Source organism: Rana temporaria, chromosome 9, assembly GCF_905171775.1.
Source record: "Rana temporaria chromosome 9, aRanTem1.1, whole genome shotgun sequence".
In the NCBI taxonomy this organism is placed as follows: Eukaryota; Metazoa; Chordata; class Amphibia; order Anura; family Ranidae; genus Rana; species Rana temporaria.
In genome coordinates this window covers 10,850,150-10,965,886 of record NC_053497.1, presented here as the reverse complement: position 1 = coordinate 10,965,886, position 115,737 = coordinate 10,850,150, and the positions used below count along the sequence as shown (strand labels likewise).

Sequence of the window (115,737 nt, the reverse complement as noted above, 5' to 3'; positions counted from 1 at the left end):
TCAGAAACGTACGTGCGCCTGGCGGATTTTTTTACGTTGTTTATGTAAGGCTTTTTCCGGAGTAAAGTTTCCCCTGCTATATAAGGCGTATCCAATGTTAAGTATGGACGTCGGGACAGCGTAGAATTTTGCGTCGTTTACGTCATTTGCGTTCGCGAATAGGGCTTTGCGTAAATTACGTTCACGTCGAAAGCATTGACTATTTGCGACGTGATTAGGAGCATGCGCACTGGGATACGTTCACGGACGGCGCATGCGCCGTTCGTTAGAGACGTCATTTACGTGGGGTCATGTTTTATTTACATAAAACACGCCCACCTCTTCAAAATTTGAATTCGGCGCACTGACGCCGGCAGATTTACGCTACGCCGCCTTAACTTAGGGCGCAGGTTCTTTGTGAATCCAGCCCCTGCCTCACTAAGTTACGGCGGCTACGCCCGCACAAAGTTACGGCGGGCTATCTGAATCTAGCCCATAATGTTTTGGGGGTTCTAAGTAATTTTCTAGCAAAAAAATAAATAATGTTTTTAACTTGTAAACAACAAATCTCAGAAAGAGGCTTGGTCCTTAAGCGGTTAAAATCAGCGGTGTTCTGTCAGATTAGCAAACCTCTGAGATCATGAGACGTGCCGCTGCTTTTAAATTTCATCATAAAAACAATGTCAGGGAATTCCAAATCCTGTATGTCACGATATAAACTCAGATTTCTGGTAAAAATAAGTGTGAAATACAAGACTTGGGTGGGTGTAAAAAGATGTCCGCTGCCGCCTTCTGACTGACTGCGGACCAGTGTGGGGTGTAGCAAGATGGCCGTCGCTGTGTTGTGAGGGAACGTCACTTCTGTTACCTAAACAGATGTGCAGTAAGTATACTGGCTTCCCCCTGTTGTCTCTCAAGTCCACCCGGTCAAAACAATTGGTTGCTAGTATCCTAGCGACCAATAAAGTGCTTGGAGGACTCCATTTCTAGGGGAAAGATGTAACTTCCTCCTTCAGAGCTGCTCCCCCTCCCCCTCATGTGATGTACTTCCTGTCTTCTTTTTTTTTTTTTTACTGTAAACAAAGTTTTAATTTGCCACCAAAGTATTGCACTTACAGAATGGGTGTTAAAATGCGCGGTTAGTGATCATATGGGAGCACAGCGTCTCCTCACGGCGTCTCCTGTTATGCTCCGGTTTTCGTCACTTGCGGACGTTGTCTGGGATTGGCTGCTGTATTCGCGTCATCACGCATTCCCTTAATTCCGCGACTCCATCTTAACACAGTGGTGTACATTCAATAGTTGGAAGGGGTATCCGCACTGTAGGAGGTCAATGCACCAATCTCTTTGCAGGCTTCTCATCACTGACATGTGCTGGCGGCCATCTTGCTTCATGGGGTTCTTGTAACCTGCCTCACTTCCTGTCTTCTAACTGACTACGGAACTGACACTTGCTGTGTGGACTGGGACACTTCTGAGCTGACTGGCCGGGAGTATGAGGGGACCTGTGTGCTGTGTGGATCCGGACATTGCTGCTGATGTGAGTGAGGAGTCCGGGTCTGTCCTATACACAGAGGAGGGGGGCAGAGGAGTCCGGGTCTGTCCTGTACACAGAGGAGGGGGACGGGACAGAGGAGTCCGGGTCTGGCCTGTACACAGAGGAGGGGGACGGGACAGAGGAGTCCGGGTCTGGCCTGTACACAGAGGAGGGGGACGGGACAGAGGAGTCCGGGTCTGGCCTGTACACAGAGGAGGGGGACGGGACAGAGGAGTCCGGGTCTGGCCTGTACACAGAGGAGGGGGAGGGGACAGAGGAGTCCGGGTCTGGCCTGTACACAGAGGAGGGGGAGGGGACAGAGGAGTCCGGGTCTGGCCTGTACACAGAGGAGGGGGAGGGGACAGAGGAGTCCGGGTCTGGCCTGTACACAGGGGGGGGGACAGAGGAGTCCGGGTCTGGCCTGTACACAGAGGAGGGGGAGGGGACAGAGGAGTCCGGGTCTGGCCTGTACACAGAGAAGGGGGAAGGGACAGAGGAGTCCGGGTCTGTCCTGTACACAGAGGAGGGGAGGGGACAGAGGAGTCCGGGTCTGTCCTGTACACAGAGGAGGGGGAGGGGACAGAGGAGTCCGGGTCTGTCCTGTACACGGGGGAGGGGACAGAGGAGTCCGGGTCTGTCCTGTACACAGAGGAGGGGGAGGGGACAGAGGAGTCCGGGTCTGGCCTGTACACAGAGGAGGGGGAGGGACCAGAGAAGTCCAGGTCTGTCCTGTACACAGAGGAGGGGGAGGGGACAGAGGAGTCCGGGTCTGTCCTGTACACAGAGGAGGGGGAGGGAACAGAGGAGTCCGGGTCTGGCCTGTACACAGAGGAGGGGGAGGGGACAGAGGAGTCCAGGTCTGGCCTGTACACAGAGGAGGGGGAGGGGACAGAGGAGTCCGGGTCTGGCCTGTACACAGAGGAGGGGGACGGCACAGAGGAGTCCGGGTCTGGCCTGTACACAGAGGAGGGGAAGGGGACAGAGGAGTCCGGGTCTGGCCTGTACACAGGGGGGGGGGACAGAGGAGTCCGGGTCTGGCCTGTACACAGGGGGGGGGGACAGAGGAGTCCGGGTCTGGCCTGTACACAGAGGAGGGGGAGGGGACAGAGGAGTCCGGGTCTGGCCTGTACACAGAGGAGGGGGAGGGGACAGAGGAGTCCGGGTCTGTCCTGTACACAGAGGAGGGGAGGGGACAGAGGAGTCCGGGTCTGGCCTGTACACAGAGGAGGGGGAGGGGACAGAGGAGTCCGGGTCTGTCCTGTACACGGGGGAGGGGACAGAGGAGTCCGGGTCTGTCCTGTACACAGAGGAGGGGGAGGGGACAGAGGAGTCCGGGTCTGGCCTGTACACAGAGGAGGGGGAGGGACCAGAGAAGTCCAGGTCTGTCCTGTACACAGAGGAGGGGGAGGGGACAGAGGAGTCCGGGTCTGTCCTGTACACAGAGGAGGGGGAGGGAACAGAGGAGTCCGGGTCTGGCCTGTACACAGAGGAGGGGGAGGGGACAGAGGAGTCCAGGTCTGGCCTGTACACAGAGGAGGGGGAGGGGACAGAGGAGTCCGGGTCTGTCCTGTACACAGAGGAGGGAGAGGGGACAGAGGAGTCCAGGTCTGGCCTGTACACAGAGGAGGGGGAGGGAACAGAGAAGTCCGGGTCTGGCCTGTACACAGAGGAGGGGGGGCAGAGGAGTCCAGGTCTGTCCTATACACAGAGGAGGGGGAGGGGACAGAGGAGTCCGGGTCTGTCCTCTACACAGAGGAGGGGGGCAGAGGAGTCCAGGTCTGTCCTGTACACAGAGGAGGGGGAGGGGACAGAGGAGTCCAGGTCTGGCCTGTACACAGAGGAGGGGGAGGGGACAGAGGTCTGGCCGGGTCTGGCCTGTACAGTCTGGCAGTCTCTGACCATCTGTTGTATTATGTCTGCCATCTCTGACCATCTCCTGTATCATGTCTTCCATCTCTGACCATCTCTTGTATCATGTCTGCAGTCTCTGACCATCTCCTGTATCATGTCTGCAGTCTCTGACCATCTCCTGTATCATGTCTGCAGTCTCTGACCATCTCCTGTATCATGTCTGCAGTCTCTGACCATCTCCTGTATCATGTCTGCCGTCTCTGACCATCTCTTGTATCATGTCTGCCATCTCTGACCATCTCCTGTATCATGTCTGCAGTCTCTGACCATCTCCTGTATCATGTCTGCAGTCTCTGACCATCTCTTGTATCATGTCTGCAGTCTCTGACCACCTCCTGTACCATGTCTGCAGTCTCTGACCATCTCCTGTATCATGTCCTCAGTCTCTGACCATCACTTGTATCATGTCTGCAGTCTCTGACCATCTCCTGTATCATGTCTGCAGTCTCTGACCATCTCCTGTATCATGTCTCCAGTCTCTGGGAACCCTCCAGAAGGGTGAAGATCGGGAGCGCTGTCAGGACGGGTCCTGGGAGGAGTCAGAGGTGTGAGGACGGTGGAGAGGAGACCAGAGGATGAAGCCAAAACCACCAAACTGGAGCCCAGAGAGGAGCGTCCGGCTGAGCCCGGCACCTGAGAGGAGGTCAGTGACAGCGCTACAAGGCCAGTCTGAGGGGGAGGGGCACTGATGTAAGGGGGCAGGGGATACAGTAAGGTCCCCCCCTTACCATAGTGCATCCACTCTGTGGAAGGTGCTCTGTGGTCACCAGAGCCCCCCCCCCTTAACATCGGAGCCCCACCCCCGACATCAGAGTCCCCCCCACATTAGAGTTCCCATTTTAAATGTAAGTTGGTTCTCTGTGGAGGGGAAGTCAGTGGACTCTGATATAAGGTGATCTCTGGTCACCAGAGCCCCTCCCTTACATCAGAGCCCCACCCCCCCTTACATCAGAGCCCCACCCCTTACATCAGAGCCCCCCCTTACATCAGAGCCCCCCCTTACATCAGAGCCCCATCCCCTTACAACAGAGCCCCCCCCCTTACATCAGAGCCCCTTTTTACATCAGAGCCCCACCCCCTTACATTAGAGTTCCCCTAGCACTGAAAGGGGGAATTCTGTGCTGACCATGTAAATGGAGAAATTACACTGACACCAATGATGGGACACTATTCCTCCCACTGATACCAATTATGGGACACTATTCCTCCCACTGATACCAATGATGGGACACTATTCCTCCCACTGATACCAATGATGGGACACTATTCCTCCCACTGATACCAATGATGGGACACTATTCCCCCCACTGATACCAATGATGGGACACTATTCCTCCCACTGATACCAATGATGGGACACTATTCCTCCCACTGATACCAATGATGGGACACTATTCCTCCCTCTTGTATAAGAGAGGTATGGACTCCAGAGAGAGAGATATAGTTTTGCCCCTGTACAAATCATTAGTAAGACCTCATCTGGAATATGCAGTTCAGTTTTGGGCACCAGTTCTCAAAAAGGATATCGGAGAACTGGAGAAAGTGCAGAGAAGAGCAACCAAACTGATAAGAGGCATGGAGGAGCTCAGCTATGAGGAAAGATTAGAGGAACTGAATTTATTCACTCTTGAGAAGAGGAGAATAAGGGGGGATATGATCAACATGTACAAATATATAAGGGGTCCATACAGTGTACTTGGTGTTGAGTTATTCCCTTTACAGTCAACACTGAGGACAAGGGGGCTCTCTTTGGGCCGGATTCAGATACATCGGCGCATATTTCTGCCGGTGTAGCGCATCTCATATGGCAAGCACAGTATTCACACCGAGGCAAGCACAGTATTCACAAAGCACTTGCTCCCAACGTTGCACCGGCATAACGTAAAATCGTAGGCGTAAGCCGGCCTAATTCAAAGTAGGTGGAAGTGGGCGTGATCCATTTAAATGAAGTGTGACCCCATGCAAATGATGGGCCGAACGTACGGCGCATGCGCCGTCCCGTGGAAGTATCCCAGTGCGCATGCTCAGAATCACGTTGAATATACTCCTTAACCACTTAAGCCCCGGACCAATATGCAGCTTAATGCCCAGAGGTGTTTTTACAATTTGGCACTGCGCTGCTTTAACTGGTAATTGCGTGGTCATGCAATGTTGTACCGAAACGAAATTTGCGTCCTTTTCTTCCCACAAATAGAGCTTTCCTTTAAAGGTATTTGATTGCCTCTGCGATTTTTATTTTCTGCGATATAAACGGAAAAAGACCGTAAATTTTGAAAAAAATAGATTTTTCTTAAAACAAAAAGGAAAAAATATCGAATAAACTAAATTTTAGTCAAACATTTAGGCCAAAATGTATTCAGCCACATGTCTTTAGTAAAAAAAAATCGCAATAAGCGTATATTTATTGGTTTTCGCAAAAGTTTTAGCGTCTACAAACTAGGGTACATTTTCTGGAATTTACACAGCTTTTATTTTATGACTGCCTATCTAATTTCTTGAGGTGCTAAAATGGCAGGGCAGTACAAAACCCCCCCCAAATGACCCCGTTTTGGAAAGTAGACACCCCAAGGAAACTGCTGAGAGGCATGCTGAGTCCATTGAATATTTTTTTTTTTTGTCCCAAGTGATTGAATAATGACAAAAATATATATATATATATATATATTTTTACAAAAAGTTGTCACTAAATGATCTATTGCTCACACATGCCATGGTTATATGTGGAATTACACCCCAAAATACATTCTGCTGCTTCCCCTGAGTACGGGGATACCACATGTGTGGGACTTTTTGGGAGCCTAGCCGCGTATGGGGCCCCAAAAACCAATCACCGCCTTCAGCATTTCTAAGGGCACAAATTTTTGATTTCACTCCTCACTACCTATCAAGGTTTCGAAGGCCATAAAATGCCAAAATACACAACCCCCCCCCCTCCAAATGACCCCATTTTGGAAAGTAGACACCCCAAGCTATTTGCTGAGAGGCATGTCGAGTCCATGGAATATTTAATATTTTGACACAAGTTGCGGGAATATGACAAACTGATTTTTGCCATAGTTATATGTGGAATTGCACCCCAAAATACATTCTGCTGCTTCTCCTGAGTACGGGGATACCACATGTGTGGGACTTTTTGGGAGCCTAGCCGCGTACAGGGCCCCGAAAACAAAGCACCGCCTTCAGGATTTCTAAGGGCATACATTTTTGATTTTACTCCTCACTACCTATCACTACCTATCACAGTTTTGAAGGCCATAAAATGCCAAGATGGCACACAACCCCCCCCCCAAATGACCCGTTTTTGGAAAGAAGACACCCCAAAGTATTTGCTGAGAGGCATGTTGAGTCCATGGAATATTTAATTGTTTTGCCCCAAGTGATTGAATAATGACCAAAAAATTGTTTTACAAAACATTGTCACTAAATGATATATTGCTCACACATGCCATGGGCATATGTGGAATTACACCCAAAATACATTCTGCTGCTTCTCCTGAGTACGGGAATACCACATGTGTGAGACTTTTTGGGAGCCTAGCCGCATACGGGACCCCGAAAACCAATCACCGCCTTCAAGATTTGTGTGAGTGAAATCAAAGATTTATGTCCTTAGAAATCTTGAAGGTGGTGATTGGTTTTCGGGGTCCCGTACGCGGCTCCCAAAAAGTCCCACACATGTGGTATCCCCGTACTCAGGAGAAGCAGCATGATGTATTTTGGGGTGTAATTCCACATATGCCCATGGCATGTGTGAGAAATATATCATTTAGTGACAACGTTTTGTAAATTTTTCTTTTGGTCATTATTCAATCACTTGGGGCCAAAAAATGTAATATTCCATGGACTCAACATGCCTCTCAGCAAATAGCTTGGAGTGTCTTCTTTCCAAAATGGGGTCATTTGGGGGGTTTGGATGGTTCTTGTTGGACATGTATTGTAATCTTTTTTTTTTTCATGCAGCCTGTTGGCTGAACGAAAAAAAGATTGATCGATGGGTATGCCCACCATTAGAATGCCTCCCTTCATCCACCCACTTCTAATGATGGGCATACATGCACCATTTATATATGGCGAAGCATGGGGGCATCCTCCCGCAAAAAAGTTATGCCGCGTACACACGGTCGGACTTTTCTATGCCGCGTACACACGATCGGACTTTTCTATGCCGCGTACACATGGTTAGACTTTTCCACGGGAAAGCCTCCGTAGGAATGTCAACCGTATGTACGCGGCATTAGGACCAAAATCGCTCCTCCGCCCCTAATGCCCCCATGCTTCGGCATATATGCTCTTTTTTTAACTGTGGTGGTGAAATCACCTCCTACAGCGTTGGAGTCGCGGCTTTATATATCGTGGGAGCAAACGCTGTTGCTGTCACGCTAAATAAATCCACGCTGCAACTGAATGGCGTACCTGCTAAGCAAATGATGGTTAACATTAAAACAAAGTAACATTACAGTATAACAGTAAGATCATACCATACCTGCAAAGCAAATACCAAAAAAAAAACATAGTAAAAAATAAAACATTTTTTAACACAACCTGTGCCTAAAATATATATATACAGAAGCATGGGGGCATCCTCCCCCAAAAAAGTTATGCCGCGTACACACGGTCGGACTTTTCCACGGGCAAGCCTCTGTCGGAATTTCGACCGTATGTACGCGGCATAAAAAGTTATGCCACGTACACACGGTCAGACTTTTCCACGGGAAAGCCTCCGTAGGAATGTCGACCGTATATACGCGGCATTAGGAGCAAAATCGCTCCTCCGCCCCTAATGCCCCCATGCTTTGGCATATATGCTCTTTTTTTAACTGTGGTGGTGAAATCACCTCCTACAGCACTGGAGTCACGGCTTTATATATCGTGGGAGCAAACGCTGTTGCTGTCAAGATAAATAAGTCCGCGCAACAGCTGAATGGCGTACCTGAAAACAGTAAAGTAAATTACATACCTGAAAAGCAAGCATGAAAAAACATAACAATACAACTTTGCAGAATAGAATACAGTAAAAAATAGCAGAACAATAGAGAGAGAATAGAGAGGGAGGGAACAATAAAACGACAACTATTTTTTTTTTTATATTTTTTTTGTGTTTTTATTTTTTACTTTTTTTTTTTAACACTTTTTTTTGTAACTGTAACTGTTCAACTTTTTGGTTCCAGGTTTGGGTCTCTCAAAATGCGATGGCATCTTGGGAGACCCTGTGTAAGTGTGCCTAGCCTGTGAAATGTTTTACCCTACGCTAATACTTCACTCGTGTGTGGAAGCGTTCAAAACATTCACCAATACAAAGACCAGGATCGGCAGGACATTGGGGACAAAGATAACGGGTGTCACGCCTAAATCCGCGCTTGGTACAGACACGACATTTTCTTTGGGGGGCTCGTTGGGTAGGGGTACTCTCGAGGGCATAAGAAAAATGCCTCTCATGCAGTCGGCTTACTGCATTTGGTAGGGGATGGTGAGGTGTAGAACCGCCTGGATACAGGAGTTCTGTGATGATCTCCTCCTGGAAGTCAAGGAAGGATCCATTCCGTCCTGAAGCTTTGTATAAGACATAAGCATTCAGTAAAGTCAATTGGAAAAAATGTAGACACTTTTCTGTACCAGCGTCTCGCCTTACGGGCAATATGATACGGTGCCATCAACTGGTCGTTGAGGTCCACCCCTCCCATATTTTGGTTATATTCGTGGACACAGAGGGGTTTCTCCACAACACCAGTCGCCTTACGAATTTGTACTGTCGTGTCTGCATGAACGGTGGTAAGAACGAAAACATTCTTATTGTCCCGCCACTTCACAGCGAGCAAATTTTTACACCTGCAGCAGGCTCTCGCCCCCAGCCTAAGACGGGCATCTACAAGCCGCTGGGGAAAGCCCCGGCGATTAGGTCGCACGGTGCCACATGCTCCAATCTGACGATCAAACAAGTGACTAAAAAGTGGCACGCTGGTGTAATAATTGTCCACATACAAGTGGTACCCCTTTCCGAATAAGGGTGACACCAAGTCCCACACGATCTAGCCAGCGCTCCCCATGTATTCTGGGCATCCTTCCGGCTCTACCTCACTATCTTTGCCCTCATAAACACTAAAGCTCCATGTGTAGCCTGTTGCCCTGTCACAGAGCTTATAGAGCTTGACCCCGTATCTGGCACGCTTGCTGGGAAGGAACTGCTTAAAAGACAAGCGGACAGAAAATGTAATCAGGGACTCATCAACGCAGACAACTTGCTGGGGATTAACCACTTCCAAACCGCCATACGTCTTTATACGGCCTAACTTTAATGATTGATATCTCGGTAACGGCACAACCGAGGTATCCATCTTTAGTGTCAGCGGTTCTGTTAACGATAACGGCGGTCTCCGTTATCGGCGGCTGGAGAGGGCCCCCCCCCTCAGCCACTTACCAGAGCCGTCGGTAGCGGCGGAGGAGATCGGGAACGTTTGGCTGGTGACTGGGGATGAGACTGAAGGAAAAATCTCCTTCGCCCGTCCCCATAGCTCTGCTGGGCGGAAGTGACGTCAAAACGTCAGTCCCGCCCAGCCTCTTAGGCCGGGTACTCACGACCAAACATGTATGGTGAAAGCGGTCCGTCGGACCGTTTTCACCATACATGTCTGCCAGAGGGCTTCTGTACGATGGTTGTACACACCATCGTACAGAAGTCCGCGCGTAAACAATACGCGGGGCGTGTCCGCGGTGTCGCCGCGTCGATGACGCGGTGTCGCCGCGACAATGACGCAGCGACGTGGGCGGCCCGCCTTTAAAAAAGTCATTCGACGCATGCGAGGGACGGCGGGCGCCTGGACATGTACGGTAGGTCTGTACTGACGACCGTACATGTCCGAGCGGGCAGAATTCCAGCGGACTGTTTTAAAACAAGTCCAGGAATATTTGTCTGCTGGGAAAAGGCCCGGCGGGCAAATGTTTGCTGGAATTCGGCCCGCTCGCGCCCACACACGACCAAACATGTCTGCTGAAACTGGCCTGCGGACCAGTTTCAGCAGACATGTTTGGTCGTGAGTACGGGGCCTTAAAGAAACATTTTTTTTTTTGTCATTTGAAAAAATTACAGTTTCAAATATTTTTTTTTTTTTTTGCATTTTAGTCTAAATATGAGATGTGAGGTCTTTTTGACCCCAGATCTCATATTTAAGAGGACCTGTCATGCTTTTTTCTATTACAAGGGATGTTTACATTCCTTGTAATAGGAATAAAAGTGACCCATTTTTTTTTATTTTTTTTAATCCAGTGTAAAAAATAATAAAATAAATCAAAATAAATTAGAAAAAAAAAAAAAACATTTTAAAGCGGCCCGTCCCGACGAGCTCGTGCGCAGAAGCGAACGCATACGCGAGTAGCGCCCGCATATGAAAACGGTGTTCAAACGACACAAGTGAGGTATCGCCGCGATCGTTAGAGCGAGAGCAATAATTATAGCCCTAGACCTACTCTGTAATTCAAAAAATGCAACCTATAGAATTTTTTAAACGTCGCCTATCGAGATTTTTAAGGGTAAAAGTTTGACGCCATGCCACGAGCGGGCGCAGTTTGTAAGCGTGACATGTTGGGTACCATTTTACTCGGCGTAACATTATCTTTCACAATATATAAAAAAGCGCTTAGAAGGTGGGGCAACTATCTTACATTACAGCCAAAATACACCGGAGCTAGTATCTATATCAGTATCTATATATATCAGCACACCAGTCTGAGGGCTCATTCACATCAGAAGGTGCATCTGAGCGCATGAGATTTTTTGCGCATTCCCATCCCATTACAAATCCGCCCCCCGCTCCTAGCATAACCCTTCCAACCCCCCATCCAAATCCCCTTCCCGACACAAACCTATCGATTGGTGAAAGTGCCTCTAACCCTAACGCCGCGTACACACGATCGGTCAAACCGATGAGAACGGTCTAATGGACCGTTTTCATCGGACCAAACCGGTCGTGTGTGGGCCCCATCGGTTATTTATCCATAGGTTAAAAAAAAGCAATCTTGTTTTAAACTTAACCAATGGATACCTAACCGATAGAAAAAAAAAAAAACGATCGTTTGTAGGCACGTCCATCGGTTAAAAATCCACGCATGCTCAGAATCAAGTCGAAGCATGCTTGGAAGCACTGAACTTCGTTTTTTTCAGCACGTCGTTGTGTTTTACGTCACCACGTTCTGACGCGATCGTTTTTTTAACCGATGGTGTGTAGGCAGGACTGACCATCAGTCAGCTTCATAGGTTAACCGATGAAAACGGTCCATCAGACCGTTCTCATCGGATGGACCGATCGTGTGTACAGGGCTTAACTCTTAGACACCTTCGCAAAGTACATCAGTGGTGGTAAGAGTTCTCATTCCCCCCAAGCATAAAAAGCCTGGATTTCAAGCTATCATAAGCCTTGGGCCTCTATTCCCCCATCCCCCAACCCTGTAGACAGGTCCTACTGAACATCTTGAAGGGACGCTCCTACTTTCCAAACATCTGTTGGCCTTTGTGGACACCTGGTCAGCAAGCATCTCGGACACTGGGGTAAGAGATGTGGTGTCCAGGAAGGACAAGCTAGAGTTCTGCTCTGCAGAGGTGTCTGCAAAGGTCAACAGATGTCCCCTCATTTTGAAGAGTGGGGGGTCCCTGCAAGGTGTTCAATAGGACCTGTCTACAAGGTTGGGGCATTAGAAGCTCAAGGCTTGTGACAGCTTGAGGTCCAGGCTTTTCCTGCTGGGGAGGAATGAGAACTCTTACCACCACCGACGTGCTTTGTGAAGTTGTCTAAGGCCTTGTACACACGGTCGGACCAAACCGATGAGACTGGTCCGTCGGACCGCTTTCATCGGTTCACCTCTGAAGTGGCCGTACGGCCTGATATGCGTACACACCGTCAGTCCAAAATCCGATCGGGTCAGAATGCGGTGACGTCAAACACACGACGTGCTGAATGAAACGAAGTTCAGTGCTTCCAAGCATGCGTCGACTTGATTCTGAGCATGCGCGGGTTTTGAACTGATGCTTTTCTGTACTAACCATCGTTTTGGTCCAATCGGGCAGCGGTCCATCGGTTTGGTTTTGAAGCATGTTTTAAAATTTTGGACCGAAGGAAAACAGACCGATGGCCTATACACACGGTCGGTTTGGTCCGATGAAACTGAACTTCGGTTCATTCTCATCGGTTCGGTCCGACCGTGTGTACGGGGCCTAATGCCGCGTACAGACGGTCGTTTTTTGTGATGAAAAAAAACGACGTTTTAAATCATGAAATAAAACGACGTTTTTGAAACTTCATTTTCAAAAACGACGTTGCCTACACACCATCGTTTTTTCAAAATGCTCTAGCAAAGCGCGGTTACGTTCAGCACTCTTTTCCATTGAAACTAGCTTCATAACTTGCTTCTGAGCAGGCGCGGGTTTAAAAACGTTGTTTTAAACGTCGTTTTGCCCACACACTATCATTTTAATTGACACAAAAAACGACACCAAAAATTTGAGCATGTTCGAATTTTTTTTTTGTCGTTTTTCAGAAGACATAAAACTACGTTTTCCCCACACACGGTCATTTTAAATGACGTTTTCAAAAATGTTTTCATCACAAAAAACGACAGTCTGTACGCGGCATTAGGGTTTGGGTTCGAGGGGCCAAAGATAGACCATCAATACCATCAATAGACAGCACCATCAATAGACATGAGCAAAAACACGTGCGTTGCACTGCAGGCAATGCTGATGCACAGATCCCTGCTCGTTGCACTGTTCACTTTTTATTGAAATGTCACACAGCCATACTTTATGTCAGCGCACATTGCCCACGCAGTGACATTTCATAAAGTTTTATTGGCCGACATGAGGTTACTGTGCTGCACTGGAAAAAGAGCACGAACACCCTTACTTTTTCAGCGTGCACTGCCCGCACAGCAATGCAGGGATGTGATCCCCCCATACCAGAGACAAGACATTTGCCTTGCCTTGTGGTGGGGGTGTGGTGGGGGTGTGGTGGGACTGAGCTGGACCAGCCGCCCAATGCAGTCCCACTGCACCTGGCGTGAATGGACCCTAAAGCTGACCATAGATGGATTGAAATTTGACTGGTTTAGCAGGAACATCTACGGCCAATCCTGTTCGTGAGAAGCCCATCTTGAGTGCCATGCCCCATCATCAACGCCAAAAAAAATTGGGGAGCCTGTGCAAGTTGTTTCTTCTGAGTTGTTTCATCTAGGGTGAAGCACTTGATGGTGGAGTGATGTGATCACTCATTGATCGGGTGATGTGATCAATCATTGATGGGGTGATGTGATCACTCGTTGATGGGGTGATGTGATCACTCGATGATGGGGTGATGTGATCACTCGATGATGGGGTGATGTGATCACTCATTGATGGGGTGATGTGATCACTCGTTAATGGGGTGATGTGATCACTCGATGATGGGGTGATGTGATCACTCGTTGATGGGGTGATGTGATCACTCGTTGATGGGGTGATGTGATCAATCATTGATGGGGTGATGCGATCATTCGTTGATGGAGTGATGTGATCACTCGTTGATGGGGTGATGTGATCACTCGTTGATGGGGTGATGTGATCACTCGTTGATGGGATGATGTGATCACTCGTTGATGGGGTGATGTGATCACTCGTTGATGGGGTGATGTGATCACTCGTTGATGGGGTGATGTGATCACTCGTTGATGGGGTGATGTGATCACTCGTTGATGAGGTGATGTGATCACTCGTTGATGGGGTGATGTGATCACTCGTTGATGGGGTGATGTGATCACTCGTTGATGGAGTGATATTATCACTTGGAAACTGGCGGGCGACATGGCAGCGCCTTTTCAGGTTCTGTATGAAAGAATCAATGCCAACCCTAACACCTGATGGCAGGATCATGTCCTTACTCATTGGGCTGGGTGGCGTATCCTGTACGTTAACAGGTTTTGGACCCCTTGGAGGTCTAACGATGGGTCTAGGAAGGGTGATGTTATCACTCTGAGGGGTGATGTTATCACTCGGTGCGGTGATGTTACGAGTCTCTCGTGGTTTTAGAAGACTCCAAATTGAATCGAGACGCCTGAGTGTGCTGTTTTTCCTGCGGTTATTTGTCTGGGGTGAAGCACTTGATGAGGTGATGTGATCACTCATTGATGGGGTGATGTGATCACTCGTTGATGGGGTGATGTGATCCCTCGTTGATGGAGTGATATTATCACTTGGAAACTGGCGGGCGACATGGCAGCGCCTTTTCAGGTTCTGTATGAAAGAATCAATGCCAACCCTAACACCTGATGGCAGGATCATGTCCTTACTCATTGGGCTGGGTGGCGTATCCTGTACGTTAACAGGTTTTGGACCCCTTGGAGGTGTGACGATGGGTCTAGGAAGGGTGATGTTATCACTCGGTGCGGTGATGTCACGAGTCTTTCGTGGTTTTAGAAGACTCCAAACTGAATCGAGACGTCTGAGTGTGCTGTTTTTCCTGCGCGGATTTATCTGGGGTGAAGCACTTGATGATGAAATGATGTTACTCGTTGGTGGGGTGATATTATCACTTGGACACTGGCAGGTGACGTAGCTCTGCCTTTTGGGCTTGAGTGGTGGAGTCTCCGTGTAACCATCAATGCCACCCCTAGCACTTGATGGCAGGATTGTCGGCTTGAGTGGTGGAGTCTCTGTGTAACCATCAATGCCACCCCTAGCACTTGATGGCAGGATTGTCGGCTTGAGTGGCGGAGTCTCTGTGTAACCATCTATGCCACCCCTAGCACTTGATGGCAGGATTGTCGGCTTGAGTGGTGGAGTCTGTCTATGTCTTCTATGTCTTACTTCCTGTGAAATCAGAGGCTTGATAGGACCGACACTTGTGAGCCCTTGACGGACGCTGTTATTCATGAGTCCTTTACTGATTTCTGCCCTTTTGGGTGGGGTAAAGTAATCACTCGATGAAGTGCTATCGCCACTTGATGAAGTGCTATCACTACTTGTTGCTGGGCTGCGGTGACCACTCGTTGGTGGGGTCATGTTGTCATTTGATGGTGGGAAAAATTGGTCGAATGACTTGAATAATAATATGAACAGTGCTACAAGCAGCAGCAGCTGTATGAGCAGGATCAGCTTCATTACGAAAAATCCTTGAAAGAGTTCTGACCAAAAATTTTCTTCATCAGTGCTTGTATGCAGGGGCGGGCCTCCATTCTCTAAGGCCGCCCCCTCGCTGGACCAAAGAAAGTTGAAGCTGGCCAGCCCTTCATAAATGACTTCAATCAGATTTAGGAAAATCAAATATTGTCCTAATATCCTGGCCAGGTCATTTCTCCGCAGGATGTATTTCAGAATGATGATACTTATTAGGAGTGTTATCTTACACCAGTATGCACTGGTGGCCAGTAATGAAAACCAGCTGGAGGATTCTGGTGGGCCGTTAGCCGTTTCTTTTACCAAATAGTCCACTTTCTGCTCTGTTGATTTGATGAGTAACAGCTTCACCGACTTCTGGATCTCTGGGGGGTCATGTTCCCTTCCTCCTTCCAAGTCGTCCACTTGCTGCTTTGTGGACTTTATCTCAGACCCCTCAACCAGAATGTGGCTTTCTGAGGGGTGATTTTCCCTTCCTCTGTCCAAGTCTTCCACTTGCTGCTCTGTGGACTTTATCTCAGACCCCTCAACCAGAATGTGGCTTTCTGAGGGGTCATTTTCTGTTTCTCTGTCCAAGACGTCCACTTGCTGCCCTGTGGACTCGATCTTGTACTCCTCCACCGGAATGTGGGTATCTGGGGCTTCTTGGGAGACTTTTTTATTTCCTAACCATAGATATAATATTTTGAAAACCCATGGAATTTCCCCATGTGTCTCCGTTGTCTTCGCAGTCTCCTCTTCTATCACGTGGATCTCTGGAGGGTCATTTTCCCTTCCTCTGTCCAAGTCTTCCACTTGCTTCTCTGTGGACTTTATCTCAGACCCCTCAACCAGAATGTGGCTTTCTGAGGGGTCATTTTCTGTTTCTCTGTCCAAGTCGTCCACTTGCTGCTCTGTGGACTTTATCTCAGACCCCTCAACCAGAATGTGGCTTTCTGAGGGGTGATTTTCCCTTCCTCTGTCCAAGTCTTCCACTTGCTGCTCTGTGGACTTTATCTCAGACCCCTCAACCAGAATGTGGCTTTCTGAAGGGTCATTTTCTGTTTCTCTGTCCAAGACGTCCACTTGCTGCCCTGTGGACTCGATCTTGGACTCCTCCACTGGAATGTGGGTATCTGGGGCTTCTTGGGAGACTTTTTTCTTTCCTAACCATGGATATAATATTTTGAAAACCCATGGAATTTCCCCATGTGTCTCCGTTGTCTTCGCAGTCTCCTCTTCTATCACGTGGATCTCTGGAGGGTCATTTTCCCTTCCTCTGTCCAAGTCTTCCACTTGCTGCTCTGTGGACTTTATCTCAGACCCCTCAACCAGAATGTGGCTTTCTGAGGGGTGATTTTCCCTTCCTCTGTCCAAGTCTTCCACTTGCTGCTCTGTGGACTTTATCTCAGACCCCTCAACCAGAATGTGGCTTTCTGAGGGGTCATTTTCTGTTTCTCTGTCCAAGACGTCCACTTGCTGCCCTGTGGACTCGATCTTGGACTCCTCCACCAGAATGTGGGTATCTGGGGCTTCTTGGGAGACTTTTTTCTTTCCTAACCATGGATATAATATTTTGAAAACCCATGGAATTTCCCCATGTGTCTCCGTTGTCTTCGCAGTCTCCTCTTCTATCACGTGGATCTCTGGAGGGTCATTTTCCCTTCCTCTGTCCAAGTCGTCCACTTGCTGCTCTGTGGACTTTATCTCAGACCCCTCAACCAGAATGTGGCTTTCTGAAGGGTCATTTTCTGTTTCTCTGTCCAAGACGTCCACTTGCTGCCCTGTGGACTCGATCTTGGACTCCTCCACCGGAATGTGGGTATCTGGGGCTTCTTGGGAGACTTGTTTATTTCCTAACCATAGATATAATATTTTGAAAACCCATGGAATTTCCCCATGTGTCTCCGTTGTCTTCGCAGTCTCCTCTTCTATCACGTGGATCTCTGGAGGGTCATTTTCCCTTCCTCTGTCCAAGTCTTCCACTTGCTTCTCTGTGGACTTTATCTCAGACCCCTCAACCAGAATGTGGCTTTCTGAGGGGTGATTTTCCCTTCCTCTGCCCAAGTCTTCCACTTGCTGCTCTGTGGACTTTATCTCAGACCCCTCAACCAGAATGTGGCTTTCTGAGGGGTCATTTTCTGTTTCTCTGTCCAAGACGTCCACTTGCTGCCCTGTGGACTCGATCTTGGACTCCTCCACCGGAATGTGGGTATCTGGGGTTTCTTGGGAGACTTTTTTATTTCCTAACCATGGATATAATATTTTGAAAACCCATGGAATTTCCCCATGTGTCTCCGTTGTCTTCGCAGTCTCCTCTTCTATCACGTGGATCTCTGGAGGGTCATTTTCCCTTCCTCTGTCCAAGTCGTCCACTTGCTGCTCTGTGGACTTTATCTCAGACCCCTCAACCAGAATGTGGCTTTCTGAGGGGTCATTTTCTGTTTCTCTGTCCAAGTCGTCCACTTGCTGCTCTGTGGACTTTATCTCAGACCCCTCAACCAGAATGTGGCTTTCTGAGGGGTCATTTTCTGTTTCTCTGTCCAAGACGTCCACTTGCTGCCCTGTGGACTCGATCTTGGACTCCTCCACCGGAATGTGGGTATCTGGGGCTTCTTGGGAGACTTTTTTCTTTCCTAACCATGGATATAATATTTTGAAAACCCATGGAATTTCCCCATGTGTCTCCGTTGTCTTCGCAGTCTCCTCTTCTATCACGTGGATCTCTGGAGGGTCATTTTCCCTTCCTCTGTCCAAGTCGTCCACTTGCTGCTCTGTGGACTTTATCTCAGACCCCTCAACCAGAATGTGGCTTTCTGAAGGGTCATTTTCTGTTTCTCTGTCCAAGACGTCCACTTGCTGCCCTGTGGACTCGATCTTGGACTCCTCCACCGGAATGTGGGTATCTGGGGCTTCTTGGGAGACTTGTTTATTTCCTAACCATAGATATAATATTTTGAAAACCCATGGAATTTCCCCATGTGTCTCCGTTGTCTTCGCAGTCTCCTCTTCTATCACGTGGATCTCTGGAGGGTCATTTTCCCTTCCTCTGTCCAAGTCTTCCACTTGCTTCTCTGTGGACTTTATCTCAGACCCCTCAACCAGAATGTGGCTTTCTGAGGGGTCATTTTCTGTTTCTCTGTCCAAGTCGTCCACTTGCTGCTCTGTGGACTTTATCTCAGACCCCTCAACCAGAATGTGGCTTTCTGAGGGGTGATTTTCCCTTCCTCTGCCCAAGTCTTCCACTTGCTGCTCTGTGGACTTTATCTCAGACCCCTCAACCAGAATGTGGCTTTCTGAGGGGTCATTTTCTGTTTCTCTGTCCAAGACGTCCACTTGCTGCCCTGTGGACTCGATCTTGGACTCCTCCACCGGAATGTGGGTATCTGGGGTTTCTTGGGAGACTTTTTTATTTCCTAACCATGGATATAATATTTTGAAAACCCATGGAATTTCCCCATGTGTCTCCGTTGTCTTCGCAGTCTCCTCTTCTATCACGTGGATCTCTGGAGGGTCATTTTCCCTTCCTCTGTCCAAGTCGTCCACTTGCTGCTCTGTGGACTTTATTTCAGACCCCTCAACCAGAATGTGGCTTTCTGAGGGGTCATTTTCTGTTTCTCTGTCCAAGTCGTCCACTTGCTGCTCTGTGGACTTTATCTCAGACCCCTCAACCAGAATGTGGCTTTCTGAGGGGTCATTTTCTGTTTCTCTGTCCAAGTCGTCCACTTGCTGCCCTGTGGACTCGATCTTGGACTCCTCCACTGGAATGTGGATGTCTGGCCCCCCTATTGAGTTCACAGTCTCCTCCTCTAGCATGTGAATCTCTGGGGGGTCACGTTCAATATCTTTGCCTAATTCCTCCACTATCTGCACCGGTGTATTGACGTTCTCTTCCTTGAGGGGCATGGAGATCTCTGGAGAGCGTTCAGTGACCTCTCGTACTCCTGCCCATGTGCACAGTAGAGTAAAAATCATGGCGAGGATCTGATTCCTCATTTTTGTAAAGGTTAGTAACTGACAAGAAATGTTAATTACTACAACAAATAAACAGAAATCAGCGTTTGCTGATCGCTATCAATAGAAGGTTATCAATAAACACTCAATACCAATCTGGAAATTGAATGTCTTGGAATTCAGTGAGAAAATACCGGGAGCTCCTTTCAGAACCTCCTGTCTCTACTGAGAGCAAAAACCAACTGACACTCTCCGGCAGGAGTTCTATTTATTCTGCACTGCTGGTGTTCTGTTGCTATGACAACATGCTGTGACATCATCATGAGTGAGCTACAAGACAACAACAACTTCACTTTACAGCTGCTGCAAAATGTCTCATCTGGGCTCTGCCAGGCTCTGTGCACAGGATGGATCTGATTTAGGGGATACAGCAGAGCTGGAAATGATCCGATTTATTCCTGATAATGAAATCCTATGGACTGTAATTCAACATATTGATAAAACTGGAATGTTTCCTATTGGATGCAATAAATATTAGGAGAATCTTTTATACAGTGCGGAGTTCTTTATTTATCTATGTCCCCACACCCAGCATGTCCTCATAGACCTCTATGGAGGATTCTCTGTTTATGAACTACAAGTCCCAGCATGTCCTCATAGACCTCTATGGAGGATTCTCTGTGTATGAACTACAAGCCCCAGCATGTCCTCATAGACCTCTATGGAGGATTATCTGTGTATGAACTACAAGTCCCAGCATGTCCTCATAGACCTCTATGGAGGATTCTCTGTGTATGAACTACAAGTCCCAGCATGTCCTCATAGACCTCTATGGAGGATTCTCTGTGTGTGAACTACAAGTCCCAGCATGTCCTCATAGAGCTCTATGGAGGATTCTCTATGAACTACAAGTCCCAGCATGTCCCCATAGAGCTCTATGGAGGATTCTCTGTGTATGAACTACAAGTCCCAGCATGTCCTCATAGACCTCTATGGAAGATTCTCTGTATATGAACTACAAGTCCCAGCATGTCCCCATAGACCTCTATGGAGGATTCTGTGTGTGTGAACTACAAGTCCCAGCATGTCCTCATAGACCTCTATGGAGGATTCTCTGTGTGTGAACTACAAGCCCCAGCATGTCCTCATAGACCTCTATGGAGGATTCTGTGTATGAACTACAAGTCCCAGCATGTCCTCATAGACCTCTATGGAGGATTGTCTGTATATGAACTACAAGTCCCAGCATGTCCCTATACACCACTATGGAGGATTCTCTATGAACTACAAGTCCCAGCATGTCCTCATAGACCTCTATGGAGGATTCTCTGTGTATGAACTACAAGTCCCAGAATGTCCTCATAGACCTCTATGGAGGATTCTCTGTGTATGAACTACAAGTCTCAGCATGTCCCCATAGACCTCTATGGAGGATTCTCTGTGTGTGAACTACAAGTCCCAGCATGTCCTCATAGAGCTCTATGGAGGATTCTCTATGAACTACAAGTCCCAGCATGTCCCCATAGAGCTCTATGGAGGATTCTCTGTGTATGAACTACAAGTCCCAGCATGTCCTCATAGACCTCTATGGAAGATTCTCTGTATATGAACTACAAGTCCCAGCATGTCCCCATAGACCTCTATGGAGGATTCTGTGTGTGTGAACTATAAGTCCCAGCATGTCCTCATAGACCTCTATGGAGGGTTCTCTGTGTATGAACTACAAGCCCCAGCATGTCCTCATAGACCTCTATGGAGGATTCTCTGTGAATGAACTACAAGTCCCAGCATGTCCCCTAGGGTTGCCACCTGTACGGTTTTCCCCCGGACAGTACGGGTTTTGAAACATGTGTCCGGGTCTCTGCCTGCCTGAGACCCGGACACATTATTCAGACCCGCCAGTGGCTCCCTGTGCCTGAAGCTGCGCTGCCACGGCCCGTGTGAGGCCGCGTACACACGACCGAGGAACTCGACGTGCCAAACACATCGAGTTCCTCGGCGAGTTCAGCCCTGAAGCCGCCGAGGAGCTCGGCGGGCCGAGTTCTCCCATAGAACAACGAGAAAATAGAGAACATGTTCTCTATTTTCTCGACGGGTTCCTCGGCGGCTCCATCGGGCCGAAAGTGTACACACGACAGAGTTTCTCGGCAGAATCCGGCTCTGACCGAGTTTCTCGCTGAATTCTGCCGAGAAACTCTGTCGTGTGTACGGGGCCTCAGTCTCGAGTTCGGGGCTGCTTGACCTGCGAGCACCTCTCCATCTACCCCCGCACTGTTTTTTTTTCAAAATCTCCGTCTGCTCTGTGTGCTGCAGACGGAACACAGAGGCGGAGGCAGAATCTCCATGTTCCCGGGTACTCTCCTCTGGTTGGCTGCAGAAGGGACAAGGAGGTGGGGTTGAAGGCGGAGCCTCCCCATTCCCTGCTGCTCTGTAGGAAAGTGTGAAGAGATGGTGCTGAGACTGGAGCTCAGCTTGTAAATTCAGTTTTTTCCAAGTTAGTAAGCCAGTATGTCAGTACTCGGCAGTCTCACCACCCCCCCCCCCCCCCCCCATACACTGTACATACAGTCCTCACCACTTCCCCCCACCATACACTGTACATACAGTCCTCACCACTTCCCCCCACCATACACTGTACATACAGTCCTCACCACTTCCCCCCACCATACACTGTACATACAGTCCTCACCACTTCCCCCCACCATACACTGTACATACAGTCCTCACCACTTCCCCCCACCATACACTGTACATACAGTCCTCACCACTTCCCCCCACCATACACTGTACATACAGTCCTCACCACTTCCCCCCACCATACACTGTACATACAGTCCTCACCACTTCCCCCCACCATACACTGTACATACAGTCCTCACCACTTCCCCCCACCATACACTGTACATATAGTCCTCACCACTTCCCCCCCCCATACACTGTACATACAGTCCTCACCACTTCCCCCCACCATACACTGTACATACAGTCCTCACCACTTCCCCCCACCATACACTGTACATACAGTCCTCACCACTTCCCCCCACCATACACTGTACATATAGTCCTCACCACTTCCCCCCACCATACACTGTACATACAGTCCTCACCACTTCCCCCCCCCATACACTGTACATACAGTCCTCACCACTTCCCCCCACCATACACTGTACATACAGTCCTCACCACTTCCCCCCACCATACACTGTACATACAGTCCTCACCACTTCCCCCCACCATACACTGTACATACAGTCCTCACCACTTCCCCCCACCATACACTGTACATACAGTCCTCACCACTTCCCCCCACCATACACTGTACATATAGTCCTCACCACTTCCCCCCCCCATACACTGTACATACAGTCCTCACCACTTCCCCCCACCATACACTGTACATATAGTCCTCACCACTTCCCCCCACCATACACTGTACATACAGTCCTCACCACTTCCCCCCACCATACACTGTACATACAGTCCTCACCACTTCCCCCCACCATACACTGTACATACAGTCCTCACCACTTCCCCCCACCATACACTGTACATACAGTCCTCACCACTTCCCCCCACCATACACTGTACATACAGTCCTCACCACTTCCCCCCACCATACACCATATATACAGTCCTCACCACTTCCCCCCACCATACACTGTACATATAGTCCTCACCACCCCCCCCCCCATACACTGTACATACAGTCCTCACCACTTCCCCCCACCATACACTGTACATATAGTCCTCACCACTTCCCCCCACCATACACTGTACATACAGTCCTCACCACTTCCCCCCACCATACACTGTACATACAGTCCTCACCACTTCCCCCCACCATACACTGTACATACAGTCCTCACCACTTCCCCCCACCATACACTGTACATACAGTCCTCACCACTTCCCCCCACCATACACTGTACATACAGTCCTCACCACTTCCCCCCACCATACACTGTACATACAGTCCTCACCACTTCCCCCCACCATACACTGTACATACAGTCCTCACCACTTCCCCCCACCATACACTGTACATACAGTCCTCACCACTTCCCCCCCCCATACACTGTACATACAGTCCTCACCACTTCCCCCCACCATACACTGTACATACAGTCCTCACCACTTCCCCCCCCCCATACACTGTACATACAGTCCTCACCACTTCCCCCCCCCATACACTGTACATACAGTCCTCACCACTTCCCCCCACCATACACTGTACATACAGTCCTCACCACTTCCCCCCACCATACACTGTACATACAGTCCTCACCACTTCCCCCCCCCCATACACTGTACATACAGTCCTCACCACTTCCCCCCACCATACACTGTACATACAGTCCTCACCACTTCCCCCCACCATACACTGTACATACAGTCCTCACCACTTCCCCCCACCATACACTGTACATACAGTCCTCACCACTTCCCCCCCCCCATACACTGTACATACAGTCCTCACCACTTCCCCCCACCATACACTGTACATACAGTCCTCACCACTAACCCCCACCATACACTGTACATACAGTCCTCACCACTTCCCCCCACCATACACTGTACATACAGTCCTCACCACTTCCCCCCACCATACACCATATATACAGTCCTCACCACTTCCCCCCACCATACACTGTACATATAGTCCTCACCACTTCCCCCCACCATACACTGTACATATAGTCCTCACCACTTCCCCCCACCATACACTGTACATACAGTCCTCACCACTTCCCCCCACCATACACTGTACATACAGTCCTCACCACTTCCCCCCACCATACACTGTACATACAGTCCTCACCACTTCCCCCCACCATACACTGTACATACAGTCCTCACCACTTCCCCCCACCATACACTGTACATACAGTCCTCACCACTTCCCCCCACCATACACTGTACATATAGTCCTCACCACTTCCCCCCACCATACACTGTACATACAGTCCTCACCACTTCCCCCCCCCCATACACTGTACATACAGTCCTCACCACTTCCCCCCCCCCATACACTGTACATACAGTCCTCACCACTTCCCCCCCCCCCCCATACACTGTACATACAGTCCTCACCACTTCCCCCCCCCATACACTGTACATACAGTCCTCACCACTTCCCCCCCCCCCATACACTGTACATACAGTCCTCACCACTTCCCCCCACCATACACTGTACATACAGTCCTCACCACTTCCCCCCACCATACACTGTACATACAGTCCTCACCACTTCCCCCCACCATACACTGTACATATAGTCCTCACCACTTCCCCCCACCATACACTGTACATATAGTCCTCACCACTTCCCCCCACCATACACTGTACATACAGTCCTCACCACTTCCCCCCACCATACACTGTACATACAGTCCTCACCACTTCCCCCCACCATACACTGTACATACAGTCCTCACCACTTCCCCCCACCATACACTGTACATACAGTCCTCACCACTTCCCCCCACCATACACTGTACATACAGTCCTCACCACTTCCCCCCACCATACACTGTACATATAGTCCTCACCACTTCCCCCCACCATACACTGTACATATAGTCCTCACCACTTCCCCCCACCATACACTGTACATACAGTCCTCACCACTTCCCCCCACCATACACTGTACATATAGTCCTCACCACTTCCCCCCACCATACACTGTACATACAGTCCTCACCACTTCCCCCCCCCCATACACTGTACATACAGTCCTCACCACTTCCCCCCCCCATACACTGTACATACAGTCCTCACCACTTCCCCCCCCCATACACTGTACATACAGTCCTCACCACTTCCCCCCCCCATACACTGTACATACAGTCCTCACCACTTCCCCCCCCCCATACACTGTACATACAGTCCTCACCACTTCCCCCCACCATACACTGTACATACAGTCCTCACCACTTCCCCCCCCCCCATACACTGTACATACAGTCCTCACCACTTCCCCCCCCCCCATACACTGTACATACAGTCCTCACCACTTCCCCCCACCATACACTGTACATACAGTCCTCACCACTTCCCCCCACCATACACTGTACATATAGTCCTCACCACTTCCCCCCACCATACACTGTACATATAGTCCTCACCACTTCCCCCCACCATACACTGTACATACAGTCCTCACCACTTCCCCCCACCATACACTGTACATACAGTCCTCACCACTTCCCCCCACCATACACTGTACATACAGTCCTCACCACTTCCCCCCACCATACACTGTACATACAGTCCTCACCACTCCCCCCCACCATACACTGTACATACAGTCCTCACCACTTCCCCCCACCATACACTGTACATACAGTCCTCACCACTTCCCCCCACCATACACTGTACATATAGTCCTCACCACTTCCCCCCACCATACACTGTACATATAGTCCTCACCACTTCCCCCCACCATACACTGTACATATAGTCCTCACCACTTCCCCCCACCATACACTGTACATATAGTCCTCACCACTTCCCCCCACCATACACTGTACATATAGTCCTCACCACTTCCCCCCACCATACACTGTACATACAGTCCTCACCACTTCCCCCCACCATACACTGTACATATAGTCCTCACCACTTCCCCCCACCATACACTGTACATACAGTCCTCACCACTTCCCCCCACCATACACTGTACATACAGTCCTCACCACTTCCCCCCACCATACACTGTACATACAGTCCTCACCACTTCCCCCCACCATACACCATATATACAGTTCTCCCCTCATACACCATCCATATATACAGTTCTCCCCCCATATATACAGTTCCCTCCTCATACACCATCCATACATACAGTTCTCCCCCCATATATACAGTTCTCCCCTCATACACCATCCATATATACAGTCCCCCCCCATATATACAGTCCCCCCCATATATACAGTCCCCCCATATACACAGTTCTCCCCTCATACACCATCCATATATACAGTCCCCCCCCCCCAATATATACAGTTCTCCCCTCATACACCATCCATATATACAGCCCCCCCCATATATACAGTTCTCCCCTCATACACCATCCATATATACAGTCCCCCCCCCATATATACAGTCCCCCCCATATATACAGCCCCCCCCCCATATATACAGTCCCCCCCATATATACAGCGCCCCCCCATATATACAGTCCCCCCCCCATATATACAGTCCCCCCCATATATACAGCCCCCCCCCATATATACAGTTCTCCCCTCATACACCATCCATATATACAGTTCTCCCCATATACACAGTTACCCCCCCCCCCATATGTACAGTTTTCCCCCCATACACCATCCATATATACAGTCCCCCCCCCATATATACAGTCCCCCCCCCCCATATAAACAGTTCTCCCCTCATACACCATCCATATATACAGCCCCCCCCCATATATACAGTTCTCCCCTCATACACCATCCATATATACAGTTCTCCCCCCATATATACAGTTCTCTCCTCATACACCATCCATACATACAGTTCTCCCCCCATATATACAGTTCTCCCTATATACACAGTTACCCCCCCCCCCATATGTACAGTTTAACCCCCATACACCATCCATATATACAGTCCCCCCCCATATATACAGTCCCCCCATATATACAGTCCCCCCCATATACACAGTTCTCCCCTCATACACCATCCATATATACAGTCCCCCCCCCCCATATATACAGTTCTCCCCTCATACACCATCCATATATACAGCCCCCCCCCATATATACAGTCCCCCCCCATATATACAGTCCCCCCCATATATACAGTCCCCCCCCCATATACACAATTCTCCCCTCATACACCATCCATATATACAGCCCCCCATATATACAGTTCTCCCCTCATACACCATCCATATATACAGTTCTCCCCATATACACAGTTACCCCCCCCCCCCCATATGTACAGTTTTCCCCCCATACACCATCCATATATACAGTCCCCCCCATATATACAGCCCCCCCCCATATACACAGTTCTCCCCTCATACACCATCCATATATACAGTCCCCCCCCCATATATACAGTTCTCCCCTCATACACCATCCATATATACAGCCCCCCCCCCCCATATATACAGTTCTCCCCTCATACACCATCCATATATGCGCCCCCCCCCCCCATATACACAGGTCTCCCCTCATACACCATCCAGATATATAGTTCTCCCCCCATATACACAGTTCTCCCCTCATACACCATCCATATATACAGCCCCCCCCCCATATATACAGTTCTCCCCTAATACACCATCCATATATACAGTCCCCCCCCAAATAAACAGTTCTCCCCTCATACACCATCCATATATACAGCCCCCCCCCTCATATACACAGTTCTCCCCTCATACACCATCCATATATATACAGTCCCCCCCCCATATATACAGTTCTCCCCTAATACACCATCCATATATACAGTCCCCCCCCCCCCCCATATATACAGTTCTCCCCTCATACACCATCCAGATATATAGTTCTCCCCCCATATATACAGTTCTCCCCTCATACACCATCCATATATACAGTTCTCCCCATATACACAGTTACCCCCCCCCCCATATATACAGTTCTCCCCTTATACACCATCCATATATACAGTCCCCTCCCCCCATATATACAGTTCTCCCCTCATACACCATCCATATATACAATTCTCCCCCCATATATACAGTTCTCCCCTCATACACCATCCATATATACAGTCCCCCCCCCCCATATACACAGTTCTCCCCTCATACACCATCCATATATACAGCCCCCCCCCCCCATATATACAGTTCTCCACTTATACACCATCCATATATACAGCCCCCCCATATATACAGTTTTCCCTCATACACCATCCATATATACAGTCCCCCCCCCATATACACAGTTCTCCCCTCATACACCATCCATATATACAGCCCCCCCCCATATATACAGTTCTCCCCTCATACACCATCCATATATACAGTTCTCCCCATATACACAGTTACCCCCCCCCCATATGTACAGTTTTCCCCCATACACCATCCATATATACAGCCCCCCCATATATAGAGTTCCCCCCCATATACACAGTCCCCCCCCCATATACACAGTCCCCCCCATATACACAGTCCCCCCCATATATACAGTTCTCCCCTCATACACCATCCATATATACAGTTCTCCCCCCATATATACAGTTCTCCCCTCATACACCACCCATATATACAGTTCCCCCCCATATATACAGTTATCCCCCATATATACAGTCCCCCCCATTCACCATCCATATATACAGCCCCCCATATATACAGTTCTCCCCCATACACCATCCATATACAGTCCCCCCCATTCACCATCCATATATACAGCCTCCCATATGTACAGTCCCCCCCCCCCATACACCATCCATATATACAGTCCCCCCATATATACAGTTATCCCCCATATATACAATTCTCCCTCCCCCATATGGTTACATCCATATATACAGTTTTGGGGGGGGGGATTGGGGGGCACTGTCCTCTGCTCTACTGACGCCATCCACTGATCATCTGACACCGTCCACTGCTCTACTGACACCTGCCCTACTGACACCGTCCACTGCCCTACTGACACCGTCCACTGCTCTACTGACACCGTCCACTGATCTACTGACACCGTCCCCTGCCCTACTGACACCGTCCACTGATCTACTGACACCGTCCCCTGCTCTACTGACACCGTCCCCTGCCCTACTGACACCGTCCCCTGCCCTACTGACACCATCCACTGCCCTACTGACACCGTCCCCTGCCCTACTGACACCATCCACTGCCCTACTGACACCGTCCCCTGCCCTACTGACACCGTCCCCTGCCCTACTGACACCGTCCCCTGCCCTACTGACACCGTCCCCTGCTCTACTGACACCGTCCCCTGCTCTACTGACACCGTCCCCTGCCCTACTGACACCGTCCCCTGCCCTACTGACACAGTCCCCTGCCCTACTGATACCGTTCCCTGCTTTACTGACACCGTCCCTTGCCCTACTGATACCGTCCACATCTCTACTGACACCGTCCCCTGCCCTACTGGCTGACAGTGTCCACTTTTAAGCTATGCTATTTTCATATTTTTACTGACATTACTTTTATTAATCGAATCATATTTTATGGGTACACGAATGCTTTTGTTTTATTTAACCAAGCCCCTTTAAGTCCCCCCACCTGTTGCAATGCAATTTGGCCACAGCTACTGTTCACCGTAGCACACCTCATTATTACTCTCTTTGGGTAAACCAAAAGGTGTCCCAGGTATTTTACATTCCTATAGCGTGTACTACAAAAAAAATTGACGTGCACCGCAAAAGTGTTCCAGTTTGGCTTGACGAAAAGGTGGCAACCCTACGCGGTACAATGTCCCCTCTGATTCACAGCAGGGCTATGTGTATAGGAAGTCCACTGTAACAAAGCTCCACCTTCTCCTCGTCACGGACGGACGAGGAGGAGGCGGGAATGGCGCGGACTTCCTATACACACACAGCCCTGCTGTGAATCAGAGGGGACATTGTACCGCGTAATATGGTTTTCCTTCCCTCCTCAAGACTGACACGGCGGGAGAGGAAACCTGACTCGAGTTTAAGCCGAGGGGGTGCTTTTTCAGCACAAAAAAATGTGCTGAAAAACTCGGCTTATACTCGAGTATATACGGTAAATCGGTGATGGCGAACCTTGGCACCCCAGATGTTTTGGCACCACGTTTTCCATGATGCTCATGCACTTTGCAGTGTCGCTGAGCATGATGGGAAATGTAGTTCCAAAACATCTGGGGTGCCAAGGTTCGCCATCACTAAACTAAAGGCTCTTCTATAACAGTCTGAACAAGTACCAAGTTCAGTTACTAATGTGATGCGCCATCCCAGAAGAAAATTTCCTTTTACCCTCCCCTCGACTGAGCGAAATCCTCCATTTTGTATCTCACGCGCTCCTCCTCACAGTGGGAGGGATTCAGCAACAGAGTGTGTGCTGCCAATTCTGAAAAGCAGTGGGTGGGGACAGGGCCGCCATCAGGGGGGTACAGGCAGTACACCTGTAAGGGGCCCGGATGGCAACCCCCTTTTTTTTTTTTTTTAGGGGTCCGGAGGCCCCCAGGGCCCGGGATTGCAACCCCCCCCCCTTTTTTATTTATTTATTTATTACAAAAAAAATGTTTTATATATTTTTTTATTTATATATATATATATATATATATATATATATATAGTTTTTATTTTTTTTTATTTTTTTATTATTATTATTATTATTAAAAGCCCCAGAGGTCCCCAGGGCCCCCGGATGGCAACCCCCCCCCCCTTTTTATAAAAAAGAAATTACATAGATATTTATATATATATTCTTTTTTTAAATTAAAGGTCTCAGAGGTCTCTAGGGCCCCATGTGGCAACCCGCAACCCCCTCCTTCTCAATTTCAGGCGACAGCCCCCCCCCCCCCCGGTTCTCTGCTCCAGGGGGCCCATGCCTGAAGCTGTGTAAGGGGCCCCAAAATTCCTGATGGCGGCCCTGGGTGGGGACTAGGTGTGGGCAGGTGCTGATGTCCAAGCTATGGACTTGTGAACCGGCAGCGGCACAATGCTGTAATCTGATCACTTGGGGGGTGAGGAGACTAGGGAAATTCTTCCTCTTGCCTACAGAACACTGATGACATCATCTGAGCATATGCAAAGTCAGTGGACTGGATTTCAAGGCAGGATCTTTTTTTATAATAGTAAAAAAACAGTGAACCCAAACCCCCCCCCCCCCCGTGACTGTGACATTGCGGCGGACACTTTTGACACTATTTTGGGACCATTCACATTTTTACAGCGATCAGTGCTATAAAAATGCACTGATTACTGTATATATATATGTGATTGGCGGGGAAGGGGTTAACACTAGGGGGCGATCAAGGGGTTAATTGTGTGTCCTAGGGAGTGATTCTAACTGTAGGGGGAGGAGACTGATATACAAGGAACATACGATCAGTTCTCCTCTCCCCTGACAGGACGTGGATCTGTGTTCACGCGCTCGCCAGAATGACGGGAAAACAAAGACGTCATATGACGTCCACCCGGAGGGAGGAAGGGTGCCTGCTGCCGTCATTTTACTATACGGCGGTAGGCAAGTGGTTAAACAATTATCATAAACAAGTGAAACTAATCATAGAGCTTTGCAGACAATAGTACTGCTGAGCTAAATTCGAAAATTTGACTCAATTTAGCTGAGTTCTGTGTAACTTTAGCTAGGCCTAATGTAGCTCATTTAGGGGTCATTGGCCTTGTTCTTCATGGAGCGTGTGCTGTAACATCATCTCTTTCCTTTATCTCCAAATGCATTTAAACATTGATATTGGCTTGAAATTACCGTATTTATCGGCGTATACCGCGCACTTTTTTGCCCTGAAAATCAAAATTGTGGGTGCGCGGTATACGCCGATACCCGCTTTCCCGCGCCGAGTTTGAATACTGCGCCGACATATACCGAGCGCAGTACACTCGGGTATAGTCGGACAGTCTCGGCTCCTTCCGCGCTCACGTCCTGGACGTACAGGACGTCAGCGCGAGCGTTGCCGAGCCTGCCCGACAATACATATATATGTATATGTCGACGCAGTATTAAAACTCGGCGCGGGAAACGAGCGGGGAGGACGCCGCAGAAGGACGCCGGACCCGACGAAGAGGACACCCGAAGCCGCAGACGGACGCTGGACCCGACGAAGAGGACACCCGAAGCCGCAGAAGGACGCCGGACCTGACGAAGAGGACACCCGAAGCCGCAGAAGGACGCCGGACCTGACGAAGAGGACACCCGAAGCCGCAGACGGACGCTGGACCCGACGAGGCCGCCGCGCAAGACACCAAAACTGTAAGTACACCTTTTTTCCACAGGATTCGGGGCAACTTTAGGGGTGCGCGGTATACGCGGGAGCGCGTTATACCGCGATAAATACGGTAACTGGAAACTTACAGTTGTTGTGTTTGAAAATTCCACTCCTAGTGTGAAGGTACCTTTGTATGGCCACCTGACCTTCACACTTATTATGAGCTTGTTCGATATCCAATTCAAAAACCATGGGTTTCAATATGGAGTTGCCCCAATCACCCTCCATGCAGCTCTAACAGCCCCCACATTTATGGCAAAGCTTTCCACAAAGATTTTGGAGTGTCTGGGAATTTGTGAAGTCATCTAGTGATGTTGGATGAGAAGACATGACTTATGCTGGCTATACACTATACGAAAAACCTATTTTTAAAAAACAAACATTCGGCCGTGAGTGCAAACGATGGTGCCATCATGTAATGACCAATAAATCGTTCAATGGATATAAATTAAAGCTTTTTTTGTTTTGTTTTTACATATACCTAGTGCAGACAGTTTGGACGGGAAACCCATTAACCTTTCAATTTATCATTCGTTCGGCGGAAAATTTCCAAACTTGTCCTTTTTCAGCTCAAAAACGTCCCAACGATTACCATCTTTGTGCCCATTAACTGTCCGAAATAAAAAAAAGAACTGTCTAAATGACCAAATTTCGTCCGATTTTTCGTATAGTGTATGGCCAGCATTAATCTGTGTTTCAACATATCCCAAAGGTGTTCAGTAGGGTTGAGGTCAGGTACTGATTTTGGATGAGAAGACCTGATCCCAAAGGCGTTCAATAGGGTTAAGGTCAGGTCCTGGAATGGGATGAGAAGACCTTCTCACCAATGGGTTCAGTAGGGTTGAAGTCAGGTCCTGATGTATGAGAAGACCTGATCCCAAAGATGTTCAGTAGAGTTGAGGTCAGGTACTGGTGTTGGATGAGAATATCCGATCCCAAAGGCATTCAGTAGGGTTGAGGTCAGGTACTGATGTTAGATAAGAAGACCTGCTCCCAAAGGTGTTCTGTAGGGTTGAGGTCAGGTACTAAATTGGATGAGAAGACCTGATCCCCAAGGGGTTCAGTAGGGTTGAGGTCAGGTCCTAGCGTTGGATGCGAAGGCCTGATCCCAAAGGCGTTCAGTAGGGTTTAGGTCAGGTACTGACTGGGATTGGGTCTTCTCATTCACAGTCAGTACCTGACCTAAACCCTACTGAATGCCTTTGGGATCAGGTATTCTCATCCAACGCCAGGACCTGACTTGAACCCCTTGGGGATCAGGTCTTCTCATACAATGTCAGGACCTGACCTCAACCCTACCGGACATGTTTTGGGATCTGGTCTTCTCATTCACAAAAGCATTCAGCAGGGTTAAAGTAAGGCCCTTACTAACGTTGAATGGGAATGCCTGATCCCAATGATGTTCTGTAGGGTTGAGGTCAGTGCTCTGATATGGATGAACGTGATTGGCCTGTACAAGCTGGTCAACCATGCCTTCACCAAATTGTTACCACAAGGTTGTAAATTGTCTAGATGACTTTGTATGATTGTAGTATTAACAGCTCCAGTCACTGGAAATATCTAAATTTAGGCCTGGTTCACACCTATGCTCCTTCTTCCTTTTTTTTTTTTTTTGTGCGTTTTCAGTTTTGCAGAAACACACTACAGTCCATTTAACATTGTTTCCTATGGGTCATGTTTACTTGTGCATTTTACGAAATGGGCCAGGGACTTTTTCCTGGTTTTTGGTTCCCTAGACTTCAATGGATCAAAAACTTGTATTGGAAAAATGCAACCGCATAGGTGTGAATCAGGTGTTAATCCTTAGTCATATAGTAGGTGTGAAGATCCGGTGCGCATATAGGGCCAGATTCAGGTAGACTTACGACGGGCGTATCAGTAGATACGCCGTCGTAAGTCCGAATCCGCGCCGTCGCAACATTTAAGCGTATGCTCAAACTGAGATACTCTTAAATGTTGCTAAGATACGGCCGGCGTAAGTCTCCTACGCCGTCGTATCTTAACTGCATATTTACGCTGGCCGCTAGGGGCGTGTACGCTGATTTACGCCTAGAATATGTAAATCAATGTTTGAGAATACCATACTCGCCTCTGAAAGTTAAGGCCACGTAGCGTATAGGAGATACGCTACGCCCGCCTAAAGGTATGTGAATCTACCCCATAGTCTATAACAGGGATCCTCAAACTACGGCCCTCCAGCTGTTGTAGAACTACACATCCCATGAGGCATTGTAACATACTGACATTCACAGACATGACTAGGCATGATGGGAATTGTAGTTCCTGAACAACTGGAGGGCCGTAGTTTGAAGACCCATGGTCTATAAGGTTTGACAGTAATAGCTTTTCAGCCCACTCATTGGATGTTATGAATATGATTGTGCCCTATACTGTTACTTCTTTGAAAAAATAAACCAAAATATTACTTGGCCTTCTTAGTCAAGGACAGCTAGTTATGTTCTACCATGGCAACACAATTGGATTCATTAATTACATAGTTTAATAATAACATTTTTGTTATGGTTAAAGCCCTCTCTTGTTGTCTGTGTCCCGTTGGGCAATTGTTTCTTCACTTTCTGCCTCAATGCACAATTAGTAAGGCAAGAGAAATCCTCTTAGGCTGGCCATAGACAGTTCAAATTTTGGCCGGTTCAGCAGAAATTGGCCCAGATTCGAACCATGCATGAGAAGGCTGAATGTACCAAGTTAAACGACTGATCAACTTGGGTACAACCAGCCTGCTGGACTGTATTTGCAACTTATTGCTAGCGGCTGCTATATCCGATTGCAGTAATCACCAACTTCTACTGGAGGGGTGGCATGGGAAGCTGTCCCTAAAGGGAGAATAAAATGTCTCGGCAGTGGGAAATTACCATGGGCCTTTGGGATCAGGTCTTCTCGGCCAATAACAGGAACTGACCCCCAACCCTACTGAGGGCCTTTAGAACTGGGTCTTCTCTTCTAACATGATGATCTGACCTCAACCCTACTGAACACCTTTGGGAGTGAATCTTCTAATTCAATATCAATACAGGACCTCAACCCTACTGAACACCTTTGGGATCGGGTCTTCTCTTCCACCATCAGGATCTGGCCTCACCCCTACTGAACACCTTTGGGATCAGGTTTTCTCTTCCACCATCAGGATCTGGCCTCACTCCTACTGAACACCTTTGGGATCGGGTCTTCTCTTCCACCATCAGGATCTGGCCTCACTCCTACTGAACACCTTTGGGATCGGGTCTTCTCTTCCACCATCAGGATCTGGCCTCACCCCTACTGAACACCTTTGGGATCGGTCTTCTCTTCCACCATCAGGATCTGGCCTCACTCCTACTGAACACCTTTGGGATTGGGTCTTTTCATCCAATACCAGTACTGGACCTCGACCCTACTGAACAACCCGTGGTTACAGGAAAGAAAGTTGCATGATCTAAGGCCTGTCTTAGACAGTTGTCACAGAAACAAGTGTCCGGTTTAAAGGATTTCCTCTTAATTTCTGCTATTGATTTTCTGTCACAATAGTCACCAGGAAAACACAGTGAACGTCCCCTTGTTACTTTCTACAAAGTTACGATCTAAACTGAGAGGTGACTGAGGAAATGCTTCTTCCTGCCTGCAGTAGACTGATGTCACCATCTCAGTCTAAGCAATGTGTCTGGAATGGAACTCTAGGATTGCTCTTTACAGAGGCGTAGCTTGAAGCTTGTGGGCCCCCGATGCAAAAGTTGACCTGGCCCCTGGGCTGTTCTCATCCCGTGCGCCTCTCCATTCAGGAAATGGCTCACAGCTTGTCCCCAGCCAATGAGAATGAAGGGGGTGTGGACTGTGGAAGCCCAATACTGGAGCTTGGCTGTGGAGCCCTTGGGCAAATCTGAGCTGGACTTTGGGGAGGATATGATAATATGACGGGGAGGCTGCAGGCAGGGTGGGGTTGTGATTGTGACCCCTGCAACCCCTTATGCTACGCCCATGGCTATTTAATATTAAATAATAACAAAATTGCACATTTTTGGAAAAATTTGACTGCGACAAGGAATTTTATTTATGCAGCTTGTAATTTCCACATTATGTTTTAATATTCTACAATGAGCGCATTTCATTACACATATGGAGTTTAAAGATTGGGAATATGTGGAGCACAACAGCAGGTTAGTGTGAGCCCCTTAACATGAAGAGAACCTTAGCTTAGCATTTGTAGGCAGAACATATCTTGAGCAAGGAAGAAGAATCACAGAACTCCTGGTTATAATACAGTCCAAAGGAATTTTATTCAAAACACAAAATAAAAGAACATTTTAGATTGGCATGGAATGGACACATCAGACATAATGATGAAATGCGCCTGGGCTGATGACATAATTGACATTTGGTAAATTAGAAAAGCCACTTTGGCCAGGGTCATCAATGGTTTCAAACATTTATATTCAACTGTAAGAATGAAAAAGTCTTATTGGTGACTGCCGACCTTTGACCTATTACTACTAGGCTACAAAGTGGATCATCCATTTAACACCCAATGTGTATTACTACAAATTATTTCTAATTTTAGAGTTCTGGATGTGATCTATATTTAGCATTGATATACAAGGTGTAAATACCACTGCAAATTGTAGACTAGTCCTTCTGTGAAGCAATATAAAGGCAGGCCACACTCTACATTTGTTGGTGTTCAATTGTTCTAGCTGGTTCACACTCCCCACCAGACTCATCTCTGTTGTGTTTGACCCTAAAATAAGGCTTAAAGGGTATGTCCAGGCATTGCCTAAATTTACTCCAAATCTCTTGCTTTTTCTCTAGCATAGTCATTCTCAACCAGGGTTTAGTGGAACTGTAGGCTTCCTCCAGAGCTTGAGCTGTGGCTGACGAACCTCCTATTTGATTTGCTTGCATGATCCCAGGGCCAACACAACATAATCGAACCAGAAGCATGACACCAACGGTCTTCATAGCTGTCTGTAAGGTGACATTCTGACCACCAATGTATATAGAGCATTCATCCCACTAACCACCAATATAAGGGACGTGTTCTTACTGGCCACTAAGGTAAGGAGCATTCTTCCCACTGACCCATCAATGCAAGGAACATTTTTCTTTTGACCACAAGTGTAAGGGCATTCATCCCACTGACCACCAATATAAAGGACATTTTTCCCACTGACCACCAATGTAAGGAGCATTCTTCCCACTGACCACCAATATAAGGGACATTCTTCCCACTGACCACCAATGTAAGGAGCATTCTTCCCACTGACCACCAATGTAAGGGGCATTCTTCTCACTGATCACCAATGTAAGGGACATTCTTCCCACTGATCACCAATGTAAGGAGCATTCTTCCCACTGACCACCAATGTAAGGGGCATTCTTCCCACTGACCACCAATATAAGGGACATTCTTCCCACTGACCACCAATATAAGGGACATTCTTCCCACTGACCACCAATATAAGGGACATTCTTCCCACTGACCACCAATGTAAGGAGCATTCTTCCCACTGACCACCAATGTAAGGAGCATTTTTCCCACTGACCACCAATGTAAGGAACATTCTTCCCACTGACCACCAATATAAGGGACATTCTTCCCACTGACCACCAATATAAGGGACATTCTGACCACCAATATAAGGGACATTCCTCCCACTGACCACCAATATAAGGGACATTCTGACCACCAATATAAGGAACATTCCTCTCACTGACCACCAATATAAAGGGACATTCTTCCCACTGACCACCAATATAAGGGACATTCTGACCACCAATATAAGGTTCATTCTTCCCACTGACCAACAATGTAAGGAGCATTTTTCCCACTGACTACCATGTAAGGAACATTCTTCCCACTGACCAACAATGTAAGGAACATTCTTCCCAATGACCACCTATATAACATGCAGTTTTCCCACTGACCCCCAATTTAAAGGACATTCTCCCCACTGATCACCAATGAAAGGGACATTCTTCCCACTGATCACCAATGTAAGGGACATTCTTCTCACTGATCACCAATGTAAGGGACATTCTTCTCACTGATCACCAATGTAAGGAACATTCTTCCCACTGATCCCCCTGTCTATGGAGCATTTTTCTCACTGACCACCAATGTAAGGGGCATTTTTCCCCCCACACATCACCAAAATAAAGGGCATTTTCTTACTGAACCCCAGATAATTGGTTTAAGTCAGGGTTCCTCTGGAACCCAAAATTATTTTAATGGTTCCTCAACAGCAGGGATATGCAATTAGCGGACCTCCAGATGTTGCAAAACGACATGTCCCATCATGCCTCTGCCTCTGGGTGTCATGTTTGTGGCTGTCAGAGTCTTCATATGCCTCATGGGACTTGTAGTTCTGCAACAGCTGGAGGTCCGCTAATTGCATATCACTGCTCTACGGGAAAGTTTGAGAATGGCTACTATAATGTATTGTATGTCTCAGCATTCTTTGGCTTGCAAAGGTCTAGAAGGGGTAGTTCCTGGCCGTTCAGTTCCTATTGCACTAGAACTACATCTCCCAAGAACCTTTTCTCTACACATAGTATGTTGGCAGGTTCTTAGGAGTCAGGGTGTGTGAACTGCCTCGAACAATAAAGCTTTTTTTTTTTTCATTACCAACAGATGTGCAGTTTGGCTTGCCTTGGTATGGCATCCTGAGGTTTGGGCATTAGATGAAGCCCTAGAGAAGCCCTTGAACCCGAGGCTGGTTTGTGCAGCCGGGTGAGTGTGGAGTGGTGCGATTCCTTTTTTTGGTGTTTCTGTAAAAATAGAGAACCTGGTTTATGTTAAAACAAAATCATAAAAGTTTGAATTCCCATGTTGGTTTTCCATTGTACAATAAAAGAGCAATGGGTTGTGTAGAACAGTCGGTTTAGTATCAGATCATTCCATTTAAATGAATTTCCTTTGAATAGAGGGCCAACTGATGAAACCTTTTCCAGAAAAACAAAAACCAATCATCTTAAAAAAATAAAAAAAATAATAATAAATTAATAATAGAACTGACAACATCAAAACAACTGCCATGTGACAAATTAAATGTTCCTATTGAATACAGCCGACAATAAAATGCATGCTCCCAACCTGGGACACCCCAAACAAAGGCGTTTTTATACCAGGTTCTCTGCGCTTCGTTGAGGGAGCTCCGGATGAATCTCAGTAAGTTCTGAGCTCTCAGCCTGTGGAGCCTCCTGCCTTTTTCCAGCCTCTAGTGCTTGTTGATGATATACCCTGTTGGCCGACAGACACATGAGGGCGTTTATCTGAAAGAAAAGGGAGACCGGTGTCTGCCTTTGGGTTCAAAAATTCCTAACAAAAAAAAAAATCTTAATGGTTATTTTTATTGGTACCTAAACTAGAGGTCCAAGAAGAAGCACCCAAAGCCCAACTCCAAATATTAAAAAAGATAAATAAAAATTCTCCCCCTTTCTTTTTTTGTGGAAAATGTCCAAAGCAGTACTCACCATCCCCACGCTCCAGATCTGCACTCTTCATCCTCCTCCAAACCCGGCCATCTGTCCTCTTCCAGGTTGAATGACCCACCATCATTCAACCCAATTCCTGTAGACCAGGGCGTCAAGTACCCACCCACTGAGAGCGTGGCTTCAAGACTCCCAGGAGACCAATGTAAAGAATGGTGCCAACATCTTTACATGACAACATTCTCCACATCATTGAGGACTTGTCCATCACCACCGCAGGTAGAGGAGCAAGAACATCATTAAGATAGGACCTCAAATGGAGTCAGTCAACAGTGGATTTAAACATGCTTGGGACAAACAGACCTATACTCAGAAAAAAGGTAGAAAAAAAAAAAAACACAAAAAAAAAAGGGGGTGGGCTCAAAGGACCACTTGGTCTTCTTCTTCTGCCACCACTCTTCTATGTTTCTATATTTCACATGAATGGATCAAAGACAACCCAAAAACTGAATTTTAATACCTTTTTAATATTTTATTAGCTTTAATTGCTCCCTTAAAATCCAAACCATGAGCCTACCTGACACCCCCTCCATTCCTATTGGCCCATCACTGAGCTACCAGACAGGTGATTAGGAATGTGTGGTAGGCAGGAGGGTGTGAAGTGCTTTTCGGACCCGGGTTTGAGCATGCAGGGAGAAAATTAAAGATCCAAGTAGACCAATTCCTGTTAAGACTAGAATTATATTACAACTTAGGAAGCATTTCAAAGACTTGTCATATGCTTCATTCTCTTAAATCTTGATTTGGGGTGACCTTGGCTCTTTTTCCTCTTAAGAGACCACCAGAATTCAGCAAGGCTTCATTGGGTGACAAAAACTTGTAGTTCAAAGATTGTTTCTTTTTTTATTCTGTAGTTCTTGTTTTATGATACACTATATGGCTACAGTTTGTGGACACCTGACCACCATACATACACTATATGGCCAGAACTGTGGGGGCCTCCATTCAAATGAGTTTAGTTGTTTCCATTGGGGTACAGTCAAAGGTACTGTTTAAGCTACAGCATACAAAAAGCCTTTCTCAACCTTTTTAACATGGATGAACCCTTGAAATAACGTTCCAGTCTCAGGGAATCTTCCCATCACCAAAGTAAGAAGCATTTTTCCCACTGACCACCCAATGTAAGCGACATTTTGTTCCTTTTGACCATCACTGTAAGGGACATACATCCTACTGTCCAGTCCACCAATATCTCAGGGAATCCCTGATAATAAATACTATATCTACAGCTCATGGTACATTGGTGATGGCCAAATTTGGGGTCATTGGAATGAATCCCCCCCCCACTTTACAGATAGCTAAGGAGATCATTGTTGTCAGTGGGAACTTATCTGAGGGCTAGATATCCCTTATTGCTTAAGGAACCTCTAGAAACCATAGAAGTAACCCAAGGATTCAATTAAACACGAATTAGGAAAGGCCGTTTTAGAAAATTGTATGCTTACAACCTTGTGGTAATAGTTGGGGATGACCACTTTCTGCTCCAATAGGACTGTGCCCCTGTTTACAAAGACAGTGCCATGAAAACCATGATGTGCTTGGTGTGAAGAAACTCAAATGTCCTACACAGAGCCCTAACCGCAGCCCTACTGAAGCCCAACAGACTCACTTAGATACTTTACATTAAAGAATAGAGGTACACTAAAGTATCTAAGTGAGTCTGTTGGGCTTCAGTAGGGTTGAGGTCAGGGCTTTGTGTAGGCCAATAACTTCGAGGAGGAATATCATAGTTTTGACCGTATAGTGTACCTCTATTCTTTAATGTATACAGTCAAAACTATGAGATTCCCCCTCCAAGTCATTGGTCTACACAAAGCCCTGACCTCAACCCTACTGAACCCCACAGACTCACTTAGATACTTTACAGACTAAAGGGTTGTTTACCTCTCGGGTCGAACTTTGAAAATACTTCCTGGTCAAAAAACGTAGGTGGAATTGTTAGGGTACACACGATATGGCCAAAACTATGATGTCTCTGATCCAAGTCATTGGTCTACACAAAGCCCTGACCTCAAACCCTACTGAACCCCAACAGACTCACTTGGATACTTTACAGACTAAAGGGTTGGGTATCTCTTGGTTCGAACTTTGATTTTACATCCTGGTCCAAAAATGTAGGTGGAATTGTATGTAAATTATAAATTCTTACGTTTAAGAATAGAGATACACTATGGCCAAAACTATGAGGTCAAGCCTCCAAATTAGTGGTCTAAACAAACCCCTAACCTCAACCCTACTGAAGCCCAACAGACTCACTTAGATACTTTACATTAAGGATAGAGGTACACTATACGGTCAAAACTATGAGATTCCTCCTCCAAGTCATTGGTCTACACAAAGCCCTGACCTCAACCCTACTGAACCCCAACAGACTCACTTAGATACTTTACATTAAGGATAGAGGTACACTATACGGTCAAAACTATGAGATTCCTCCTCCAAGTCATTGGTCTACACAAAGCCCTGACCTCAAACCCTACTGAACCCCAACAGCCTCACTTTATAGATACTTTACAGACTAAAGGGTTGGGTACCTCTCAGGTCGAACTTTGAATATACTTCCTGGTCCAAAAACGTAGGTGGAATTGGTATGTAAATTATCAAATCCTTACGTTTAATAATAGAGATACACTATATGGCCAAAACTATGAGGTCCCTCCCCCAAGTCGTTAGTCTACAAAGCCCTGACCTCAACCCTACTGAACCCCTTTGAGATTAATTGGATGGCAAGCCAGGTCTTCTTCTCCAACATCAGTTCCTGGCCTCACAAATCGGCAAAAAATGTACACCCTCCAAAATCTTATAGAAAAGTCTTCCCAGAAGTTTTATGACCACAAAGAGGCCCCAACTCCGTACTAATGGCCATGGTTCATCTCCCTGCTCTCCCCCCCCCCCCCATTAGCATGTTCCTTGTGAGCACATGGGTATGCAGCACACTTGATTGGTTCCTAGTCCTGCCCCCACTCTCTCCCGGTCTGAGTACTGCTTTACAGGGATTGCAGCAGTCTATTACCGAGTCAAATTCAGGTATGTACACTAGTTACTTTTACAAGCCATGAAACAATCAATGTATACTAAAATACTACTATTTCTAAATCGACTAAAACCTGATTCAGTATTATCACACTAACAATCCCCGCACAGCAAAAATCAGAGTTGGAGATTACAGGAGAGGAGCAGAAGGAGGACTTCAGAAGTATGATTCTGTTCCTTCATAGTCCATTAAACACGCAGGTGATGGTAATGCAAGCTGGTAGGTGTGTGTGTAATTTACAAGACTGGCTACACAACTGTAAAATCAGCAAAGCACACACTCCTTGCTGATTGGACAGCTCTAGCTATGTCCCGTATGATGGATCTCTGCAGAGAGACCACTACTTCTGCACAGCGAGCAAGGGTCCTTCTCTATAGCATGTTGCCCAAATGTAGTGCCTATATCAGAGGTGAAAAAAAAAAAACAGCAACAAGATATGGTACATTTTCTTAAACCCTCTAATATAAAATATTATATATATATATATATATATATATATATATATATATATATATATATATATATATATATATACACACACACACACATATACGCAGTATTTCACAAAAGTAAGTACACCCCTCATATTTTTGTAAATATTTTATTCTTGAGAACACTGAAGAAATTACACTTTGCTACAATGTTTTGTAGTGAGTGTACAGCTTTTATAACAGTGTAAATTTGCTGTCCCCTCAAAATAACTCAACACACAGCCATTGATGTCTAAAACCGCTGGCAACAAAAGTGAGTACACCCCTAAATGAAACTGTTATACAAGCTGTACACTCACTACACAACATTGTAGCAAAGTGTCATTTCTTCAGTGTTGTCACATGAAAAGATACAAGAAAATATTTTCAAAAATGTGAGGGGTGTGCTTTTGGGAGATAATATATATATATATGGAATATGAAGTCAGACTTCAGTTGGGCTTGCATTCGTATTTCCCTGGTCTAACTCCCTTGTCCTACTAAGTGTAGTCCAGTGGTCACCTACTCCTGTTCTCAGGGCCCACTAACAGGCCAGGTTTGCAAGATAACTTAAAGCGGGGGTTCACCCTTAGAGGGCACTTTTTCCCCTTAGATTCCTGCTCGTTTTCTCTAGGGGAATCGGCTATTTGTTTTAAAATATGTGCAGTACTTACCCGTTTACGAGATGCATCCTCTCCGTCGCTTCCGGGTATGGGCTGCGGGAATGGGCGTTCCTTCTTGATTGACAGGCTTCCGAGAGGCTTCCGACGGTCGCATCCATCGCGTCACGATTTACGAAAGAAGCCGAACGTCGGTGCGCAGGCGCAGTATAGAGCCGCACCGACGTTCGGCTTCTTTCGGCTACGAGTGACGCGATGGATGCGACCGTCGGAAGCCTCTCGGAAGACTCTCAATCAAGAAGGAACGCCCGCTCCCGAAGACCCATACCCGGAAGCGACGGAAGAAGATGCAGCTCGAAAACGGTACTGCTCATATTTTAATACAAATAGCCGATTCCCCTAGACCGAACGAGCAGGAATCTAAGGGGAGAAAAAAAAAAATTTAATAAATGGGTGAACTCCCGCTTTAAATACATCACAGGTGATATCATTTGCTGCTCAGTGATTTCCGTATTCTAGTCCGCATCTCCCCAAGGTAATACATAATTGGGTAGATTCAGTAAGATCGCCGTAACTTTGCAGCGGCGTAGCTTAAGGAATTTAAGCTACGCCGCCGTAAGTTAGCGAGGCAAGTACATGACTCACAATGTACTTGCCTGCTAAGTTACGTCGGCGTAGCCTAAATCGGCGGGCGCCTAATTCAAATGTGTGTTAGGGGGGCGTGTTGTATGCCAATTGTGTTTGACCTTACGTTTTTGACGGGGTTTTTTTACTGCGCATGCGCCGGGCGACTACATTTCCCAGTGTGCATTGCGGCTAAGTACGCCGCACGGGCCTATTGATTTCGACGTGGGCGTAAACAACGTAAATCCCAATTCGCGGACGACTTACGCAAACAACGTAAAAAAATTGAATCTCGCGGCGGGAACGGCGGCCTTACTTTAACATTGTTATTCCACCTAATAGATGGAATAACTTTAGGCCTGTAATGCGTTACGGAAACGGTGTAAAACTACTCCGGCGGCCGGGCGTACGTTCGTGAATCGGCGTATCTCCTCATTTACATATTCTACGCCGACCGCAATGGAAGCGCCACCTAGCGGCCATCCGAAATATTGCAATCTAAGATAGGACGGCGCAAGCCGTCGTATCTTAGATATGTTTAAGCGTATCTCTGTTTGAGCATACGCTTAAACGTACGTCGGCGTAGATTCTGAGTTAGGTCGACTTATCTACTGATAAGTCGACCTAACTCTACCTGAATCTACCTAATAATCTGGCCTGTTAGTGGGCCCCCGAGGACAGGGTTGATGACCACTGGTGTAGTCCATACATTCTCTAACTGAATCTTCACATCATTTATTCATTTCAGCATTTTAATAAAAATTCACCCATAGAGACATGTCTAAAATAACCAAGTAAAAATTTAATATTGTTTTAAAATCTTTTACATTTCACAATTAGCGATTCACAGCAAGCAAATCCATAAACCAAATAATAAAATAGGAAAAAAAACAAACAAAAAATAAAATAAAAAAACGCTTAACACAAATTCCTGACGGACCAAGCTGGCCTTTGGATTTGTGTCGGGCCCTATGTGGATATGGATGTATGTATTATACTTACACATACAGATAAGCTCACATTGGGGTTCAGCACCATTTGGAAGCCCCTAGTAAGGACATTTAACTGTCGGATGTTATCAATGCATTTTATAAGACACATTAGATACCGCCAATCTATTGATTATAGAAGAAGACAGTTTGGGTTTTCCAATTAGTTGGCGCTGTTATGTGCTAGACTTGATAATGCTCATCACAGTTAATATACATTTTGAGGTCCTCTATGGGGGATACAGTGTTTGTGACAGTTTAAATGCCTTACCTAAATACAAGGATATAACAAGCTTATGTATTACAAGCTGGTTAGTGGAAGGGGAATAAATAAAGTAGGGCTCATCTCCGATATGGAGATTCCTAGTCCCAAGTTTATCCCCTGTTTTTCATGTCTAGACTATGCTAGGTGTACCTGTCTCTTGTGTCTGCCCAATGTGTCCGCTGTATTAGTCTACAGAATTAAGAAAAAAGGGGCATCTCTGGATGTAGTTAAAGCTGAACTCTTCTCCACAACCTTCCTAATTAAAATGCATTTACATGAACTGCCCATCTAAGTAATTGGGGATCCATGGGCCATTCATAGACTCGGGGATCCACCAACTCTAGTTAGCAATGCCTTCCGAAAACCACAAGGGGGGGGGGGGTGTTTCATGACCAGCAATGGTGGGCAATGGTGACTGGTCAACTGTACCCCCTCTCCAATAATAATAATAAATTAATTAATCTACAAACTAGGCAACACTGAGTAGACTAAAGAAGGGTTGAGGTCAACAAGGAGATGGCCACAGCTCTCCAATAGGAAATAAATGTTCAGCTTTAAATATGTTATACCAGATAATGGAGAGGACATGCTTACTTAAAAATAAAAAAGCATCCTAATTTTAATCTTAAAATATTAATTATAATTTGGACCAATTTCATCCATGCCTTCAAAAATGGACCATGGTGGTTTTAGTTTATGGTACTGTATATGCTACTTGTCTCTACTTTTTAAAACTGGAATTTACATTAAATAATTTTATATTGATTGTTCAGTCTAATTCAGACTAAAGATGTGCAAAGATTTTAAAATATATTTATAACATTTTAATAAATAGAATTATGCCATTTAGGCTATTTCAATGTATAGTCCCAATGTTGTCTTTTAGCTGCCGTCTATTAGTCCATAATGGGATAGGTTCCTTCTCGATCCTCAAGATCATCGTCTTTATCCTTTCTATCCATATTGGTAACAAAGTAAGCTTTCATTGGCCTACTCGAAATATTGGGGTACAAACTTTCGAAAACCCTTGTTTTCCTTCTTAAAAGCATGGTTTAATAAAAATTCAATTTGGCGCCTCCAATATATTCAGTTGGCCAAGAAAGGTATCCCTTAGTTCAAAAGGCAATCTTTTAGCTGTTATCTAATAGACCATAATGGATAGGTTCCTCTTAGGCTGTTTCAATGTAAAGTCCCAATGTTGTCTCTTAGATGTTATCTAATAGACGATATCAGATAGGTTCCTTCTCAATCCTTAAATTATATTATCATCATTATCTTTTCTATCCATATTGGTAACAAAGTAACCTTTCATTGGTCTACTCAAAATAATGGGGTACAAACTTTCGAAAACCCATTTTTTCCTTCTTCGAGCATGGTTAAATGAAAACTAAATTTGGCGCCTCCAATATATATTTAGTTGGCCAATGAAAGGTATCCCTTACTTCGAGCTCCCATCTTCCCCATCAGCACCCAACTTTTCCATCTTTCACCAGTGACTTTAGGCTGGGAAGTACTTTTTTCTTTAAATGTTTATTTTTCTTAGATTTTTTATTCTTTATCTTTTCTATCCATATTGGTAAGAAAGCAACCTTTTAGCTGTTATCTAATAGACCATAATGGACCATAATGGATAGGTTCCTCTTAGGCCGTTTCAATGTATAGTCCCAATGTTGTCTCTTAGATGTTATCTAATAGACAATAATGGATAGGTTTCTTCTCAATCCCTAAAATTATCATCATTATCTTTTCTATCCATATTGGTAACAAAGTAACCTTTCATTGGTCTACTCAAAATATTGGGGTACAAACTTTCGAAAACCCATGGTTTAATGAAAACAAAATTTGGCGCCTCCAATATATGTTTAGTTGGCCAATGAAAGGTATCCCTTACTTCGAGCTCCCATCTTTCCAATCAGCACCCAACTTTTCCAACTTTCACCAGTGCCTTTAGGCTGCAGCTGGGGTTTGGGAAGTACTTTTTTCTTTAAATGTTTATTTTTCCTAGATTTTTTTATAACATTTTCATGCTAGGTCTGCTATTGTGAGGACCTTGTAGGCCATCATTGCGGACTTCCTTCTGAAACTGCTTGTTGCCCGTATTTCTAAGTCAATGGCACCTGAAACAAGTAAGTGAATGTCATGATCTGCATACTAGATCCAGGTTAGTACCAATACGGAAGCCAACATAGTACTGTAGGACATTCAGGCAACAGGTCTGAACAAGAAAAAGGCCAGCAGAGAAAACCCAAAGATGTTCTCCAACCAGACATTCAGGCAACTAGAAATTTTAGAATGAGGTGAGCACTGAAAAAACAAAAAGGTTCTCCAAGCAGATGGTCCCTCTGAGACAAGTAGACCTGAGTATTTCCATTAGTTTAGCGCTTGGCATAGAAGATTCTTGCAGAATAAGAGGAGCTTGAGCATCAAGTGCAAAATATGCATAACTACTTATTTTTTTAAATGACCTGGGAAGAAAAAAAGCTCCTTTAGCCAGTGATAGAACTTCCTTCCCTATTGTAAGTACAAATAACTCAATCTTACTGTAAGACCTATCCAAGTCTCCACTAGTTGGATATGTTCACTGGTCCAGGCTTAGACTTTGGGGTCACCCATGCCCACAGTTTATACTGCTTCTTTTATCTGTTCTAATGAGTTGGATGAGGCACCCACAAAAAGTCCAGTAAGGCTTTACTACTGTAAGCTTGGATAGCTGCTTAGGCTAATGTGCAGATGTTAAATTTAAGCTTAACCCCTTGGCACCGACCGCCTCCCAGCCCTTTAAGAGTTCTAAAAGACAGGAGGTGGAGGCAGGCATTCAGATAATTTAACTGCTTTGATTGGCTGTCACAGAGCTCACATGATCGGAAAGCTCCCGATGCATACTTGCGATCTGCCGGCCACCACACTGGAAGTGGACACAGCCTGCTCTCCTCTATAGGCAGTCAAATATAAATGGACCAACTGTCCATTTACACCCAACTGCCATCTGATCGACCAGACGGGTGGGAAACGATGCCCACCCGTCAGTTTTTTGCAGAAAGGATCGGATCAGATGTTGGTGGGCGTCAATGGACACATGTCCGTTGACACCTGCTGCTCCATAGAGGAGACTGGTTCAATTGGGTCCTCCTGAAAAACTGACAGGCGGACCTGATCGGTCCACCAATGTGAAAGGGCCCTTACAGTTAATTTTCTTTTGTAGAGTTTGAGATCATGCTGGACTGACTCAGTCAGTTGTGGCTCAATGGCTGTGTGTTGTCGGGGGCAGATAGGAAGAGTTCTCTTCAAATGCTTTCTGCCCCACTGAACCAGACAAAGGTGTTTAGTCCTTTATTGTGGGCCTGGGCTGCCACCTTTAGGTACAGCCTTGCGGTCATTTCTAAACTTCCTAGTAGAGGTAGAAAAGTAAGGAGCGCCCAATCTCCAACGGAATGCAAGTCAAGAGGTCAATTTAAGACCGCTTATTAAAAGTAGCAACAAGTGGTTAAGCCCATACCTTTAGCCTTCCTGAAAACAGCCACAGCCTGAGTAAAAAAGTATGTCCTCTGCCAGCATACTCCAGAACAGGACCCTTTATCTAGAGCTCAAACACTCCACACACCCAAACACTATGTAGGCTTTATATAGAGCTCAAAACACTCCCCATGCTAAGTTAAAGCTAGAGCTCTCCAATCAGCTGGAAGCAAGAGCAGAGGGCATATGGGACCTCTGCAGAGAGACTACTGCTTTCTCAGAGAGAGCAAGGGTCCCACTCTGCAGCATGCTGGCAGGGCACAGCCATTTATACTCAAGCTGCAGCTACTTTCTTAAAAAAATAAAAATAAGACTTTGCACACCTGGAAGGCATTTAGTGGATTTAAACTGAACTTTCAATTGGCCTTTAAGCATAATACAAATAAGAGCTTTTTTTATTATGTTTTATTTGAAATCCATATTTTTTTCATTATGATATGGTCACAGGCGTGCGCACAGGGTGTGCCAGGTGTGCCCAGACACACCCTAATCACCCTGTGCATCATAGATTCTCCCTACTGCCCTAGCACCTCCCTCGCACCGCTTCCGGCTTCCCTCCTCTCCCAATGGTTGTTGCAGGGATGTTTTAGGATGAATAGGGGAAGGGGCCAGTAAATATGTTATTTATTGGCCCCTTCCCTTTCTGAATGAAGATAGTGAGTGATCCGTAGGTAGTGTTTGAGGTTTGGGGTGCACACCTTAATGCAATAGGCTGTGCACACCTATGGATATGGTAGAGAAATAAGCTAGCAGGAGGGTTAATAGTAAGCATTAAATGCAACAGTGGGTTTGAGCCATAGCAGTCCGCGATGTAGTCTAAGCCTAGAACAAGACTAGGGGGGCTTCAGCATTTCTCATAAATAATTTTTTGATTAAAAACGGTCAGTAAAACAAAGGCTAGGATAAAGGGTCGGTTGTCCAATATATTTTTGGGAAGTGGTCCTTAAAAATTTCTACATTTTGGCGTTGTTTTTGATATTGCCAAGTAAATTTACGATTTAGAAGTATTTTGCTTGGGTAACCAAACACTGGAATTGAGGGGCTTCTTAAAATTAAGGATTCTTGTAGACTATTGTAAGAAGTACGTGAACTAATAATGATTATTATGGAAGATTATTTAGCTTGATAGATGAACCAAAGTTGGAAGACCCATCCAAGTGTAGTATTATTGGTATCAGCTGATACGATACAATAAACATATATTGTTTGACAAGCTCGTATTAACACCTAATCCTGGAACAAGCAATACTTATGCCTCGTTTCCACTGAGCGGATCGGTACAGTACTCTTTTTTGGGTGTTCCCATTATGAAAGTGTGCCATAAAACCAAACCGTACCGGACCATTCTGGGTCCTGCTTCAGATGTGGGGGCCATAGAAAATGGAACGGTTCGGTTAGGGCGGACCTACAATACATTCCACTGATTGGTGGACACCCTAGGCATTTTTTTTCTAAATCCTGTATAGCCCCTGACGGTCCGACTTGCAGTGGAAACGCTCACCAGAATAGACCGGTCCATTCTAACCGTTCCAAATTTACTGACCCGAACCGGTCCGTTCAGTGGAAACGAGGCATTAGCTTTCTGTATATTGTAGACACATTTCTTAAATATACTTTGAAGTCAACTCTACCAAAGTTTTACCCATTATATCCTAATCTACGACAAATAAAATGATGTCCGTTGCTTCAGTGACATGAGCGGAAAACGTCAGTACTTTCTCTTTTGGTATACAGTGCTCCATTGTAGAGGTGGTATTTATCTATCATCGTTAGGACGTTGGCAGCTGGATACAAAGGGCAGACCAGCTATGGAAACCGCTATCCGTATTATTAGGAGTCCATTAAAATGACAGGAATTAAAAAAAGAAGATATTATGAACATAATATGAAGACAGTTTTTGTACTTTAGTCCCCAGCTCGGAAGTTTAAAACTTTGAACGGCCGGCCTGGCCAGTAACTCGAAGCACAGCATAGTTGAAAGCTGCCCCTATCATATAAGTGAGCTGCAAAGGAACATATAGAAGAGAGAATACACAATGTGTAAGCAGTGATTATTTTGTCTGTGACTTCACCATTAATATCAACAACACAACCATTGGTCCCTCCATACATGCCAGGGTGCCGGGTGTAATCCTTGACTCTGACCTCTCCTTCAGCCACCTGATTTGCTCTCCCTGCCGCCCCAAGGCCAGGTTCCGCAATGCACCCCCTCCCCGCCAACCAAACCCCCCCCCCAAATCAACGGAGAATGGGCGGCGCGGTTAGTTAAATTTTTTTATTTTTTTTTACTTTATCACATTTTTTTTGTAGCTTGTCGCTTACTTTTTTTAATTTTTGTATAATTTTCTTATTATTTTCCTTATTATTTTTCCTATTCTTTACATTTTTATTTTATTAATTTAATTATTATTTCTTATTATTTATTTATTTTTTATCAATTTTTTTTCACTTCTAGCATGCCATCCAGCATACTAGCACGAGCTACAGTATATGCCTTTATTATATTTTTTTGCGCCATACTCACAGTTTAATCCCGTAGTTAAGTTTCAGACTCCCCGCAAGGAGTAGGCGCGAGGGGAACATGATTGACGGCTGGCTATGGCGCGTCACGTTTCCCGAAAATAGCCGAAATAGGACTTGGCTCTTCACGGCGCCTGCGCAGTCAGCTCCTAGTCTGTGCGCAGGCGCCGTATAGTGCCGTGAAGAGCCGAGGCCTACTCCGGCTATTTTCGGGAAGCGTGACGCGCCATAGCCGGCCGTCAATCAATATCCCCTCTGCATAGGAACGCCCATTCCCCGCGGGGAGTCTGAAACGTAACTACGGGATTAAACTGTGAGTATGGCGCAAAAAAAATAAATAAAGGCATACTGTAGCTCGCGCTAGTATGCTGCATTTCATGGTAGAAACTTGTTTTTAAGGGTGAACCACCGCTTTAAGCTAGTGCATTGTTGGTTCACTTACCTTTTCCTTTGATTTCTCTTCTAAATGTTTTTTTTCTTGTCTGAATTTCTCACTTCCTGTTCCTCCTCAGTAAGCTGTTCTGGCTGACTAACCCCCATGGATGATGGGGGCAAGCTTACTGAGGAGGAACAGGAAGTGAGAAATTCAAACAAAGAAAAGAACATTTAGAAGGGAGATCAAAGGAAAAGGTAAGTGAACCAACAATGCACTAGCTAGCTTAAAGGAACCTATTTAGAAAATAAAAAAATTAACCTTTGCAACCCCTTTAATGCCAGGGGGCAGGACAGATCCCAGTCATGTGATCACTGTGATTGGTTGTTCCATTGGTCAATGTCTGGGAACACCAATCAAACAGAGACCAGGAGCCTTCAGCACAAAAACCTTGGCTACCATGGATGCATATCTATGGCACTCTCCTTTCTGCTTTGCATATGCGTTATGTGGCCAACAAGAGGTAGAACTGTGACCAGGTTATGGACTTTCAAATATTAAGATATTCATATTAAAGCAGAAACAAGCCCTCAATGACCTCTGTAGCTACATTCGAAAGATTTGGGGCACCGGATCCCTTAAAGCAGTAGGCGTTCTCAGTCAGGTCTTAAGCAATGTAGAGGAAATGGTTCTCCTTAGGCAGAGTGGTGGCCAGAGGTTGGTTCTTTCCTCGTGTCGAGACGTATGTCGAGACTGGATGTGCAAGGAAACGTTGTATAGAAAGAATAACAAAAAAGTTTAGGTTAAATTTTAGAGACTCTGGGCCATATTCTGAGAGAAGTTACGATGGAGTATCTCAGGAAACTCCATCGTATCTCTCTTTTTTGGCCCGTGTATCTATGCGACTGATTCTTAGAATCATTTTCGCATAGATACACTTAAGATCTGCCATGTGTAAGTCACTTACACTGTCGGATCTTAAATGTAATTACTCCGCCGGCCGCTAGATGGCATTTACGTGAAGGTCTCATTTGTTTATGCAAATGAGCCTGCTACGCCGATTCCCAAACGATTTCTCGTCGCGTACCCGTCGCTAACGTCGTTTGCGTAAGCGGAAACTTACTCCTGCTATATGAGGAGTACGTTTCCGCATGTCCCACGTAGGCCATGTTACGGATAGCGTCGGGTCCGCGTCGTGTTTTTCCGTCGGCTACGTCGTTTCCCTAAGTCGTTCTTGAATACGACTTTACGTCAATGGCGCACACGTCGGCGTCATTGACGTTTTCCCTTGAGAACTGGAGCATGCGCACTGGGCTTTTTTAAGCCCGGCGCATGCGCAGTTACTTAGAATCGGGGGCGCGCTTAATTTGAATAGAAGCCGCCCCCTTGAAGATACGCGTGGCTACGCCGGGCCATTTACACTCCACCGCCCCAAACTACGGAGCAAGTGTTTGGGGAATACAGCACTTGCTCCTGTAGTTTGGGGCGGCGGAGTGTAAATGCCTTACGCGCCGCCCGCGGACATTTAGAGAGAATATGGGCCTCTATCATAAAAAGCCAGCTCGTCTTGGGGGTTCAAAGGGTTCTCATTCATCAGGGCTTGGTACTGTTGAACAAGAATTGGAGGGATCCTGAAAGGGCGATTAGCCTAATGATCGTTCCAGATGCCGGTAAAGCAACCCCTCATAATCTCTGCAATTTGGTCAGTCCAGTGCACATGATGAAGGGCGACCCTCTGAACCTCCAAGATGAGGTGGCTTTTTATGATAGGAGTCTCATTTAAATTGAATCTTGACTGAAGACCACTCCAGATGGCAGTTAAGCAATAACAGGTGTACTGGATTGATTTGAGGGATCCTAAGGGGCGATTAGTCTGATTATAGCTCCAGACAGGGCTGTCTTAATGAGAGGGCACACCTGGGCACTGCCCAGGGGCCCCAGCTGCATGGGGTGCCCCTGCACATTCCCCAAAGCAGCTGGTAATTGAGCCCATGCTGCCCCGAAATTGGTGGGATCCATGATGGCAATGAGAGTGATGGATACACATGGGAGGCAGACTGGCAGTGGCACGCCGTGCTGTGCAGAATAATACCCATTATTTCACAGCCAGCAGGGAGGGGCAGGGCCAGAGTGCCAGTGATGCTCTGACCCCCGCCCCATGCCGCTTGAATGCTTGGGACTCAAAGGCTGCAGGGTAGGAGTTGAAGTGGGAGCTGCTGAGTTGGCAGCACTGAGAGCCCACCTGCGGAAGTAGCATTGTGGATGGTGTCATGGTGAGCTCAGCTGTCCAGCACTGTTTGCACCGAAAGGCTTGGAATGCCTGGAAAGATGCTCCCTCTTCAGCCCCTCCTTCTGCCTGCTTGATTGGTATAGGTGAGTGCAGTGCTGGAGGTGGGCACCGAGCCGAAAGTTTACATGCACTGCATCTCCACTGGAAAAGGGGGTGGATGGAATAATGGTGACGGGGGATATCAAGGGTGTATGGAAGGGAACAATGCTGAGGGGGGATCTGGGTTGATATAGTGCTAGAGGTATCAGGGATATAAAGAGGCCACAGTGTAGGGTGGTATCAGGGATGTAGTGGGGTCACAATACAAGGAGTATCTTATGGTTTATGGTTACAGTGCTGGGGAGGGGATATCTGGGGTGTAGAGGGGTCAGAGTGCTGGGGAAGGGTATCTGGGGTGTAGAGGGGTCAGAGTGCTGGGGGGATATCTGGGGTGTAAAGGGGTCAGAGTGCTGGGGGGATATCTGGGGTGTAGAGGGTCAGAGTGCTGGGGGGATATCTGGGGTCAGAGTGCTGGGGGAATATATGGGATGTAGAGGGGTCAGAGTGCTGGGAGGATATTTGAGGTGTAGAGGGGTCAGAGGGCTGGGAGGGATATCTGGTGTGTAGAGGGGTCAGAGTGCTGGGGGGATATCTGGGGTGTAGAGGGCTCAGAGTGCTGGGAGGATATCTGGTGTGTAGAGGGGTCAGAGTGCTGGGAGGATATCTGGTGTGTAGAGGGGTCAGAGTGCTGGGAGGGTATCTGGGGTGTAGAGGGGTCAGAGTGCTGGGGGGATATCTGGGATGTAGAGGGGTCAGAGTGCTGGGAGGATATCTGGGGTGTAGAGGGGTCAGAGTGCTGGGGGAATATATGGGATGTAGACGGTCAGAGTGCTGGGAGGATATCTGGGGTGTAGAGGGGTCAGAGTGCTGGGGGGATATCTGGGGTGTAGAGGGGTCAGAGTTCTGGGGGGATATCTGGGGTGTAGAGGGGTCAGAGTGCTGGGGGGATATCTGGGGTATAGAGAGGTCAGAGTGCTGGGGGGGATATCTGAGGTGTAGAGGAGTCAGAGTGCTGGGGGAATATATGGGATGTAGAGGGCTCAGAGTGCTGGGAGGATATCTGGGGTGTAGAGGGGTCAGAGTGCTGGGGGGGATACCTGGGGTGTAAAGGGGTCAGAGTGCTGGGGGGATACCTGGGGTGTAGAGGGGTCAGAGTGCTGGGGGGATATTTGGGGTGTAGAGGGGTCAGAGTGCTGGGGGGGGATATCTGGGGTGTAGAGTGGTCAGAGTGCTGGGGGGATATCTGGGGTGTAGAGGGCTCAGAGTGCTGGGAGGATATCTGGGGTATAGAGAGGTCAGAGTGCTGGGGGGGATATCTGAGGTGTAGAGGAGTCAGAGTGCTGGGGGAATATATGGGATGTAGAGGGCTCAGAGTGCTGGGAGGATATCTGGGGTGTAGAGGGGTCAGAGTGCTGGGGGGGATACCTGGGGTGTAAAGGGGTCAGAGTGCTGGGGGGATACCTGGGGTGTAGAGGGGTCAGAGTGCTGGGGGGATATTTGGGGTGTAGAGGGGTCAGAGTGCTGGGGGGGGATATCTGGGGTGTAGAGTGGTCAGAGTGCTGGGGGGATATCTGGGGTGTAGAGGGCTCAGAGTGCTGGGAGGATATCTGGGGTGTAGAGGGGTCAGAGTGCTGGGGGGATATCTGGGGTGTAGAGGGGTCAGAGTGCTGGGGGGGTATCTGGGGTGTAGAGGGGTCAGAGTGCTGGGAGGATATCTGGGGTGTAGAGGGCTCAGAGTGCTGGGAGGATATCTGGGGTGTAGAGGGGTCAGAGTGCTGGGGGGATATCTGGGGTGTAGAGGGGTCAGAGTGCTGGGGGGATATCTGGGGTGTAGAGGGGTCAGAGTGCTGGGGGGGATATCTGGGGTGTAGAGGGGTCAGAGTGCTGGGGGGGGGGGTATCTGGGGTGTAGAGGGGTTAGGGTTAAGCAACTCCCCAATTTTATCAGTCCAGTACTCACTTTGTTCAACATCATCAAGCCCTGATCAAAGTGGGCCCTTTGAAGCCCCAAGTAGAGGAGGAGTTGTTTTTTTACGATAGCAGAGTCTCAATAATATTGAATCTGGACTTTACACATTTCATGATCTGGGATCAGGCTCAGAGTCCAGTAGTTGAAACAGCAAACAAGTTTGAGATAATTAGCAGGCCAGGTTCAGTACAAATGTATAGTAAGCAGAAGCGTAGTCAGAGGTCAAACCACAATCAGTAGCCAAAGGTGTCAGATTTGGAATGGAGAGCAAATAGGAGTAGCCAGTGAATTGGCAGCCCAAGGTCGAAAAACAAGCAGAGGTAAATAAGAACACGGCTTAGCAGTGGCGTACTAAGTGGGGGGAATGGGGGGCGGGCCGCCCCGGGTGCCACACACTGAGGGGGGGGGGTGCGAGCCACACCCAAGTGACACCCATAGCAGTAGAAGCAAAGGGCAAGGTTCTGGCATAAACAAAATAATCTGCCTAACAGAAAGAGAGGAGTAAGGAGTCCAGAAAGAAACTTGATATCAATGAGGACTGACCAGGAGATCGGCAAAGGAGCTATCAGGTCTGCAGGTGGCCCAGTAATGATCGATCCCCTGACAGGCAGACCGGGAAGCAGAGCAGAGAGACTAAGCTGCTGTAAGAAATACTTGCACTATAGCGTGCTTCTGCTTTGAACTTGTAGGATGAATTGCTCTACAGTACATGAGGCTACAGAGGTCACTAAGGGCTTTTAAAGTTTATTAAATAGTAATGGCCCATAGCCTGGCCACAGATCCACTCTTATACTCTGATGTTAAAAAGACTTTCTTCTTCAGTATACATTTTAGGACTTTCCACATACCTACCTCTTTTATAAGTGATTTGTGCCCCTTACTCTCCTAGTAGAGATCTTTCCTTCCATACGTTCTGTCTTTTATCCTACTGCATAATACCCCTAATTACCGTCTCCCTCTTCTTCTCCTTATGCCATGTTCTTAGGCTTCATTTCCACTGGCGTCTTTACAGCCACTGTTGTTAGTCTTTTTTACAGCTTAAAAACGCCTGTCCATGTTTATTTTGTAAAAAGCTGCAGCTTTAAAAATGCGTTTTTGAGCGTTTTCGCGCGTTTTTGAGCGTTTTTTAACGTCTGGCGTTTTTACAGCTCTACTCTGGAGCTTCAGAACGCCCTGGTCCTGCGTTTTTTTTAAAGCTCAAAAACGCCTATGCCATTTGCAGCTCAAAAACGCCTATGTGGGCATGATGCCATAGAATAACATGGACAGGGGTTTTTAAGCTGTAAAAAACGCTCAGAAAAGTGGCTGTAAAAACGTCAGTGGAAATGAAGCCTTATAATTATACCTTAAAAAAAAGCTTATAGACCATCTACAGTGGGGAACCAAGACCCAAGCAATCAGTCTATGACAGGGGTCTCCAAACCTTCGAAACAAAGGGCCAGTTTTCTGCCCTTCAGACTTTAGGGGGGCCGGACTGTGGCCAGAGGGAGTAGAAAATGCCCCAGCATCAGTGGGAGTAAACAATACCAACAGCTTGGCGGTAAGTAGGAGTAAAAAAAAATACATCATTGGTATCAGTGGGAGGAATAGTGTCCCATTGTTGGTATTAGTGGGAGGTATAGTGTCCCATTGTTGGTATCCGTAGGAGGAATAGTGTCCCATCATTGGTATCCGTGGGAGGAATGGTGCCCCATCATTGGTATCAGTAGGAGGAATAGTGTCCCATCATTGGTATCAGTGGGAGGAATAGTGTCCCATTGTTGGCATCAGTGGGAGGAATAGTGTCCCATCATTGGTGTAAGTGGGGAAAAATAGTGCTCCATCATTGGTAACAGTGGGAGGAATAGTGCCCCATCATTGGTGACAGTGGGAAGAATAGTGTCCCATCATTGGTATCAGTGGGAGGAATAGTGTCCCATCATTGGTATCAGTGGGAGGAATAGTGCCCCATCATTGGTATCAGTGGGAGGAATAGTGTCCCATCATTGGTATCAGTGGGAGGAATAGTGTCCCATCATTGGTATCAGTGGGAGGAATAGTGTCCCATCATTGGTGTCAGTGGGAGGAATAGTGTCCCATCATTGGTATCAGTGGGAGGAATAGTGTCCCATCATTGGTATCAGTGGGAGGGACAGTGCCCCATTATTTATTAGTATCAGTGGGAGAAATAGTGCCCCATCATTGGTATCTGGGGGAGGAATAGTGCCCCATTAATGTTGTCAGTGGGAAAAATAGTGCCCCATCATTGGTGTCAGTAAGGAAAAGTGCCCCAAGGCATAAAGGCAAGCAAAGGGCCACATCCATCCCGAGGGCCGCAGTTTGGAGACCCCTGGTGTGGGAGGATAAATGTACATTTCTAATCCTCACCATGAGCTCCTCCTCTGTTGCAGAGTTAGAGGCGCCACCAGAATTGTCTTCAGCATCCAAAAATCACCCGGTGTGTTGGATTCCTGAACCTCTCTGCCGCACACTGTGGTGGCTACAACCCTGACCCCGCCCACCTCCCCTGACCCTGCCCACCTCTCCTGACCCCGCCCACCTTTCCCCGACTCCACCCCCGCCAGGCCACTAGTGGCTTCCCACGTACATAATGTACATTGTTTAATCACCAAAGAGGCGAAACCATTTTTGCAAAAACAGAAAAGGAATAAAACTGAAAAGCTTAAAGCTAAACCCCAAGCAGATATAGAAGACGCCGTCATGTGTTCATTAAATGAAGAAAATAAATACAGTGTACTTCATACATGTAACCCGTGTAGATCTCTGGATTTGGCTTCTCTACTGCATAGTTCAGACTGGGGTAGACGGGCACCATGCCAATGTACTGACGAGGGTAGGAGGAGGGAGCAGAGGGATGACCTCATGAGCCTGCCCCTGCTCTTACACTGAGCAGTAAGCAGGCTGGGGGGCGGAGACACACTATAATGAAGGTTGGGGTGTCATGTGCCTGGCTGTGCTGCGTGGCAGAGCTGTGCAAACCTCAGGACTAGTTGGCCTTTTTCAACCCGGGTTCCTCCAAAGGGTGCCAGTGCTGGATTGATTGCCTGCCTGAGAGTGCCAGCCTGGTTCTGGTACCGACGGCACTTGGCCAAGTCGGCAGGATGGGAGCAATGGCCATCAGTGTCACTGACCACTGATGTAAGGGGGTATGGGGCACCCCCCCCCCGTAACAAAACAATCCTCCTACTGACCACCAAGGTAACAAGACATTCTCCCACCGACCACAAATGTGACAAGACCCAAGGTCCTTCTTCCACTACCCACCAATATATAGGGGGGTCCTTCTCCCACTATCCACCAATATATAGGGGGTCCTTCTCCCACTATCCACCAATATATAGGGGGTCCTTCTCCCACTATCCACCAATATATAGGGGGTCCTTCTCCCACTATCCACCAATATATAGGGGGTCCTTCTCCCACTACCCACCAATATATAGGGGGTCCTTCTCCCACCATCCACCAATATAGAGGGGGCCCTTCTCCCACTGTCCACCAATATATAGGGGGTCCTTCTATCACTATCCACCAATATATAAGGGGTCCTTCTCCCACTATCCACCAATATATAGGGGGGGGGGGGGTCCTTCTCCCACTAGCCACCAATATATAGGGGGTCCTTCTCCCACTATCCACTAATATATGGGGGGTCCTTTTCCCACTATCCACCAATATATAGGGGGTCCTTCTCCCACTATCCACCAATATATGGGGGGTCCTTTTCCCACTATCCACCAATATATAGGGGGTCCTTCTCCCACTATCCACCAACATATAGGGGGTCCTTATCCCACTATCCACCAATATATAGGGGGTCCTTCTCCCACTACCCACCAATATATAGGGGGTCCTTCTCCCACTACCCACCAATATATAGGGGGTCCTTCTCCCACTATCCACCAATATATAGGGGGTCCTTCTCCCACTATCCACCAATATATAGGGGGTCCTTCTCCCACTACCCACCAATATATAGGGGGTCCTTCTCCCACCATCCACCAATATAGAGGGGGCCCTTCTCCCACTGTCCACCAATATATAGGGGGTCCTTCTATCACTATCCACCAATATATAAGGGGTCCTTCTCCCACTATCCACCAATATATAGGGGGGGGGGGTCCTTCTCCCACTAGCCACCAATATATAGGGGGTCCTTCTCTCACTATCCACTAATATATAGGGGGTCCTTCTCTCACTATCCACTAATATATAGGGGGTCCTTCTCCCACTATCCACCAATATATAGAGGGTCCTTCTCCCACTATCCACCCATATATAGGGGGTCCTTCTATCACTATCCACCAATATATAGGGGGGTCCTTCTCCCACTATCCACCAATATATAGGGGGTCCTTCTATCACTATCCACCAATATATAGGGGGTCCTTCTATCACTATCCACCAATATATAGGGGGGTCCTTCTCCCACTATCCACCAATATATAGGGGGTCCTTCTCCCACTATCCACCAATATATAGAGGGTCCTTCTCCCACCATCCACCCATATATAGGGGGTCATTCTCCCACTATCCACCAATATATAGGGGCTCCTTCTCCCACTATCCACCAATATATAGGGGGTCCTTCTATCACTATCCACCAATATATAGGGGGTCCTTCTCCCACTATCCACCAATATATAGGGGGGGTCCTTCTCCCACTATCCACTAATATATAGGGGGTCCTTCTCCCACTATCCACCAATATATAGGGGGTCCTTCTCCCACTATCCACCAATATATAGGGGGTCCTTCTCCCACTATCCACCAATATATAGGGGGTCCTTCTCCCACTATCCACCAATATATAGAGGGTCCTTCTCCCACCATCCACCCATATATAGGGGGTCATTCTCCCACTATCCACCAATATATAGGGGGTCCTTCTCCCACTATCCACCAATATATAGGGGGTCCTTCTCCCACTATCCACCAATATATAGGGGGTCCTTCTCCCACTATCCACTAATATATAGGGGGTCCTTCTCCCACTATCCACCAATATATAGGGTGTCCTTCTCCCACTATCCACCAATATATAGGGGGGTCCTTCTCTCACTATCCACCAATATATAGGGGGTCCTTCTCCCACTATCCACCAATATATAGAGGGTCCCTCTCCCACTATCCACCCATATATAGGGGGTCATTCTCCCACTATCCACCAATATATAGGGGGTCCTTCTCCCACTATCCACCAATATATAGGGGGTCCTTCTCCCACCATCCACCAATATATAGGGGGTCCTTCTCCCACTATCCACCAATATATAGGGGGTCCTTCTCCCACTATCCACCAATATATAGGGGGTCCTTCTCCCACTAGCCACCAATATATAGGGGGTCCTTCTCCCACTAGCCACCAATATATAGGGGGTCCTTCTCCCACCATCCACCAATATAGAGGGGCTCCTTCTCCCACTATCCACCAATATATAGGGGCTCCTTCTCCCACTAGCCACCAATATATAGGGGCTCCTTCTCCCACTAGCCACCAATATATAGGGGGTCCTTCTCCCACTAGCCACCAATATATAGGGGGTCCTTCTCCCACCATCCACCAATATATAGGGGGTCCTTCTCCCACTATCCACCAATATATAGGGGGTCCTTCTCCCACTATCCACCAATATATAGAGGGTCCTTCTCCCACCATCCACCAATATATAGGGGGTCCTTCTCCCACTATCCACCAATATATAGGGTGTCCTTCTCCCACTATCCACCATTCTAACTGAACCAATGTAACAAGACACTCCTCCCACTGACCACCAAACAAAAAGAGTCAGATGACAAAAGTCAGCGAGTTTCGGGGGCTCAATGGCTTGGAAGTCGGAGGTTTGTCCTGGGCACACAATTATAATTTTATATAGATATACTTCTATAGAGAGACATAACAATACTTTATACTTAAAGCTGAACTCCAGGCATACAGTTAAATACATATAAGGGAGCTGCTTCCCCTGCCAAAGGACTTGTGTTTCTGTTCATCCAGTTCATAGATTTACACAGCTCTGCCACACAGCTCAGCCCTGATTTCTTTCTGCCGTAGTTCAGCAACACTTACAAGTCCTGTTTCTGGACTTTGGAAGGGGAAACAGTAGAGTAATGAGCTCCCACCTATCTCAATCTGCTCTCTCCTCCTATCAGCATGTTCCTTGTTAACACATTAAAAAAAAAACAGCAGCCCACCCGATTGGCTCTTTGTGCTGATTCTCGCTCCACCAGTCTAAGCTCTGCTGTACAGGTCCATAAGAAGCCAATATCCAGGTCTTTATTGCAAAAAAAAATAAGTTTAATGATGTATTTCTGAATATACAGTAGAGCTGCATTCGTTTGCACCTTTTTTTGGATCTGCAAGGAGTTCAGCTTTAAAACATTTTACCCAAAAAACCTACATAAAATATAATAAAAAGTTTTTTGATAGTTTAACTCTCCAGCAGAGGCATTGCTAGGGGGGTGCGGTCCGCACCGGGTGACACCCGCTAGAGGGGTGACACCATCCCGTTTTTTTTTGTTTTTTTTTTTAGCTGACATGCCCAGCCTGCTCTGTGCCACCCCAGCCTGCCCTGTACCACCCCAGCCTGCCCTGTACCCCCCCAAACAGCCCTGTACCACCCTAGCCTGCCCTGTACCACCCAGCCTGCCCTGTGCCACCCCAGACTGCCCTGTACCACCCCAAACATTCCCATGCCACCCCAACTTGCCCTGTGCCACCCTAACTTGCCCTGTACCACCCCAATCTGCCCTATGCCACCATAACTTGTTCTATACCACCCCAACCTGCCCAATGCCACCCTAACTTGCCGTGTACCACCCAACCTTTCCCATGCCATCCCAACTTGCCCTATGCCACCCTAACTTGCACTATACCACCCCAACCTGCCCTGTACCACCCTAACTTGCCCTATACCACCCCAACCTGCCCTATGCAACCCTAACTTGCCCTATACCACCCCAAACTACCCTATATCACCCCAACATGCCCTATACCACCTTAACCTGTCCTATACCACCCCACTACACCAACCTGCCACTATACCACTCTATACTACCCTAACCTGCCACTATACTGCCCTATACTATCATTTACAGGGGCTGGTTTGGGGTGCGCCCCGTGCCCGTGCGCTGCTTGGTGCTGGGCAGCCTAGACAGAGGGGGGGGTGACACCATGTTTTACCGCACCGGGTGACACCAACCCCAGTGACGCCACTGCTCTCCAGCATGTACCAGAGAACTGAAGTATCAATTTTCAGTTAATGAATTCCTTAATTTGAAGTCTGCTAAAGGTGATTGTCAGTATGGGATTGGTGTCACCTGTTCATGGAGGACAATTTGTTTTTTTAGGTTTGCTTTTTTGTTACCCACAAGAATTATTAGTACAACTCACCAGAGCCACAAGAATTATTAGTACAACTCACCAGAGCCACAAGAGCTGCAGCGGCACCAACAAACGCAACAATGAAAAGGTGGAACGTCATCTGAAACTAAAAGATAAAGAAAAAAAAAAAAAGAGAGTTATTGTCCTTTCATTTTTTTAAATGAAAGATTATTAACCCCAATAATAAATTAATTAAAGAATATTAACCCGAATAATTAACCCTTATTTTTATTTTTATTTTCCTTTTGGTCTATTAACCATACTATTAAAAGTATTGGTTGTTATATACAATATCTCACAAAAGTAAGTACACCCCTCACATTTTTTGTAAATATTTTCTTCTATCTTTTCATGTGACAACACTGAAGAAATGACACTTTGGGCCAGATTCACGTACGATCGCGTATCTTTGCGGCGGCGTAACGTATCCGATTTACGTTACGCCTCCGCAACTTAGACGGGCAAGTGCTGTATTCTCAAAGCACATGCTCCGTAAGTTGCTGCGGCGTAGCGTAAATCGGCCGGCGTAAGCCCGCCTAATTCAAATGTGGAACAGGGGGGCGTGTTTTATTGTAATGTTCTGTGACCCGAGGTGATTGACGTTTTGCACTTACGGCGCATGCGCCGTCTGTGGACATATCCCAGTGTGCATTGCGTCAAAGTACGCCGCAAGGACGTATTGTTTTCGACGTGTACGTAAATGACGTCCAGCCCCATTCACGGACGACTTACGCAAACAACGTAAATTTTTCAAATTTCGTCGCGGGAACGACGGCCATACTTAACATTGGCTGCGCCTCATAGACCCAGGGGTAACTTTACGCCGGAAAAAGCCTAACGTAAACAACGTAAAAAAATGCGCCGGGCGGACGTACGTTTGTGAATCGGCGTATCTACCCAATTTGCATATTCTACGCTGAAATCGACGGAAGCGCCACCTAGCCGCCAGCGTAAATATGCAGCCTAAGATACGACAATGTAAGAGACTTACGCCGGTCGGATCTTAGGGAAATCTATGCGTAACGGATTCTAAGAATCAGGCGCATAGATACGACAGCACCCAATCGGACTTACGACGGCGTATCTGGAGATACGCCGTCGTAAGTCTTTGTGAATCTGGCCCTTTGTATCTACAATGTTGTGTAGTGAGTGTACAGCTTGTATAACAGTGTAAATTTGCTGTCCCCTCAAAATAACTCAACACACAGCCATTAATGTCTAAACCGCTGGCAACAAAAGTGAGTACACCCCTTAAGTGAAAATGTCAAAATTCGGCCCAAAGTGTCAATATTTTGTGTGGCCGCCATTATTTTCCAGCACTGCCTTAAAGAGAAAGTAAACCCTTAACTTAAAAAAAAAAAAAAAACCTGCAAGAGAAAATACATAATAAGCTAGTATGCACAGCATACTAGCTCATTATGTGTCACTTACCTGTGATCGAAGCCCCCGAAGTCCTCCTCCGTCCCGTCCACAGCCGCCGCCGAGTCCCCTCATTGCTTCTTCCGGTTATCGCCGCTCCAGCGCTGTGATTGGCCTTGATCGGCAATGAAGTCAGCGATGACGTCCCCGGGCTTGCGCGGAAATACGGAATCAACCCCATTAATGCCATTAAGAAAAAACGGCAAGCTCAGTGTGCCTGCGCCATTGTCTATGGCGCAACATCGGCGCTCATGTCAATTGTAAATATCTCCTAAACCGTACAGGTTTAGGAGATATTTCTTGCACCTACAGGTAAGCCTTAAAGGGGTTGTAAGGGTACAATTTTTTTTCCTAAATATCTTCCTTTCCCTTAGTGCAGTCCTCCTTCACTTACCTCATCCTTCCATTTTGCTTTTAAATGTCCTTATTTCTTCTGAGAAATCCTCACTTCCTGTTCTTCTGTCTGTAACTCCACACAGTAATGCAAGGCTTTCTCCCTGGTGTGGAGTGTGGTGCTCGCCCCCTCCCTTGGACTACAGGAGAGTCAGGACGCCCACTAACACACAGCTCCTTTCTCTTATCTGCAACGTAGAGAGCGTCCTGACTCTCCTGTAGGGCAACCAAACTGATAAGAGGCATGGAAGAGCTCAGCTATGAGGAAAGATTAGAGGAACTGAATTTATTCACTCTTGAGAAGAGGAGAATTAGGGGGGATATGATCAACATGTACAAATATATAAGAGGTCCATACAGTGGACTTGGTGTTGAGTTATTCACTTTACGGTCAACACTGAGGACAAGGGGGCACTCTTTACGGCTAGAGGAAAAGAGATTTCACCTCCAAATACGGAAAGGTTTCTTCACAGTAAGAGCTGTGAAAATGTGGAACAGACTCCCTCCAGAGGTGGTCCTGGCCAGCTCAGTAGATTGCTTTAAGAAAGGCCTGGATACTTTCCTAAATGTACATAAAATAATTGAGTACTAAGATTTGTAGGTAAAGTTGATCCAGGGTAAATCCGATTGCCTCTCGGGGGATCAGGAAGGATTTTTTTCCCCTGCTGTAGCAAATTGGATCATGCTCTGCTGGGGGTTTTTGCCTTCCTCTGGATCAACTGTGGGTATGGAGTTGGGTGTATGGGATTGTACTGTGTTTTTTATTTTGTTTGTTTATTTTTTGTGGTTGAACTGGATGGACTTGTGTCTTTTTTCAACCTGACTAACTATGTAACTATGTAACTATGTAACTATGTCACAGTACATGTTGGGATCCGTGGTTTCCTCAATGAAGTGTAGCTCCCCAGTGCCGGTGTCCTGGCAAAAAAGGTCCCCCGGCTCTCACAGCTGTACATGTTCGGCTATTTTTGGTGGCTCCATTGTGGTTCGTACTGCGCAAGCGCTGCACCTGTGCGGTACAGGGGGGCCATTATGCGCTGGGGGGACCTTCATCGGCAGAACACCGGCAGCACTCATGCAGCACAAGACCATGACACTCCCACCACCATGAAACCATAGGCTCATTGCCTGCTACTCTGCTCTTAGGGTGGTGCCCAGGGAAGCCCTCCTAGAAAATTACAATATATATATATATATAACAGCTAAAAAAAAATATATATAAAAACGTTTTCTAACCTCATTGGTTTTGCAAATAGCAAGTAGACTGGCTCCACACACTTTTCCGGGGAAAGCATTCCATGGCAGAACTCCTGTAGAGAAAGAAGCAATAGTGAATGGTTTTGGACATGTCACAATGCTACAAGGGCGCGTGTTATCTGGTTAAAGGCTTTAAAATTATACATTTCTTAAATTTATCCAGGAGATAGTATTTAGCAAATACATTTTGTCATTTGATTGACTTACAATATACACTACATGGCCATAAGTATGTGGATGTCCCTCCAGTTTGTGCAGGCCACTCAAGTTCTTCCACACCAGAGCCCTGACCTCAACCCTACTGAACACCTTTGGGATGAATTGAAACACCAAGGCCAAGGCTTCTCATCCAACATTACTACATGTCCTTGCAAATGCTCATTTGTTTAAATGGGCACAAATATAGTTAATATAGCTACAAGGGGCAGGGCCGTCTTAATATCATCATGGGCCCCTGGGCAAAGTAATGCTCTGGGGCCCCTACAACGATAACAGTGCAGATAAACAGACATCAAGTAGGTAGGAGGCAGACTGCCTCCCTTGTGTATCCATCACTCTCAGTGCCATCATGGGGCCCCCAATTTCGGGGGAAGCATGGGCTCAAGGTAAAGCTGCTTTGGGGTAAGTGCAGGGGCCCCCCATGCAGCTGGGGCCCCTGGGCAGTGCCCAGGTGTGCCCTCATTAAGACAGCTCTGACAAGGGGTAGGGTTGGGGCAACTTAACACTCAAGTGGCCTGCAGAGAGCCCTGACCTTGACTCTACTGAACATCTTTGTGGGTCTTCCCATTACATTTCAGTACCTGACCTGATTATAAAGTCATGGCTTTATCAGTTTGGTGTGGGGGAACTTGGTGTTCAGTACACAGCCCCGACCTCAATCCTACTAAAGCCCTTTGGGATCAGATCTCCTCATCCAACCTCAGTACCCGATCTCAACCCTACTGATCACCTTTGGGATCTAATCTTCTCATCCAACATCAGTACCCAACCTCAACCCTACTGACCACCTTTGGGATCAGGTCTTCCCAACCAACATCAGTACCCGGCCTTAATCCTAAAAAGGGGAAAAAAGGAACAGAAAGCACACCAGCCTTGTGCATTACCTTTGCAGCACTTTCATGAGTGAAAAATGTAAAAAAATGCATACTCACAAATGAGTTACATATTCAAGCATAGAGTATAAAGTCCATAAGATGCACCATCCAGCAAGATCAGCTGGCAAGTAACAGTAGTGGGATGTATAATCCAAAAAGCATATGACGCGTTTCGAGGGTGTCCCCTCTTCTTCAGAGCCCCTTGAAACGCGTCAACTGCTTTTTGGACTATACATCCCACTACTGATGCATCTTATGGACTTTATATTCTATGCTTGAATATGTACCTCATTTGTGAGTATGCATTTTTTACATTTTTCACTCATTAAAGTGTTGCAAAGGTAATGCGCAAGGCTGGTGCGCTGTTCTTTTTTACCCCTTTTAGTATTTCCTCTGGGTTCCCCCTGACCTGTTGTGAGGGGTAGCACAGCTGATGTGGTGGCTTGATTATTGAAGACCTTTCCCATCTCTTTAGAATCAACCGCACGGCAATCTCTTAAGTGCAGGAGGTTTTTATTTTTCCTTCCTGACCTCAACCCTACTCACCACCTTTGGGATCAGATCTTTTCATCCAACATTAGAACCTGACCTCAACCCTACTGACCACCTTTGGGATCAGATCTTTTCATCCAACATTAGTAACTGACCTCAACCCTACTGACCACCTTTGGAATCAGATCTTCTCATCCAACATTAGAACCTGACCTCAACCCTACTGACCACCTTTGGGCTCAGATCTTCTCATCCAACATCAGTACCTGACCTCAACCCTACTGACCACCTTTGGGATCCGATCTTTTCATCCTACATCAGTACCTGACCTCAACCCTACTGACCACCTTTGGGCTCAGATCTTCTCATCCAGCATCAGTACCTGACCTCAACCCTACTGAAGACCTTTGGGATGAAGTAGAACACCAACTGAAAGTCAGGTCTTCCCAACCAACATCAGTACCTAGACTCACAGGGCCAGATTCACCGAAAAAGTACGCCGGGGTATCTGCTGATACTCTGGCGTACTTTCAAATTAGCCGCGTTGTATCGTTATTTTGAATTCTCAAACAAAGATGCGACGGCATTTTGGCTAAGATCCGACAGGTGTACGCCTTCGGATCTTAGGATGCAATACTTTGGCGCCCGCTGGGTGGAGTTCGCGTCGTTTTCCGCGTCGGGTATGCTAATTAGCTGTTTACGGCGATCCACGAAGGTACTATCGGTCGTCGCATTCTCTTACGTCGTCGCTAGTCGGCTTTTCCCGTCGTAAAGTTGCGAGTCCTATTTAGGTGGTGTAAAAATAGACAGGCCATGTTAAAGTATGGCAGTCGTTCCCGCGTTGAATTTTAATTAATTTATTTTTTTGCGTAAGACGTCCGGGAATAGGAAAGGACGTAACGCACGTCGCCGTTCAAAAAATGACGTCGGTGCGACGTCATTTCGCGCAAAGCACGTCGGGAAATTTCAAAACGGAGCATGCGCGGTACGTTCGGCACGGGAGCGCGCCTAATTTAAATGATACACGCGCCATTTGAATTAGGCGGGCTTGCGCCGGACGGCTTTACGTTACACCGCCGCAAGTTTACACGCAAGTGCTTTGTGAATCAGGCACTTGCGCTGAAAACTTGCGGCGGTGTAACGTAAATGCGATACGTTACGCCGCCGCAAATGTCTATGAATCTGGCCCACAAAGCTTATTTTTGGCTGAATGGGTACAAATTCCCGCAGACACACTCCAAAATCTGCCCATAGAGTGGAGCCTACTATAACAGCAAATGGGGGAAACTCCATATTCACGACCACGATTTTGGAATGAAATGTCCAACAAGCTGATATAGGTGTGATGGTCAAGTGACCACAAATTTTGTCCATATAGTGTAAATAATAAGTCATAAAGAGTAAATCATTTTCATAAAAACAAAGCAGTTCCTTCTAGGAATATATAAATGATAATATATTGGCGTCCTTAGTCATGACTGAAGCTCAGCCATCAGTCAAACTTCACACGTACCATACATTCGTGCGTCAGCGCACAAGTTACTAATGCCAGCCGAGGTCTTTGCAGGAAATGCAATCGATTGACAGGTCACCCAAGTGTTGAAGTAAATGTAGACGGGGACAGCAGAGCAGGCAACAACCAGGATCCACAGGATGGTGACAACGTATGTGACTCCAACAAACTAGAATGAACAGAATACAATTCCAGGGTAAACAAGAAGGAGAGAACACTTTGCTACAGCAGAGAAAGAATGAAACTCTAAAGCCCTGTACACACGAGCGGAATTTCTGTCTGAAAAAAGTTGGATGGTTTTTCCGACGGAATTCCGCTCAAGCTTGGCTTGCATACACACGGTTACACAAAAGTTCTTTGAACTTTCGAGCGTTAAGAACGCGGTGACGTACAACACTATGACAAGGCGAGAAAATTAAGTTCAATTCTTCCGAGCATGTGTCAAATTGTTTCCGAGCATGCGTGTTTTTTTTTCCCGTCGGAATTCCATACAGATGAACCGATTTTCTGATAGGAATTTTTCCGTCGGAAAAATTGAGAATCAGCTCTCAAACTTTTGCTGGCGGAAATTCCAACAGCAAAAGTCTGACGGAGCATACACACGGTCGGAATTTCCGATGAAAAGCTCACATCAGACTTTTTGCTGGCGGAAATTCCGCTCGGGTGTACGGGGCATTAAAGTATTTAAACCCCAACGATGATCTTCTTTGATTTGCTCCATTTTGTTCTTCTTAATATTCCATTGGAAACATATTGGCCCGGATTCACAAAGCACTTACGCCGACGTATCTCGAGATACGCAGCGTAAGTGTAAATATGCGCCGTCGTATCTATGCGCCGGACTCTGAAACCAAGATACGCCTGAAAATTAGGCTTCATCCGACCGACGTGACTTTCCTACGCCGGCGTATCGTGGGCGCATATTTACGCTGGCCGCAAGTGGCGCTCCCATTGATTTCCTATTCACATATGCTAATGAGGGAGATACGTCGATTCATGAACGTACATGCGCCCGGCGCATAATATACGCGGTTTACGTAAGTTGTACGCCCGACGTAAAGTTATTCCCCATATATGAGGGGAAACGTATGGACCAGGGAACACAGCCGTCGTATTTTACGTCGTTTACGTAGTACGTGAATAGGGCTGGGCGTAGGTTACGTTCACGTCGTAGGCAGTGATCCGTCGTATCTTAGGGAGTAGTTTCAACGTGATTCTGAGCATGCGCACTGGGAATACGTTCACGGGACGGAGCATGCGCCGTTCGTTTTAAGTACTTCTATGACGCTTGGCCCATCATTTGCATGGGGTCACGCCTCATTAGCATGGCTCACGCCCACTTCCACTTACGACGGCTTACGCCGAGGAAACCCAGCGCAGTTTGGGAGGCAAGTACTTTGTGAATTCGGTGCTTGCCTCTCTGCGCTGCTTCGGCGTAGCGTATATTAGATACGCTACGCCGGCATAAATATGCGCCAATGTATGTGAATCCGGGCCATGGTATCTGTTCCATCAGTGTAAAACAATTACCTGTTGAATCTGCCAGAAATGTGATGAGCTGATGTCACTTCCTGTGACATCTGCCTGTGCAGAAGGAGGGGTTATAGAGATAGGGATGGAGATAAGGATGAGGAGGAGTTATGAGATGAGGAAGTGGATGATGGATTAGGTAGAGAGGTCAAGAAGACAAGGCATTGGGATATGTGGAGGAAGGGTTATGGAGATGAGGAGGGGTTATGGAGTTGAGGGGAAAAACAAAGAGGGCGGTGAGCATGATTAGGGGTTATCGACATAGTGGGGAGATGGGGAAGGGGAAGATAATTAGTTGGAGGGGTGATTGAGATGAGTCGCTAAGAGGAGATGTGAAGGAAGAGTTTTTGAGGCAAGGAGAGGAGGAGGGGGTAAGATGATTGTAACGGAATGACCCGTGACACCCAGAGACTTTGTGAGGATGGGGGATTCTCCTGTGTCAGCGTCACTGATAACTCTTGGGTCTGAGTCCACCCTGTGCCCTTTGGGCATGGGGTGGCAAGTGAATCATAATTCATGTATTACATGAGATGGGACATCACTGATAGTTCGTATTGCAGGATTTTGAGATACTGCAAGATGTTGGCCCAACCAGTCAATAGTGACTCATTCTATGATTAGCCCTGACTAGTGACATGCTAATTGAGTCAGGCTCCTGGAAGACATTTAATTGTGTGATAACACTGTCTGAAGCCTATTGATGCTCAGAGGTGTGAATAGGTGTCAAGCTGTATGCGGAGACGGAAAGTCTGCCTAGGGAACTCAGTGTGTGATGGTGTTTTGTTTGTTATGCTGTTAATGAAGGAATGTTTAGAAATTCGCTCAAAGAATGTGATTGAAGCCCCCCAAGGTGTGATGTGTGGGTGGGGACAGTTTGATTGTTTCTGTAACCTGTGTACTGTATATAAGCTGAGAAGAAACCATTAAAATTGTCTTCATTTGAAACAAGTACAGAGCTGCGTCTCTCGTCTTGATTCTGGGAAAATGGGAGGCCTGCTGGTTTGTCTGTGTGTCAGATGAGCTGTCGTAGTTGATGGAAGGTCGTAAACGGTGGTGACCGTTACAATGATAATGAGGGGTTATGGAGATGAGGATGGAGGGGGGGGGGTGATATGAGGAAGGGGATGATGATTAGTAGTTATGGAGAAGATGTGTTGGAAGGATATGTGGAGAAGTTATAGAAGTGAGGAGGGTGGAGGAGATAAGAAGGGGTTATGGAGATGAGGAGGAGGGGTTATGGAGATGAGGAAGTATTATGAAGTTGGTAATAAGGAAGGGTTATTGAGATGGGGGGGTGAGTAAGAGGAAGATGATTAGGTAGAGGGGTTTTGGAGATAAGAGGGGGAGGAGATGAGGAAGGGTTATGGAGACACAGAGGAGGAAAATGATGATGAGGAAGGGTTATGGAGACAAGGAGGGGGGAAATGATGATGAGGATGGGGGAGATGGTAATGAGGAAGGGTTATGAGGACACAAAGGGGGGAAATGATGATGAGGAAGGGTAATGGAGACATGGAGGGGGGAAATGATGATGAGGATGGGGGAGATGGTAATGAGGAAGGGTTATGAGGACACAACGGGGGGAAATGATGATGAGGACGGGTTATGGAGACAAGGAGGGGGGAAATGATGATGAGGATGGGGGAGATGGTAATGAGGACACAAAGGGGGGAAATGATGATGAGGAAGGGTTATGGAGACAAGGAGGGGGGAAATGATGATGAGGATGGGGGAGATGGTAATGAGGAAGGGTTATGAGGACACAACAGGGGGGAAATGATGATGAGGACGGGTTATGGAGACAAGGAGGGGGGAAATGATGATGAGGATGGGGGAGATGGTAATGAGGAAGGGTTATGAGGACACAAAGGGGGGAAATGATGATGAGGACGGGTTATGGAGACAAGGAGGGGGGAAATGAGGACGGGGGAGATGGTAATGAGGAAGGGTTATGAGGACACAAAGGCGGAAAATGATGATGAGGACGGGTTATGGAGACAAGGAGGGGGGAAATGATGATGAGGATGGGGGAGATAGTAATGAGGAAGGGTTATGAGGACACAAAGGGGGGAAATGATGATAAGGACGGGTTATGGAGACAAGGAGGGGGGAAATGATGATGAGGATGGGGGAGATAGTAATGAGGAAGTGTTATGAGGACACACAGGGGGGAAATGATGATGAGGACGGGTTATGGAGACAAGGAGGGGGGGGGATTATCAAAGTCCTTGTTCAGGTATTTTCTGTTATGGCTTGATCACCTGATCTCCTGTATGGTCACCTGTGCCACCGAGGGAGGCTACAAGCACCTGTGCCATCACACATTGTGCAAGCATGGTCCAAAAGCCAGATCTGACCTATGACATGCAGCTGATGCTGGAGCAAGTGCATGTAGACAGGAAATGGCTGAAAGAGGCTGGATAAGATCAGCAGCACTGAGATGGAAAAAAAAGGGTGGAAAAAAAATTGAGTTTCAGTTTGCAGCAGAAGCATGCTTCCTATGGAAGCTGTATTCCACAGAAAGCTCACCTGTAGGAATGAATGGGGCCAAAGTTGGAAGCGGACCCGGGGGTCCTCTTGTTTCAGCTTAGATCTTACCTTGTCTGGGTGTCCCAGCCACTTCCCTAAGCAGCGGCAGAGGAGTTCCAAGGTGTGAATTGGCTGTCTGCCCCTGACACTCCTAGGCTTGGGTGGTCCTCCAGTTACAGTAGAGATAAGGCCGCCTTTGGGTAACTTGAACTCTCCCAGAATGTGTTTGATTGCAGTTGTGGTATAAAATCCTTCAGCCAGGAGCAGGATTCCGAACAGGAAAAAGAAGACAGCGATGCCGTAGATCACATACTGGAAGGCATTGATCCTTTAAGAGAGAACAAAAGGGTTACACTGGAAAATGGTGAGTTATAGGGAAGTCAGTAGTAAAGTCCACCATTCCATACCCTAAGGGGCAGATCCACAAAGATCTGCACCGGCGCAGCGTATCTGAGATACGCTACGTCGCCGTAACTTACCTGGCTTTGGTTTGAATCCTGAAAGAATTTGCGCCGTAAGTTACGCGGCGTAGTGTATCTCTCGTGGCGTACGGTCGCGGAATTCAAATGCGGCGAGTAGGGGACGTGTTTCATTTAAATGAAGCGCGTCGCCGAACTAACTGCGCATGCCCTGTCCGTCAAAACTCCCAGGGTGCATTGCTCCAAATGACGTCGCAAGGAAGTCATTGTTTTTGACGTGAACGTAAATGGCGTCCAGCCCCATTCACGGACGACTTACGCAAACAAAATAAAAATTTAAAAATTCGACGCGGGAACGACGGCCATACTTAACATTGCATACGCCACCAGATAGCAGCTTTAACTATACGCCGAAAAAAGCCAAACTGAAACGACGTAAAAGAATGCAACGGCCGCTCGTACGTTCGTGGATCGTCGGAGAAATAGCTAATTTGCATACTCGACGCGGAATACGACAGGAACGCCACCCAGCGGACGCCGAAGAATTGCATCTAAGATCCGAAGGCGTACGAAGACGTACGCCTGTCGGATCTAACCCAGATGCCGTCGTATCTTGTTTTGAGGATTCAAAACAAAGATACGACGCAGGAATTTTGAAAGTACGCCTGCGTATCAATAGATATGCCGGCGTACTTTCTTTGTGGATCTGCCCCTAAGCATGTAAACTTATGCCTCGTACACACGTCCGGTTTTCCCGACGGGAAAACTGCCATGTTTGCTTTTGGTCAGGAAAACCGGGCGTGTGTATGCTACATAGCAGTTTTCCCGACAGGAAAACTGCGAGTAGAAAACTGAACTTGTTCTCTTTTTTGCCGCCGTGATTCTCTGCGTTTTTTTTTGCTCTGCAGTTTTCCTACTAGAAACACTGCAGTGAAGCATACACACGGCCGGTTTTCCCGACCAAAGCTGTCATGGCAGTTTTCCTGTCTGGAAAACCGGCCGTGTGTACACAGGGAAAAGCAACCAAGCAGGTTCCCGTTTTTCCCCTCCATTTTCCCGGCAGACGTTTGACCGATGGGAAAACCGATCGTGTGTACGAGGCATCAGGGGTCTAGTGAAAAAAAGAATTGCTGTACGAATGTCTCATACTTCGACACAAGTAATCCCCATAATTTCACTAATATGTTTATTTCCTATGAGTGTTCGCTCCATCCAGTAGCCATAATGTGGTATTAAATATAAAATTCTCAAAAGCGCCAACACAGGATGGAGTTGTGGGTGCCAATGGTAGTGCAGTGCCACGTCCTAAAGCTTTAGGGTCAATTGTTGAGAAATGGGAAGAAAATTGACATTCCAGGCACCAATTATATAAAAGTATACACCAATTTTATTGAAAATGTAATACATAGTATCATAAAAAAACAAAGAAAATCAAAATATTATATTAAAAACTGCAACATAGCTACAGCGAGGACTAAAACAAATTCTCCAATATGGGTCAGAGGTGTCAATGTACGTCCCAACAGACGTGTATGACTGTACTGGATTGTAGCAGAACTCAAGCTTAACATGTTTCGCGAAAAACGCTTCTTCAGGAGCTAGTATAGTTTCATGTCAGAATGGAGTTAGGTATAAAGGCCCAGATTCTTGTAGAACCGCCTAAAACTGGGCGGGCGTAACGTATCTGATTTACGTTACGCCGCCGCAAGTTTTACAGGCAAGTGCTTTATTCTCAAAGAACTTGCCTGTAAAGTTGCAGCGGCGTAGCGTAAATCACCCGGCGCAAGCCCGCCTAATTCAAATTAGCCGGGTAGGGGGCGTGAAGCATTTAAATTAAGCGCGTTCCCGCGCCGAACGTACTGCGCATGCGCCGTCCGAAGAATATCCCAGGGTGCATTGCTCCAAATGACGTCGCAAGGACGTCATTGGTTTAGACGTGAACGTAAATGGCGTCCAGCCCCATTCACGGACGACTTACGCAAACAACGTAAATTTTCTAATTTTGACGCGGGAACGACGGCCATACTTAACATTGGCTGTGCCTCATATACCCAGGGGCAACTTTACGCTGGGACAAGCCTAACGTAAACGTCGTAACTTCACTGCGTCGGCCACGCGTACGTTCGGGAATTTGCGTATCTAGCTAATTTGCATACTCGACGGGGAAAACGACGGAGGCGACACCTAGCGGCCAAAAAAAAAAAATGCATTTAAGATCCGACGGCGTAAGAGCCTTACGCCTGACGAATCTAATGCTTATCTATGCGTAACTGATTCTAAGAATCAGTCGCATAGATACGACGGCCCAGATTAGGACTTATGACGGCGTACATGGCGTTGCGCCGTCGTAAGCCCTTTAAGAATCTGGGCCTTAGAGACTGATGATGGTTAAAATTATGATAAATGGCTAAAACCTTCAAGTATAGCTTAACAATGTGCTTGGATGAGAGCAGATTGCCATTCAAGAATTACCCCGGTGTAGTGTAGATACCGGCGTAAATTAAACTGTATGGCCCGGATTCGCAAAGCACTTACGCCGACGTATCTCGAGATACGCCGCGTAAGTGTAAATATGCGCCGTCGTATCTACGCGCCGGACTCTAAAAACCAAGATACGCCTGAAAATAGGCTTCATCCGACCGATGTAACTTTCCAACACCGGCGTATCGTGGGCGCATATTTACGCTGGACGTAAGTGGCGCTCCCATTGATTTCCTATTCAAATATGGAAATGAGGAAGATACGTCGATTCACGAACGTACTTGCGCCCGGCGCATAATATACGCGGTTTGCGCAATTCGTACGTCCGGCGTAAAGTTATTCCCCATATATGAGGCGCAACTCATGCAAACGTATGGACCAGGGAACAGAGCCGTCGTATTTTACGTCGTTTACGTAGTACGTGAATAGGGCTGGGCGTAGGTTACGTCCACACCGTAGGCAGTGATCCGACGTATCTTAGGGAGTAGTTCCGATGTGATTCTGAGCATGCGCACTGGTATACGTCCACGGGACGGCGCATGCGCCGTTCGTTTTAAGTAGTTGCGTGGGGTCACGCCTCATTTGCATTGCTCACGCCCACTTCCACTTACGACGACTTACGCTTTCAAAACCCAGCGTAGATTTGGGAGCAAGTGCTTTGTGAATACTGTGCTTGCCTCTCTGCGCTGCGTCGCCGTAGCGTATATTCGCTACGCCGGCATAAATATGCGCCGATGTATGTGAATCCGGGCCTATATGTAGTAATCCGTCAAAGATAGGGGCTGAACATATCAGGCCGATTTGTAGAGGCCAATTGGGGTTTTAAGCAAAGCAAGCATCAAAGAAGGGGGTAACTTATAAGACGTCGCTGAGAAGATGATACACAGATCGTCCGGGAAAGGAAATCCACGGATGGAAATGTTGCCAAAAATGTAACCATCATCAGTCTCTAGTAGGTAGATTCACAAAGAGTTAGGCCGGCTTATCTACAGATAAGCCGACCTAACTCTGAATCTAAGCCGACCTATGTTTAAGTGTATTCTCTAAGGCTGGGTTCACACTACGGTTTTCCCGTCCGTCAGCCGCATACGATTTATATGGAAAACCGTATGCGGCTGAAACGGACGGGAACGTATGGAACCGCACACATGTGCGTTTTCCATTAACATTAATGTTAAAGGAAAACGTATGCGTTTGCCATACTGTCTTAAAAACGACCGCAAAACCGTGGTTGAACACGGTTTTGCGGACGTTTAAAAAACGTTTTGCCAGCAAATCGTACGCACCCGGATGCATCTGAGTGCATACGATTTGCAATGCATTCTCTATCTATACGTTTTCCCGTCCGTGCCCGTACGTTTTCAATACTGAAATCGTATGCGGCTGACGGACGGGAAAACCGTAGTGTGAACCCAGCCTAACAGAGATACACTTAAACATATCGGGCCAGATTCACAAAGGTTAGCGGATCTTTAGATCCGTGTAACCTATGTGTTTTAAGATCCGCCCTCGCAAGTTTGTGAGGAAAGTGTCAAATTCACAACACACTTACCTCCAAACTTGCGACGGCGGATCCTAACTCCCCCGGCGGAATTCTAATTCCGCGGCTGGGGGAGTGTACTATTTAAATCAGGCGCGCTCCCGCGCCGATTTAAATACGCATGCGCCGTCCGGGGAATTTCCCGGCGTGCATTGCTCCCACTGACGTCAATAGGACGTCAGTGGTTGCGACGTGAGCGGGACTTGCGACGCGCGTGTTCGTGAATCGGCGTACGCAAACGACGTAGGAAATTTCAAATTCGACGCGGGAACGACGGCCATACTTAACAATACTTACCCCTGCTTTTAGAAAGGGTAAGTATACGACGGGTACCGCGCTACAGAAACGACGTAAGAACACTGCGACGGGTCCGCGTACGTTCGTGAATTTGCGTATCTCGCTGATTTACATATTATTTATCGTAAATCAGCGGGAACGCCCCCGGCGCCATTTTTAAATTTAAAAAAAGATCCGACAGTGTAACACAGTGTAACACTGTCGGATCTAGCCCTATCTATGCGTATCTGATTCTATGAATCAGGCGCATAGATAGGACCAGTAAAAATCAGAGATACGATGGTGTATCTGTAGATACACCGTCGTATCTCTTTGTGAATCTGGCCCACCTAAGATAGGACGGCTTGCGCCGTCCTATCTTAGATTGCAATGTTTTGCCTGACCGCTAGGTGGCGCTTCCATTGCGGCCGGCGTAGATTATGTAAATGAGGGGATACGCTGATTCACGAACGTACGCCAGGCCTACGCCGTCGAATTACGTCGTTTCTGTAAGGCCTTAGGCGGCCTAAAGTTATTCCACCTATGAGGTGGAATAACAATGTTAAAGTATGGCCGCCGTTCCCGCCGCGAGGTTCGAATTTTTTACGTCGTTTGCGTAAGTCGTCCGCGAATCGGGAGTTACGTCGTTTACGTCCGCGTCGAAATCAATAGGCCCGTACGGCCTACTTAGCCGCAATGCGCACTGGGAAATGTAGTCGCCCGGCGCATGCGCAGTGTCAAAAAACATCAAAAAACGTGAGGTCAAGCCTCATTTCCATACAGCACGCCTCCCTCCAAGCAATTTGAATTAGGCGCCCTTACGCCCGCTCGTTTTAGGCTACACCGCCGTAGATTAGCAGGTAAGTAGATTGTGAATCACTACTAGCCTAACTAATTTACGGCGGTGTAGCCTAAACAGGCTAGGCTAGGCCGCCCTAAAGTTAGGGCAATGTTTGTGAATCTACCTATAAATACCAAACTCGTTCTGACATTAAACTATACTAGCTCCTGAAGAAGCGTTTTTCGCGAAACATGTAGAGCGGGGGTAGGCAACCTGTGGCACTTCAGCTGTTGCAGAACTACAATTGTAACTGCCAAATTGCTAAACCCATCATGCCTCTGGGAGTAATTGTAACTGCCAACCTTGCAATGCCTCATGGGAAATGTAGTTCCACAACAACTGGAGTGCCCCAGGTTGCCTACCCCTGATGTAGAGCTTGAATTCTGCTACAATCCAGTACAGTCATACACGTCTGTTGGGACGTACATTGACACCTCTGACCCATATTGGAGAACTTTTTAGTCCTCGCTGTAGCTATGTTGCAGTTTTTTTATATATTATTTTGGTTTTCTTTATGATACTATGTATTACATTTTCAATAAAATTTGGGCCAGATTCTCAAAGGCGTTACGACGGCGCAACACCATTAGCGCCGTCGTAACACCTCATCTGGCCCCGGGTATCTATGCGACTGATTCTCAGAATCAGTTGCGCATAGGTACCCATTAGATCTGACATGCGTAAGGCTGTTACGCTGTCAGATCTTAAAAGTATTTTTTTTTCCCGCCGCTAGGTGTCGCATCGTCGCTTTTCCCCGTCGTCTATGCAAATGAGGTAAGTACGGCGATTCCCGAACATACGCGAGGTCGACGCAGCGAATTAACGTCGTTTGCGTAGTGTACCCGACGCGTAAGGTTGCCCCTGCTAATTAGCAGGCGCAACCAATGTTAACGATGGCCGTCGTTCCCGCGTCGAATTCAATAAAAATTACGTCGTTTGCGTAAGATGTCCGTGAATGGCGCTGGACGCCATTTACGTATACATCTAGGCAAATGACGTCGGGGCGACGTCATTTAGCGCAATGCACGTCGGGTAATTTACCCGACGGAGCATGCGCAGTACGCTCGGCGCGGGAGCGCGCCTAATTTAAATGGTGCCCGCCCCATTTGAATTGGGCGGGCTTGCGACGAGCAATCTAACGCTACACCGCCGCAAGTTTACAGGTAAGTGTTCTGAGAATCAGGATGTAAACCTGTAGACCTGCGGCGGTGTAACGTAGATCTCATATATTACGCTGCCCAGGAGCAGCGCGAATGTATGAGAATCTGGCCCTTTGTGTATACTTTTATATAATTGGTGCCTGGAAAGTAACTGCCAGATTCATAGAGAACTGCGGCGGCGTAACGTATCGTCTTTAAGTTACACCGCCGCAAGTTTTCCTCGTAAGTGCTTGATTCACAAAGCACTTGAGTATAAACTTGCGGCGGAGTAACATAAAGACGTTCGGCGCAAGCCCGCCTAATTCAAATGGGGCGTGTACCATTTAAATTAGGCGCGCTCCCGCGCCGAACGTTCTGCGCATGCTCCGTTAGGAAATTTCCCAACGTGCTTTACGCTAAATTACGGCGCCCCGACATGTTTGTGAATGGCGACGTGCGTAACGTACTTATGCCCAAATTTTTTTTTTTAAATTTGACTCGGGAACGACGGCCATACTTTAACATGGCTGGTGTAAAGTTAAGCCATGAAAAAGCTGGCTTAACTTTGCGACATAACGCACGCGAGTAGCTTCGTGGATCGCCGTAAAAGCTCATTTGCATACCCGACGCTGGAAAACGACGCAAACTCCACCCAGCGGCGGCCGAAGTATTGCAGCCTAAGATCCGAAGGCGTACGAAGCCGTAAGCCTGTCGGATCTTAGCCAAATGCCGTCGTATCTTGTTTGTGAATCACAAATAAAGATACGACGCGGCAAATTTGAAAATACGCCGGAGTATCAGTAGATACTCCGGCGTATTTCTTCTGTGAATCTGGCCCTAAATGTTTCCCCATTTCTCAACAATTGACCATAATGTGGTATTAACTGAAATACCTTATGCAGGAAAATACCACATTATGTCCACTAGATAGAGCTGATAACTATAGGAAATAAACATATTAGGCAAATTACAAGGATTAAGGCCCGGATTCACGTAGATGCGCATATCTTTGTGCGGGCGTAACGTATCCTATTTACGTTACGCCTCCGCAACTTTTACAGGCAAGTGCCGTATTCTCAAAAGAAAGTTGCGGCGGCGTAGCGTAAATAGGCCGGCGTAAGCCCGCCTAATTCAAATGTGGTAGATGTGAGCGTGTGTTATTTAAATTTTATGTGACCCCACGTAAATTACGCTTTTTACAAACGGCGCATGCGCCGTCCGTAAAAGTATCCCAGTGCGCATGCTCCAAATTAACCCGCAAGAAGCCAATGCTTTCGACGTGAACGTAAATGACGCCCAGCCCTATTCGCGAACGTCTTACGCAAACGACGTAACATTTTAAAAATTCGACGCGGGAATGACGTCCATACTTAACATTGGTACGCCGCATGTACGCCTCATATAGCAGGGGCAACTTTACACCGGGAAAAGCCTAACGTAAACGGCGTATCTGTACTGCGTCGGCTGGGCGTACGTTCGTTAAATTTGCGTATCTAGCTGATTTACATATTTCTAAGCGTAAATCAGCGTACACGCCCCTAGCGGCCAGCGTAAATATGCAGTTAAGATCCGACGGCGTAAGAGACTTACAACGGTCGGATCTAATAGAAATCTATGCGTAACTGATTCTAAGAATCAGGCGCATAGAAACGACGCCACAACTCAGAGTTACGACGGCGTATCTGGAGATACGCTGTCGTATCTCCTTTGAGAATCTGGGCCTAAGTGTCACAGATGTGAGAAGACATTCTTACTTATTTTTTATTTATTTTTTTATCACAACACCCCTTAATGTTACCTTCAGAGTCTCCTTGATCACATCCTTCATTCCCCAAAATGTGTAGCCCAGACTAAAACTGTTTTACTGGTATGCAAATTTTGACTTTTTGACAAAAGTCAACAGCCAAGCCATCATTTTCACCTCAAACGCCCCCCGCCCCCCCCCTTAAACTGTGATTCATGACTACTGAAGAAAGGGCTGAGGGGTTTTTGAGGAGCGGGCTATGATTGGCAGACTGGCTTTACCTTTTCTATGCTATTGGAAAAACAAGATGGCGGCCACCAGTGGATAATTAACTGGGTCACCTGAGGCAGGACGGACTAAAGTTTTCAATCACTGATTATGCATGAGGTGTTCACAAGCTGAAATACTTTATTCAGGAAAATACCACATTGGGGCAGATCCACAAAGAGAGTACGCCGGCGTATCTACTGATACGCCGGCGTACTTTCAAATTTCCTGTGTCGTATCTTTGTTTTGAATCCTCAAAACAAGATACGACGGCATCTGGGTTAGATCCGACAGGCGTACGTCTTCGTACGCCTTCGGATCTTAGATGCAATTCTTCGGCGTCCGCTGGGTGGCGTTCCCGTCGTTTTCCGCGTCGAGTATGCAAATTAGCTATTTCCGACGATCCACGAACGTACGAGCGGCATTCTTTTACGTCGTCTCTAGTCGGCTTTTTTCGGTGTAGTTAAAGCTGCTATCTGGTGGCGTACGCAATGTTAAGTATGGCCGTCGTTCCCGCATATAATTTTAAAATTTTTAATTTGTTTGCGTAAGTCCTCCGTGAATCGGGCTGGACGTAATTTACGTCCACGTCAAAACAATGACGTCCTTGCGACGTCATTTAGCCCAATGCACGGCGGGAAATTTAGGGACGGCGCATGCGCAGTTGGTTCGGCGCGGGGACGCGCTTCATTTAAATGAAACACGCCCCCTACTCGCCGCATTTGAATTGCGCGCCATTACGCCGCGAGAGATAGACTACGCCGCCGTAACTTACGGTGCAAATTCTTTGTGGATTCGAAGCTTCAAAAAGTAAGTTACAGCGGCGTAGCGTATCTCCCATACGCTGCGCCCATGCAATTCTACGAGGATCTGCCCCATTATGTCCACTAGATAGAGCCGACAACCATAGGAAATAATCATATTAGGCAAATTACAAGGGAAGGGAAATGGTTTGCTCTGAGATCAGGTTCCCCCATGGCAATTTTTAGAAATTTGCAAAGCTGACCTTCTTTTCAGTCTTGCGTAATTGTACGGGCTCCTCTCCTGTATTGAGGGATAATTTTTTTTAATGTATCAAGATGTTTACTTACACGTGAATGAGGTATTCGTATTCCTGGTAGTTCTTCGAGAAGTATGTCTCAATCAGTTTTTCAGTTCCACTCAGAGCTTCATGACCACATCCACAAAACAAGGCCACCCCAATGAAACAAAGGATGGTGGCAATTACAGAAGCGGTTGGGATGCCAACCATACAACGAATGCAGCCATCGTGCCAACCTGTAATAAAACCACAACCAAGGAAAATATTAGTGTTCTCGATCTTGTATTGAGTAATTGTGCTTCTTATGTTGGGTTCCTTCATTGGATGAAGTTTTATTGGAGTTTCGTACACTTTTCAAAGTTGATGTTTTTTTTTTACGTTTAACATTATCTTGTTAAGTTAATTTTAGTATAAGATGAGAAGAAGTAGAGTAAATATTAGTCTTCATATGGTACTTCTCTGGACTACACTGCTTTCGAACAAGACAAGCTGGTCTCAGACATGCCTCCAGCCTGTGACTGGACAAGGAAGGGAGCAGCAGTACTTTGACCAGTTCCTTACTCATCTCCATCTGTATCTGTCAGAAAACTTAGGTGTTAATCCTTATTGGATTACAGACCCCAATGGATTGGCCAATAGATCCCTAAAAACCAGGGTTTGACAAATTTTTAGCTGGCTCTCAGATTCCAAGCAAAAGTTAAGAGCTCGAGCCCCGCCGAGCTTGCGCGCAGAAGCGAACGCAAACGTGTATAGCGCCGGCATATGAAAGCGGTGTTTAAACCACACATGTGAGGTATCACCCCGATCGGTAGAGCGAGAGCAATAAAATTCTAGCCCTAGACCTCCTCTGTAACTCAAAACATGCAACCTGTAGAATTTTTTAAACATCGCCAATGGAGATTTTAAAGGTTGAACGCTTGTCGCCATTCCACGAGCGGACCCAATTTTGAAGCGTGACATGTTGGGTATCAATTTACTCGGCGTAACATTATCTTTCACAATATAAAAAAAATTGAGCTAACTTTACTGTTGTCTTATTTGTTTATTAAAAAAGTGTATTTTTTCCCAAAAAAGTGCGCTTGTAAGACCGCGGCGCAAATACGGTGTGACAGAAAGTACTGCAACGACCGGCCATTTTATTCTCTAGGATGTTAAAATAAAAAAAATATATATAATGTTTGGGGGTTCTAATTAGAGAGAAGGAGATGGCAGTGAAAACATAGGGGAAGCTCCATTAGTCTTGTCATGCCAACCGGCACCACAAGATGGCGCCAGATCACAGAAGGAAGCATAGGCCTGCAGAAGGCCGCAAAGGCGTGGCCTCAATTACCGGCCGGCGTGACCCGACACGATCGCGCGGTGGGGGAGGTGGGGGCGCATGGAGACACAGGACCATCGCGTCGGGCTGCGCCGGCCGGTAATTGAGGCCGCGGCTTTGCAGCCTTCTGCAGGCCTATGCTTCCTTCCCCAGGTACCAGGTCGCTAATTCTAGTCGCAATTGCGACCTGGCAACCGTATTTTGTCAAGCCCTGCCTATAACCCTTCACCAAACTGTTGAAATCATCATCATCTATTTCATATGACTTCAGTATGATCTCTATGATGCCAATAGCTTGGTTTTACTCTACATTTCGATAGCTAGGGATGGAACATTTGGAAATGATGGTGAATTTATCATACTTATTTATATGAGAGAGAAAAAAAATCCTAAATACACAAGCTAGCTACAACTTGTGGGCATTTTCTGGTTCTTTTTGTGCAATCAAATAATGGAATGGAGGTCCAGAGACTGACAATGTTAGCTCCAATCAACATATCACTTGGAAATATTGGGAAATGTCCCTATTGATTGATTTGATCTGTTCCAGCTCTAGGCAGTTCAACACAGGCACTATCAAAAAGCACGATCTCATGTTTGATGGTGCCAGTATGGTCCCATCAGTCTCCATGAGGAACGTAGGCGGAGGTGGAGCCTGCAAGGAAAGTGCTGCTAAACACCAGTGATGAGCCTACATTCCTGACCATCAATGATAGGGTTATATTTTTACACTGACCAACAATGATGGAGATACATTCTCCCCACTGACCACCAATGGTGGGGCTACATTCCTCCCACTGACCACCAATGACAGTGTTTTATTCTTCCACTGAGCATCAATGAAATGGTAATCCCCCCCCCCCCCCCCGATTGACCACCACTGGTGGGGCTACATTCCTCTCACTGACCACCAATACCAGGACTACATTACTCCCACCGACAACTAGTGATGGGGCTTAATTCCTCCCATTGACTACTATTGATAGAGCAATATATTTTGACCACCAAGGACAAGGCACCATTTCCTTCACTGACCACTGATGATAGGGCTGCATTTCCCCCAATGACCACCAATGGTGGGGCTACATTCCTTCCCTGATTACTAGTGATGGGGCTTCACTCCTCTCACTAACCGCCAATGATAGAGCAATATATTCTGACCACCATGGATAAGGCACCATTTCCTCCACTGACTGACCATTGATGAGGCAACATTCCTCCCGTGAAGATATATTCCTCCAATTGACCGCCAGCAATGGGGATGCATTTTTCCCACTGACCAGCATTAAGGGGGATACATTGCTTCCATTGACCACCAGTAATGAAGTTAAACTCCTCCTTGGTCAACAGTCAACACTGACCACTGATGGTGGGGTTACATTCCTTCTGCTTCAACAGTGATAAGGCCACATTTTTCCCATCAGCCACCAACAGTCAACAATGACCACTGAGGCCAATGCATATTTTACTCCCACCAATTAATGCCAAAGGGGTATTTTATACTCTTACTAACCATAGCCCTGTCCCAAACCATCAGATGGCCAGTGAACTGGGCATTTGCTTAAAAGGTTTGGGCACCCCTGTTATGTGTTTTATGACACATACAGTTTTTCGAATATACCATAAAATGCAAGGTGGGAATTCAATATTACTAGAAGATACAGTATTTTTGAGCCTCCTGCTTGAATTGGTGGACAGTAGGAAGAATGCCTTTTGCATTTTTGGTCAGTGGGAAGACCCTTCTTTACAGATAGCTAAAGATGATCACTGGTTTCAGTGGTTACTTATCTGAGAGTTAAAAAACGGTTATTTCTCTGCAACCTCTGGAGGAATCTTAGCTCATTTCTCAAGGAACCCCTAGCAACCTCTTAAGGAATTCTAGGTCATTTCTCAAAGAACCCTTAGCAACCTTTAGAGGAATCCTAGGGTTCCATGTGACCCTGGTTGAGATTAGCTGGTCTAGAATGTATTTGTATGATGTAGAAATTAACAATACCCTTTACTTACTTGCAAGAAACCCTTAGCAAGCTCTGGAGGAATCCTAGGGTTCCATGGAACTCTGGTTGAGAAAGACTGGTCTAGAATGTATTTGTATCATATAGCATTAATACCCTTCACTTCAAACACTTTAACTATCATTTAGAGGCAAAGCCATATACTTTTGGCCATGTAGTAAAGCAGCTTTGCATGGAACCTGTAGCAGCCTCTGAAAGAATCCATGGGTTCCATGGAACCCTGGTTGAGAAAGACTGGTCTAGAATGAATTTGTCCACTGTAGCAATTCACAATGCCCTTCACTTGAACTCAATCATTTTGAGGGAAAGCCACATCATTTTGGACTTGTAGTAAAGCAGCTTTACAAGGAACCCCTAGAAACCTCTAGAGGAATCCTAGAGTTCCATGGAATCCTAGTTGAGAAAAGCTGGTCTAGAATGTATTTGTACAATGTAACATGAACAATACCCTTTAACTTAATCATTTGGAGGTAAAGCCACACACAGTTTTGGACATGTAGTGAAGCAGCTTTGCAAGAAACCCCTATCAACTTCTCCAGGAAACCTAGAGTTGCATTGAACCCTGGTTGCGAAAAGCTGGTCTAGAATGTATTTGTAACATGTAGCAATAACAATAACATTCACTTTAAAAACTTTAACTCAATCATTTGGAGGGAAAGCCACATACTTTTGGACTTGTAGTGAAGCAGCTTTTGCAAGAAATCCCGAGCAACCTTTGGAAGAATCCAAGGGCTCAATGGAACCCTGGTTGAGACTTTTGGACATGTAATGAAGCAGCTTTGTAAGGAACCCCCTTACCAACCTCTGGAGGGATCCTAGGGTTCCATGAAACCCTGGTTGAGACTTTTGGACATGTAGTGAAGCAGCTTTGTAAGGAACCCCCTTACCAACCTCTGGAGGGATCCTAGGGCTCAATGGAACCCTGGTTGAGACTTTTGGACATGTAGTGAAGCAGCTTTGTAAGGAACACCTTGCAACTTCTTGAGAAGTCTTACCCTGGTTGCGTAAACTGGTCTAGAATGTATTTGTAACATGTTGCAATAACAATACCCTTCACTTGAAAAACTTTGAAGGTAAAGCCACCTAGTTTTGGAAATGTAGTGAAGCAGCTTTTGCAAGAAACCCCTAGCAACCTCTGAGGAATCCTGGGGTTCCATGGAAACTTGGTTGAGACTTTTGGACTTGTAGTGAAGCAGCTTTTAAAAATAGCAATAGTATTTATTAAAGAAAATATATATATTAAAAAAAAAAAAATACCATGGCTCCCATGAATCGAACACTACCTTCCACCTGGTCTTGATTTCTCCCTGATATTATCCTGAGGCTACATACCTACCTGACGTAACATCTCTTTTATAATACCCCGGATCTGCTAAACCACTGACCCCTTCTGGAGACACCCGCCTTCCACTTTCTTTTATACAACCCCCCCCCCCCCAATTGTCTATCTGTTCTTTTACATACTGGAACCTAAAAACAAAGATCACTTACTTAAAATCCAAGAAATATTTCAACTATGGAGACCTTAGGGGTGGTTGGTTAAGCCAAGCCACATGGCTGGATCTTGTCCCTGGATTAGAAATATGTTTCCCCCCCACTATCCCAAGTATAACAATTTGTTTCAATCTATAGGATACCCCGTCTCCTCCATACCTGAGTTTTGAAATTATTTTACATGGTCTAGGGTTTTAATTTTTCTTCGTTTACCTTACATATTTGTCTTAATAGCTCTTAAAATACACAAGTATACGGAAAATATATACTTTTTGTATAGTTATTGAGAAGCCTTGTTTTCCCTATTTGTACATCTTGGGCCAGATTCTCGTCCAGCGGCGTATCTTTGCGGCGGCGTAACGTATCCGATTTACGTTACGCCTCCGCAACTTAGACGGGCAAGTGCTGTATTCTCAAAGCACTTGCTCCGTTAGTTGCGGTGGCGTAGCGTAAATCGGCCGGCGTAAGCCCGCCTAATTCAAATTTGGAACAGGGGGCGTGTTTTATGTAAATGTTCTGTGACCCAACGTGATTGACGTTTTTCACGAACGGCGCATGCGCCGTCCGTGGAAATCTCCCAGTGTGCATTGCTCCTAATACGCCGCAAGGACGTATTGGTTTTGACGGGAACGTAAATTACGTCCAGGCCCATTCACGGACGAGTTACGCAAACGACGTAAAATTTTCACATTTTGTCGCGGGAACGACGGCCATACTTAACATTGGTACGCCGCACTTACGCCACCATATAGCAGGGGTAACTATACGCCGGGAAAAGCCTAACGTAAACGGCGTAACATTACTGCGTCAGGCCGGCCGTACGTTCGTAAATTTGCGTATCTAGCTGATTTACATATTTCAACGCATAAATCAGCGTACACGCCCCTAGCGGCCAGCATAAATATGCAGTTACGATCCGACCGCGTAAGAGACTTACGCCTGTTGGATCTAGTAGATATCTATGCGTAACTGATTCTAAGAATCAGGCGCATAGATACGACGGCACAACGCAGAGATACAACGGCGTATCTGGAGATACGCCGTCGTATCTCCACTGAGAATCTGGCCCCTTGTTTTCTTACAAATATTTTGTCTGATAACTCGTAATGTATTATTCTCAATAAAATATTTCAAAAGAAAAAAAAAAAAAAGCTGTAAAAAAGACTCGGCAATCTTGGTTGCAGCTGTAGAATAAGATCCCAGCCATGAAAGTTCTGCCTTGTACACCACGATTGAAAAAAGTAAGACGGGATTTTTTCATCGGATATTCCGACCGTGTGTGGGCCCCATCGGACTTTTTTCCATCAGAGTTTAGAAATAGAACATGTTTTATTAATTTTTTCGACAGAAATTCTGATTGTCTGTGTGGAACTCCGACGGAGGAAAAAAAACACGCATGCTCAGAATCAAGTCGACGCATGCTCGGAAGCATTGAACTTCATTTTTCTCAGCTCGTCCTGGTGTTTTTCACATCACCGCGTTTTGGACAGTTCGAATTTAGTCTGACAGTGTGGGCCAGATCCACAAAGAACTTACTATTCGTAATCCGTATCTATTGATACGCCGCGTAAGTTCTACGATGCGCCGTCGTATCTTTGTTTTGTATCCACAAAACAAGATACGACTGAATGTGGGCTCGATCCGACTGACGTACGTCTTAGTACGCCGTCGGATCTTAGGTGCATATTTACGCTGGCCGCTAGGTGGCGCTTCCGTCGATTTCCGCGTAGAGTATGCAAATTAGCTAGATACGCCGATTCTCAAACGTACGTCCGCCCGGCGCATTTTTTTACGTCATTTACATAAGGCTTTTTTCGGCGTAACATTACCCCTGGGTCTATGAGGCGTACGCAATGTTAGGTATGGACGTCGGGACAGCGTAGAATTTTTCGTCATTTACGTAAATCGTTCGCGAATAGGGCTTTGCGTAAGTTACGTTCGCGTCGAAAGCATTGACTAATTGCGACAAGATTTCGCGCATGCGCACTGGGACACGTCCACGGACGGCGCATGCGCCGTTCGTAAAAAGCGTCAATTACGTGGGGTCATACCAGATTACCATACAACACGCCCACTCCAAGCCTACTTTGAATTACGCGGGCTTACGCCGGCAGATTTACGTTTACGCCGGCCTGCATATGGGAGCAGCTTGAACTGAATTGCGATGGAAATAGCATCGGATTTTATCCCATCGGAAATTCCGATCGTGTGTACAGGGCATTAGCCTTACAGTGGATTATTGATGAACAAATCTCACATTTTTGTTCTAAAGTCCCACAGATGACACATAAAAAAAGAAAACAAACATTTATATTCTTTTGCTGCAGTGTCACCCGTGGTGCTAAACAAGCCGATGCATCTTTACTATGTGACCTAAACACTGATCCTTTGTTTGCTGGCATACTTTATTTCTGTTGCATAATGCCCCATGCAGAGCCATCGCAGTATACAGAAACGATATTCATAACCTGCACACAATATATAACACGCCCACATATAGTCACACAAATAAACAATTAGTCTCTGTACTGCAAACAAATGACTGATGTATTGCGGCCAGGCATACCCTGACACTGATTAACACTTATTACTCCCACTGCGTCGCATGAACGCACAGAATATTGCGCAACACCGCCGATAAATGCCCCGCATTGTAGAGTGCTGCAAAGTAATTTAAGACCCGAAAGAAAAAAATTGTAACAAATGATTTTTTTTATCTGTTTGTTATGTAATTCTAGTGGGGTCATCCCACATGAACACCCACCACGTCTCAGACAATGTCGGGTGCTGTTTTAAGCCCCACTATCAAATGTGATAAAAATAATGACATCAGTGTATCAGCCATAACAATCAGAACTACAAATTGTTTACATGGTTTATGCTGCCTTAAAGCGGACCTCCAACTTTCCCTTCAGTCTTGCACAGTACAGGCTCATCTTGAGTTCACGGCGCAATCTGAGCTTTTCACAGCGTGCGTGGCAACTGCAGATGGAACCTGTCTCACTTCCTGGGAATCATCTTGCACTTTCCTCCCCAGCCTATTTGCCCCCGAAGCTATGCACAGCACCCTGCCAGCCCCTCTAACAGCCGTGATTTGCCTGTAAATGTATTCTGGCCACCAAGGGATCGGGAACCATTGATGGCGGGGTTACATTCCTTCCACTGATCAACAGTGATAGGGCTACATTCCTCCCATTGACCACCGATAATGGGACTACATTCCTTCCAATGATGGTGGGGTTACATTGACTAACATGGATAGGGCTACATTCCTCCCATTGACCAACAATAAGGGGGCTACATTCCTCCCACTGACCAACACTGAGCACCAACAGTCAATACTGGCCACTGATGGTGGGGTTACATTCCCTCCACTGATCAACAGTGATAGGGCTACATTCCTCCCATTGACCACCGATAATGGGACTACATTCCTTCCAATGATGGTGGAGTTACATTGACCAACATGGATAGGGCTACATTCCTCCCATTGACCAACAATAAGGGGGCTACATTCCTTCCAATGATGGTGGGGTTACATTGACTAACATGGATAGGGCTACATTCCTCCCATTGACCAACAATAAGGGGGCTACATTCCTCCCACTGACCAACAATAAGGGGGCTACATTCCTCCCATTGACCAACAATAAGGGGGCTACATTCCTCCCACTGACCAACAATAAGGGGGCTACATTCCTCCCACTGACCAACAATAAGGGGGCTACATTCCTCCCACTGACCAACAATAAGGGGGCTACATTCCTCCCACTGACCAACAATCAGCACCAATAGTCAATACTGTCCACTGATGGTGGGGTTACATTCCCTCCACTGACCACCAGTGATGGGGATACACTTCTCCCACTGACCAACAGTGATGGGGATACACTTCTCCCACTGACCACCAGTGATGGGGATACACTTCTCCCACTGACCACCAATAACAGGGAAATATATTCTGGCCACCAAGGATGAGGCACCATTTCCTCCACTGACCAATGATGGCGGGGTTACATTCCTTCCATTTACCACCAAGAATGGAGCTACATTCTTTCCAATAACCAACAATCAGAACCAACAGTCAATACTGTCCACTGATGGTGGGGTTACATTCCCTCCACTGACCACCAGTGATGGGGCTACACTTCTCCCACTGACCACCAATAACAGGGAAATATATTCTGGCCACCAAGGATGAGGCACCATTTCCTCCACTGGCCACTGATGGTGGGGTTATATTCCTTCCATTTACCACCAGTAATGAAGCTACATTCTTTCCACTGACCAACAATCATCACTAAGCGTTAACACTGACCACCAATGGTGGGGTTAGATTCCTTCCATTTACCACCAACAATAGAGCTATATTCTTTTCACTGACCAACAATCAGCACCAAGAGTCAACACTGACCACCAATGGTGGGGTTAAATTCCTTCCATTTACCACCAATAATAGAGCTATATTCTTTTCCCTGACCAACAATCAGCACCAAGAGTCAACACTGACCACCGATGGTGGGGTTAGATTTCCTCCACTGACCACCAGTGATGGGGAAATATATTCTGGCCATGAAGGATTAAGCACCATTTCCTCCACTGGCCACTGATGGTAGGGGTTACATTACTTCCACTGATCAAATGTAATAGTGCTACGTTCCTCACATTGACCACCAATAATGGGGCTACATTCCTTCCACTGACCAACAATCAGCACCAACAGTGAACACTGACCACTGGTGGTTGGATTACATTCATTACATTGACCGACAGTGATAGGGCTACATTCCTCCCACTGACCACTAATAATGGGGCTACATTCCTCCCACTGACCGACAATCAGCAGTCAATACTGACCACTGACAGTGGGGTTACGTTCCCTCCACTTACCACCAGTGATGGGGCTACACTCCTGCCACTGACCACCAGTGATGGGGCTACACTCCTGCCACTGACCACCAGTGATGGGGCTACACTCCTGCCACTGAACCCCAGTGATGGGGCTACACTCCTGCCACTGACCACCAGTGATGGGGCTACACTCCTGCCACTGACCGCCAGTGATGGGGCTACACTCCTGCCACTGACCGCCAGTGATGGGGCTACACTCCTGCCACTGACCGCCAGTGATGGGGCTACACTCCTGCCACTGACCACCAACATTAGGGAAATATATTATAGCCACCAAGGATGAGGCACCAGTTCCTCCACGGACCACTGGTGGTAGGGGGTTACATTCCTTTTACTAACCAACAGTGATGGGGCTACACTCCTGCCACTGAACCCCAGTGATGGGGCTACACTCCTGCCACTGACCGCCAGTGATGGGGCTACACTCCTGCCACTGACCGCCAGTGATGGGGCTACACTCCTGCCACTGACCGCCAGTGATGGGGCTACACTCCTGCCACTGACCGCCAGTGATGGGGCTACACTCCTGCCACTGACCACCAACATTAGGGAAATATATTATAGCCACCAAGGATGAGGCACCAGTTCCTCCACGGACCACTGGTGGTGGGGGGTTACATTCCTTTTACTAACCAACAGTGATGGGGCTACATTACCTCCAGTAACCAGAGCTACATTCCTTCCACTGACCAGCAATCAGCACCGGGGGTCAACACGGACCACCAGCGATAGGGAAATATATTCTGGCCATGAAGGATAAAGCACCATTTCCTCCACTGACCACTGATGGTAGGGCTGACATTCCTTCCACCGATCAACAGTGATAGGGCTACATGCCTCCCATTGATCACCAATAATGACTCTACAGTCCTCCTACTGGCCAACCAACAGTCAACACTGACCACTGATGGTTGGGTTACATTGACCACCAACATTAGGGAAATATATTATAGCCACCAAGGATGAGGCACTAGTTCCTCCACTGACCACTGATGGTGGGGGTTACATTCCTTCTACTAACCAACAGTGATGGGGCTACATTACCTCCAGTAATCAGAGCTACATTCCTTCCACTGAAAAACAATCAGCACCTAGGGTCAACACGGACAACCAGTGATAAGACAATATATTCTGGCCATGAAGGATAAAGCACCATTTCCTCCACTGACCACTGATGGTAGGGCTGACATTCCTTCCACCGATCAACAGTGATCGGGCTACATTCCTCCCATTGACCACCAATAATGACGCTACAGTCCTCCTACTAGCCAACAATTAGCACCAAAAGTCAACACTGACCACTTATGGTTGGGTTACATTGATTACATTGACCACCAATAATGAGGCTACATTCCTCCCACAGACCATCAATCAGCACTAACAATCAGCGCTGACCAATAACGGATAAGCAGTGAAGGTCCACCCAAGAACAGTAATAAAGGGTCTTCCCTGCAAATCAAGCATTTAATACTTACCCGTCTCTTTCCTGCCATTCTTCTGCATTGGATAATTCTGGAAATGTCCGATGTTGGTGTCCTCCACTGTGCTCTGTGGTTTTATCTGCTGGCAGGACACACTGGTGCTGTAGAAGCCAATGCAAGGAACCACACAGAAGATAACGCACATCAAAACTAAAAGATCTTTAAGCAATATGTATGCACCTAACTTCCCTAATTATTTGTTGTACTCTTTTAGGTAGATTCAGGTAGGGGCACGCTAATTTGCGGCGGCGTAGCCTAGCGTGTTTATACTACGCCGCCTTAAGTAAGAGAGGCAAGTACATGATTCTCAAAGCACTTGCCTCCTTACTTAGGGCAGCGTAGTGTAAACACGGCGGGCGTAAGGGCGCCTAATTCAAATGGGTTGGAGGGGGACGTGTTTAATGGTAATGAGGCTTGACCTCACGTTTTTTGACATTTTTTGGCTACTGCGCATGCGCCGGGCTCCTACATTTTCCAGTGCGCATTGCGGCTAAGTACGCCGTACGGGCCTATTGATTTTGACGTGGACGTAAACGACGCAACTCCCGATTCGCGGACGACTTACGCAAACGACGTAAAAAATTCGAACCTCGCAGCGGGAACGGCGGCCATACTTCAGTAGGTAGATTCAGGTACATCCGTGCAAACTTGCGGCGGCGTAGCTTAGCCTGTTTAGGCTACGCCTCCGTAAGTTAGCTAGGCAAGTACATGATTCTCAATGTACTTGCCTGCTAAGTTACGGCGGCGTAGCCTAAAGCGGGCGGGCGTAAGGGCGCCGAATTCAAATGTCTTGGAGGGTGGTGTGTTGTATGGTAATGAGGCTTGACCTCACGTTTTTTAAGTTTTTTTTAACTGTGCATGCGCCGGGCGCCTACATTTCCCAGTGTGCATTGCGGCTACGTATGCCGCACGGGCCTATTGATTTCGACGTGTACGTAAACGACGTAAATCCCGATTCGCAGTCGACTTACGCAAACGATGTAAAAAAATTGAATCTCACGGCGGGAACGGCAGCCATACTTTAACATTGGCTATGCCACCTAGGGGGCATCTTTAACTTTAAGCGGCCTATCTCTTACGGAAACGGCGTAAAACTACTGCGGCGGCCGGGCGTACGTTCGTGAATCAGAGTATCAACTCATTTACATATTCTACGCCGACCGCAATGGAAGCGCCACCTAGCGGCCATCCGAAATATTGCAATCTAAGATAGAACGGCGCAAGCCGTCGTATCTTAGATATGTTTAAGCGTATCTCTGTTTGAGCATACGCTTAAACATAGGTCGGCGTAGATTCTGAGTTAGGTCGACTTATCTACTGATAAGTCGGCCTAACTCTTACTGAATCTACCTATAACATTGTTATTCCACCTAATAGGTGGAATAACTTTAGGCCTCCTAAGGCCTTACGGAAACGGCGTAAATCGACTGCGGCGGCCGGGCGTACGTTCGTGAATCGGCGTACAAACTCATTTACATATTCTACGCCGACCGCAAAAGAAACGCCACCTAGCGGCCTTTTCAGGAAAATTGCAATCTAAGATAGGACGGCGCAAGCCGTCGTATCTTAGATATGTTTAAGCGTATCTCTGTTTGAGCATACGCTTAAACATACGTCGGCGTAGATTCTGAGTTAGGCCGGCTTATCTACAGATAAGTCGGCCTAACTCTTACTGAATCTACCTACATATATATACTTTTGGAGGGAATATAACATAGTAACATCATGGGTGGGTAGCATTGGGTTGCTACATTGTATAAATATGTTTGACTTTTTTCGTACCTTGTCACCATGTTGCCATGAAGAATGAATACTGCAGCGTCCTGAAACACCATAAATGGCATTCATTTTGTGATTTTATGTTTTTACATTAAAATTATGAAACAGATCGTTTTTGGACTATTGGTGACCTTAGAAACATTATCTAAATTTCTAACGGACACCAAGTGGTTTCAAGTTGACTTTTATTGGATCCGCCAACATAACTCATTTATTTATATCTGTAAGTGATCCTAAAAACAGTTGACATTATTTATGGTTGGAGCTAGTGTGACAGAACAATAGAACTGCACATTTTACAATTTGTGACCAAACATTGAACCCATTGTTCTCTTCTTCCTCCTCATACTCAACAGAAACTGCTTCTTATACAAGACCATTGTCATAATCTTCTCCTCATGCTGCTACTGGTGTAGAATTAGAAAACATGCTTTCCAATTAAAAAAGAAGAGGAAGGGATTTATGGTAGAAAATTAAACCCAACGCGGCTTTGGTCAAAAACAAAAAATCAGCCCCCTGTTCCTCAACCATACCTAGCTAATCTGTTCTTTAAAAGAAAAAACCCTCAGAAACCCATAAAAAGCCATGATCACCTGATCTCTGGAGAGACCAGTGGTCTACAATGGCCTTCCATTCTTGTCTTTGATCTGGCCAGCTGGCCCTGTGGCCAAACCTTGGCTGACATCACTCCTAAGCGCTCCAGAATCCGGTGATGGAAAGTTGTGGGCAATGTCCACCACACCAGGAACTTGAGACTTTGGCACTGCAAACTAGAACATCCCAGATTGTTGACCACATTTTTTTCAGTTTTCTCTTTGCAGATGAGCATTTTTGTGTAAGGAAGACACCAGCTCCAGTGCTTCACATGATCAGGGCAACCCAAATACACTTTTTCTTACCCTGCTTCCCGATATTCCCAGCCAACACTCTTGGTGATCATGGATTTCAGAGCACTGGACGCCCAGGAATTAAACAATTCCTTAAAACAAGAGTCTTCAGGTACAGGATCTTGGGTGAGGCAGCTCTTATACACACACACACACACACACACACACAAAATTGGCTAGATTCAAAACATCAGATATCAGGAGAAGGCGAGCATCATACAAATAGCAGAGTCCTGATAGAAAGTAATGTGTGCAATATCTGCTAAAAGGTGAATGCATCTTAAAGCGGAGATTCACCCTAATAACATGTATATCTGACCAACTTCCTTATATTCGTAACAAGTACAGTCCGCAATTTTTTTTTTTTTTATGCTTTACGTACCTTGTAATCCATCTTTTCAATCTACTTCTCCCCGCGGGAGTAGGCGTTTCTATGCCTAGGGGGATTGTCATCTGGGAGGTCGCCCAGATGACTGACGTCTGTTCCCCCCAGTGGATAAGGCCCCGCCCCCCGTATTGCGTAGGCGCGCACGAGTTGCGGGGTTTCCGAAAGAAGCTGAACATGCAGAGATGTGAGTCGGCTCTATACGGCGCCTGCGCTCTGCATGTTCGGCTTCTTTCGGAAACCCCCGGAAATTGTGCGCGCCTACGCAATAGGGGGAGCAGGGCCTTATCGGGGGAACAGACATCAGTCCTCTGGCCAACCTCCCAGATGACAATCCCCCTAGGCATAGAAACGCCTACTCCTGCGGGGAGAAGTAGATTGAAAAGATGGATTACAAGGTATGTAAAGCATAAGAAATAAAAAAAATTGCGGACTGTACTTGTTACGAATATAAGCAAGTTGGTCAGATATACATGTTATTAGGGTGAACCTCCGCTTTAAGGATTCTGAAGGTCCCCTTGTCAGGGCTGGGCTCAGCCCTTCCTTCTCTGAGCTGGCTGCTCAGCTGTCGGCTAATTGCCAGCTCCTATCTTTCCACAGTGACTCACCTGTTGATGATCCTGCTCGTCAGGCCTTCCAGCTCAGATGATCTCTGTCTTCACCTTGGTCAACATCACAGAGACTATCTCCTGCGTTCCTGTTGAAGACTTGCTTGGCTGACATTCCTTCTGGCTCCAGATCCTGCTTGCTGTTCTACTTTTATCTCTGGCTCCCTGACATTTGGCTTGGCTGACTTTCCGATCCGATTCCTGAACTCTGGCTATGTCTTGACTATGCTAACTTTTTTTTTCTTTTTATTATTATTAATAATAATAATAATAATAATAATCATGTGTGATTTAACCATACTTCTGTCTTGGTCTGATTCATGGATTCTGTTACCCCTTTATCAGGGTCCGAATTTAATAACTGGAATATATACCCATCAATTCTTGTGCCTGTTGCATGTTCTTTATTCTTAATGTCTGGAACCCTTTTTTCTCAATAAAATGATAGTAAAAGAAATACTCAGACTAAAGAAGAACATATTGTGGGTGTGTAAAAGCCAGCTCCAGTTACTGGTCTAGCAACTGAAGCAGGCTTTCCGCTAATGCCCACAAATGGTTCATCATCTTTAGTCCAGATTTCATTTAACAATTTAAAGCCCCGATGAAGTTATTCAGACCTGCTGAAACAGGTTGACCCCTTTTTAAGGTATTATGAGCAATATATTTTATATGGACTTTACTACTAGTTTGGTGCTGTCTTTCTACTAAATCTGATCCCCAATGGAGTATCTGGAAGAAAGGCATACATTTCACCCAGTCATCCACTTGTCTTTTAAATTAATGCTCATTTGGCCAAGAGGTTGACGCAGTCACCACGAAAGGAGGCTGGTAGAATCCATCTTCTTCCACCAGCTATCGGAGTAACATTGTAGGTAGTAATCTACCCAGAAACTGTCCAAGAGATATAAACCCATGCTGACAATCTCTATGGCCCTTGCTGTTCAGATCCGCTCGATCTACGTGATTTAAGATCCGCTCCCGCAAGTTTGAGAGGCAAGTGGCTAATTCACAAACCACTTACCTCCAAACTTGCGGCGGCGGATCCTAAATCCCCCGGCGGAATTCAAATTCCGCGGCTAGGGGGAGTGTACTATTTAAATCAGGCGCGTTCCCGCGCCGATTTAAATGCGCATGCGCCGTCCGGGGAATTTCCCGGCGTGCATTGCTCCCACTGACGTCACTAGGACGTCAGTGGTTTCGACGTGAGCGTGACTTGCGACGCGCGTGTTTGTGAATCGGCGTACGCAAACGACGTTAGAAAATTCAAATTCGACGCGGGAACGCCGGCTATACTTAACATTGGCTGCGCCTGATAAAAGCAGGGGTAAGTATACGACGGGAAAGCCGCTACGGAAACGTCGTAAGAACACTGCGTCGGGTCCGCGTACGTTCGTGAATTTGCGTATCTCGCTGATTTACATATTATTCAGCGTAAATCAGCGGGAACGCCCCCGGCGCCATTTTCAAATTGAAAAAAAGATCCGACAGTGTAACACAGTGTAACACTGTCGGATCTTAGCCATATCTATGCGTAACTGATTCTATGAATCAGACGCATAGATAGGACCAATGTAAGTCAGAGATACGACGGTGTATCTGTATATACACCGTCGTATCTCTTTGTGAATCTGGCCCTTACATTGCAAGTTTGTGTAAACGTTCAAGCATAGCAAAACCCAACCCCTGAACCCATCTAATACATCGATGTTCACTGCATATGGTGCAATCTAAGTTTTCAGTGCAGTAAGTAAGATCATCTTCTGGAGCATAAAAGGGTGTGTACCAGTATTTATGAAACTGTCATTACAAGCAGCATCTGAAATAGTTTACACATGCCAACTGTGTCCTCCATCAAATGAACCTCTCTAGATGGATCATCCCTCCCACACCCTTCCACTGTGGCCTGACTCTGAGTGCTGCACTGGTATGGTTTGTCTTGGCATAAAAGATAAGTACTAAGGGCCAGATCCACAAAGCGTTGACGCTGGCGTATCTATTGATACGCCGCGTAACTTCTAGTTTGCTCCGGCGTATCTTTGTTTTGTATCCACAAAACAAGATACGCCTGAAGCTGGGCTAGATCCGACTGGCGTACGTCTTAGTACGCCGTCGGATCTAAGGTGCATATTTACGCTGGCCGCTAGGTGGCGTTTCCGTCGATTTCCGCGTTGAGTATGCAAATTAGCTAGATACGGCGATCCACGAACGTCCGGCCGGCGCATTTTTTTACGTCGTTTCCGTAAGGCTTTTTTTGGCGTATAGTTACCCCTGCTATATGAGGCGTATCCTATGTTAAGTATGGACGTCGTTCCCGCGTCGAATTTTGAAAATTTTACGTAGTTTGCCTAAGTCGTTCGCGAATAGGGCTTTGCGTAGAATGACGTCACCGTCGTAAGCATTGGCTTGTTCCGGTTTAATTTCGAGCATGCGCACTGGGATACCCCCACGGACGGCGCATGCGCAGTTGAAAAAAAACGTCGTTTACGTCGGGTCAAGACGTATTTACATAAAACACGCCCCCATCACATACATTTGAATTGCGCGCCCTTACGCCGCCTAAGTTACGCTACGCCGCCGTAACTTACGGCGCAAATTCTTTGAGAATACGGGAAATACGCTGTAAGTTACGGCGGCGTAGTGAAACTTAAATACACTACACCGGCCGTAAAGAAGCGCCACGCTTCGTGGATCTGGCCCTAAGTATATGAAGGCTTCGCTGAACAACCGGACGGTGGAAAAAATCATACTCAGTCTAGTAGTGGCCAAGGATATAGCTCTTACGCGCTTTTCCCGTTACAATTCTATTAAAAAGGGTGCCATGGCTTAGTTTCTATAGAAGTAGACGTTGGATCCAGTCCAGAGCAAACCACACCAAATGGTCAATTCATTGTATCTCTCGTATACGTTGTATTGTCCTGGCTACCCAAGATGTTGTAGGGTCAAGGATGAATACGAAGGCAAAGAATGCGAAGGTGGAAATTTAGGAATTTTTGAAAAATAAGATATTGCAGTAAAACAATCTAACTTTCCATTGCAATTATCTGTGGTATGCATTTATCCAAGTCATGGTATTAATAGTAGCTGATAACATTCAACTGGTCTTGTTCTGTAACATTGAAGACTGTGGCCCAGATTCAAGAAGCAATTGCGCCCGTGTAACCATAAGTTACACGGCGCAATTGCTTACTTGCTCCGGTGTAACGAGTGCTCCTAATTCAGGAACCTCGTTACACCGTCTGCAGCCTAAAATCTGCGCGGCATAAGGCTCTTATGCCTCGCAGATTTTAGGCTGCATTCTTGCGGGGGCCGCTAGAGGGCGCTCCTATTGTGTATCAGCGTGTAGTATGCAAATTGCATACTATCACTGATTCACAAGCTTGCGCGGGCCCCGTGCAAGCCAGGTACGGAGTTTCCGTACGGCAACTTTAGCGCAAGGCTGCCCTTTCTAATAGCAGGGGCAGCCAATGCTAAAGTATAGCCGGCCTTCCCGCGCCGTGAAATTTGAATTTCACGGCGTTTGCGTAAGTGCTTCGTGAATGGCGCTGGACGCCATTCACGTTCACTTTAAAGCAAATGACGTCCTTGCGACGTCATTTGCCGCAATGCACGTCGGGAAAGTTTCCCGACGGAGCATGCGCTGTACGCTCGGCGCGGGAGCGCGCCTAATTTAAATGATTCCCGCCCCCGGCGGGATCATTTACCTTGCGCGCGCTTACGCCGGGCAAATTTGCCGGCGCGCCCTCGCAGTTCACGGAGCTACTGCTCCGTGAATCGAGGGCAGCGCAAAATATTTGCGGGGGCGCAGGGCAAAATCGTTGCCCTGCTCCCCCGCAAATATAGCGCAAGCTATGCTGAATCTGGGCCTCTGTACAACCAAACCAAATCAAAGAAGCTGCTTTGTCAAGCAACAAACTATCTTTCTGTCAAGGTTCTCATTTATCCAGGTCAAGATATCACAAGTACTGACAGTACCATTGTAGTAGTACTCAACTTGTTCTGTATTATTAAAGACAGTTGGGCTACTTATCCAAGTGGTTTCTCCAGGTCCGACCAAACCAGAATAAAGAAGCTTCTTGGATAAGCAAAAAAACATCTTTCTGTCAAGGTTCTTATTTATCCAAGTCAAGATTTGAAAAGTACTGGTAGTACTATTGTAGTAGTACTCGACTTGTTCTGTAATATTGAAGACAGTTGGCTATTTATCCAAGTAGTTTCTCCAGTTCCGTAACGCCAAACCGAAACAAAGAAGCTGTTTGACAGGCAACAAACATTCTATCAAGGCTCTCATTTCTCTAGGTCAAGATATTACAAGTACTGGTAGTACCATTGTAGTAGTACTCGACTTGTTCTGTAATATTGAAGACAGTTGGCTATTTATCCAAGTAGTTTCTCCAGTTCCGTAACGCCAAACCGAAACAAAGAAGCTGTTTGACAGGCAACAAACATTCTATCAAGGCTCTCATTTCTCTAGGTCAAGATATTACAAGTACTGGTAGTACCATTGTAGTAGTACTCGACTTGTTCTGCAATATTGAAGACAGTTGTCTACTTATCCAAGTAGTTTCTCCAGTTCCGTAAAGCCAAACCAAAGAAGCTGCTTGGACAAGCAACAAACTATCTTTCTGTCAAGGTTCTCATTTCTCCAGGCCAAGATATTACAAGTACTGGTAGTACGATTGTAGTAGTACTCTACTTGTTCTGTAATATTGAAGTAATTTGGCTACTTATCCAAGTTGTTTCTGCAGTCCCGTAAAACCAAACAGAACCAAAGAAGCTGCTTTGATAAGTAACAACCCATCTTTCTGTCAAGGTTCTCATTTATCCAGGTCCTGATATCACAAGTACTGGTAGTACAATTGTAGTAGTATTTGACTTGCTTTGTTATAGTGAAGACGGTTGGCTACCTGTCAAGTTTCTCTGGTTTCCTAAAAACAAATCGAACCAAAAAAGCTGCTTGAACATGGTCTTCAACATTACAGAACAAGTTCAGTGGAGCGTGTCTAAAATAAAAATCTATTGGAAGCAATTATTGCGTACTTTGAGTTACACAAAATTGATAACTATGGGGCAGATCCACAAATAAAGTACTCCGGCGTATCTACTGATACACCGGCGTAATTTCAAATTTCCCGCGTCGTATCTTTGTTTTAAATCCTCAAAACAAAGTACGACGGCATCTGGGTTAGATCCGACAGGCGTACGTCTTCGTACGCCTTCGGATCTTAGATGCAATTATTCGGCGTCCACTGGGTGGCGTTCCCGTCGTATTCGGCGTCGAGTATGCAAATTAGCTATTTCCGACGATCCACGAACGTACGAGCGGCCGTCGCATTCTTTTACGTCGTTTCCGTTCGGCTTTTTTCGGCGTATAGTTAAAGCTGCTATCTGGTGGCGTACGCAATGTTAAGTATGGCCGTCGTTCCCGCGTCAAATTTTAAAAATGTTATTTAGTTTGCGTAAGTCGTCCGTGAATGGGGCTGGACGCCATTTACGTTCACGTCAAAACCAATGACGTCCTTGCGACGTCATTTAGCGCAATGCGCGGCGGGAAATTTAGGAACGGCGCATGTACAGTTCGTTCGGCGCGGGGACGCGCTTCATTTAAATGAAACACACCCCCTACTCGCCGCATTTGAATTCCGCGCCGTTACGCCGCGAGAGATACACTACGCCGCCGTAACTTACGGCGCAAATTCTTTCTGGATTCGAACCAAAGCCAGGTAAGTTACGGCGGCGTAGCGTATCTCAGATACGCTGCGCCGGTGCAGATCTATGTGGATCTGCCCCTATATTTTTATATTTATTTCCATGCAGCTCTGCATGGTAGCCAATCAGCTTCCAGGTTTTACCGTCAAATCTTAACTGAACAAGCTGAAGTTTGGTAGCCAATCGGCTTCCAGGTTTTACTGTCAAAGCTAAATGAACAAGCTGAAATTAGAAGCCGATTGGCTACCGTGCGCAGCTGTACCAGATTCTGAGTGCTCCAGAGAACCCACCAATGGCAAATTTATCTGCCATCTGCCATTTTTATCGAGAGCCAATAAAATTGTCTTTATAAAAATACAAAAATATGTGGAAAGTTATGCTATAAATTGAATTTCAAATCTGCAATGTACAGCAGCCACTTATATATTTTTTTTCTTGCCTTACTTGATGAATACAGTGGTATAATTTAATTACTTTGGCTGTGATTTATGGTAGGTACATTTTTACATTGAAGTTTATTGGGGCAAAAAAAAAAAAAAAATGGGCAGCTCTGCCCCTAAAAGAAGCTCATGTACTTTAAGCGATAAGCATCAGAGTAACATGTCTGAGGTCTAGTGTCCATGAGTTAAACTTAAAATCGTGCTTCAGATGGCTGAGGTAGAGCCTTAGTAACACCCGCTGTGTGTTTACATTAGAGGGCTGGCAGGCTGCCAAGTTTCTGAAGCATCAATAGAAAATAATAGCAAAAAAAGTTCTAAAAAAAAAAAAAAAAACGTTGAAGATTAATTTATCCACAATGCTTTTAGCTATAGAGGTAAGTAAAGGCTCCTTGTTTTAAAGCGATTTTAATGATTTTTTTGAGTGTGTGTATGTGTATATACATACATACATACATATACACACACACACATACATATACACACTTTATTGTGTATTTTTACATTGCATATAAAATATATAATTTGTATCAAGCAGACACATAGGCTGGCCATACATTACAATTCTCTTATTCGATTTCCTTTAGATTAACCTTCAACTATGTAGTACAAGTGTCTGCCTGATTGCATACAAAGGGAAATGGGTTTGTTTTGACCTCATATTATATTGTTTTGGTAAATCTAAAGAAAAAACTGTATAAAGAAAACAAAAATTGTATAATGTATGGCCAGCCTAGGAACCACTTTGCAAATTCAGACAAAAAAAAAAAAGAAATTGATATATTAGATATATAGATACTGTAGATAAGATAGATTATCTATCTATCTATCTATCTATCTATCTATCTATCTATCTATCTATCTATCTATCTATCTAGATAAGATATAGATAGATAGATAGATAGATAGATAAGATATAGATAGATAGATAGATAAGATATAGATAGATAGATAGATAAGAGATAGATAGATAGATAGATAGATAGATAGATAGATAGATAAGAGATAGATAGATAGATAGATAGATAGATAGATAGATAGATAGATAGATAGATAGATAGATAGATAGATAGATAGATAGATAGATAGAAGTTTTAAAATGTAACATGACAAACAGAAGGTTTGTACCTATCCTGACATATTCTGAGAAATAGTTCTCAGAATAGTTAACAGTAACCTAAATAAAAAAAATTTCTACCATAGAAAAAAAATTATATATATATATAGATAGATAGATAGATAGATAGATAGATAGATAGATAGATAGATAGATAGATAGATAGATAGATAGATAGATAGATAGATAGATAGATTTATATTTATTTGCATGGATTTTTACATGTTCAAATAATTATAAAAACATAAATAAAAATAATAAAAAAGACAGCACGGTAACAGATTATTATTATTTGTGTTGATGTGGGTATATGTAGGTGGACAATAAAAAATAAATAAACAGTACTTCCCATTACAGAGTTTACAATAAAGTCCATGTTGGGAACCATGGCATTCAGCTGAAATAAAAGTTTGGGCCAAAAAAAAAAAGCGCAAAAAAAATAAATCTTTTTTTTTTTTTTTCTTGGATTTGCAACAAAGTGTAAAAGCCCCCATTTTCCAGAAATTTCCACATTCCCCAATACTAAATAGTGACCCTTCTACCTCCAAAATTTTCATCTAAAGGGGGGGGGGATCTACTAGAGAGCGCAAAATCAGGTGCAGCTCTGCATGGTAGCCAATCAGCTTCCAGGTTTTACTGTCAAATCTTATCTGAACAAGCTGAAGTTTGGTAGCCAATCGGCTTCCAGGTTTTACTGTCAAAGCTAAATGAACAAGCTGAAGTTTGGTAGCCAATCGGCTTCCGGGTTTTACTCTCAAAGCTAAATGAACAAGCTGAAATTAGAAGCCGATTGGCTACCGTGCACAGCTGTACCAGATTCTGAGTGCCCCAGTTTTCGTACATCTTCTCATTATTTTCAATGAAATGAATACAAGATAGATCTATAGAAGACAGAGAGAGATAACTTGACTCACCCATGGTCTCAGAAATGGACAAGAGGAGTTGATTCTTTTCCTGTATTTCCTCTCTGATTCCGACACTCTAAAGTGAATCTGTCCCCACCGTGTCACTTGAATTCTATGTATTTTTTTTGCCATGCCCCTTAACACATTCTTGTCTGTGATGGTCCAGGCGCTCGGATAATTAGTATTAAAGTGGTGACATCCAATGCCATGAGTGGGTTAACCCAGTCCAAGGGCGGGCTTGTGTTTTCGAGATGTCAGCTCTTCCCACCTCTGAATTTTGGATAAAAAAGGCTTATTGTGATCAGTGGGAGTCACTAGAGATAAAGTGCTGTTCAAACGTCCTCAACAACTCCATGTATGACATGCCGACCTTCTCAATGTATGAGGATAAAGCAATTTACACACCCGGGGCTCGTGATATTTTATAATTATAAGCACTTGCACATTAGAATTTTAATATTTTACAATTGTATTAATTTATAATACTTTGTTATCTGTTACTCTATATTACATTATAATTATATAATACAAATTTATAAAAATGCATTGTTATCTGTAACTCTATATTATATTATAATTATATAATATAATATAAATTCATAAAAAAAATATTGTTATCTGTAACTCTATATTACATTATAAATATATAGGGGCAGATCCACAAAGATCTGAGATACGCTATGCCGCCGTAACTTACTTCAGTTTGGTTTGAATCCATAAAGAATTTGCGCCGTAAGTTACGGCGGCGTAGTCTATCTCTCGTGGCGTAATGGCGCGTAATTCAAATCGGCGAGTAGGTGGCGTGTTTCATTTAACGACTTGCGCATGCGCCGTCCCTAAATTTCCCACCGTGCATTGCGCTAAATGACGTCGCAAGGACGTCATTGCTTTTGACGTGGACGTAAATTACGTCCATCCCGATTCACGGACGACTTACGCAAACAAAATAATATTTTTAAAATTATATGCGGGAACGACGGCCATACTTAACATTGCATACGCCACCAAATAGCAGCTTTAACTATACGCCGAAAAAAGCCGACTAGAGACGACGTAAAAAAATGCGACGGCCGCTCGTACGTTCGTGGATCGTCAGAAATAGCTAATTTGCATACTCGACGCGGAAAACAACGGGAACGCCACCCAGCGGACGCTGAAGAATTGCATCTAAGATCCGAAGGCGTACGCCTGTCGGATCTAACCCAAATGCCGTCGTATCTTGTTTTGAGGATTCAAAACAAAGATACGACGCGGGAACTTTAAAATTACGCGGCGTATCAATAGATACGCCGGCGTAATTCTTTTGTGGATCTGCCCCATAATATACATGTATAAAAATGTATTGTTATCTGTAACTCTATATTATATTCTAATTATATAATATAAATTCATAAAAAAAATTATTGTTATCTGTTAGGCCCCATACACACGAGAGGATTTATCCGCGAATACGGTCCAGCGGACCGTTTCCGCGGATAAATCCTCTCGAGGATTTGTGCGGATTTCCATGCGATGGAGTGTACTCACCATCGCATTGAAATCCGCGCCGAAATCCTCTGGCGATGACGTGTCGCGCCGTCGCCGCGATTATGACGCGGCGACGTGCGCGACGCTGTCATATAAGGAATTCCACGCATGCGTCGAATCATTACGACGCATGCGGGGGATCCCTTCGGACGGATGGATCCGGTGAGTCTATACAGACCAGCGGATCCATCCGTTGGGATGGATTCCAGCGGATAGATTTGATAGCATGTCATCAAATATTTATCTGCTGGAAATCCATCCCAGGGGATAAATATCCGCGGATACAGATCCGCTGGAGTGTACACACCATAGGATCTATCCGCTGAAACCCATTTGCTGGGATTTTTCAGCGGATGGATTCTATCGTGTGTATGGGGCCAAACACTATATTACATTATAATTATATAATATAAATTCATAAAAAAAATATTGTTATCTGTAACTCTATATTTACATTATAATTATATAATATACGTTTATAAAAATGTATTGTTATCTGTAACTCTATATTATATTCTAATTATATAATATAAATTTATAAAAAATGTATTTTTATATCTGTAACACTATATTACATTATAATTATATAATACAAATTTATAAAAAAAATATTGTTATCTGTTACTCTATATTACATTATAAATATATAGGGGCAGATCCACGTAGATCGTCGCTTCTCTCCGCCGGGCGTAGCGTATCTAAGATACACTACGCCGCCGTAACTTATTTTTATTTTTTTCGAATCCTCAAAGAATTTGCGCCGAAAGTTACGGCGGCGTAGTGTATCTTTGGCGGCGTAAGGGCGCGGAATTCAAATGGCTGTGATGGGGGCGTGTTTTATGTAAATAGGTCGTGACCCGACGTAAACAACGTTTTTTTTGAACGGCGCATGCGCCGTCCGTGGGGGTATCCCAGTGCGCATGCTCGAAATTAAACCGGAACAAGCCAATGCTTACGACGGTGACGTCATTCTACGCAAATCCCTATTCGCCAACGACTTACGCAAACAACGTAAAAAAAATCAAAATTCGACGCGGGAACGACGGCTATACTTAACATTGACTACGCCTCATAATAGCAGGGGTAACTATACGCCGGAAAAAGCCGAACACAAACGACGTAAAAAAATGCGCCGGCGGGACGTACGTTCGTGGATCGCCGTTACTAGCTAATTTGCATACGCAACGCGGAATTCGATGGAAAAGCCACCTAGCAGCCGGCGGAAAAAATGCACCTAAGATCCGACGGCGTACTAAGACGTACGCCTGTCGGATCGATCCCAGATGCCGTCGTATCTTGTTTTGTGGATACAAAACAAAGATACGACGCGGGAACTTTAAAATTACGCGGCGTATCAATAGATACGCCGGCGTAATTCTTTTGTGGATCTGCCCCATAATATACATGTATAAAAATGTATTGTTATCTGTAACTCTATATTATTTTCTAATTATATAATACAAATTTATAAAAAATGTATTGTTATCTGTAACACTAGATTATATAATTACATAATACAAATTATATAAAAATGTATTGTTATCTGTAACACTAGATTATATAATTACATAATACAAATTATATAAAAATGTATTGTTATCTGTAACACTAGATTATATAATTACATAATACAAATTATATAAAAATGTATTATATCTGTAACACTAGATTACATTATGATTATATAATATAAATTCATAAAAAAAATATTGTTAGCTGTTACCCTATATTACATTATAAATATATAATATACATTTATAAAAAAAATATTGTTATCTGTAACTCTATATTATATTCTAATTATATAATATAAATGTATAAAAAATGTATTGTTGTTATATCTGTAACACTATATTACATTATGATTATTTAACCACTTCCTTACTGGGCACGTATACCCCTTCCTGACCAGGTGAAATTTCAGCTTCTGGCACTGCGTCGCTTTAACTGACAATTGCGCGGTCGTGCGATGTGGCTCCCAAACAAAATTGGCGTCCTTTTTTCCCCACAAATAGAGCTTTCTTTTGGTGGTATTTGATCACCTCTGCGGTTTTTATTTTTTGCGCCATAAACAAAAAAAGAGCGACAATTTTGAAAAAAAGTCAATATTTTTTACTTGTTACTATAATAAATATCCCATTTAAAAAAAAATATATATATATTTTTTTTCTCAGTTTAGGCCGATACGAATTCTTCTACATATTTTTGGTAAAAAAAAAAAAAAAATCGCAATAAGCGACTGGTTTGCGCAAAAGTTATAGCGCTTACAAAATAGGGGACAGAATTATTATTCATTTTTATTATAATTTTTTTTTACTAGTAATGGCGGCGATCTGCGATTTTTATTGGGACTGCGACGTTATGGCGGACACATCGGACACTTTTGACACATTTTTGGCGCCATTCACATTTATACTGCAATCAGTGCTATAAAAATGCACCGATTACTGTATAAATGTGACTGGCAGTGAAGGGGTTAACACTAGGGGGGCATGGAAGGGGTTAAATGTATTCCCTGGGTGTGTTCTAACTGTGGGGGGAGGGGGGTGACTGGGGGAGGTGACCGATGCTGTGTCCCTCTGTACAAGAGACACAGATCGGTCTCCTCTCTCCCTGACAGGACGTGGAGCTCTGTGTTTACACACAGAGCTCCACGTCTTGTCCCTGTAGCCGCCGATCGCGAGTGCCTGGCGGACATCGCGGCCGCCAGGCACGCGCATCGGTATCTCAGGAATGAGGCGGGCACGCGCGCGCCGCCGGCGGCGCTCGTGCGCCCTCTAGTGGCCTGGAAGAGCGGAGGACGCATATATGCGTCCTGTTAGAGATTTAGAACCACCCTGCGGCCGCACATATTCGTACGGCCGTCGGGAAGTGGATAATATAAATTCATAAAAAAAATATTGTTATCTGTTACTCTATATTACATTATAATTATATAATACAAATTTATAAAAAATGTATTGTTATCTGTAACTCTATATTTACATTATAATTATATAATATAAATTCCTAAAAAAAATTGTTATCTGTTACTCTATATTACATTATAATTATATAATACAAATGATATAAAAATGTATTGTTATCTGTAACGTTATATTATATTCTAATTATATAATAAAAATGTATAAAAATGTATTGTTATTTGTAACTCTATATATTACATTATAATTATAGAATACAAATTTATAAAAAATAATACAAAATTTCACATTGCATTGTATTTGTACAGAAATTCATGTAACCCTGTAAACGTGAAGAACAATATTATATACAGTATTGTGCAAATATGTGTGAAAAAATGCTGTAAAACGAAGAACTCTTCCAGAAATAGAAGTGTTAATCGTTTTTTTTTTTATCAATTAACAAAATGGGAAGTAAAATGAACAGAAGAGAAATCCAAATCAATATTTGAGGTGACCTCCCTCGAGGTAGACCTACACACAGTTGTTGAAGGACCTCGGCGGGTAGGTTGATCCAAACATCTTGGAGAACCAAGCACAGAACTTCTGTGGATGTCGGCTGCCTCAAATCCTTCCGTCTCTTTATGTTACGCCAGACAGACCCTATAATGGTAAGATCATGGCTCTGTGGGGGCCAAATCATCACTTCCTGGACTCCTTGTTCTTCTTTACACGGAAGATAGTTCTTAAAAGTGGAGTTTCAACCAAACAATTGACCTTCCACTTTTCAGAATCCCCCCCCCCCTCCGGTGTCACATTTGGCACCTTTCAGGGGGGAGGAGGGAGCAGATACTTGTGTAATCCAGGTATTTGCTCCCACTTCCGGGTATAGGTCGCCGCAGTGACCTATGCCACGTCCAGCGCCTACTTGTCCCCCCGGCGGCCTTCTGGGAGACACACAAGTCCCGGAAGACAGCAGGGGCTCGCGCATGCGCAGTACGGAACCAGAAAGTGAAGCCGCAAGCCTTCACTTCCTGATTCCCTTAGCAAAGATGGCGGCGCCTCCAACCGAGAGCTTGTCTCAATCCAGAGCACTAAGTGTCATTTCTGTCTGCTGCCTCCTTCCTCTGCTATCAGCGTGAATCACTTCTGATAAGTTTTCCTGACACCAAGAGAAAAAAGGTGACAGGGGAGGGACCTCCAGCTGATTGACAGCCTCAGCTCTGTTCCTGTGTCCTGTGTGAAAGGGGGGGGTGTGTCTCTTCCCTCCAATCAGCTCTCGGCGCTAACTGCACTGAACTCTGCAGTGTGTCATTTCAGCTCTCCGCCCTCAGGCAAGTTTTATAAATATTGGACTCGGACGAGAGAAGACTGCAGATAAACAGTATGTAGGATGATTGGTTTGATCTCTGTGTATCGCCACTCACTTCACTGGTTACATGTAAGGGTTTACAGCCACTTTAAGCCTCTTTCCACACCTAGGGCGCACAGTGGTTAGAACTTCTGCCTAGTAGCACAAGGATTGTCAGTTTGAATCCCAACCACAGCACTGCCTGCATGGAGTTTGCATGTTCTCTCTGTGCTTGCGTGGGTTTTCTACCACACTCCAAAGACATGCAGGTAGGCTAATTGGCTCCAGTGTAAAGTTGGCCCTAGTATATGTACCATGTAATGTCAAAAGTATTGGGACACCTGCATTTATACGCACATGGGCCCAGATTCTCATACATTCGCGCTGCTCCTGGGCAGCGTAATGTATGAGCTCTACGTTACACCGCCGCAGGTCTACAGGTTTAAATCCTGATTCTCAGAACACTTACCTGTAAACTTGCGGCGGTGTATCGTTAGATTGCTCGGCGCAAGCCCGCCCAATTCAAATGGGGCGGGCACCATTTAAATTAGGCGCGCTCCCGCGCCGAGCGTACTGCGCATGCTCCGTCGGGTAAATTACCCGACGTGCATTGCGCTAAATGACGTCGCCCCGACGTCATTTGCCTAGATGTATACGTAAATGGCGTCCAGCGCCATTCACGGACGTCTTACGCAAACGACGTAATTTTGATTCAATTCGACGCGGGAACGACGGCCATAGTTAACATTGGTTGCCCCTGCTAATAGCAGGGGCAACCTTACGCGTCGGGTACGCTACGCAAACGACGTTAATTCGCTGCGTCGACCTCGCGTATGTTCGGGAATCGCCGTACTTACCTCATTTGCATAGACGACGGGGAAAAGCGACGATGCGACACCTAGCGGCGGGAAAAAAAATTACTTTTAAGAATTGACAGCGTAACAGCCTTACGCTTGTCAGATCTAATGGGTACCTATGCGCAACTGATTCTAAGAATCAGTCGCATAGATACCCGGGGCCAGATGAGGAGTTACGACGGCGCTAATGGTGTTGCGCCGTCGTAACGCCTTCGAGAATCTGGGCCATGAACTTTAATGGCTTCCCAGTCTGAGGTTTACAACCACTTTAAAAATGTATTCTGGATCCAAGTGCAATTGATTAATGTGTTTGGAATAAAAAAAAAATTCTTAAAAAAAAAAAAAAACGCAATAAAAGAGTAATATGTACACTTTTATCTCTTATTTTGTTTGCATCTCCTGTTTGAGCATTTGAAGGCCTAATGTTAATATACAGGCTGAGAAGTCAGAGGCCCAGATTCAGTAAGCAATTGCGCCTGCGTAACCATAGTTACGCAGCGCAATTGCTGACTTGCGCCGGCGTAACGAGTTCTCCTGATTCAGAGAACTCTTTACGCCGACTGCAGCCTAGTTACGTCGTTTCCATACGGCGTGTTTAGCGTAAGGCTGCCCCTTCTAATAGCAGGGGCAGCCAATGCTAAACTATACCCGGCGTTCCCGCGTTGCGACGTTCGAATTTTACGTTGTTTGCGTAAGTAATTCATGAATGGCGCTGGACGCCATTCACGTTCACTTTGAAGCAAATGACGTCCTTGCGACGTCATTTGCCGCAATGCACGTCGGGAAAGTTTCCCGACGGAGCATGCGCTCTACACTCGGCGCGGGAGCGCGCCTAATTTAAATGATTCCCGCCCCCGGGATCATTTACATTGCGCGCGCTAACGCCGGGCAATTTTGCCGGCGCGCCCTCGCAATTTACGGAGCTACTGCTCCGTGAATCGAGGGCAGCGCAAAATATTTGCGGGGCACATGGCAAAATCGTTGCCCTGCGCCTCCGCAAATAGAGCGCAATTCTTTCTGAATCCGGGCCAGAGTTAATATCTATTTTGTGGAGAAGAATCGGCCGGGCTGTGGGAAGGGACAGGCAGCTCCTGGCACTGCTTAGCAGAGAGAACTATACAGCTAAAATGAAAGCGTAGACTATGTCAGGAAGAGTAAGCCGAAAGAATTAAAGGACTCTGCCCTTTATGAATATAAAATTTGCACACCCCTATTAACCATTTAGTAGAACCATGACGTGTATACATACAGGACACAGACTATTATTTCCCATTGGGGAGGATGGAAATCTTTGATTTGGGAGGCCAACACAACCAACGAGCCTTTTTCTGTCTGGGGAAAAAAGTCCACATCACATTGGTGGCCAATGTTGATATGTGGGGTTGTCGGAGATACTGCCACCTTGCCCATACAGAAAAGTGACAGTGGCTCCTCAATGCCCATTGCCCCCAACCCAATCCCAACTCAACGCTACCCAACCCCAGCTCTACCCAACTCAACCCCACCCAACTAAACACTACCCAACCCCACCCAACCCCAACTCTACTCAACCCAACTCTACTGCAACTAAACGCTACCCAACCCCAACTCTACCCAACTCAACCCCACCCAACTCTACGCTACCCAACCCCACTCTACCCAACTCTACTCAACTCAACGCTACCCAACCCCAACTCTACCCCACTCAACTCTACCGCAACTAAACGCTACCCAACCCCAACTCTACCCCACTCAACTCTACCGCAACTAAACGCTACCCAACCCCAACTCTACCCAACTCAGCCCCACCCAACCCCAACCCCACCCAACTCTACCCCAACTAAACGCTACACAACCCCAACTCTACCCAACTCAACCTCACCCAACTCTACGCGACCCAACCCCAGCTCTACCCAACTCAGCCCCACCCAACTAAACGCTACCCAACCCCACTCTACCCAACTCTACCCCACCCAACTCTACCCCGCCCCAACCCAACTTTACGCTACCCAACTAAACTCTACCCAACCCCAACTCTACCCAACTCAGCCCCACCCAACTCTACCCAACTCAACCGCAACTAAACGCTACCCAACCCCACCCAACTCAATCCAACTCAACCCCACCCAACTCTA

General features: G+C 46.1%; 1 protein-coding gene across 2 annotated transcripts; it reads right to left on the bottom strand.

Moving 5' to 3' along the window:
* Nucleotides 1-38,836: 38,836 nt before the first annotated feature.
* On the bottom strand, nt 38,837-107,092 carry PLP1 (proteolipid protein 1). Of its 2 annotated transcripts, none has more exons than XM_040322771.1 (7): nt 106,995-107,092; nt 83,992-84,178; nt 74,263-74,521; nt 70,135-70,303; nt 67,015-67,088; nt 64,007-64,072; nt 38,837-39,661 (listed from the first exon to the last, which is right to left on the bottom strand). In XM_040322771.1, exons 1-7 carry the CDS (start codon nt 106,996-106,998, stop codon nt 39,509-39,511), a joined length of 912 nt encoding a protein of 303 aa, XP_040178705.1. In that variant the 5' UTR covers nt 106,999-107,092; the 3' UTR covers nt 38,837-39,508. The 2 variants fall into 2 exon arrangements, with proteins under 2 accessions (XP_040178705.1, XP_040178706.1); XM_040322772.1 differs by lacking the exon at nt 38,837-39,661 and adding an exon at nt 51,291-51,398.
* Between the last annotated feature and the right edge of the window lie 8,645 nt (nt 107,093-115,737).

What these genes read in the sequence shown, in the direction of transcription:
- PLP1 (XM_040322771.1), bottom strand. An exon ending in TACGAATACCTCATTCACGT is followed by an intron (nt 74,522 to 83,991) that starts GTAAGTAAACAT and finishes TCTCTCTTAAAG; the next exon opens with GATCAATGCCTTCCAGTATG. An exon ending in CTGCAGCTCTTGTGGCTCTG is followed by an intron (nt 39,662 to 64,006) that starts GTGAGTTGTACT and finishes CTTTTCTTTCAG; the next exon opens with ATAAACGCCCTCATGTGTCT.